This window comes from Sabethes cyaneus, chromosome 3 (genome assembly GCF_943734655.1).
Source record: "Sabethes cyaneus chromosome 3, idSabCyanKW18_F2, whole genome shotgun sequence".
In the NCBI taxonomy this organism is placed as follows: Eukaryota; Metazoa; Arthropoda; class Insecta; order Diptera; family Culicidae; genus Sabethes; species Sabethes cyaneus.
Window position 1 is genome coordinate 67,694,409 of NC_071355.1, and position 144,179 is coordinate 67,838,587.

At 39.3% G+C, this 144,179-nt stretch overlaps 1 protein-coding gene across 1 annotated transcript; it reads left to right on the forward strand.

The window, feature by feature from the left end:
• The first annotated feature begins 58,134 nt into the window (after positions 1-58,134).
• Positions 58,135-120,283, forward strand: LOC128742691 (integral membrane protein DGCR2/IDD-like). The gene is made up of 4 exons (XM_053839130.1): positions 58,135-58,653; positions 93,467-93,615; positions 118,003-118,083; positions 118,340-120,283. The coding sequence occupies exons 1-4, from the start codon at positions 58,596-58,598 to the stop codon at positions 118,487-118,489; spliced, it is 438 nt and encodes a 145-aa protein (XP_053695105.1). The 5' UTR covers positions 58,135-58,595; the 3' UTR covers positions 118,490-120,283.
• The last annotated feature ends 23,896 nt before the right edge of the window (positions 120,284-144,179 follow it).

The following is a 144,179-nucleotide window of genomic DNA, read 5'->3' on the forward strand; positions in this document are numbered from 1 at the left end:
GACGTGAAAATTATTTTGAATGTATGAGTAAATATTAATAAAGCATGCTTCATTTAGAATTGGAACAAACTTTTGCTCATATTGTGGTGCACTCGGTGGACGGATTTGGAAGTTTTTGGCGCCCATGTGTCGAAAATTTTGTTAGCTTCACCTATGTATTTTTGACATTCCGCAAAACGACTGTATTTTGTAAACAAACAACATGAGAGCCGAAAGAAAGGAAAAAAATGTGCACTGTTATTTGGGAAATCCATTGTGGTCTGCATCTAGGCTTGCTAAATAGCTGAAATTGCCCAGAAATACCGTATGGCGCGTTATCAAACGGTATAAGGAAACATTGCCGACGATTCGGAAGCCTCAAGCTAATCATCGGAGTGGAACTGTCGACCGGAAACTACGTGGTAAGATTATGAAGACCATCTGGAGCAATCCCAATCTGTCGGACCGTGATTTGACCAGAAAATTCGGTGTTGCCCATAGTGCCGTGAGGAGAATTCGACTCAGGGAAGGAATCAAGTCGTATCAAGCTAGCAAACAGCCAAATCAACCATTAAACAGAATAGTGTAGCCAAAATCCGTGCTCGAAAGCTATTCAACCGGGTGCTAACCAAGTTCGAGGGGTGTCTTCTGATGAACTATGAAACCTACGTCAAGGCTAACTGCGGGCAAATACCAGGTCAAAAATTTGGACTTGGCAACGACTCGAGGGGATGTTCCAAGTAAATTTAAATCCGCTTTTGCCGACAAATTTGCACGAAAATTTATGTTTTGTCAGGGCATTTGCAGCTGTGGCCGAAAAATGAAAGTTTTCGTTACAAATAAGACAATGACGTCGAAATTGTACCAAAAGGAGTATCTCCAAAAACGAATTTTACCGTTAATTCGATCCCACCACCGTCCCGTGATATTTTGGCCAGATTTGGCAAGTTGTCATTACAGCAAAGTCGTTCAAGAATGATATGCAGAGAAAGGGGTCCTGTTTGTTCCGAAAGACCTTAACACGCCCAATTACCCCCAGTTTCGCCCTATTGAGAAATATTGGGCAATCATGAAGAGGAGACTCCAGGCCAAGGGAAAAGTTTGTCAATGATATCAATCAGATGAAGACCTGGTGGAATAAGATAGCCAAAACGATGGACGAAGAAAGTGTGAGCCGCCTAATGAGCCATATTACAGGAAAAGTATTAGAACTCCTTCGAAATCGTGACGAATAATTTTATCCGTATTTTTTCTTAAAAGTATGAAGAAAATGCTACATTTCTGTAAGAAAAGATCTTGAATTCAATAATAAATAACTGAAATGCACGCAATTGTTTTTGTTCCAATCCTATCTGAAGCAAGCTTTATTACTCGGAACCGTTCTTGTTTCAACGTTCTTGTAAACGTTCTTGTTTGAAACCGCATTATTTATCTGTAGGTATACGAATGCATCAGCAAACAAGAACATCAAAAGCTACTAGACCCTTTGTCATGCATTGTGCTACAATCGTGAATACAGTGCCACACTATACGTGTATACGACAAGACAAGCTAGCGATGCTATCGTTATTCCTACGGGAAAACTACGGGGCTAGTGTAAAGATCCTATTGACTCAGTAGCGGCACCGTCTAGTCGAGATTCGAATCTACGATGACTGACTTGTTAGACCAGCATCGTACCCCGGAACTAACTGGATGGGCTCGGTGCATTTGAACTAGAAACCTGCCGCAAGACAGATCTTAAGAAGCACGCTTTTTTGTCGCCAAAATTTTTTTTGTTTCCAACAGGTACATTCAACGTTCCCATTCATGGAACACACTCAAATGTCTAACTACTTCTTGGAGAAATCGTTCAACAGCTATCGATATTCGATAAGCACATTTTTAACTACTCGTTAAATTGTCGGGCGTTCCACAAGGGAATAATTTGCGACCACTTTGATCGTCATTATTTTCAATAATGTTGCTCTATCGATTGGTTGTAGACGCTAACTTATTTACGCCGATGATTCAAAAATCTACGTAGTGGTGCGCTATATCGAAGACTGCCTCCATTTACAAATGTCACTAAACGTGTTCGTCAATTGGCATCAGATATCAGCAGGACAAACTCGTTATCAGTGTCGCAAAATTTAGCGTTGTGACCGTTCATCGTTTTACAGCTCCGATTACTATTCTCAACCGAATGAGTCATGTAAGGGGTCTTTTTCTTATGTGTGGACTAGAGTGTCCCAAAATAGCACTATGTCAGAAAACCCGGGGGCTCACCCCTCAAATGATAGCTTAGGGTGTCACAACAAAACTTTTATATGACGTCAACATTGGTTGCCGCGATTTAGGGGTCGCACATTTGAGTTTTATGAAAAAATGCCATTTTTCAGGAGTAAATTCAGAAAAATATTTTTAGAAACGTTAAAGTAGGTGAAAAAAGGTACTAAACTATTTTTTTCACGATCATTGGGACCTGATACATTCATAAAAAAGTTATGGTGGCATGTCTGGAGTCATATTTGGTTACAAAAATTGAATGAATTTGGCAAAAATTTAAAATTTTTGAGATTTCATTTAAATAAACGTCAAAACAGGGTATCTAACAGTATCTCAGAGTAACGTACCTATACTGTATAGATGGGAAATTTTATGACGAACAACTTTGCCGAAGGAAGTATGGACGTATCTTCAAATCTCGCTAAGGTATTCACGTTTTTTTGAAGGCAGGACCAAACATATTTTCGCAATTTTCAAATTTTAGTAGTTCAACGTGAAAAAGGTAAATGATAAAACTTGAAGTATGACTTCTAAACGTTACCTACGTGTTGGATAGGAAGAAATATGCACCTTCCACAGAATTTGGCACCATTTAGGTTCAAGAATCACTTTAAAAAAGGGCGTATTTATTTTAATAGGTACTATGTTTGAAAAATCGTATCTCCCGAAACTAGGGTTGCTCCAAAATGATGCCTAAGCGTGAGTTGTAGAAAATTGATTTTTCAACCTGAAAAAATAAACACTGAAATTTTTTTTGACCCTTTTTGTACTATCAGTAGATGGTAGAATCAGCCAGGTGTATTCAGACAAATATTAATTCTAGTAATATTTATTCTAGTTGCTAATATGGTAATATAACGCGGATAACATATGAAAACGGCACGTTTATAATAAAAATATAAAATATATTAAACTTTTTTTTTAAATATCTTAAATACGGCTGCATTTAGAGCTAATTATTATTTTGAACACGTATTGTCAAGCACATATGAAGTTGTTCTTCAAATTCAAATTACATATATGTATAACGAGAAATATAAGAATAATAATAAGAAATATAATAATAATCTTAGGTTACAAAATATTCATAAAAGTCGTTTTTCTACACAATCATTTGATAAATGTTGCACCATTTCAGAAAAAGTCTCAAAATGTATCAAATCACCACTATTTTTCAAAAAAAAAATCGAGGTTACCATTTCCTGTATATTTTAATTTTACATTTTTTCCTGACTTTGGAGCATAGTGAATTTTTTTTCAGTGTTTATTTTTTCATATTTAAAACTCAATTTTCAAAAACTCACGCTTAGGCTTCATTATGGAGCAAACCTAGTTTCAGGAGATACAATTTCTCAAACATAGTACCAATTAAAATAAATACGCCCTTTTTAGAAGTGATTCTTGAGCCTAAATGGTGCCAAATTTTTTGCATGTTTCCTCTTATCAAAAACGTAAGTGAAGTTTAGAGTAAACAGTTCAAGTTTTTTCATTTACCTTTTTCACCTGAAACTGCTAAAATTTGAAAATTACAGAAATATGTTTTGTTCCGCCTTCAGAAAACGGTGAATATCTCAGCGAGATTTAAAGATACGTTCATACTTTTTTCGGCAAAGTTGTTCGTCATAAAATTTCCCATCTATACAGTATAGCTACGTTGCTCTAAGATACTGTTAGATACCCTGTTTTGACGTTTATTTAAATGAAATTTCGAAAATTTTAAATTTTTCCCGAATTCATTAAATTTTTGTAACCAAATATGACTCCAGACATGCCACCATAACTTTTTTATGAATGTATCAGATCCCGATGATTGTGAAAAAAATAGTTAGGTACCTTGTTTCATCTATTATAACATTTCTAAAAATATTTTTCTGAATTTACTCCTGAAAAATGGCATTTTTTCATAAAACTCAAATGTGCGACCCCTAAATCGCTGCAACCAATGTTGACGTCATATAAAAGTTTTGTTGTGACACCCTAAGCTATCATTTGAGGGGTGAGCCCCCGGGTTTTCTGACATAGTGCTATTTTGGGACACTCTAGTGTGGACTCCTCACTGCGACCAGTATAGTTGGGCTATTGTGATATTGCCCAGGTATTTGCTGTATGACCTGAACTGCATTTCTTTTTGCTATAATCGCTATTGAGTGAGCGATATGCTTATATTAAATTTTATGCGTACTTGTGTGTATTGAGGTTTACCCTTTTTCTAAACTTGATCTACTTCACCTACTTATTCCACGCTGCCAGTACTATCCCATATTATAGCCGTCCCTGGCGAGGACTCATTCGTACCTGTGACCAGTAAACTCAACCATAGGAGGCACATTTACACTGTCAAGAGGCTTCAGAGGCTAAATATAGAATCCAGCATGAAGAAAGGGTAAATGAGGGGCCTGAGAATGAACCAATGCTAAAGTCACTTGACATCGAATGACTTGATTCTACTAAGATTCGAACCCACGCAACGGGTCTTGGTATTCTACTAGATTTAAAACGTTCCATGTACATAACACGTCGATTATTTCCGACGAGGCAAACCGACAACTTGGCTTCATCTCCAACATTGCCAAGGACTTTACGGATCCGTATTACATATTGAAGGCGTTCTATTATTTCCTCGTTAGATCCTTGATCCTTGCTAACACTTCTGTAACACTGAACACGTAACTTGAAACTTAAAGTTCGAGTGAACGAAAAAAAGCGTCATACGGTTCGTTCTCAAGAGTCTTCCAAGGCGCGATTCTTGGAATCTTCCAACGTATCTAGATTAGTGCCAACTACTTAGTCTCGCAACGTCCGCTCGGAGACCGAAGTTGCAGTAAATCACTGTCTCTATTGCACTGTTCGTTGACGATATCGATCGCTCCCATCTTTTATACCTGCTTGATTCCTGCGCTTTAGGAAGGATCTTCAAACAACGAAATACACGAAAGTACTTCCAATGTACAAGATACTTCGCTTATAAAGCTTCAATGTAAGACCTGGCTTGTTTACGCCTTTCCAGTTCTAAATTTTGCAACGAACGCGGCACTAAAGCAAACGATGCTGAACCGTCATACGAAACGATACTGGTCACGCTAGTAATAACGAAAACTAATGCAAAGCAAAGCGAGACAAAGCCTGGGGCATAACTGTCTTAAGACCTTACCCTTCTTTATCGACAGACTTCGCAGCCGCCTGTTAGAGTACAGGACACTTACGGGGCTAGCGCAACAATCCTACTGACTCTATCTATCAGCACCGCCTAACCGAGATTCGGACATACGACGACCGACTTCTTCGCCAGCATCGAAACTAACTGGGCGGAAACTAATGCACTTGTTTTTTTTTTATAATTTTACTTATAAAAAAATTATTTATGGTTTATAACACCATCCATCGCATCACAGACGCCTAGAAGTAGTTTCTGTGACTGATATATGATCAATACAAGTAATTAAGGTATTTCAGCTAAATGTGGAAGAGATGTGCTACTTAGAGAATGCACAATCATAGTCTGTTAACTAATATCAAAGAATACCGTTCCGCTTTTTTGGACAACAGAGATATGTGCGGCGTCTCGAAAACCGTGAGACAAACTCGAGTCGGTAATGTCTGATAAAATAAAAAACAGGATAAAAGAATCCAAGCTATATTTCATAGGGACTATATTCCATAAGTTTATGACCATTTCTTCTTACCAACGCTAATAGGCAGAAATAGTGCCCGACACGCTTGATAATAAAAAAAAATTATGATACCCAAAACAAACACGACATACCAAAATTTTTTAGCAAAAAAAATATTCGATTATGTGTGGTGAAACTAAAGGTGAACGTATTTCACTAATTTAAGTTATATCTTCCTTTTGAACCCAAAGCTTTTATAGTTCCCTAGAACTTTCTGTGAAATTTTAACATAAAGCGTAAAATGTCAACATATGTAAACTTGCAGTATGTTGTGCGTGAAAGCTTCCGGAAAAAAGGAAATGCGCATGCTCAATATAAATGGGTAACTTTCCGTTGTACTTTCAAAATTATTTAAAAGATGGCAGACAATTTATCCTTGAATAAAAGCCAACCCTGAGAAGCAAAAGCTACTATCTACATCCCTCTTGAACTTAATTTCATTACCTACAGCTTTATCCAATCGATAAAAGATTCATTGAAAAGCTTTACAGTATTAATAGATGGACAAAAATACGATCCAGGACTAATATGGTAAATGCGGTGTTAAGTCAGACCGGACCAAGTCGCAAAATTTAAAAAAATGATTAAATGCCAGCAAACGATCAAGAAATTGAAACCAAACATTTAACTTTAATTAGATTACATAAATTTGGCTAGCACCCAGAGATATGAGATAAATGAATGCGAACAATTAAAAGCTTAAAAATAAAAAATAAGAAAACTTATCCAATTTAATTCTACTATGTGTATTTTATTCACGACAGATACGGCGATAGGCGAAATACGTATCTGTCGTGAATAAAATACACATAGTAGAATTAAATTGGATAAGTTTTCTTATTTTTTATTTTTAGGTTTCGCATTCTACTAAGACGCTCCAAAAACTTCAGTCAATTAAAAGCTATCAAATAATACAGAGCAGTAAACTAGGGTAAGGAACGAGTTAAGCAGTGTTACCTATTTTAATCAGTTGAACATAAATGATCCGAAATTGCACTTTTTTATTCATATTTTCAAAATATTTTGATAGGATCATCTTCACTAATCACTTAACCATACATTTGATTCACACAAACACAATTTACTGGGTTTCCGACAAGAAATATGATGAATTAAAAATTGTTGTCCAAAAACGTACATTTTTCAGCTGCTCTTCAGCAATCGCCACCTCGCTACTAACGAATTCATCAAATTTTCAGCACTGATTACAACCACTCTGAAAGTCAAGCACTCAATTGTCACATACCATATTATTCACTCTCTTTTTTTCTATTATCTAAGGCTTTGTCATTAGCCAAAAGTTTTATTATTTTCTAACAAAACTGAAAACAAATTCTGAATTGACGGAACCTGTTCACCACTAGCAGCAGCTGCAGCACAACTGATGAACTATCCTGTTGCCAAGACACTGTTTCGGTTCTGGAAATAAGAATTTTAAGTTTGAAATTAACTGAAACCTCCTATGGTGAAAACGTGGTTCAATACTTTCAAGAGAAATGTATGTTCATATTTAATTTTTCTTTATTAAAAACAACACAAAAGACAGCTTTTTCAATAATTTTCGAAGATTTTCTCAGTGATTTAATAAAGCAACGATGTGTTTCAATGTTATTTGCTTTGACAACACTGTTTTAAGTCGGATCGTTTGTACTGCTATATGTTTACCTCTTTTGTTCTCCCTCCATCCTTATGAACAGCGAGTGAGACGCCAAACTCGCAGTTTCCCATAAGAACACCAGAGAATAAAAGAGACGACGAATACCGTTTGCCGAACGGTGCGGTGAGTGTATGCCCCGATAAACAATTTAGACAGATGGCATTTTACGCATCTATGCCGATACGCTATGCCGATTACGCATCAGATGCCGATTAGTAGGTCGCGGATAGGAACGCGAACTTACTGAATAGGGGGAAAAGTTCGAGGGATTTTTTAAGGGGAGGTAAAAAAATTCAGATTTCAGGATTGCTTAAAAAAGCACCTTGCGGGTGAAAATGGGTTCGGTCTGTTCAAAATTAGTTCCGCCGCTCCAACTTTTAAAGCGAAAAATCAAAAGTTTAGCTCAACAATAGTGTCTTCCAGTGGTAACAGCTTGAAGAACTAAAGATAGCAAGAAGATTGGTATGCTGATATCCCCTACTTAGTCAACCCATCGCTTGTAATAAGGTGAAACAATCAGTGACCCGCTTAGACTGCTTAAAACTAGTTCTTTACCCTACGTCGAATTCGTTTTTTTTTTTCGAAATCAGAATTTTGTCACTTTGTGCGGTCTGACTTAACACCATCCATTTGACGGATAATATAATTTACAATGTATGGTATTTACATTGATTTTTATTTTACAAAAATTAACATGTCGACATTCACTGCTTAGCAACTATCCAATTATTCTCTGTGAACTGTGTGCTGTAACTCTGTAAGCCATTAGTTATGTTATATTTTAAAAAAGAGAATGTGTAAAATTGAAAGTCGATAAATATTACAATTTCAAAAATTATTGTTTTCATAGTATAATACTTCAAATATTTTAAACCCGGAATTTTTATTATTTTTTATTTTTCAATATTTAAAACTCAAAAAACAAACTTAAATGCCTGTTCATCTTCATCTACAATTTACCGGTTATAGTCGGATACTAAAAAAAGAAAAGCCTTTGGCTTAAACGTTTTTCTTGGCCATTCTTTATCGACAGACGTCACAGCAGGCTATTAAAGTACAGGACGGTTACGGGACTAGTGCAACAATCCTACTGACTGACTGACTACTGATGGTCGGATACTACCTGCTTCGAAATAGCAAAATTCATGAAAAGATGATTGTAGAAATAATGTTTTGACATTACGTAGGGGGAAGTCAGCCAGCACCAGACAACTCCCAATACCGGATACTTCTGACTGTCATAGTTCAAATGGTGCACCGTAGCAGCTAATGTGGTAAAATCCACAAAAAAAAGACAAAAAATTAACATGTGTGATTTTATGTCAGAAACATTTATGAAAACAGTATAATCAACATATATAGAATGCCAGTGTCGCTGGTGTTTCATGGATATGTTGGTGGCAAACATGTTGCTGGTTCGTGTCTTGGATACGGGAACTACATTGTCAAATTGCCCAATAGAAAATTTTCCTGCCGACGAAATACCCCAAAACGACCAAATCGGGTGATTTATCCTATGTGATTTACGGAAAAGCAGAAGGATTTTTTATTGGGTTGCCTTTTTAGTTTGACAATCAGATTCCCGTTTCGAATCGATCACTCACACATAAGCGCATACAGTGTAAATACGTAATTTTCAAATGTGTGATGTTTACCACGAGCACTGCAGCGACACTGGCATTCTATATATATTGATTCTACTATGAAAACAGAGATTTGTTTGTTTTTATCTACCGCCGATCCACAGTAGTCCAAAAGGGCGAAAAGTGGAACTTTTTTCCTAGTGTCTCTTGTTTTCATTTAATCATTTATGATGTTCAGCTTTTATGTTCGTATGAATATCCCCCTTAATATAAAACTGTCAAAAGTATATTTCCTAACACAAAAGAGTTATTTGTTTATTCTCATTACAGTAAGCGATGACTACGCTTACTATAATGAAAACAAAAAAAAATTTTTGGGTTAGGAAATATAGGCATAGTTTCTTCAGCAAAGTTATAAATATCGTAAAAACAAGCAACTTTGCTGAAGAAATAAAATTTCTATCTTTATCAAGTGCTGAACTAAAGGGCATATTCTTTAAAACTTCTTTAAAAATTGGTTTTTCATACTTAGCTTTTGTTAGTTGCATTTTACAAGAATACAATGATCTAGGCAATTATCGAAGCTCTCAAAATACACGTTTTTGCAGAAGACATGGGGTAAAATGGGACAAGCGGATTTATGAAATCAACGCTTCATCTTAAAGCTTTAATCGAGTACTATAAACTTGCCCGGGTTCCGCTTGTCCCCAACCACCTAAATGAGAGTACGGCAAGCATATGTTTTATGCGTTTCGGCTAGGGTTGCCAAGTCTGAAAATTACATAAACCGGCCGGTCGGTCCTGCCTTCAAGTTTCCCTTGTAAATGGGATGATCAGTCAATTGTGGAGAAGCAAATGGTAGGACATCGCAGTCGAAACCACAACGAACATTGAATGGATTATTGAAGATAACTAATTTCAGTGACAACTACTTGCTTCTGGTGCTAGTGAACAATTTAATGTATATTACCGCCAGAAGCAAAGTATTGTCACTGCAAAACTGGCTATTTTCAATGATCCACTGCTCAGGATTGCTAATAAATTCATTATAAAATTTAACAAATCAGGCAAAAAGTACAAATCCGGCTTCATATGTCGGAAAACCGGCCTTTTTGCAGGATTGACCGGCCACCGGCTTTGCAAGTGAAAAACCGGTCGGGCCGGCCAAAAACCGGCCACTTGGCAACCCTACGTTTCGCGTTCGCGAAAGGCTCGATACACGTCCATTTTGTTTGTGTTAGTAGATAGACACATGGTTTCTTCGGCAAAGTTTTGGAAAATATAAAGATAAACAATTTAGCTAAAGAAATGACATTTCTATTCCTATCGAGTGTAGAACAGTAAAGCATTTTCTTTGGAAATTCTTTAAAAATAATTTAAAAAATTTTTACAAGAGTATGGTTCTAGGTGATTATTGAAAGACTCAAAACACATGTTTTTTGCGAAAGATTCCAAATCTCTAGGACCGTTTCAAGGACATGTTTCAAATATCTTTTGCATTAGCTAGAGTCTGATGATCAAAATTAGGCTAGTGATCAAAATTACATTCAGACGGAATAGATTAAAATGTTTAATAACTGTGAGAAAAGGTGAGTTGCTGAAAATTTGTATCCCCACAGGTTTTATAGTATTATTGTGACACTTCTATAAACATAGAACAAAGCGTACAGTAATTTAACAGGGCACTGTAATTCACGGAATGATTGTTATTTTTTCTAACTTTCTCTCGCAGAGGATTAAATCGTTGAATGAAATTCTAATTCAACTTGTATCACCAGGAAAAATTCAACGACAAATGTAGCTAGAAATTACAGGACAAGAGTCCTTTGAACAGCTCCAGTATATATTTACTCTATTCAATGACTACAACCACCGCCGTGAATAATCCGTCCCAGTGCACTGCATGCAAACAGTGCTCGGAGCTCTGAAATGAACAAATTCCTGAAAAGCGTGTCGACACTCGTATGTGTTTCCATTCAGCTCAGGCATGGCGGCATTTTGCATAATTTGTTCAGAGTAGGTACGATGCAAATAAAAAACACATCTGTCTTCACCAGAGTGTCATTATGATTGTAAACAACGAACTGGAGTGTGTTCCGGATTTCGTGATGGCTTCTGAGAGATAACGAGCAAACATGTGCAGCTTCAATGGGACCGGCAGTCATGTCAGACTGTAGCCCAGGCTTCTCAATTTCTTTCTTTCCATGTTATACCTACTTCACTTGCACGGTTGTCCATATTGAAGCTGTTCATTTATTGATTTCCATTGATGATGCTCCAAAACATAAATAAATCTTTGTCACATTGTCGTATAAATAATATACGACTGATCCAATTGGATGTGTAAAATGATTGTATCCCAACATTGTGAGGTACGCCTCACTCCATGTTTTAATATCTGTCTTAACTTGCCCTATGCATAAGCGAAATAGGGTGCTGGATGTCTTCGTCTACGTTCCCGTTGTAGAAACGAAAAACAGCATTAGATCCAACTTTTATGTGAATTGCATTCAAACTATTACTCAACATGTGTATGAAATGGGGAAGGCAAACGAGAAAGCGACCAATATAGCTTTTGCCAGCCCAAGCTCCTACCTAGCGCCTCCACGCGGCCATACCCGGTAATACTCTATTGAGTAGCTAAGCTAGGGGGTGCGATGCTGCGTGGTTCCCAGATCATTTTGCGCAGACGGCTGAGCCACCCGGCCTTGGTAGCAGGTAAGTCTAATATGTTATTTTAATTATTTGTTTCGTTTTAGCTCATCAAGCACCTCCTACTGTACGATTAAAACTTTGGCCGTAACAAGTTTAAATAATACACATGGATATCATGTATATGGAAAAAATTAAATTAATTATTGGATATTAGATGCACTGATGGAAAGTCAAATGACGCAATTGTATTTCACGCGACGGATTGCTGGTGAGATTGTCCTATTTTTGCATATATATACTCAATATATACTATATACAGTTTATTATTGAATAAATCTTCCTCATGATCCTTATTGTTTGCCTTGCCTTACTAACATGATATACTCTGTTTTCCTATAACATCTATGAAGGTAGTATGGGTTCCCTGCACTTTCAAAAGTAGATGCTACACTAACGTTCCTACCAGCATTTCGTAGCCAGGTATATAATGCGATTATATAGCCACCTACGATGTGTGCAGCCACATATGCTAATGCTAATGCTAATGCATTCAAACTATTACACAACATCAATTTCAATATGGATTTGTGAAAATGGTTGTTCTCTGTCCATGATTGACGAAAGAATATCTTGATATGACGAAGTAGCGCTAGAACATGAAAATTTGTTGCACTAAAATGTATACGTTCCAGATTATTTTAGCTATCTATATATGAGTACTTATATAGACAATAAATATAACTTCGAAACTCTAAAATTCGACAAAAAAATTAGATCTTTTTTTAGATATGGCAAGAAGGTCTAGTACCCTATATATAAAATGAATAAAACAGTTCAAAGCAAGTACCACCTAACTGTGTCGTCCTATGTTTTACATTCAAACTTGCTGTCGTTGTCTTCTCAAGAGCAGTCAAACTGAAAATAAATTCGCGAAAGAATTATTCGCCACAATACCAACTAGTATTTTATAAACTGAAGTAAGATTAGCAGCTCGAATAATTTCTTTTCCATGTCCGAATTAATAAAACATACCCATTATTACAATCACAATACAGCTATAACAACGCATTGGTAATTATTTATCAACAAGCAGAACCGTGTGACGCATGAAGTTTAATCCCAATCGACCTATGATTTTTTGCCATCAACCATATGTGGGTTAATGAATAATTTATACGTTCACCAGCCGGAAGCCGATAATGGCCTGGCAGCTTTATGGCGTGCTTCAAAATGTACTTTTGCGTACTTAACAGCAGAGGAACAATTGTATAAATTTCCTTAACATGGCAGCTCGAAAAGGAGGACTTTGAAGATTATGCTTCAAGTGCACTCAAACACTCTCATCGCCATGGTTCGCGTTAGGTGACTGCAAGAGTTTATCGTATCGATGTCAAACTGTTCTTTTCACTTCCCTCACTCACAAGTTTTACCATGGATTTTCCCTGAAATAACTTTACATTTTAAAGATGTGATTCAAAATATTTGTACAAATATTGCTACAGAAGTGTCGTCTTCTGCATCAATTTACATCTTTTTTGCGTAGTATTAGGAAAATATTTACAGAAAATATTATTGTCCATAGCTAATATCCTTGAGCATATCCTTATAGTGATTAAGTATCGAAATTTTGCGAACGTTAGATGACGAGGATTGACTGAAATGATTTATCCAAAAAGGATTATTCCTCTACCCATTGCTTCTCCATTTTACGACTTTATATCACAATTATTAGATTTTTCGATAAAAAATGACAACGATGATATTTTCAGTGGAGATTTCGACTTAATATGCTTTAGTTTTTGAGTACGTGGTAAACACCTATTGTTTCTGCGTCATTATCATGACATCACCTGCCTATCTAAGCTATTCTATTATAGTGAGAGGCGTTATTCTTTCTCGTATGGAATATTACATCGCTACCTCTCAATATGGATTCGTGCCAGGTCGCTTCATTTGTACCAACTTGCTGGAGTTTACTTCGTTTACTTATATATCTTGCAAATAGAACTAAAATCATTTGTGATTTGTCATTTATACTGTCTCAAAATCCGCGTTCGATTTTATCGATCACGGAATACTTTTGTGAAAAATTTGGCGACCTAGCGATCCACATCACATCTTAAGCCTGCGGTTACAGAGGACCCTTATGGTTAGACATGATTTTACACGTTAAGCTTGGCACTTGTATATCTTCGCAATTTGCTGATAATTCAAAAGTACCACAAAGAAGCAACATGACATCACTACTATTCATGCTGTTTTTGACGTCTGCGAAGGCGTGGCAATACAAAGAAGTACCAATCTTCTCCTCCATACACCGTTCTCACATACCCTGCCGAAGATGGTCCTTAGCATACGACGTGCAAAAATGGCCAGTGCTAGGCCATCAGTTAACGAAACAAATAAATAGGCTAAATTTATTGAATATCGTGCCACACATGTTAAAACCCATACGTTTCATAGCATGTTTCTCGTGTATAAAAGTGGCGATCGTCGTAACGTCAGGAATTACCATGGGATTACAACCTTTCCGCCGCTTCGAAACTGTTCAAGATCAGTCAGCGATCGATTGTTCAAGCCATGAAGTCTTTTATCTCCTCTGACCAACATGGTTTCATTCCCGGCCGATCCGTAACTACAAACTTGTTAGACTTCGTTACCACTTGTTCGACGGCTATGGTAGGCAGAGCGCAAGTAGATGTCATCTATACGGATCTGAAAGCAGCTTTCGAAAAAATTGACCACAAAGTGTTACTCCGTAAATAGCTGCGAATGGAAGCCTCGAGCAGATTGGTGTCGTGGCTTTCATCCTATCTGACTGAAAGAACGCTTCATGTCGAACACGGCCTATACATCTCTTCACCGTTTGTTAAAATATATGTCGTTCCGCAAGGGAGCAATTTAGGACCATTTAAGTTCGTCATTTTCTTCAATGATATTGCATTCTCGCTTGTTTATAGATGCAAACTTATTACACCGATAATTTGAAAATCTAAACGCTTGCTTGCCGCACATTGCTAAACGTGTTCGTCAATTGGTGTCAGCTGAACAAACTTGTTATCAGCATGCAATGCAAAATGCAACATCATGACCTATCATCGTTCTACAGAGCCGATTATGTTTGATTACCATATCTACGGTACTATTCTGAACCGAGTGGACCATGTAACAGACCTTGCTATTCTACTGAATCTTAAGCTTACCTTACTTACGCACCTTAGTCGATCATTTTCAAGGCAAGACTTGATCTCCAAAATTGCCAAGGACCTTACGGATCGGCATTGCTTACAGCATGGGCGTAGCGACGGGGGGGGTTTTGGGGGTTCAAACCCCCCCCCAGGAGAAAATTTGTTATACACTTTCAAGCTTGAAATTTCACAGCCAGCTGTTGTTTAAAGTATAGGAAAATGTACGGGGCTGATTGTACGTCCCCGTCGGCGTCGTGAACTTAGAGCCGGGGTGGTTTGTGCTGTTTTAAGCCCCATTTAATGCGATCTTGAGTTACTCGTCGTCCATTTCCCAGGTATCTCTGAAGTCGCAGTTTTTACTTAAAAAATAAAAAATGTCGCTTTAGACCTGGACGAGCCATCTCGCACGTTGAGTCGCTATGTGCCGGTGTCGGTGGGGTTGTTTTATAGAACCGTTTTCCTTACGACGTGACTAGTTCACTGTACTTTACTCCAAATGTACGTTGGTAATCTTCCCGAGCAGTGTATGTTGCCTTTGATTCATGCACCTCCGCTACTCTTCGCTTTCAGCTTGCACTTCGTCAAATGCCGTCCGCAAAGGCGCGTAAGTCCTCCGTGAGCATGGTCTATCGGTCTAATAGGGGGTTTGTACATTGTCAGGTTCCTAAGGTGGCTTATGCCTCTTAATCGCAGCGTTTGGCGAAGCTCAAAGTAGGCCCGTTGTCCTGCTTGAATATGCCGCTGGATCTCCTTATTTGTGTTGTTATCCGCGGCTACCAGCGATCTCACATACACGAGCTCATCTTCGACTTCTGGATCGTCGCCGTCAACGATTACCGTCCGCGAAAAAAGCACGTTCGTCTCATTTGATCCGCGTTAAATCAGACCAGACTAATTCGCAAAATTTAAAAGAATGAGTTAATGACAGCAAACGTTCAAGAATTTTCTAAGCTACATTTTACTCTAATAAGACTACATAAATGTTGCAAACAGTCAGTGTTATGAGATGATTTCGAACAATTGATAGTTACAAACCATACAGAGCAGCAAATTTTGAACGCGTTTTTCTCGAAATAAGATTTTTGTCACTTGGCTCGGTCTGACTTAACAGCGACCATTTGAGCTATTATCATTCATGTATTTGGTCTTCGACACGTTGATTTAAAGCCCAATCCTGCAAGGCTCCGCCTTCAGTCTAGCACAGATGGTCGGTGTTAAGTCAGACCGAACCAAGTGACAAAAATTTGATTTCGTGAAAAACGAAGTCAAAGTTTGCTGCTGCTGTGTAGTTGAAAGCTATCGATCGTTCGAAACCATTTCATATCTCTGGCTGTTTGCAACATTTGTTTGATCTTATTAGAGTAAAATGTAGCTTACGAAATTCTTAATCGTTTGCTGTCATTACCTTATTATTTTAAATTTTGCGACTTGGTCCGGTCTGATTTAACACCGACCAGATGGCCTTCGTCGTGGCAAAGTTTCTGTAACCTGCTTAGCCACCTGGCAAAGTCATCTGCTTAGCCAAGAAGTTTGCTACATTTACTAAGAATCAAACCTCTCTTTTCGAAATCTGATCGTCGGATCACCTTACGAGCGATGTCGAGAATCATACAGCATAAGTTGTTCTTCAGCACTCTCGCTGCGTCTTGAAGAGACTCAGTTCTATGGATTTTAACAGCCTCTTCCAGCCGAGATTCGAACATACAACGTACCTCAATGCCGGCTGGGAAGCCATAACTTTAACTCTGTTATTTCAATTTGATTTTTTGTCTGATGAGCAAAGCAAAGCCGTGGGATTAAACGTCCTTTCTAAGACTTGATCTCTCTTCATCGACAGACTTCGCAGTCGGCTACTACAGTACAGGACAGTTACCGGGCTAGTACAAAAATCCTACTGACTCTATCTAGCAGCACCGCCTAGCCGAGATTCGAACATGCGACGACTGATTTGTTGACCCAGCATCGTACCTCGAAACCAACTAGGCGGCATTTGTCTGATGCAGAACACTCAATTTCAACCAAAATAGTTTTTAACTGAAAATAATACTCCATTTCCTGAATAAGCTGCTTACGGTTAGGCTATGTCAGATTTGTTTTGGTAAAACCCCCCCCAAGGAACTTTTCTGGCTACGCCCATGGCTTACAGGCATTATACTGTTCTCTTGTTAGGCCGATCCTTGAAAACGCTTCCATTATATGGACACCAAACAACGTAACGTGGAACTTAAGGATCGAGCGAGTCCAAAAAAGATTCATACGACTCGCTCTCAGGAATCTTCCATGACGTTATCCCTGGAATCTTCCAGCATATCCAGATAGATGTCAACTGCTTAGTCCCGAAACGTTCGCTCGGAGATGAAACCCTCCCCCTTTCGGTCACCTCACCTTCATCCGACAAGATCCCTCCGTTTTTACCCCGGCATGTTTTGGCTCACAGCACAAAACCTTTGCGGGATATATTCAGTTTCTTGTAGGATTTACGCGTGTCCTGAACACGATACGAGCTGTTCCATGTTCTTGCACTCCATTTGTTCCAGGTGGCACTCTAGGAAAAACTGGGTATGCTGTCTTTGCTTCTGTCTATATCGTTCTACGTTTTGATGGGTTTCCTGCTACAGTATCGACGCCCACGCTGCATTCTTCTCGTCTAGCATGCTCGGGCATTCCTCGTCGAATTAGTCGTTCCGCTGCGCTGTCGATGGCTGCTTTAACGCTATCCCAGCAGTACTCGAGAGAGGCATAGTTTAGCCACAGAGAACAGACATCCAAGCGAAAGGTCCCTACTTGGATAAAACTTATGTCAAATTAGTTGGGAAACTATAGTGACGATGTCGCTGAAAGCGCATAAAATTCTACACTAAACTCACAACAGCTAGCTCCTGGCGCTAGCATAACGCCTATTGTCCATATATACTAGCGCCAGAGGAGCCAAAGGTTGTCAGTGTGCAAATCAAAAGAACCATTTAGTTGGGAAACTATAGTGGTGGTGACGCTAGCATATTAGCTGATTTTAATTTGAAATTTTATCCAAGAATTCCCGAAAAATTTGTTCCTGAATGGATGTCTGTTCTCTGTGGTTTAGCTTTCCCTTATCCGGTAGCGCAGCCTCAAGGCATTGAGCGTACTCAGTAGCGACAGGTATCTTGAGTCGTACCGAATGTTGGTCTTTGGCGGAACGGAAAGTGTTTGGCGCACTTTAATCGACCAACCTCGTGTTTTAAGTCTTGACCTTGAAATGCGGTCAGGCGTATATATTAATATTTTTTTGAAACGGTGGTTCTACAATTGATGAAGGGACGATAGGGGAAAGTAATAATTTTTTTTAAATGTAGAAGAAAGAGCGGAAAGCTGAGGGTGGGGGGGAATAGTCGGTAGCTACGCTTAAGAAGTAGTCACTTTAATCGTCAGACCGTAGTGATCAGAATCGATGTTTGCGCTACGATAGGTTCTAACGTCAATGATATTCGAGAAGGTCCTTCCATCAACAAACACGTAGTCGATTTTGCGAGTCCGTCTATTGTGTTGATCTCTAGGTGTGTCGGAAATAGGTATTTCCTATGGCCATATTTTTGGGAGCGGCGAAGTCAATGAGTCGATGCTGGATCACTACCGTTGTAAAAATTTTAATTAATACCTGATCGAATTACAAAGATCTGGACAAAAACATGAAGATGATCTATAAACACGCTGTTTCGGCGATTCCAGACAGACTGCAACTTGTTCCAATCGATCATCATCAGAGAGATGAAAAAAAACTTTGATACTATGAAGGGGCAAGAAAGAGATCGTTTATTTTCGTTCGCAACCCTCCAACGTTTTGATAGTAAATCGAAAGTTGTTTTAGTTGAGGCGCATTTGGAGAGACTTTTTGGCCTGTTTTTTGACAAAAAAATTGATACCCCGCGTTTGAACATTGCGACAGTCGGGTTATTCACAAAACAGGTTTACTAGTTCATCGGACGAGTTGCACTGGATATCACCAAATCAATTGACGCTGTAAGTTGCTGGTTTTCAAAAACCTATCCTATTTTTGAGCAATGCCAACTGGCCATGCGCTATGAGAACTCATAGCTTATTCTTTTTCTTTCTTTGTGCTGTTTTTGGATTATTTTTGTGCCATTTTTGTGTTACTTTCGAATTGTTTTTTATTTTTGCATAGCTTTTATGTCATTATGTTATCAATAAAAAGATTCCGAAATTCCTTTCGTGTTATTTTTGTACCATTTTTTGTTAATTTAATATCTTTTATTTATTCAGATATCCATTATGCTTTTTTATCGCTTTTGCATATTTATGTATTAATGCATTATGTATTGAGTAGTTTTATATCTAAAGGGTATCCCACAACAAATTTCATCACGGAAGAAACGCTGTAGTAAATTACCCATTGGGTATTTTTTCTTGAAAATTTGGGTAGAAGTAGTTTAGAGTATATTGTTTAAAATGGCGTCACCCGAAAAGGAACGTCGCGAATTGACTTTGCGCAAGCACCTGGTAAAACCTCAGCTCTCTTATCGGGACATCGAAAAAAAAACTCGGAATCGTGCACTCAACTGTGAGTCTGTGACTGTGCCCAGTAAACCATTTGGTTTGTAATCTCGATTGCAACTGAGGTATACGAAATCATATCTGAACGAAAAAGTTATATTTCACGCCATATAAGAGCATATATGTACCAAAGTGGAGGCGATATACGTGCGAAAATTTTGACAACTATTTGTAATTCTATTTTGCGCAGTTTTTATAACACGCAACTAAATACTACTAAATATATGATATAGATATAATCAAATATTGCAAATGTCTATCCTGCTTTATAATTCACAGTCCTGAATTGCATATGAAGACACGCACGACTGCAAAACAACTTATTGTTCACTTCGATTTGACATACTCCAATCATTATACAACTCCAATATGAAATTGGAGTTCAAATCTGACGAAGACATGAAGAAAAAGTGGTTTTCCATACAGAAGCAGCTGCAGCCAGATGTCGTACGGAACCTTATGAGCGGAGTTAAGCGTAAGGTGCGAGCATACGGTTATGGCACTGACGAACTGACATGATACATAGAAGAAAATCCTTTAAATACCATTCTTTTACACATTTTCCTTGCATACTAGCACCTTTTGTTATGCATATTGCGGAGTAACAAGTATTTGCTGGACTTTATAGCGCATGGTTTTTACAGTTGTAAAGTTTTATACTGAAAACTCGTAGCAACACTCGGGCGCCGCGGTGTGGCCATGTTGCGAAACATGCTTTTTAGAAAAATAAGTGGTTTTTGAATAGACGATGGAATTAACACGAGTATCTCGTCTATTTGTCTGTGGTTATGGTATTGAAGTTGAATGAAATAAATATGCCAAAAGCTTACTAATGGGTTTATATTTTATTGTCTGAAAGTTTGGAAAAGATCGGTCAATTAGGTTATTTTCTACAGCGTTTCTTCGCAATTTAATGTGGGGCACCCTTTATTTGTATCAACCAGTCCAGTTCAATCATTCTGAGATATTTATGTATCATCAAATTTTTGAAAACTTTTTTTGTTTTACTTAGAAATATTTGTTCCATTTGAATAAAAACATGGTTGTTCTACAATGATTAATACAAAACTTAATAATTTTTTGAACAAACGATGTCTGGAAAAATTTGAAAATTTTCGTTAAAGTTTTCTGTCCCATACAGGGCACGGCGGTGAAGATTTACAGATTTTTTAGCACACTCAACAAAGTTTGTTACCGTTTCAGCTTCCAAAAGAAAAGTGGAAACAATTTTTTCAATACTTATTTTATCTTTAGGGAAACTACTATGAACAAAACAATGGGTCATCCATGGGAAACCTATTTTTGACATTTGTAGACAAACTTTTCATAACAGACAAACAAAAGTAATTTTCCACATTGTTGTAGCTATCTTTTATATCAAAAGAACAACAACCACAGGATCATTTCAGATGCATAAAATTTTCGTCACGGGCTAAGGAAGTTAAAAAACGTTTTAGTATGTGATCGATTGAAATATGAAAACTAAACTATTTTATTTTGTACTCAATGTTGATAGCTTAGCAAGTGTATAATTTCTACAATAAAATTGTTAATTTATCCAACGATTTTGATTTTGATTTTGATGGTGAAGTTCCACTCAAATTCTTTTAACTTAGCTGGCTTATCCCTCTAACGGGCAACATTATGATAACTTTTGAACCGGCGGTCATGGTCATAGCCAAAAGTTTAACGACGCTGCTGTTCTCCTAAAATAATACAAATGGTGTATCATTCTGAGAAAAGTGAAAATGTTTGAACTACAAATTCATTACTTCAATCGTTCAACTTACTACTAACCAAGCACATTAAAGGATTTTCTCGCATTTGAAATTAATACCTCTCTTTGACTTAATTTAACTTCAACTTTAATACCTATTTCAATTCAAGTAGGGTAGAAATATTTTACTATGAAATTGTTTCCTACAAGTTATACGGAGCGTACGGAGCATACATGAACTTTTGTACAACTCGTCATTACTCACCGGTTGAATATTTGCAATATACAAAACGCAACCATAATTTAATAACAAAATAATTTACTTTCTACCAAGCAAGAACATACCTAACCGCTTTTTATTGTCCTGTTAAACTAACAGACAACATAAAGATAGAATGTGTGGGATTTGATCGTAATCGTCGCATTATCGCTTGCCGTTATCAAAAGCAAATGTGGCACACAGTAGGTAGAATGTTATGGTTTTGACATATTTAATCTCAAATCTTGGGTGAAGGAAAAACGAACTTTTTCCCTCCAGTGACATCCAGCCTCGTCGCAACAAAATGATGCCTTCAACAGTTTGCTTATCTTGCCGCACAGTTCTCGGCAAATATCAAACACTTCGCTTTGGACCGGTAAGTCGACCCTCAATGTTCAGCACCAGTGTCCGTGCCAACACACAGGAACCTGCTGATGCGAGTTCCTATATCTAGCCGTGTCTATTATTCCAACCGTCGGCCACGACATTCAGGATGCAATGTTGTTGTAGCTTCCGCATTAAAACCCATCCGTCTATGGCAGAACACACGTTCACCATCATAAATAAGAACACTTGCCAAAGAAGGAAATTGTATAACGAGACGAAAATGTAGGACACACGTATGCAGTACCTATAAGATTGAATCGGCCCGTCAAGTCGCGAAGAGGCCGGAAAGGGTATGCCGGAAAAAAGGCACTCAGCCCTCACCGACGACAGCTGCTGCTGGGAGCGTGAGTTCTTGGTCCGACAGTGCCAGAGAGCAGAAGAGGCAGTCTCGTGGCTACAGTTCCCGCAAAGCAGACAGCTGGGATCCTTCGGCCGGTTCTACGGCATTGTGACGTCAGCAGCGGCGTGACACATTTTCCGCTTGCTTTGCTACATTGTGGAGCGCGCAGGGAAAACTACGTGAAACCACGTGAAGGTGTATGTCAAGGGAACCCTACCATGCCATGGATGGAAGTCAATTTCCTCCTTTCCCATGGCTGTTGACTCTTCAGAACCGTTCGGTATGAATTTAACCCCTGAGCTTGTTATCCTGATGAGATGTGTACGAGGCGATGACCTATAGAAGTGCAAAGTTGCTTACTTGTAGCTACGTACAGATGAATGGAAGCATACTTGCAAAAATTGGATACACATAATCCGTGAGGTTAGGATTAAATGCAGGTCAACCAGCAGCGGCTAAAGGAGCAGGGTGACGCAATGAGAAAAGTGCACTTTTAGTTTTTGTCAGTTATCGTCCCACGTTAGAAGTAAATTTGTCTAATGTAGTGAAAATGTCAAATGTCGAGAATGTTTTCCAAAAGAAATGTTGTGCGAATGTATCTGTAAACAAGCCTGCAATTCTAACTTGTGAAATGCTAAAGTGAATGAAAAATTGAAATCATTATTGAGCAATTTATTTTAAAATTCCATCGATGCACTAATTCTATATTTAGTTGAAGCGACCAGTTAATGGTAAATCGATAACTTGCTAAAAATATTCACTCCTTCTTGATGAAGATGTTCAGCAAACATCCATCGTTGTACCACAACCGCGAAACGGAATAACAATAAGTCAGTAAACGATAAACGTTATTAGGCTTTTCCTTCATGATTGCAATCATCTACGCTCAATGCGGAACTTCAAATCGTTTTTATTACTCCCACATTACCAGGAATAATTTGTTTGCAATAAATGGATGCTTTAGACGAAAAACGTAAATGAATAGAATAATTCGACCCGAACCAGCTTTGAAATGCAAAAAATAAAAACAGCATAATAATAAAGGTAGGTACCGTTGAATGCAATCTGAAATAGGAAATAAAAGTTGGAATTCCACGAATAACAATCCAGACGTTGCCGGTGGTCACGAATTTCAGTGGAATTCTATAAGTCGATTCATATTTTTATTCTATTCATGCTCTATACTTTGGAAACCTAAAGTATGTTGAGCGAGTTGATAAAGCCCGGGAAGTTTAAATACTATCCGTAGTACTCCTTCATTGATGTTACACAGGCAGAATGAAACGAAATCAACGAAATTCGTAGATACTGAAAGGTAAGTGTAATATAGTGTTGACAACTAGATAAGAAAGTGTCGTTCACGATTATCTCGAGCACTTTAGAGCTAGAGTACAGAGGTGAAATCCCTCGATAGTTTTCATTGTTGCGTTTGTCACCCTCCTTGTGCACAGGGAACATAGCTGAATATCTTCACAGGGTAGCAAATTTACACTGCTGGATTAAAGCATTGAACAATGGTGAAAGAGGTCTATTGAGAACAGCAGAACACAATTTCAGAATGCAATATGGCATACCGTCGGCTCCGGCAGCTAACGAATATTCTAGTTTTCCGGTTTGTGTACGATATATTTTTCCAGCTGCGTCGATATATTCGCTGATGCTGCTGGCATTGTCTTTGCGGCTGGGGGGTAAATAGATTACACCGAAGCTCAAAGAACAATCCCCCCCAGAACTTTTACCCATTGCTACTCAAGTGTTTCGAGAGACACACCACCAAACCAATTATTATGAAATTTCGCAGATATATTCACAGTGTTAAAACCTTTCGATTGATTCTAATTATCTTGGTGAAACTCATTATAAATTATTATTAAATTTGATGTGTTGTACACGATTGCTCATAACTTTCAAATTAGACATCAAATCAAAAAACAATTCAATAGTGATCTATCCAGCTATATTATCTATCAAATGAAACTAACAGCACATAAATCGGTCTGGCCATCTCTGAGAAACAGGCGATAATTATTACCCAGTCAAAACAGGTTTTTGAAGCATAACTTTTAAACTACTTGTTTGTTTTCAATAAAAATTTTTGGATAAATTTACAATAAAAGAGCTTTCATTTGATACTAATATCGTTGGAATCAGTTGAGCGGTTCCAGAGAAACTCGTGTCACGTAGTTTTCACAAATGTGACTTAGCCTCGGATCAATTTTGTGTTTTTCGACCAATTTTTAAACCTTTGTTATAGTATAGTTGTGTATAGTAGTAGTATAGTATAGTTGTTATAATTATAGAGATTGGGAGCTGTGAGTTCGACTCTCACTTTCGCTAAGTCTATATTTTTGGCCTAATATCAAGAATTTTCAGTTTGCTTGAATCTATATTTCTCGCATTAAGCATTTATTCTTCCCCAACAGAAAAGGTAAAAAGGTAATAGGAAAAGACTAACTATACAAAAATGAAAATGTTGGAAAAAATAGACAACGAAAATGAAAATGAAAATAGATAAGCATAATGCAGCTAGAACATAAGAGATGAAAAATGTGATAAATAAGAAATAGTTTCCCATTTCTATTTCAGTAAATAAAGACAAAATATTTAAAAACAAAATCAAAAAGAAAATCAAGAAATGAATATGGAAATGACAAATAGGAAAAATGAAAATCAGATACTGAAAAAAGAAATGAACACACTAACACAAAAAAACAAAAGAAGAAACTTGAAAAGTCAAGAGGAACACGAGAATGGAATAATCAAATCAATGAAGAATCGAATATGACAGAGACTCAAAACCGGAAAGGAAATGGAAAAAAATAAATGAAAAAGTGAAACGAGGAAGTTGAAATAGTAAATGCAAATGAAAAAAAAACACAAAGGACAGGAAACGTTAAAAGTAAATGGAAGAGAAAAACGAAAGCATGGCAAATGAAAATGATATTGGCATGCGAGAAACAAAAATGGGAAATAAATATTTTAAGTATATAACATATAGCCAGGCATATATAAGGCATATAGTCTCGCTGAGCGGCCAACCCTTTCATGTCAATTCGCCACTCCGTAAGTCCTGTGGCTTTAGCACGTTTGCCTTAGTCGGCAAAATGCATCAGCGCATTTGTTTTGGAAACTGTTCGTTACCGCAGGTTAAGAATCATGCGCGCTCGTTCACCTAGAATGTGGTGCGAACGCGACATTTTAATGTAAGTACTTCGCCCTACCGGCGCCGTCGCTCGATCGAGTCACTGACCGGCGCGGGTGATCAAATTGAATGTTAAATTTATGTTCTGAGCTGACCAGGGCTGATTCATCCGGGTTTAGCCAGATAAAAATGCGTGCATGCAACGTTACAGGAAATGAGGGTCGCTTCACTCTATAAGAACAGAGGTTATAAGTTGCATAGATGCTTCTTGTGACAGGAAAACCGATTGATAATAACTTTCGTTCCGGAAAACACTTTAATTTGATGAATTTTTGTTTGCGAGCTAAAACAAAATACTAGAATATGACAATATGCCCTCGTATGCAAAATTATTTTGGTGTTGAACTTTAGTATTCTTCATAATAGCAGCAAAACAAAACGAATTGGCCGTTACAATAGCTCTATAAAATTATGGGATTCATTACTAGAGAAGCCACCGCGATAAGATCAATTATGAATGGTGTGCCATATTGTATTGCTACGCCACACTTATGGTAAGTTTATAAGAGACATAGTGCATCCAACAAATTTTAACGTGGTAACAAAAGCAACCACATAATAATTTGCTTTATTAACAGTTTTATCATGGGTTTCTATCTAGCTATAAGTGTGTTTGGACTCGTATCCTCTTGATATTGCGCAATACCACAATAAAACCAGAGGTAATGATGAATACCGCAATAAAACCTTTATAAAATTCAAGTAAAACCAAGTGGCTTTAGAATTGTTACTTGGAATGACAAAATGTAAACAAATTCTTGGTGAATTAAAATTGGAGAAATGAAAATAGAAAAAGAAAATTTAAAAAAACATGCGAGATAACTAAAAAAGAAAATGGGTGGAAGAGGAACGTAGAAACGAAATAAAACTAGTCGCAGAAAATGTTGACAAACTGGAACTGTTACCTCCCTCGCCCTTGAAATTGGCCTTAAAATTAAGAGAACAAAAAACATTGTAGGACATGAGTTAACTTTTTTTATATAAAACTAGCTGACCCGACAAACTTCGTATTGCCACAAATTAAACTGTGTTGTACGTAAATCGTGAGTCTCGGATGACCTTTGTCACAATCTCGAGTTTCGCAAATTTCTGGGGAGTTCATGGGTGTTTTAATATACAAATTTTCCTCACAGTAAAGTAGAAAACAACTCCCCACATTGCTTAGCTTGATAGAATAAAGCAGATAGCATTTAAATATTCGCCATCATTACAAACCATTTTGCCGAATACCATTTTGCGGAACACCAATTTTCGGTTGACCGAGGATGACCGCGGGATATAGAGTTTCGCAGAATACCATTTCGCGAAAAACGTTACGCGGGATGTACCATTTCACGGAAAATCTTCTCGTAGAAAGTACCATTTCGCAGGAGCGACTCTACTGAAGGAAAGTAATAGAGGTCAGTAGATCTAGAAAAATAAATAAACCTAGATATAGGTGATCTCTACGGGGGGCTGCCCCCCACAGTGGCCGGCGCTTCCGACGGCAGGTCGCCGGCAACACTCGCGGCCAGTGGCCGTCTCGCGCTGAATTATCTAATGATACTATTGATAGTTTTTGGTGGTCTTGTTATTGATTAATGTTTATGAAAGAGTCTAAAATTTCTCGAGTTCGCTTAGTTTTAGAGTTACACAAAAATTTCTGTTTTATTTGTATGATAGTCCCCCTACCACAGCGGTGAGGGGTCTCAAACCATCATTAAAAAAATTCCTGCCTCCAAAATCCCCCACATGCCAAATTTCGTTCCATTTGCTTGATTACTTTTCGACTTATAAGGAAACTTGTATTTCATTTGTATGGGAGCCCCCCTCCTAAAAAGGGAGAGGGGTCCTAATTCATCATAGAAAAAATTCATGCCGCTAAAACCTCCCACATGCCAAATATGGTTCCATTTGATTAATTAGTTCTCGAGTTATAAGGAAATTTGTATTTCATTTGTATAGGAGCCCCCCTCCTGAAGCGGGGAGAGGTTTCAATTCACCATAGAAAACATTCTTGTCTCCAAAAACACCCACTTGTCATATTTTGTTCCATTTGCTTGATTAGTTCTCGAGTTATGAGGAAATTTGTATTTCATGTGTATGCAAGCCCCCCCTCTTAAAAGGGAGAAGGGTAATTATTCCCCTCCTAAAGAGGGGAGGGGTCTCAATTCACCATAGAAAAAAATGCCTACAAAAACACCCACATGCTAAATTTGGTTCCATTTGCTTGATTAGTTCTCGAGTTATAAGAAAATTTGTATTTCATTTGTATGGGAGCCCCCCTCCCAAACAGGTAAGGAGTCTCAATTCACCATAGACAAAATTCTTGTCTCCAAAAACACCCACATGTCAAATTTTGTTCCATTTGCTTGATTAATTCTCGAGTTAAGCAGAAATTTGTGTTTCATTTGTATGGGAGCCCCCCTTTTAGTGGGAGGAGGGGTCTCTAACCATAATAAGAACCGTCTCTGGCCCCAAAAACCCCTATATGCAAATTTTCACGCCGATCGGTTCAGTAGTTTTCGATTCTATAAGGAACATTCGGGCATACAGACAGAAATCCATTTTTATAGGTATAGATTTATATGGGAGCCCCCCCCCTCAATGGAGGGAGGGATCTCTAACCATCATAAGAACCTTCCCTGGCACCAAAAACCCCTACATGCAAATTTTCACTCCGATCGGTTCAATAGTTTTCGATTCAATAAGGAACATAGAGCAGACAGAAATCCATTTATATAGGCATAGATTTGTATGGGAGCCCCCCTCTTAGTGGGGGGAGGGGTCTTTTGCCATCTAGAGAACCTTCCGTAGCCCCAAAAACCCCTACATGCAAATTTTCACGCCGATCGGTTCAATAGTTTTCGATTCTAAAAGGAACATAGGGACAGACAGACAGACAAAAATCCTTTTTTATAGGTATAGGTAACTAACTGACCCGACAAACTTCGTATTGCCAAAAATGAAATGAAATAAATTCATGGCTCTAAAATTCCCCACATGCCAAATTTGGTCCCATTTGCTTGATTAGTTCTAGACTTCTGGAGTTATGAGGAAATTTGTATTTCATTTGTATGGAAGCACCCCCGCCCCCCTCCTCCCCCCTAAAAAAGGGGTGGGGTTATAATTCCCTTCCTAAAGAGGATAGGGGTCTCAATTCACTTTAGAAAAAAATCCTGCCTCCAGAAACACCCACCTGCCAGATTTGATTTCATTTACTCGATTAGTTCTCTAGTTATGCAAAAATTTGTGTTTGGAAGGGGTCTCTAACCATCATAAGAACCTTCCCCGGCCCCAAAACCCCAACATGCAAATTTTCACACCGATCGGTTCAGTAATATTCGATTCTATAAGGAACATGCGTACAGACAGGCAGAAATTTGTGTTCCATTTTTATGGCAGCTCCCCCTCTTAGTGGGGGAGGGTATAAACTTTTCGTGGGCTAAAAAGCCTAAAGGGCTCGAAAGATGAGTATCAGCGGTTCTAGTACGAAATAAAAGTGAAATTTAGAAGAATGCCCTGGGGATATTTGTAATGGCCTAAATGAGAAAATGAAATGGGAAAATGTTACCAGAAAGGAATATGACAATGTGAAATAAAAAGAATATGGTGTGAGAGAAACTAAAAATTTAACTGGAATGGGAAACAGAAATCTGAATATTACACTAAAAATGTTAACCGTGTTAAGTTGTTCTTACGTTAAGCAAAGAAGTCAATTTAAAAGTTCAAAACCATAACCATAAAAGTGTATAATAGACAAGGAAAATAGAAATAAGAAACTCAAAAGAGAAAGGAAAAGAATTCGATAAATTAGAAAACAAGAATGGCAAAAGCTAATTAAAAAGTGATAAACGAACGCGGAAAAAAGGGGATTTGGAAAAATCAGAGGGGTTGTGTACAAGACACGACCGCATATATAGGTGACGCAGGATTACATAAGTCTCTGTGTAGTGATAGTAGCATGTATTCATGCTTGTAATCATTCGATTCTTCATGTATACATGCTATATGAAAAACATATATACATGCTACATGCGTTGTATGTAACATTTATCAAAGTAGTAACATTGCATACGTTCAATTCTCAAAAGATTGTGCATTTGAAAACAATTTAACAAAATCAAGAACACAAACTATTGCTTTCCTGCTACTTCACTGAAATTAAAAATTGTTTTTATTACCCATGGTTCCCCACGTTGAAGGGATTTTACCAATTCAATCCTATTTTATCAACAGCACATCTTTTCACTACACTTCTAATGCAACGGCAAGCATGCGTATTCATACAGAGTCGTATTATAACCGAACACTACAGCTGTAGCACATTTTTCCAACACAGATATCAAATTCGCAGAAGTTTAATCGTCTAGCAGTAAAGAATTTGCGATCTGTTGGGACAACGAACTTGTGCCATTTTTTCTGGCACACTTCCCTAACACAGACTTCGAATTGGACTAGGTTTAATCGCGTTCGTAAGCAATCTGTTGGCACGAGGGGGTTTTGTCACTCTTTCTGGCGTACTTCCCAAGCAAGGACGTCAAAATGGTCTAGGTTTAACCGCGGTGTTAAGAAATCTTGTTGAAATGAGGTAACTTGGTCGCTTGTTTTGGCTTACTTCCCAAGCACAGATATCAAATTGGTATAGGTTTAGATCATCGTAAAGAATCTTCCAACCAATCACGAAGCGAGAATTCTGGTAAAACATAGGTTCATTATTTTCAATTTTTCAATAGTTCAACATCAAGAATCCATACTTTTCTTCATTTGGGTCAATTTTTAGAAGATTTTCGATCGATTGGTGTAAGAATATTACCTAAAAATAAAAAATAAGAAAACTTATCAAATTTAATTCTACTATGTGTATTTTATTCAATGACAATTGGATAAGTTTTCTTATTTTTTATTTTTAGGTTTCGTATTCTACTAAGACGCTCCAAAAACTTCAGTAAGAATATTGAAAATCGATAGGAAAACCGCTGAGCTATTATCCTATCATTTTTCGTGATACTCGCATTTTTCGATTTTTTGGAATGACACCCTATCTCAAAACTTGCCGTAAGACATAGTCCTACGTCAAAAAATGACAAAATAAAATAGGGGAGAAAAAGCGTAGAAAGAAATGAATAGAAAAATTGGTAAAAATATTTAAATGAAAAAATAACTTTCCAAGTGATTAAGGAAAACGAAAAGATAAATAAAAACAAGAAAATAAAAATGTATAGCGAATTTATGAAACGCTATAGGCAAATGCCATTGGGTTCCGTAACCGCAAGGTTACCGAGTTTGCTTTGACAAGCGAGTAGTCTAGGGTTCGAATCTTAGTTGAATCAGGACACTAAATGATAAATACCCTTAGTATGTGGGTTGATTCTCAGTCCTCTCATTACCCTTTGTTGTTCTATGTTACTCCGAAAACACGTGCGTGACCGTTCAACAGTTATTGTTATAATGAAATGTACTAGTTGGCTGCGCATGATATGGCATAAGGAATGAAGGCATGAAGCATGCATTGAAGGCACGGAGAAATTTACGGTTACGTCACTAACGAGAATGACATTAGCTGGAGTCCGTTTGTGTAACAGTAAAAGGAGAGCAAAGACTGGAGGAGACGATTCGGGTGTTTGGAATTTGATATTGTTGATATTACAACTTTCAGTGTATCTAAGGCTGCCAATTGTTAAAATTAAAAAGTAACCCCATTAGTTTAAATGAGGAATCTTTTAAATTAGTGGGGGCCCACGGTAATATCCTTACCTCTGCATATTGCATCTCGTTGGAAGCCTTTTACTCAAATCGTAGTAAAAATTAATGACTGCGATTATGTGATGTAATGATTAAAATAGCTTGCATATTTCCATCCCGATTTTCCGGCATTCTGCTGAAAGAGAGAAAGAAAGAAAGCGATGTAGTTGCGAGTTACCTATCACAAAGAAAAACAAAATCGATTTTGGCTGATAGCCCATTGTTTCACTTGACCAGAGTATTCTACAATGTTTTCTAACAAGACTCAGTAAAAAATAAAAAAAATTGTTAATTACTAGAACCTCTAATGCCCATCATTGATTCACTAATGCATTTTTTATTCTTTTGTTTTATAATTTTAATTTTATGATAAGACCTATAGTAACCCATGTGGGGTTTTCTATTTTACTTAAATTTTAATATTAAAAATTGACCTCATCTCTTTTCCTGACTTATCAGTTTTATTGGCTATGATATGCCTTTGTCCCTATTACGAACCAGCAGCTTTGATACGTTGACCAAGAAAATCTTCTAACATACACATGCATTGTTTGTGCATGTTGAAAAATGCGGAAACATTTGAGCAAAAAATAACAATGGCTATGGTATGCAGCGCAAAGTACTAATATATGGAAGGACTGCTGCTGAAGTCGAATGACTTCAGGATACAAATGTACCATCTCTCTACCGTTAGCTCCTGCCACTTGGCACTGTCTCCACGGCTGGCAAGCAGAGGAAAGTCACCGGATTGTGCCGTCAGTATGTGTTAGTGCGCTTGCACGCTACCCGCTACTAGGCTAGACGTGCTGTCTAGCAACTTTTCCCTAGCATTCTACGGAAGAGCCTTCAGCCTTCACCAAGCGAGCAGCAAAAATCAGCTGCCATTTGTCCTGCGTTACAGTTTTTCCCCCAGGCGACACGGGTGCATGACTTTTGAATTCCTCGCTGCGGGGTTTACGTTCTTCACCACGGCTTTCCAGTCAAACTCTGATACCTACGCTAGCAACTGTTCGAGAGGTTGGAAAATAAGTTGCACTTCTGAATGGTGTAGAATCTGAACAGTCGGAAGGTGGAAATAAAATTCAAAGTATTTTATTTGTGAAGTTTTGATAACAAATGAAAATTAGCACTGTTGGCCTCCATCTACTACTACTAGTCAAACAAATTTAGTAAAAATTATTTATTTGTCTCTGTCTTTTGCTGTTCTTTTCATTAAAGATGGTTTCATTACTTCAGTAGAAAATTCAGCAATTCGTTTACTGTTTCCTTAATCTCATTAAATTCCTGTAGGTACCGCATAGCTTAATGCACAAAAATTTCGCTTTAATGAGCTGATATCCAAAAATGTAGGCATCTTCCTTCTTCACCAACATTTTTGCGCTCTTATGTCAGCCAGCAGATAGCAGTTCCACGGCTTGTTTACGTTTTAATTTTCCACTTCCACCGGCTGGCTTTAAAACATTTTAGCACCCGCTCGTGGAATTATTTTCCCCTAGCGATGGAATTTTGATAAGGGGAAACGCTTTCGGCTAAATTAATTTCCATCAGCAAGCTCTAATAGGCTAGCATCATGGTTGGGAATGTAGCTGATGGTGCATAGCGAGAGAAATGTGTTTGCCTATTATTCAACCATTTATGGTTTTAAAATCGACTGAAGATTATATCTTATTTATGAAAACAACCAAAATAATATTAAAACAACTGTCAAATGTAAAATACAGAAAAATATATGCGGAACTCTAGTGCTCCATGCTAGTCTCAATAATACGATTGGTTTACGTACGATATTCGATAAAGTCGTTTTCATCAATTAGCTGTTCATTCAGATTTACAAAACAGAGTGAAGACTAAATCAAGAAATCTCTAACGACAGTGCAATCCGTATAAAAGATATGACAAAAATAACGTAAACAATAATTTATAGAATCATGTGAATTGGTCAATTCTCATTTTTATAAAACATAAAAACTCCACTGAGTTGATGAAAAACAGCGAAGTATAAACGTCCTTAAGAACTTAATCAATAGAATTCAAAACCTGCATGATTGCTTTGAAACTGCGAAGTGTATGATATGTTTCACTAAATGGGCAAAATGTAAGCTCTAACCACACTGTTAGGGTGTATTACTCATTTGCACCTGCTACCGTCAAACTGAAAACGTATAAAGATACCATTGAAGTTCCTTTAATGCAAGGCCATAATTTATTTATATCTACGGAAATCAAACTCTTTCACCTCATCAGCCAACCTGCAGGTTAGAGGTACCTACATACTACCTCTATAAGGCCAATCTATCGTTTTTCCATCGAATATTCATTGCTCTACGTACGTACGTACGTCGGCTTCTGGCAGAGCTCCAAGTTTTCCTTGCTAGGTTTCGATGCCATAGTCAAAACCGGCTATGCGGTTACTCCGGTTGCTTTTAGTACTTTTTCTTTTGCTCATTTTGCTATATACCTAGTATGATTCGCATTATTTATGAGTAAAATCCAGAGAAGCGGCACTCATTTTCCGACCAGCGCTCCAAATTGAGTGCTCAGTCTAACCGTATTATTGGAAAGAGTGTAGTAAGGCAGCATAATGAAAACTCTGCGGTATTTTTTCTTTAATAACAATGTTGAAGAACCAACATGATCGGCGAATTTTCGAAAAGTAATAGTATAGCATGAATCAGCAACGCAGAATGATGTTTGCTGTTTGGCAGCTACCGGTTCAGGTTGTCATGAGATCTTATTAACCTTATTATCTTATCTTAACCTTCGCATAGGTTAGAAAATGTATGAATCAAATGAGTCAAAAACCGAGCAAACCCTTTCGCAACGTTTCAAGCCTCCGACAAGCGTACACTAAATACTTCGACATTGTCACACTCTGAAAAGAGGTCGCATGCCGCAACTGATGTAAATACAAATTGAAGCAGAACTGCATCAACTAAATGGTTTTCTCATTTTTTTTTTTTTGCTCAACCAGTCAGTTATGTTAATAGTTTCTTACGACAAATTATATCTACCTGATTTCTACGTTTACTGGTATAAATCTTCTCGATTGTACCTTTACACGTATTATGCCCATAAAACAAAAAGCTCAAGTTAATGAATAGACCATTGCATACAGTTAGGGAAACTCATTATTGTCAAACTACAAATAACAACGGTGTGCCTCAAGGCAGCAATATGAGATCCTCGAAATTAATTTATTTCTCAACAGACAGGTATCATCGGCTTTACTTCTACCCGCACTGGAAGGCGTCACTAGAAATTATTTGCATCAGAAAACGTAGTAAAAATTGTAAGAACACCACAGCACAGAGCAGACAGGACATGTATAAGATGCTAATAGGACACAGATAACGCAAAGGCCGGTATAGGGACAGATACAGAGATTAAAATGAGACAGGGACAGGGACAGGAACAGGAAGAAGGATAGGCAAAGGGACAGGGACAGGGACAGGGACAGGGACAGGGACAGGGACAAGGACAAGGACAGGGACAGGGACAGGGACAGGGACAGGGACAGGGACAGGGACAGGGACAGGGACAGGGACAGGGACAGGGACAGGGACAGGGACAGGGACAGGGACAGGGACAGGGACAGGGACAGGGACAGGGACAGGGACAGGGACAGTGACAGGGACAGGGACAGGGACAGGGACAGGGACAGGGACAGGGACAGGGACAGGGACAGGGACAGGGACAGGGACAGGGACAGGGACAGGGACAGGCACAGGGACAGGGACAGGGACAGGGACAGGGACAGGGACAGGGACAGGGACAGAGACAGGGACAGGGACAGGGACAGGGATACAGACAGGGGCAGGGATAGGGACTAGCTCAGCTTCAGCTCGCATTTATCATTACTTTACCATTTTTCCTTACCTTTTGAAAAAATATTTGAATTTGAATATTTGAAATATTTCGGTTTTTTTCAGTGTTTCTGAGTATTTCTTCAGTTTTCTCCAGCTTAATAGTAACCTTGACACTTTTATTATTAGCTCTATTGTAGTTTTACTAAGCTCTTACACTCTGTTGCGATAACTATATCAGAATCTGGTTCTGAGACTAAGACATTATAAACACGAATATGGATGCAAAAATAGCAGGAATTTTCACAATGAATCTGAAAATAGTAAAACCTAAATATGAGTCATTAGTAAAAATACTTAAATAAAACTAAGGTGTCACCCCAGTGTAGTGGTTAGCACTCACGCCGAGAACACGGGTTAAATTGCCCACCCCGTAGAAGTCATGAATGACCCAAGCCGTTGAAAAGACCCTAATCAAATAAAAAAAATAACAAGTTCGTGCTGACAAACATCAAGTTGTTCTTATGTTTATCCTACACTCCATTTTAACAATTACCGTCGTCAAAACCTCAGCATCTAGCCGCTGCCGCGCGCTGTTTTGCTACTAATGTATTTCCAGTTGTTATCTTCACCGAGTGAACTGTGTGCTCCCACGCACCGCCTCGATGGAATATTAATGAACAACGAGTTTTGACGTTGGTGAGCCAAATAGTCATTTTGGTCTTAAATTTAACGTTTTAGCTGATTGTTCGCCCGCGAAAATTCGTCCTGTTGTCACCGAATATTGCACAAAGCACAAACACAAAGCTGTGACACAAAGCTTCTTTCAACCATGACTGGAGCCGCTCATCAGACAACTTCCAGATACACAGTTCGAATAGTCAAGCACAAAGCTACCCATGTTTTATTAAGTTTTTGCAAAGCCTTGGGTATAAACATCTTTCAGACTTGACCCTTCTTTATTGACAGACTTCGCAGCCGGTTATTAGAGAACAAGTCAATTATGGGGCTAGTGCAACAATAAGGTAATGTAGTATAATGTGCCCCCCCCCCCTTAAGAACAAATGGATATATCTCAACCGAGCTTCCCAAGATTAACGTTAAAACTACGAATACATGTTAGTTTTAGAGCTGAAAATCAATTGTTTACTTCCTTTAATATTGTAGAATAACAATGCTAGGAATTATTTAAAAACGGCGTCTAAAATTTAGGTTTCTCGTTTATGCGGGCAATATGCCCCAGCTGCTAAAATACGCTCCACGTTGTGTTTCGACTATTTTTGCAATTGATATGCCTACTCTATTTTGTAGAATGTTAAGCTCTCTTAGATACTATCAAAATTGCGTTTTTTCATGCAAAATAAACCTAGTTTTGGTCTCCTGGCAATTTTCTACATGGGGCATATTATACTGCAGCTAATCACGAATGGCCGAAACACAAATAGCCGAAATAACGAATGGCATAATATATCAAATGGCCGAATCACGAATGGCCGAATCACAAAAGGCCGAATCACAAATGGCCGAAACACGAATGGCCGAGTGTCATATTCGACTGAAAATATTCATAGCCTTCAACCTTCGCAAACGTTGGGTACATGCTGTCCTTACTCGCTGCCGCTCGTTCGGACTTAACTAAGGGATAATCCCTAATAGACAGTAAACCTAGGAAAATGCACGCACCTAAATGGTAGTGGTTTCTGCGGTTCATGGCGGTAAAACGGCTGCAGGTTTGTTGATAAAGTTGTTGATAATTCTAGGCTTTGTCTTTTCTGCCGCAAAATCGGATACAGGAGACGTACGACGCGATGGAAGGAACGATGCCTGAAGAATTGGAGAATTTCCTTACATATTTTCGGAATACTTACATAAGTAGGAGGAACCGGAACAACAGGCCATTGTTTCACCCCACTCTGAGGTCAAATTTTAAGCCTGTCATTGACAAGCTACCGCGGACCACAAACAGCTTGGAAGCATGGTACCAACGATGGACAACCATTGTTGGTTCCCATCACCTGTCAATGACCAGGAGCAGCACAGAGCTGCGGGTGGAGCAAAAGGCGATAGAGGGGAACATCCTTAGAATTCTACAGGAAGATGTTCCGAATTCGCGCCGAGAAATAGACGAAAAAATCTACTCGAAATGTGTTAATGTTCACAAAATGAGCAGCAAAAATTTTGTTGACGCAGTTGCGCTTTTATTAAGCGCTAAACAAAGGCGTTCGTAAAGCCTGAAGAATTGGCCTAAGAATTGGGGTAGTAGTTTGTTTTTTGTTTGATTAAAGTTATTTGTTAACTACTTGCCAATTCATGGTTTTTTATTGAGTAGTTATTTGGGCATTCCGAAAAATTTCGGCCTTTCGTGATTCGGCCGTTCGTGATTCGGCCTTTCGTGATTCGGCCTTTCGTGATTCGGCCATTCGTGATTCGGCCTTCTCTGACTGTTATTGAAATTCGGCCATTCGTGATTCGGCCATTTGTGTTTCGGCCATTCGGTACCAGCCCCAACTAAGGCATATTGTCCCGCATAGTTTTGCATCCTTGAATTTAGACCTAATAGATAAATTATTCCCAGCACTTCAATTCTACAATGCTACCTGAGGCTAATAGTGGTAATAAACTGTTACTTATATCTATTTATCCGTATTTATACCCACATCTGCAATGGGACATATTGGACCATCGCGAGTGGGGCATATTACCCGCATTCGACATGTCGGGAAAATTATAAAATAATTAAGCAATTTAAGCGTTTCTCACCGGTTTTTAGCCTAAGATAATGTTTTAGAACTTCACTTCATCCAATCGACGTAAATGCAGGATATTTCCAGATTATACCCACAAAAAAGCTTTCTGAAACGACGCAAAAAATTACATCGGAAGCTGTTAGAAAACAAATTTATTTTTCTTTTGGCTTGACAGCTAGTGACAACTGTCAAACTCAGGGGCGGACTGGCCCACCGGGCAACCGGGCAAATGCCCGGTGGGCCCCAGTAAAAATTTCGTTGTTACACAAAATGAGATTTTCCAAAATTTCTATTTCAATACTTTTTCTATGACTCACGAATGTTCGATTGCTAGGGCCCCATGATTCATGAAATCAGCCGATTTGATTATTGAAAATTCAGCTTCAAATGGGACTGTTGGGGCCCCGAGCTTTAAACCAAAATATCTCTTTCGATTAAACTTTTTCTATGACTCACGAATGTTCGATTGGTGGAGCCCCATGATTTATAAAATCAACCGATTTGATGATTGAAAATTCAGCTTCAAATGGGACTGTTGGGGCCCCGAACTTTAAACCAAAATTTCTCTTTCAATTAAACTTTTTCTATGACTCACGAATGTTCGATTGCTGGGGCCCCATGATTTATAAAATCAACCGATTTAGTGATTGAAAATTCAGCTTCAAATGAGACTTTTGGGGCCCCGAACTTTAAACCAAAATTTCTCTTTCAATTAAACTTTTTCTATGACTCACGAATGTTCGATTGCTGGGGCCCCATGATTTATAAAATCAACCGATTTGATGATTGAAAATTCAGCTTCAAATGGGACTGTTGGGGCCCCGAACTTTAAACCAAAATTTCTCTTTCAATTAAACTTTTTCTATGACTCACGAATGTTCGATTGCAGGGGCCCCATGATTTATAAAATCAACCGATTTAGTGATTGAAAATTCAGCTTCAAATGAGACTGTTGGGGCCCCGAACTTTAAACCAAAATTTCTCTTTCAATTAAACTTTTTCTATGACTCACGAATGTTCGATTGCTGGGGCCCCATGATTTATAAAATCAACCGATTTGGTGATTGAAAATTCAGCTTCAAATGGGACTGTTGGGGCCCCGAACTTTAAACCAAAATTTCTCTTTCAATTAAACTTTTTCTATGACTCACGAATGTTCGATTGCTGGGGCCCCATGATTTATAAAATCAACCGATTTGGTGATTGAAAATTCAGCTTCAAATGGGACTGTTGGGGCCCCGAACTTTAAACCAAAATTTCTCTTTCAATTAAACTTTTTCTATGACTCACGAATGTTCGATTGCTGGGGCCCCATGATTTATAAAATCAACCGATTTGGTGATTGAAAATTCAGCTTCAAATGGGACTGTTGGGGCCCCGAACTTTAAACCAAAATTTCTCTTTCAATTAAACTTTTTCTATGACTCACGAATGTTCGATTGCTGGGGCCCCATGATTTATAAAATCAACCGATTTAGTGATTGAAAATTCAGCTTCAAATGAGACTTTTGGGGCCCCGAACTTTAAACCAAAATTTCTCTTTCAATTAAACTTTTTCTATGACTCACGAATGTTCGATTGCTGGGGCCCCATGATTTATAAAATCAACCGATTTGGTGATTGAAAATTCAGCTTCAAATGGGACTGTTGGGGCCCCGAACTTTAAACCAAAATTTCTCTTTCAATTAAACTTTTTCTATGACTCACGAATGTTCGATTGCTGGGGCCCCATGATTTATAAAATCAACCGATTTAGTGATTGAAAATTCAGCTTCAAATGAGACTTTTGGGGCCCCGAACTTTAAACCAAAATTTCTCTTTCAATTAAACTTTTTCTATGACTCACGAATGTTCGATTGCTGGGGCCCCATGATTTATAAAATCAACCGATTTGATGATTGAAAATTCAGCTTCAAATGGGACTGTTGGGGCCCCGAACTTTAAACCAAAATTTCTCTTTCAATTAAACTTTTTCTATGACTCACGAATGTTCGATTGCAGGGGCCCCATGATTTATAAAATCAACCGATTTAGTGATTGAAAATTCAGCTTCAAATGAGACTGTTGGGGCCCCGAACTTTAAACCAAAATTTCTCTTTCAATTAAACTTTTTCTATGACTCACGAATGTTCGATTGCTGGGGCCCCATGATTTATAAAATCAACCGATTTGGTGATTGAAAATTCAGCTTCAAATGGGACTGTTGGGGCCCCGAACTTTAAACCAAAATTTCTCTTTCAATTAAACTTTTTCTATGACTCACGAATGTTCGATTGCTGGGGCCCCATGATTTATAAAATCAACCGATTTGGTGATTGAAAATTCAGCTTCAAATGGGACTGTTGGGGCCCCGAACTTTAAACCAAAATTTCTCTTTCAATTAAACTTTTTCTATGACTCACGAATGTTCGATTGCTGGGGCCCCATGATTTATAAAATCAACTGATTTGATGATTGAAAATTCAGCTTCAAATGAGACTGTTGGGGCCCCGAACTTTAAACCAAAATTTCTCTTTCAATTAAACTTTTTCTATGAGTCACGAATGTTCGATTGCTGGGGCCCCATGATTTATAAAATCAACCGATTTGATGATTGAAAATTCAGCTTCAAATGGGACTGTTGGGGCCCTGAACTTTAAACCAAAATTTCTCTTTCAATTAAACTTTTTCTATGACTCACGAATGTTCGATTGCTGGAGCCCTATGATTTATAAAATCAACCGATTTGGTGATTGAAGATTCAGCTTCAAATGAGACTGTTGGGGTCCCGAACTTTAAACCAAAATTTCTCTTTCAATTAAACTTTTGCTACGACTCACGAATGTACAATTAATTGGGCCCCATGGTTCATGAAATCATTTAAGTTGAGCTGTTGGGGTCCAAGCTCCGAAAATATTACCAGCTTCAATTCTGAGTATTTAAAAGTAGAATTAGTATTTCATCCGCAGTTATTTGACTACTTATAAATATTGAACTGTCGGCTTAAGCTCCATACTCAGTTTACTTCAGTGGCGACGGTCCGTTATCGATCCTGCGCCGAATTAATTATGGTCCTCCAGTACTCAATCCTGGGCTACCTTTCTTCAAACCCCTCGAACACCAGCTGAACGTGCATCATCCTCGATAGCGCACATCTATCAGTGCGATGTCTACTCCGAAGTCTACGGCCTCTTCTTGATTCTATGCTTAAAATAATTTTGGTTACTCTTACGTCGGGCATTCTAGACACGTAACCAGCCCAGCGCAGACTGTCACACTGTACTATCTTCATTATAACAGCATATTTACATTCTTAATACAGCTGGTGGTTCATGCGTCTGCGCTACACGCCATTTTGGATTTTGCAATATTACGCTAAATCTCGAAGCATTCGTCGATCAGCTTCTTTTAGCGTCCATGATTCATGTCCGTAAAGGGCCACCGAAAGGATTAGTGTTCTCTAGAGCGTCAGTTTATGCGAGTTTGCAAGCTACGGGACTTCAGCTACAAAATGTAATGCCTGCGTAAAGGCCAATTTGCAGCTGCAATTAGTCGTTTTATTTTGCGACTTACATCGTTGTCACATGTCACGAGCATACCAAAATATATTCAGTTCCTCTTCGACACCAACACCATTTGGATTTCCTCGCCATGTACTTCGTTTTGGCGGTGTTAATGGTAAGTGCCAACTTCTCAATAAATGACCTAAAGGCTTCTTTCGCTGCTCTACTTTTGATTTCGGTGATATCGACGTCATCCGCAAAATCAAAAAGCACGTGAGGTCTCATCTGCCATTCTGACTCATAATTATCCAGCGTCATCCATTACTGATCCAGCGTCACACGAATCAACGTAACTAGTTCTGTGGGAAAACTATGTCCTAGCGTTAACTGTCACAGCTCATTTCGTTTGATTGAATCATATGCCGCCTTGAAATCCAAAAAATATGATGAGTCTGCAAGTTGTGTTCCCGGAACTCGTCAGTTACTAGACGCAGGGTAAATATCTGATCTATCGTGAAGCGACCTTCATGAAAACCAGCTTGATACTCGCTGACGAAGAACTCAGCTAACGGACTCAGTCTAAAACACAAGATAGGGAGAGCAACTTATAGGCAAAATTGAGCAACGTAATGCCTTGATAGTTTTTACTCTCAAGTCGATATCCGTTTCTAAAATTATGGGAAATGAGGCCAATCAACCACTCCTCCGATATTTATTTTTTTCCATATTCTGTTCTTGACAATGAGGCGGCGAATCGTTTCGTTCGCTCCCCGCGTTTAGAAGTTCAGCCAGGATACCATCGTTTACAGCAACCTTAGCGTTTTTCAGCTCACTGATTGCTCTTTTGACCTCCTCCTGTGTTGATGGCTCCACAGTTTGGCCGTCGCTCAAAATTCTTATCCTGTACCTGCTGCTCTTCGTGTTTACTTCTCTATTCAACAGCGTCTGGAAATACTCTTCCACCTGGCTGCTACCGTCGTTTTGTCAGTAAGCAGGTTGCCAGCACTATCAATGCACATCACAGGCATGGCAAAATTCTTGCACCTGACCTTTTTGTAGAAACTCCGTGTGTCGTTGCTGACGAACCTCTCATTTGGAGTGGCGAGCACGTGCTCTTCGTACTGGCGTTTTAGACGGTGAGTTCTTTTTTCCACAGCTCTACCAGGACGAACTAACAAGATTCGCGCAGAGTCTAGGGCATTCCTCACATTGGAATCGTGTGAAGAAATTCTACAGAGGATTCGCGCAGAATACCTTGCTTATAGAAGCAGGATTCTTATAGGAGAATTCAAGAGTTTAATCCCAGGGATAGCTATAACTCGGCACGGGAATCGTTTGCACTATGAACTGTTCTGTTCTGACGTGTAGACGCAGTAAGCTACTCATATATATTGAACTATTGACATCATATTATTTATCACGCAAATCAAATCAAATGTTCACGCTGCGGCAGATCCTCCAAAAAGTCCATGAATAGAGAATTCAACGGACAATTATTTCATAGATTTCAAAGTTGCGTATGATACCATCGGCCGTAAAATCATGGCCATTCTAACCTCGCAGGGAACTTTATCAACGTGGTGGTCCCTCATGTGGGCTGTTCAACATGCCGTTACAGGATATTATGAAGGGAGCTACACACAGGCACAATCTTCAGCAAATCTAGTTAGTTCGTCTGCTTTGCCAATGAAATGGATATTGTCGATAGAACAGCATCTGTGGTGGAGGCTGAACAAACTAAAACTCAAAGTAGCGAAGATTGGGCTGAAGAAAAATGCGTCCAAACTAAGGTACCGTGAACCTCTAATATGACGCACACGCTAAAAGCTGGTAACTCGGTCCTAATAACGACTGAGTTTGTTTTGTTCCGAGCATCGATCCGCTATGCTGCCCGTTCTCCCGATACTCGACACTTGACAGTGCCTGAGTCGAGTCGAGTTGCACGACATGACTTATAGAGCCCATATTCAATCGATCTACTGTCCTTGTAACGCTGATGTCTTTTGAGTAGATGTCGTTTTTTGTGTGTTAATTTACTATCATGAGAATATTGCAAACTGGGGCCCCTAAACTCAAAGGCCCGGTGGGCCCTTTGGCTCCCAGTCCGCCCCTGGTCAAACTTGCATAGTAAGCTGGTTTCATCGAATTTTAAGATTTCTAGTTAGTTTTGCATTTTAATTTGCGCTAATTTAGGAATAAACGGATTGGGGCGTATTGCCCACCTGGGGTGCATTATACACATTACCTCTACTACTAACTCTAGCAGCACCGCCCAGCCAAGATTCGAACATACGGTTACAGGCTTGTCAAACCTGCACCGTACCTCGAAGCTAAATGGGCGAACTACCTACTTTGAAAAGTAATAAAAATATTGTTTTGAAAGTTTTTCAAAAATGTCTCTACATCACAAAGCTGAAATTTGCGACCTCTAATCGTATCAGCCAATATTCTCGCCATAGAAATGTTTTATTGTCCTAAGCAATGGGATGAGCCCCAGATTTCATGACATAATAATATTTGGGACACGCATAGTGATATTTGGACCGCAAAATCATAGATTACTATGACTGACTGGAGATCTTCCAGCAAGTCGGGTCACGAGATATAACTCTTTCTCTGCCCGAAATATCCGTATCAACGCAAGTTAAAATAAAACATCATGCATCTCCATTGCGTTCTCGCAAATTTCTTCAAGAAATTGTTTGTATCTCAAAAGTTGAAATTATTTTTTTATAACGGTAGTTTTTACAATCGGCAAATAGGTAATGAAACAAAGCTGTCGATAGTGTGCAAACAGAATGAGACAAGGTGTGAAGGAGAAAGAGCGAAAAAACGTTAGCTAAGGAAGGATCATTGAAGCTACGCCTAAGAAGTTGTGTACCGTTCTTCTTTACCCAAGCTGGAGGATCCGCTAATCGAATCAAGCTATAGTCTTCGCCCGTTATGCGCTTGCGTTAGTGGATCCGTTGTGCCAGATATTCAACAAATCATTTAAGGACGGAAAATTTCCGACGATCTGGAAGCAGTCATTCATGTTCCCGGTGTTTAAAAGTGGCGACCGTCGCACATAGGAGTATTTGGCCCAAAAAGTTGGCCATAAGTCCGAAATATGAAATGCATGATTTTTATTTATATGTAGTATCTGTAATCTCAGCATAGTCTACTAGTCACGTTAGTATGATTTTGAACTGAATTTATGCTTTTCTTCGCTCAGCAAGCTGCCTATTTAGAACGCCATTCGGCAGTAAATTTTTTCGCTTTTAAAATGCGTTCTTCCGCTCGTTGGTGCAAAAACCTAAAAATCCGAGTGAAATAGTGTCTATTCACCATGGGTAAGTATTTATCAGCAAAGAAGGATGTTATTCAATAGTTTTCATGTATAATTGCATAAAATTAATGAATGTCTTCGATACGAATAGTGATTACGAAAATTACCCCAAAAATAGTGGTAAGATCTTAATACTTTAATCAATGTTTTGGTAACCTTCCGAGCATGTCCCGGCAAAATTTCAATCACCATCAGATAGGTCAAACATCACAGAATATAGTGGAATCGAAAAATCTTCCGCATGGTTCCGCTTTGTCGTTTTTTAGACATTTAATTATTTTAAGGTAGGAGTCGTGCGGGTAAGACCGGCACAGGGGATAAGACAAGAACGCATAGAGTTTTACTAGAATGCATTAATCAATTGTTTTATTAAAGACTCAACATATTTGTATTTATTATTTCAGATGTTTTACAACAGATCGAGCTTACTATAAATCGTAAAATATCAAAATAATAAACAAAATAAACGCGAGTGTCGCTGATGCGCAGCCCGTTGTAACTTTTCGCGGAAGAAATTTCAAACTAAATTTTAAGATTTTATATATTCTAGCTAGCATTGTTTTTCATAAGTGAGATTTAAGTAGAAATATGATTAATAAATGTATAAAAATCGTCTTCTTGAAAAACGTGCCTTGGGAGTAAGACCGGCACCTTTCGAACGGGGTAAGAAAGGCATGTTTGCAGGTCGCCGGCAACAGTCACAGTCTGCGTTTGTCTCGCCCTGAATCATTTCACACACTCGTTCAAAGTCATTTATAGAGAAAAAGATGTTATTCAATGTTACGGAGAACCCTCATTATGGTTACCGTACATGTACCGTATTAATGACTATCGTCCGATGGTCAGTAAACTGACCACTTTCGCGGAGGTTAACGGAAGTTATTCGGCTCTGGTCATTAAGGTATATGATTTGACTTCTATTGGGTTTGCCATCGACTTCTAGAGTGATTCGAAAAAGTACATGATGGGCTTAGTTAATTTTAAATTCCTTTTATTCTCATAGTATGTATGTTTAAATTATTCTTAATAAAAAACAATATACTGTACTAAATAAAACTTTGGTAGGAAATTTTCAAGAATACAATGCAACAGAGATGTTTTGAATAGACTTCTGCTTAATTCGGATCCATTGCTTAGTAGCTCAAGGCCGATACCAAGAAAAAAAGCAAACCTTTTTCGACCGAAACGTTGAAGATGTTGGAGGCAAATCAATATCAAACTGAAGAATATGAGAAATGCAGCGACTATGAAACAGAAGACTAGAATGTGATGCTTCTATACGTATACGTACACACCTACAAATTTACATACATACATACACTTTTACATCACACATACACCTGTACTAGCTCACATAAATACTGACACACATACATACACACATCCCAACACCTAATAAATGGTTATGTTCTTAATCGGTTTTTTATAAATATAAGAGAAAGATACGAATTGAACTTTACAGGGGATTAGTTGGCAATTTCTTTAACTTCATATGCAGAGTTGGGAAATATTTAATTTCTGATCATGTTTTATCAATATCGACTGGAAAGAAGCAATTTAGAATTTTGGCCAGCTTTTTGGGGCAAATACTCCTATGTGCGTCGGAACGTTCGAAACTATCGTGGTATCACTAGTCTTTCTGCTGCGTCCAAGCTATTTGAAATAGTAGTGAGCAATTTTCTTCTTCCTAGAACAAAATGCTATATCTCTACTGACCAACATGGATTTATGCCTGGTCGATCCGTAAGCACAAACCTATTGGAGTTCACATCTACTTGTATATCACATGTGGAACAAAAAGCACAAATTGATGTGATCTACACGGACCTGAAGGCTGCGTTCGATCGTATTGACCATAAAATACTGCTGCAGAAAATTTCACGACTTGGTGCATCTCAGAACTTTACGAAATGGCTCAGTTCCTACCTACGTGGTAGAGTCCTATGCGTGCAGCTCGACTCTTGCTTCTCTTCCCAGTTTACTAACTTGTCGGGTGTACCACAAGGTAGCAACATGGGACCGCTTCTGTTTTTGCTGTTTGTGAACGATATTGCTTCGCTGCTTGGAGTTGGATGCAAGCTAATGTATGCTGACGATTTGAAATTATATTCAGTAGTTCGTTCCATAGACGATTGTATCCGGCTTCAAAGGCTCTTGGATGTGTTTGTTGATTGGTGCAAGAAAAATTGGCTTGTTATCAGCATCACAAAATATCAAGTGATGACTTTCCACCGCATCGCCAGTCCGGTTGTTTTCAATTACGAAATAAATGAACATGTACTCAAAAGAGTCGATCAAGTCAATGACCTTGGGGTACTGCTTGACACCAAACTCACGTTCAACTTACATCGTACCACGGCAATATCGAAAGCCTCCCGACAGCTCGGTTTCATTGCTAAAATTGCACGTGACTTCAGTGATTCCCACTGCATGAAGGCGCTGTACTGTTCATTAGTTCGCCCGTTGATTGAAAATGCTTGCTTGGTATGGTGCCCCTATCAGTTGTCGTGGAATTTGCGTATCGAAAGAGTGCAAAAACGTTTCTTGAGGCTTGCGTTGAGAGACCTACCATGGCGCGACCCAATCAATCTACCACCGTACGCCGATCGTTGCCGTTTATTGGGTCCTCAGACACTTGAACAGCGTAGGAAGGTTCAGCAAGCAGTGTGTGTTGCAAAAATCTTAAATGGCGAAATCGAGTCATCGAGCATCCTGTCTCTCATCAACTTTCGTGCATCGCAACGTGCCCTGCGCTCAACCGAGCTATTGCAACCGAGATTCCATCGGACCACCTTTGGATCCTATGAGCCAATAACTGCCTGCATCCGGACTTTTTCTATTGTGGAAAGTTTATTTGAATTTAATGAACCATCACATAAGTTCGCTCAAAAATTGTATAATGTTAGCTTTTTATAAACCGACCAGAAATATTCAATAAGACAATCCATGTCAGTTGATTTTTACAAATAAACAAATAAACAAATAAACAAATAGTTGGAGCCAATTTTACCCGGCTTCGAACTCAACTTCGCATCCCAGGCCCTGTGGACTCTTCGGTGTGCTGAAATAGTTGATTAGAGTGTTAGATATGGAAAACGAAATTGCATTTTTCCTTACGTGGCGCTCCTTCAGGTATTTTTGCAAGAAAATAAAAACTTCAGCTTTTTTGAGTGTATTTTCATGAAAGAATAGTTATTCGCCTCTATTCTACATGCCGATCGGAACCGGATTCGAACGGAAATTTCGCTTCGATCAGAATACAACGTATGCTATAACCAGGGAAGGTTCGATCACTTTGACTGAATTTTGATTCATTTGATAGTAACGTGTTAGCCGAGCAAAATTTGACAAAGTTGTGTAAAGAACATTTATAGAACTATCTACAATTTTGCCGAATAAAGTTTAGCTATATCTTTTGTAGTTATGAGCTACTAGCATTATAGCACCGTAACTACAAAAGATATAGCGAAACTTTATTTGGCAAAATTGGAAATAATAACTAGTTCTACAAATGTTCTATACATAACTTTGTCAAATTGTGCCCGGCTAAGACGTTGAATCAAAATTCAGTCAAAATGATTGAACAATTTCTGGCTATAACACATATCGATAGGGATGTTTCTGATCGGAACGGGCCCGATCGGAATGTGGAATCGAGGCGATTAGCTTGATCGCACCGTTTCTACGATGTCGTCTCTTAGACGTTAAGACACATTTTATTTCAAAGTTGAATAAAAATTTTCTCCTCGAATCAGCTGAACTTAAATTATGTATCATATAAATTCTAATCTGTTATAGCAGATTTCAACTAAATACTTGCGATATTACCTTTAAATAGAATTCTTTTTAAATACTACACTTCAAGCTTGATATAATGAAGCATCGCTCTAGTTTTGGAATAAATAGAGTTGAAAACTTCAAGCAAAACCCATTTTTACTATTACATAAAACTCATAAAATGCAACAAAACGTAAAACAATGCAAAGCAACTTTCAGCTAACGATGTAACAACTCAACACCGTTCATAAATTCTCTCAATTATTGCGCATTGTCACTCGCTATCAAACAATCCAGCTCACGGTAGAACACGCAAAGAAAAACAACTAAGCATACAGTAGGTATACAGCTTTAAACAAACCGTGGGAAAACCCGCCGCTGCCTTTATCCCTTATCGGGCTTCCGTTTGTTGGCTAACTGTCGCGCCATCTACCCCTTTCCTCTACGCTACATTCTTTGTTCATACTTCAAAGTTTTTCTCGTGAGTTACCGGGGCCGCGTTCCTCCGATCAATGTGGTATTACGTACGTACACTCACCGCGCTCGGTGGGTGAGATCTCTCAGGAGAAACAGAGTTTGCTCAGCCTAGCCCGACCGAAGCTATTGAAAGACGCTGCAGTATTTTGAAAATTAGTTGCAGAATTTTCACCGAACCACTCGGATGGTTCCGCGAGCCGTTGCTTCGTTCGTCGAACCGGAAGCGAAGGTGGCAATTCCAAATGCAAATTTATCAATTATTGCGCCAATTATCTTCAATTGATAGCAAGTAAATTACATCACGTGCTAGGTTGGACGAGCCGGAAAATTTTAGTGCACTGTATAACAACTAGTAGTGGATTTGTCTCGACGTAATTCTACAGGAAAGTCCCAGAGTAAACCGCGAATGGCTATGTTTTAGTGTGAGTGTACGAGGGGGCAAGGCAACTGTTACAAGTCCGCATACCAGCTAAACAGAAAACACGCAAACGGTCCACTATCATCAACCGTCGGGAATTTGGCGAAGAGATGTAAAACGTGACGCTCTGCTGTAGTGGCCAACCTGAGTACGGATTACCGACGGTGATGAAAATTTAATCAAAAGTGCTATAAATAACGCGAACAGCGGGTTTGTGATTTAAGAAAAACGAGCTCTCACGACTGCCTGACTGCCCGACTGCTCGACTTGGTACAGTGATATTTTCTCTCGAGCTATACGCTGTGTTGTATCATTTCATATGTTTTGATTTATGTATTCGCACTGTCCGTCGGAACCAGACGCACTGCTTTGATTGTGTCCAACAGTTACGGAAAACAGCCGTATGCGGATTTCGTTGCCCGTCACGAGGAAATTTTCATGCGACAGAGTGTTAGGTATAGATTTTTTCGTGACGCCAACTTGTCCAAGAATGTTCATGGCCCCCCCCCAAAGTGTGCACAGTCGTCACATACTAATTTTTGGCAGCCAACCATACTAAAAGCCTAGATATTATACGCAGCAAACAAAAGTCGTTTGCTTTTGGCAGCAGGAGCCAGAAATCCGGTTGATGAGTCAGTGAATGCTTAACTGTGCAACTATCATACGAGACGCTGAGCAGGAAAATCCAGCAAGCTTCGAATTTTCCGTATCATACGACCAGGTTCAAACGTTTACAGAGAGTGCCTTGCCGGGAAAAATCAATACAGAGTAACAACAGGCGCTCACACGCAAGGATACTGCGGCGGATTGCTCTTCGGTGGAAAACTGCAGGCTACCGAGTTTTAGCATCGGATGTAGCGGTGTTTGTAACGAAAACACGCCATCGACCGACCGTCGGTTGGACAGAAGCAAACTTAAGTCAACTAAGGCAAGTATAGCGTGTGTACATAGTTTAATAGACTTTCGTTGTGCCGTGCAAGTTTCCAACTGGGCAGGGTGTTTCTTCAACCAATAATAACTAAGTATAATTAGGTTCGCTTATAAAAGTCAATATTAAATTATACCAAACGTTGACCGGTTGTTATTTCGGACGAGCTGACGCACTTGCAATTCAAGCTTGGCTTAGCTCCATTTACACTTCGTCTGCAAGCGAAAGCGGAATGAGCCTGTTAATGGTTCGTCAGCTATGTGATTAAGATTTATTTACAAAACAAACAAGCCAAAGTTTGCCCGGTTATGTCGCTGACCTTACTAATTAGGGTTGCTGCTATGGTTCTAAGATTAAACAATGTGTATGCTCCTTTTCAACTTTGACTAGTCCTGCACAAAGATTTCCTGTTAATTCATTCATTAAAAAAAATATATGATTATTTTCTCAAATTGCCTTTAAACTGAAACACGGATTTTAAAATCTCGGATTTCAGACCAAGTTATGACAATATGAAATAATTTCTTTTCGCTTGACACATTAGGCCGTATGAATAAAAGAGTTAGAGCAAATGCTTCCATACGATTCAAACGGGAAAAGCAAAGTAAACTGTTTTATTCATACGGTCTATTGTTAAAATCATGAGTATGCGAAAGGGGGCATTAAAACTATCTGAAATCATTAGTTGATCAAGACTGCAATATGTCCCCAGGCTCAACCACGCGAGTAAAGCAAAATCTTCTATTCATACGACCCATTACATTGTAGTATTAAAATATTAAATATTAAAAGGTCTATAAAGGACAAGAAAACTTTTCAAATGTTTCAAATGAGCCATAATTGAGTCAACGTTATCAATCCATCCCCGATTTAGAGCCATAATATTTATTATTTTTAGATTAATTTTAAAAATTTGGTCCTTCTCATTAAAATTGGTTTGAAAATAGGGTGGCACACAAAATCGTAGGGTACGCATAAAAAGTTTTTGTATAAAATTAATTGGTAGATTTTTGCATGGAAAATAATAACGTAGAAACGTTTAAAACGCTTAATTCTGTTTTTCGTTGTTTAAAAAAATCTCATTCCTTTTTTCACCAACTCTCTTCAGTTACCCAGCATCGTAAAGATAAATAGTTTATAAAATATTTTTAATGGCGTTACTAAAATTCTTGAATCAACGGAGAAAACGGATTGCTCTTGCTCTTGTTCTTGCTCTTGCTCTTGCTCTGGCTCTTGCTCTTGCTCTTGCTCTTGCTCTTGCTCTTGCTCTTGCTCTTGCTCTTGCTCTTGCTCTTGCTCTTGCTCTTGCTCTTGCTCTTGCTCTTGCTCTTGCTCTTGCTCTTGCTCTTGCTCTTGCTCTTGCTCTTGCTCTTGCTCTTGCTCTTGCTCTTGCTCTTGCTCTTGCTCTTGCTCTTGCTCTTGCTCTTGCTCTTGCTCTTGCTCTTGCTCTTGCTCTTGCTCTTGCTCTTGCTCTTGCTCTTGCTCTTGCTCTTGCTCTTGCTCTTGCTCTTGCTCTTGCTCTTGCTCTTGCTCTTGCTCTTGCTCTTGCTCTTGCTCTTGCTCTTGCTCTTGCCCCCATTCCTATTCCTATTCCTATTCCTATTCCTATTCCTATTCCTATTCCTATCCCTATTCCCATTCCCATTCCTATTCCTATTCCTATTCCTATTCCTATTCCTATTCCTATTCCTATTCCTATTCCTATTCCTATTCCTATTCCTATTCCTATTCCTATTCCTATTCCTATTCCTATTCCTATTCCTATTCCTATTCCTATTCCTATTCCTATTCCTATTCCTATTCCTATTCCTATTCCTATTCCTATTCCTATTCCTATTCCTATTCCTATTCCTATTCCTATTCCTATTCCTATTCCTATTCCTATTCCTATTCCTATTCCTATTCCTATTCCTATTCCTATTCCTATTCCTATTCCTATTCCTATTCCTATTCCTATTCCTATTCCTATTCCTATCCCTAATCCTATTCCTATTCCTATTCCTGTTCCTATTCCTATTCCTATTCCTATTCCTATTCCTATTCCTATTCCTATTCCTATTCCTATTCCTATTCCTATTCCTATTCCTATTCCTATTCCTATTCCTATTCCTATTCCTATTCCTATTCCTATTCCTATTCCTATTCCTATTCCTATTCCTATTCCTATTCCTATTCCTATTCCTATTCCTATTCCTATTCCTATTCCTATTCCTATTCCTATTCCTATTCCTATTCCTATTCCTATTCCTATTCCTATTCCTATTCCTATTCCTATTCCTATTCCTATTCCTATTCCTATTCCTATTCCTATTCCTATTCCTATTCCTATTCCTATTCCTATTCCTATTCCTATTCCTATTCCTATTCCTATTCCTATTCCTATTCCTATTCCTATTCCTATTCCTATTCCTATTCCTATTCCTATTCCTATTCCTATTCCTATTCCTATTCCTATTTCTATTCCTATTCCTATTCCTATTCCTATCCCTAATCCTATCCCTATTCCTATTCCTATTCCTATTCCTGTTCCTATTCCTATTCCTATTACTCTTCCTATTCCTATTATGAAAAAAAATAAAAATATGATTGCATGAGGTTGCGCCGAATGATGTAAACAAATGTTGTGGTATAAAATGCTCATTCTTTTGGCAGTGAGATACGAAACTTATTTTGTGATACATTCAACATACAAGTTTAGTATCTTCAGCAAAGTTGTGGTTAATGTCAATACAAAATACTTTGTTAAAAGCAACAGACCTGGAACTTGTCATGGACGCTTGGACATTAAAATGCTGTTTTGAGGTATTGAGCACCATACTGTTTACTTTCTCGAATTTTATTAATTTGGCTGCTATAAAACAATAATACAATGTTGATGTTGATACAGCAAATTCATTGTGGTTGCTTATATTACCACAATAACACTAGTTGGCTGCACCACGCCTCTTATAAACTTACCATACATGTGGTGTAGCAATACGATATGGTGTAGCAATACGATATGGTGCACCAATCATAATTGATCTTATTAGAGTTTCTTGTCATACTGCAATAAATCTGTTAGTTTTTAGAGCTATTGAAACGGTAATACCCTGAGCAAACAGATTTATTGCTGCTATTAAGAAGAATATTAGAGTTCACACCAAAACCATTTTTTATGCGAGGCCGTATTGCCATATTCTAGTAGTTTGTTTTAGCTCGCAAACCAAAATTCATTCAAGCAAAGTGCACGGTTTGCCTGTCCCAGCAAGCAACTAAAATGATTTTGCAAGAAATTGAGATTGACTAACTGAATATATTTATTTTGTTAAAATAACCAGTTTTCAATGGCGCGTTGATTTTATCCACTTGTCATATACACGATAAAATTTAATGCGCATACGCTGCAAACCAACGGAGATTGGTCAATTTTTTAAAAAATTCTATGGGAAAGTTATTATAGTCGTTATAATCCAAATCGATCAGGATGATCTGACAATAAAACTTATACTTTCCTGCTCACGGGTATATTTTCAAGTTAGCAAAGCTGGCGAACTGATTTAGCTTTTTACAGAATGAAAAGCTTTATTGGATTATGGTAGTGGCTGTCAAGCAGGTTAAAGTTCAAACGGTTTTGTTGCTGCTTTCAGCAGAGCGTGATATGACTACATGAGCTTATAACCTGATTCTTACGTAGGTTCTAAAAACCTTCTGAAGAGTGGGCCACTTGGTCGGAAGGCAGTTTAATAGCGGTCATCAGGAAGTTCTAGTGGAGCTCATAGTTTTGTTAGCGGTTTTATGGTATCGGTCATGAAAACCACTACAGGAACGTTATAAAACGTTAGAATTGTTACTTGGGAAAGCTAATTTTAAAAATAGCCTAGCCTTTTGGCGAACGAGAGGTCCATTGTCTAGAAATAATGAAAATCTAATTTTCTTATTTCAATCATTTCCAACCAAGTAAGCAAAAAATTTCAAAATTCAAGAGTCGTGTCAGTAGTTGACATATTGCAACGAGAATTACCGCGAATTCGGGTGAAATTGATCACATTTTCTAGCATTTTTTTAAATACCCTAAGATAGAATCATATTTCAGAGGATAAATCAATTTTAAAATAAGTACTGTAGTGCTGGTTACACGACAGTGTCATGCACATTTTTTATAAATTGTTTTATTTTTGGCACAACTAAATTTCATCTCCAAAAAGAAAACTTACACTTTAAGGTGAAATTGATCACCTTAAAGATTTGTCAAACCATGTTCTTTGACAAAGTTTCAAATCGGGCTTAATCATATCCTGCATATAGGCAACAATGTCGCGTATAAGCTAGTAGAAAAATGAGGTCCTGTCATTAGCATGGTTGATGCGTTTGCAGGATGAATATGAACGATTAAAAGGATACGAATGTTGGCAACGTAACCGTGTTTTTTTAACGCATAGTCGTATGAATTTGTACATATACGATTTACGTATAAAATTTTTTCTATAGTAAAACTGATAAATTAATTTCAGGGAGCTTGACTGTCTCTTTGGATGTGTAGTTGAATTTTGCTATGTAAGCACAAATCGTTCTCTTGCACTCTCATAGAACCGCTATATGGAATGTATGCGGACATTTGTGCAAAGTATTGTCTGTCTTTTGCACTCATTAACAATTCCCTATTCTGCTTTACAAATAGAACAAATTTTCACAAGTGGCAGCACCGTTTCGCGCACTTAGGGATTTTGAAATCCATGTTGTCTTAGTTGCTGTTTTGATGTTTTCGTCTGTTATACTTTTTAGAAAGTTTAAATAAACAAAATCTATCGTATTGTTTTCTTCGTAGAAAGCGTCAAAGCACAGCCAGATAGTTGAGAACCGAATTAGTCTTATTAAAACTTCTTTAAGCAACGAAACTTGTGTTAACGGAAAGGAGTTTTATCATGCATGTAGAAAAATGCGTTCTTCGTTCATTGGCCATAGGTGATCAATTTTATTCGAATCGACAGTACTTATTTTAACCTCTTTTAAAATTGAATTTAAAATTAAAGCAGTTGCTTTTCATGCTTTTAGTATCAAATGAAAGATATTTTAATAAGCTCTTTAGTACAAATATAGGATTAAAGTTTTAGCTTTTTATGATTGCAAAAACATCAAAACTCTTAATTTTTTCATAGTTTGTGGACCAAATACATTTGTTACATATTTTATAAATAGCTGTGATTTTTTATAGGATTCAGAATCCTCACAGAGCATCAGAGATATGCAATATTATGTTTATGAAATACAATTTTCACAGAAATGAGGTGGCTATAATTCAATGCAGACGCACATTCAACCTTTTGACATTGGTTCCTCGTTGTCGAAAGTATGTATTCGTTTCTTTGGCAGCTTAAGCAAAACACCATGCGTCTGCATTAAATTATCGCAGTTTTGTTTTTTTACTCCATCACAAAAACAAACAATTAGACATTTCTAAACCAAGCATTTTAAACTTGCAAGTCTAAAAATTTAAGAACAATTACTTTATTATAAAACAATCTTTGAAAACGTAGGAGCATTTTTAAATTTCGATAGTTGTAGCTATTTTACTAATCACCACATTCTGTACGCAAGATTCTAGAAGACACGATAGTCACGAGCACGAGATAGATGAAAGTATCTTTGTGGATACTGTTAAGCTCTTTTACTAAATAAATAAAAAGAATGGATCATCATACTTTAAAATAAAGATCAGGCGTAATAAAACTACCCAAACGCTTTTTAATAACAAAGTTTGTGAGTTAATAAGCATTTCCACTTACCAACGCATGTTAAGCGTGTAGGGCGCTATATCTCTGCATATTAGCGTTGGTAAGAGGAAATGCTTATCAACTTAGGGACTATATTGGCTCGTTTCATTATCCCTGATTTCCCTGATCGCGGATAAGTTCAAGTTGTTACGTGGTTTTTGAGCCGTAAATCTCGCATGTGCATAATATTTTTCGATATAAATTAAATTATGGTTGTATATAAGCACCATTGGTATTGTATTAAATTTGTTAAAAAGGTATTTTTTATATCTTAATTTTTGTAGTTACTGACTTTACAAGAAAATTTTCGAATATCCAGGTTAGTCTCATATGACTGATGCTTACATACTTACATTATCCATCTAGCTCCGCCCATCTACTAACAACAATTCCTTTCCCGAAATACTTGTGAAGATGCAGAGGATTCCCTGGTCTTTAGTAGCAACAAGTATTGGACTAACATTCCTTTCCATCCCACCAGGACCCGCATTCGGACGTGGCCGGCGTCGGTATTGATCAGCATGCAGGGACCTGATAAGGTTGCACAATGAAAAATAGCGTGCTGTCCCAAGTATGCTTTTTCCAGCCATAATTTTGCAATTTTCATCGGTCCTGGTCAATAACGGAGTGGCAGCACACGGGCGGTATCCTATGCTTATGCTTATGCTTATTTCCACTTACCAACGCATGTTATGAAACTGTACATGCATTGCATTTTGCATGCAAACACATGTTGGAAGTAAAATAAAAAGTGAAATCAGAAATAAATTTTGCGCACTTGGCTATTGAAACCCCCAACAAATACAAACATATTTACTGTTAATCTCTATACTGTATACAGCAGTATATTATCAAATCCAACTTTTTCGACGGATCTTAGGTGGATCGAATGGCTAAACACTGCTCCCTATCTGGAGCTTACACCCGTTTTCACTGGAAGCCGTAACCTAACTCAGAGAAATTTCTATCATAAATCTTCATCAGTCGACTACCGGCTCTAGTCAAGAAATTCATCATCAAAATGTTTCCAAATTGATACCCCCAAAGGCACTCGAGCATCTCAAATTCAATTGTGGCTTCGTTCTTCTTTCCCACACCCACAGCAGATCCAGTTACTCCAGTTCGATGCAGTACCAGTCAACGGTTTTTTTTCTCAAGCCGACATTTGGTAAAATGAAATGCAAATAAGAAATCGGACACTGGATTGCACAAATAAATTGAAATCCACCAAACAGTGATGATATACGAACCCTTTTAGCCCCCAGACTTTTACTAAGGTTACGAAATTAATTCGAATTGGATGTGACGGTACATTGTATCGAATAAAAATAAACGTATCACAATGTTTCGTGTCGCACCGGTAAGAACAGTAAAACTTCGCTCTATGTTTCATACAAGGCATCAAACTTCGTTTGATGTATGCTGTGCCGGCGGTGGTCCATGTTTCTCTTGCTGTCAGACGAAACAAAATCAATAATAAGCGGGGGAATGTGGATTTCCCGTGTCTTGCTAGGTTTTTTGCGGGAAAGCTGGTCGAGTCGACTTGAAGTAATAAATCAAAAGAATAACCTATACGTTATGAAGCAATGTGCTGCAAAGAGTGTGTTATAATACGTGTTATCGAAACAAAGTCTGGTTTTCATCGCTGCAACCGTGAAAAAGTACAGTTTTGATCTAGGGGGTAATTCAAAAACACCTTTGGCTATAGTATCTAGTGATAAACAAAGCACCTCCTTCGAATCGAAGAAGAAAGAAACACTTAGTTTAGATTTCATCATCGTAACCGCTGTAACGTCTTTTGAGCAGAATGGAAAAAGATAGTAGAGAATAATTGTTCCACTATTGAATTAATTGGAGAGACGCTAATTAAATTCCTCGACGGGGAATTAAATGCTCAATTATTTCTTGAGAAAAAAGGTGGAAATAATTCAATGCTTATCAGCGGATCATCAGATGCTGTTGAATAAAAATTTGTTTAAGAGCATTTAACTGATTTTTATCTATTGAAAAATGTTTGCTTCTCAAAATTTTTTATTATGGCGTTTCAACGTTTATTTTTTAACAAAAACATTTTGATTCTGACCAATAAGAACAATTAATTAGCATTTAAATATTTTCAAATTTCAACATCAGATATAATTTTTCGAATAAGCAGAAAACTTAATATTTATGTAATTTCTTTTTCTTTGCAGTGTGACGTTTCAGCAATAATTGCAACTACAAACGTCGTTATAAAGTGAACGTGCAAAGGCCACTCCGCAGGAAAAAAAAACTAAAATAACGAAATATGACAGTGTAATTAAAATTTCGATCAAGAAAACTACATTTCGCTGGTAAACTGTTCAAAATAGTATACGGCGTATAAATCATTTGCATCCCTGTGTAAATAGTTTTATGGCTATCAAGTGATCTACCGTTTCGCCACTCGTGTATATAGTCCAAGACAGAATTAGATATAGGTAGATAGGTTCTGTGGTATCTAATAGCGGTCGAAGAAGGTCAAAACAGGCGGCTGCTGATTGTGAAACCATCCATAATTGAAATCCTTACCCAGAGTGAAAGTGCGGGTGAAAAGGGCAACTGTAATATCATTACCAGCGTGCCACAGTTCACGAGCAACGAATTAACGCGTTTCCGTCAAACACCCCGCTGCTGCTACCCGCTGCACTGCATCAGCCAAACCAAGCTGCTTCAAACAGGAAACATGGTCAACAAATGCTACCTTGTAGTTCCCTTGCTCAGTCTGCTGGCCGGATTCGCAGGTGAGTAATTTCACAACCCACTTGCCAATGATGGCGCGGTATCGGTTCACTCGGTTCGGGGGTTTCCATTTATATTTTGCTGCGAAACGAAGTTCAGCACAACACTTTTCATGTTCAAATATTCAACACGAGTAGGTATTGTTTGCTGATGGGAATGACCGTTTCTATTTTTCGCTGTCTATCAATGAAAAAAATGCTGAGTCAAAACAAGAAGTGTGTCTTGTGTGAATGCTCTAGACGGTCTAAAAATATCTGGACAAATTTTGTGAATATATAATGGAAATGGCAAGAAGAATCCGAAGAGATACAACGAACATAGTGAGTTTCAAAGTATGAATAAAGAATAAGCACGACTTTTCTTTCACTGGGATGTAACAGGAAAAGAATATAAACAATTTCATATTCATTCATGAAAATATATCGGAAATATTCGCATAACTTGTGACTTCCATGCGAGTAAAACGTTATTGTTTTCCTAGTGAGACCAATGCATATTTGTGTCGCTCTACCTATTATAGTTTGAATATTGATAAGCGTAAAACGTGCTTAGAAGACCATATCTCGGGTGCTTTTTCAAAAGGATCTAAGTAACGTTGAGAGACTGTCCTTGGCATCCCACCTGATACTGATTATTATCTTGCCATGCGCATTTATCAAACTAGCAACGAACCATACGGTGCTCCGATATTCCAGTATTGACCACACATTATCAATATACGGTAGTTTATTCGGCAGGAAGCATCGAAATTACGACAGAATTGTTTGAAAAAAAATATTGAAATAAATCATTTTAAATAAGCATGATGTAACAGAAGTAACAGTATGAGTTTTAATGCACACTTTTCCCAATTTTCATCATCATGCTTATACAATTCAACGCAGGAATCTCAATTGAGGGATTACTGCGTTTGCCTGGCCAGAAGTTTCAGAAGCTTCGTTTACATGTGATTTCGAGGTGAGTTTTTTAGCGTATTTCAATAAATCGAATTTGAACACCAATCTTCATTTAGCAGGTTAGGGTCTTTAAATCTCTTCTTACTTACTTCTAGTGGCATTAAGCCTTGAACCTTTCTATTCTTGGTGACGGTGTGGTTCTTGAAAAGATTTAACTACACTGTCGTCCGGCATATGCCACGTGACCGGCCCACCGTAGCACCCCGACTGTCACCAGGTGCACGATGGAAATCTTTTCAAGTAGTGTCTGCAGTTCGTGGTTCTTAAGCCTACGCCATTCTCAACCTATACTCTGCCAAAAATAGTCCACAACACCGTTTGTTTAAATACGGAAAGTGCACATATGTATGTCTTGTTGAACTGAACAAAGTGGAAGTTTACACCAAGATAATTCGCATGATAATCAATATAGTTGGGATTTTCCAACTATGATTGATTACCATGAACCTTTTCATCAAAAATAAGAGACGCACTTGTGCTATTTACTTATTTTGGTGCGATGTCCTTTAGCATTTCACCTGCATAAAAATGTTCCGTCAATAAACTCGATCCTTGGATGTCCGTCTCCAATTTCTCGAATGTCGCACACTTTCCAAATCTTGCTCCACTTCGTCTAACCATCGGGCACGCTGCGCATCTCTTCATCTGGTAGGTACCAACCGGATCATTTATGATTTACTTGACCTGAATATATCATTTTGATAAATATTGTTGTCGGATAACAACTGGAAGACTGCTTCCATTACTGGGCTTCTCGTCCTCGTTCGCTGCGTTATTACATCGATATTTATGAATTCCGCTTGCTTTACTCTTTATATGGTCTGCAACTAAGATAATCCAACACCCAATAATCCGGCAACTCAATAACCCGGATATCGCTAATCCGGAAAATTCGGAATTAAAAGTATTGTACTTTTTCTTTACGAGTAAGGTGCCGAGCACCTTAGAAGATACGGAACTATCAGACACCTGAGAAGACAACTCAGGGAGTGGGGTTAGGTATCCCGACCCCCCTAGTGGGGCGTGAGGATCCAGACCCGCTAAAACCCTACTCGAGTCTCCAGTCTAAATCCCCCCTGGCACCACCTTATCGGTATTACTTCAGGGTGGGGTAGAATACATAGTAGAATTAAATTGGATAAGTTTTCTTATTTTTTATTTTTGGGGGCTCTTAGATAACTACTGGACTATGGTAGTTAGGCTGTTTATTCACCGTTGATCGGCTTTCCAGCGGTTTTGTAGCTCAAGTACAATCTATGTAGCAGCCGCATTGACCGCTCCCCAGTCGTCCGAGCTGGAACACATCCTTTGGAGTGTCCTGTCCGCTCATTGCCATAATGTTGCTTCTCGTGCCCGCGAAACGAGGGCATATGAAGAAAGCATGTTCGCATTCAGGACACGCGGGGGCTCCGCATGCTCAAACTTGTGCAGATACTGTCTAAAACAACCATGCCCTGACAGAATCTGTGTCAGGTGGAAATTGACTTCGCCGTGGCGCCTGTTGACCCACCCGGATACTTTCGGGATAATTCGATGTGTCCACCGGCCTTTTGTGGAATCAGACCATACCCGCTGCCATGTGGCCATCGAGGCCGATCTTGTGGTACTCCGTATGCCTCTAGTTCCACGTTGGTTGACGCAATCTACGTCCTCGCTAATGATGATGCCAATAGGCATCATACCCGCTAAGACCCAGATTGCGTCATGTGAAACTGTGCGATACGCACTCGCCACTCTCAAGCACATGAGACGATAGGTGCTTTCCAGCTTAGCTTGATAGCTTTTGGTACTTAACGTCGATGACCACACCGGCACGCCATACCTGAGTATGACGTTGGCTACTAGCCTTCGCTTGCTGTCATATACCGCAGAGCTATTAGACATCATACGAGACAATGCCGAAATAGCTGTGGAAGCCTTCTTGCAGGCATAGTCGACGTGGCTCCCGAACTTGAACTTGTCGCCAACCATGACTCCCAGGAGTTTTAAGGACCGCGTTGACGAAATAGTGCAGTCCCCGACGCTGATATTTGCTTGCTGCACTGACTTGCGGCTGTTCACCACGATAACCTCCGTTTTATGATGCGCTAGCTGCAGTTTCCTGAATCGCATCCAATCTTCAACAATGCTTATAGAGTGGGCAGCGTCAACTCAACCTCTCTGATAGATTCACCGTAGATTTCCTAGGTGATGTCGTCCGCAAAGCCGACAATCACCACCCCTACCGGGAACCTTAACTTCAACACCTCGTCGTATATGACGTTCCACAACACCGGGCCCAGTATGGAACCTTGCGGAACCCCTACGGTGATTGGAATGCACTTCTGACCCTCCTCCGAGTTGTAGCATAGCACACGATTCTGGAAATAATTTTCCAGAATCCTGTACAGCGACACCGGCATTTGAACATTCTGAAGCGAAATGGCTATGGAGTACCAACTAGCGCTATTGAACGCTGCCTTAGTGACAGACAAGATGGTATCCACCGTAGATTTGCCTTTTCGGAAGCCGAATTGGTTCCTTGACAGACCGTTTGTACCCTCAGTGTACTGTACGAGTCTGTTAAGGATAACCCTCTCCAGCACCTTGCCGGCAGTATCGAGCAGACAGATCGGCCTATATGACGAGGGGACACCCGGAGGTTTTCCCGGCTTCGGCAATAGGACCAGGTTCTTTCGCTTCCATCTGTCCGGGAAGTGGCCAGCTTTCAGGGATCTACTCATTACTGCGCCGAATAATACGGGAACCTCTAGAATAGTCGCTTTAATGGCCATATTCGGGATTCCGTCTGGCCCCGGTGTCTTGCTCACCTTTAGGGATTTAGCGATCTCAATGAGTTCCTCGTTCGTAACCGTCGCTTCCTCCCCGACCTCTAAACCGCCGTTGCCCACGTTACTTTGGATGTTCGACTGGGAGGCCGACCATCCTACGCTATGGTCTGAGATACTGGAACGTCGGCCGTGGGACGAGTCAGCAGTCTAAGGCCTGGGCCTTGGCTTGTGGCGCGGAAAGAGGTCCTCGATGATCCGCTCCAGCATCTCTGGCGATTGCTCTGCGGGCGCCATCACGCCCTTGGTCTTTGCCATTACGACCCTGTAGGCATTACCTCACAGGTTCGCATTGGCACTAGTACATAACCTTTCAAAGCAGGCTCTTTTACTAGATTTTATCCCACTCATAAGCGCTGCGCGTGCAGCAACAAGTGCTACTCGACATTCAACCCTGCCTTCGTCTGAACGAGCTCTTTGCATAATTCTCCTCGCACGAAAGCACGCTCCGCGGAGTTCCACAATTTCATTTGTCCATCAGTAAACTGGTGACCTCCCATACCTAGGTCGACCTTTCCTAGTCATGGTAGCGGCACACGCTCGCGACAGTACCTCAACCAAATGATCAGCGTTCGGATGGGACATACCGCGATCACCGCACTCTCTTCGGATCGCTTCCACAAATACTTCGTGATCGAAGTATGATGTCTTCCATCCACGGGTAGTTGGAGTGTCGGCTCTACTCGTTGCCTGCCGCCTCGTTATCTGACCGATACCACAGCGGACCGCCTGATGGTCACTGTGAGTGTAGCCTTTGTCTACCCTCCAGTCTCCTATCAGACCAGAACTGCCGAATATCACGTCGATGATAGAGTCCACACCGTTCCTACTGACAGTACTTGTGGTGCCGACGTTGGCCAGATCTACGTTGAGCTTTGCCAGAGTTTCAAGCAGAATTCGACCCCTATGGTTCGTGCGACGACTTCCCCACTCTATCGCCCAAGCGTTAAAGTCGCCCGCCACAACCAACGGCCTTAGCCCAGTCAGTAGTTTGGCTTCCGCAAAACCCTCGTCTGCAGTTGACACAACCTCTTGAACCGCGAACCTGCTTGTCGTCCATATAGCCGCCATCCCGAACCTATCCGAGACCCAGTTACCGTTTCCGGCAGGGATGCAATATGGGTCCGAGATGATGGCAATGTCTGTCTCAGTAACTGCTTGGTACAACAGCTGCTGGGCCGCGTAGCAGTGATTCGAATTTAATTGCGCTACCTGCACTACGCCCGTGTTTTAGTCGCCGGCGTGCCTGTCGGATACTTTTGGCCTCCTATTGCGTGCTTAGCGTCCCGTTGGCCGGTACTTATGAGGCACTTGGGCAGCGCAGTACAGTCCCTCGCTATATAGCACGTACCGCCACATCTCCTACACAGGTGACTTCGGTCTGGCACCTTACAGCTCCAGGACTTGTACCCTCTCTCAAAGCTCCGGAAGCAGGCTTCCGGATGCTTGAACACGCTCAGTTGGCATATGGACCATCCCACCTTCAGCTTAGCCACTTTCAGGGCTGCATTTCCATCTACCAGTGGAAGTCCTATAGTTGCTACCTGGGTTCCCACCGGTCCCTTACGCAGGCGAACTGCCTCGGTAGTCACCACCACGTTACATTGCTCCGTGAGAGCTCATGCTAGTTCGATCGCATCCGTGTTCTCGTCCAGGTTTTTAAGCTGCAGAGTCATCTCGGGCGTTAGTGCGCGGATCTGTACGCTATCGCCTTTTTTGCCAGAACTTTGTAGGCAGAGCCCTTCTCAGTGGCATTCTTTTTGAGCTCAAGGATCATGTCATCATGTAGAGAACTATCGGTCTGATTAACGTATTGAACCTCGTCAGCTTTGTGCGGCGGTGTGTGCTGGTTGATCGAAGCGTCTAATGGGCGAAAAAGTAGACCCGGCTTGCAGCTTGAATGCATCGTTGAATCACCTTACGCGTACTATTATCGGCGGTGACCAGAGATTCCAAATTTATGAACTTATCGACCATTTGCAGTGCATCGCCGTCAATGGTCACTGTCCGTGGGAGACGAACGTGGTTTTCTCTTCCTTTCATATATTTGGGTTTTGACGTATTGATTTGTACCTCAATCCTAGCCTCCGTGTTCATTTTGGTATAGATTACCTCCGCCGTTTCAAGGTTTCTAGTAATGATGTCAAGGTCATCTGGGAAGACTAGGAGTTCGCTATTTTTGCGAAAGATCGTTCCTCTCGTTTCGATGCCCGCTGGTTGGATTACATTTTCAATAGCGATGTTGAATAGCATACAGAACAATCCATCCTCTTACCGCAACGGTCTGCGCGATTTCAGAGTGCCCTCGTAGCACGCATGTAGCACATCACTAGCTCCAGAGTAGGTTTGATCTCCCGCGTCAGTTTGTCCGGTACCGTTTTCGTGCATTATTTGTGATATCTGTTTGCGCTCGACTGTATCGTATACTGCCCTGAAATCCACGAAAAAATGGCGTGGGCACGTTGCGCTCCCGACATTTCTGGAGCATTTATCGGAGAGTAAAAATTTGATCCAAAGCACGGGCCCTAATAAAACTCGTCAGATATTACCCTATTACCCCTATTATCCCTATTACCCCTATTACCCCTATTACCCCTATTACCCCTATTACATTTCTCATCGTATCTCTTCGAGAGCGGACACCGGCACGCTTTTATCATTTGTAAGCACTCGTAGGTTAACTTCGGTTCCATCTCCTTCCGTTATATAGCCCCTGAGATGCCCATCGAAGAACTGTTTCAAACTGTTGACCACCTCGCACTCTGACTTGATTTCCCTCCTCTTCCCTACACATATCAGGCTTCGGTGTGATTCCTTTACAAGATTTGTTCACCTCCTCATAGAACTTGCGCGTGTAATTATACCGGAATAGTTGTTCTAGCTCTTCACGATCTCTGTCCTCCTTCAGCGCTTCATTCTTCTATGGCACGCAGTCAACTAATTCCGCGCTCGTCGACGCTTAGCCAAATTCTCCCCCGCGGCAATTCTAGGATAGTTTTTCCAAGCTATTTCTCCTCTCCATTGCTTGCTGGCATTCTCCCCTCCCCTCCCCCATCTCCTTTTATTATTCAAATTATTCATTCAAAATTAAAAGGCAGTAGCTTAATATTAGAAAAACGACAAAGTTATCAGGATCCTTATTTTATCAGAGAATCTTGTAATTTACCTTTTCAAATTAAACTAATTATCTGTTTAATTTTTTCACTGTTCATCCAAGCTGCGAGGTCTCAATCCGATTAATGGGACATAAGAGGACATAAACGACTGAAAATCTTGAAAAAATCACTAATTTCTTATTTCAGATTTCGAGTTTACATAGTTTTCCGCTTATTTTGATACTAATTTTGTGTATTCCGAGCACGGGAAGTGAAAAAAATTGTCAACATTTTGAACCGTTCACATCCTCTTAATAAAAATCTTCAATAACTTTAAAAATTTTACTTCAATTTAATTTTAAAAAATCTGTTGAAACAGTGTCATATATTTGTTTCAATACTGAGCTGTTACAGTCTTCTCCAGGTGACGACAATCAATGGTGAATGGTGATCAATGGTGAAGTGGATATTAGTACACTTTGTGTCACCATACATGTATGAAAAACGCTTGAAAATCTTCTGTTTTCCAGCAAAACAACGCAATTAGGTATATATAGTTGTATATTATAACTTCGTCTCCTTGTGATATCCCCAGTTTCCGTTCATTGTGCACAATGCGATAATATTATTCCACTAGACTGTCAACAAGATAATAACTTATCGTTAGACAATCTTCACGAAGGAAAATGAATGCGGAAAGCGATGATATCGATAAATGCCTTCCGGTAACAATGTTTGCATAATTACTCGAAATTGCTTCTCTGCTGGGCAACACCGAGCAATCGAGAAAGTTCTCCAGCGTCAGTAAAAGTGCACCTAGGCACAGCCTAGCCAGCCTAACAACACTCGAGGCAATCGTCAACAATGTCTGTCACATGCAGCACTGGACGAAGCCTTCTGCAAGGGCATCAGCGCGAGGAAAAAAAAGCGGGCGGCTAGTGGAGTGTGATTCTGCAAACTATGTCGACGACTGTTTATTGTGGTGAAAACAAAAGTGGCCTAGGAAAGAGAGGAAGAGAGGAGGTCTTCTAGCTTCTATAAGGGTTCTTCGTTCTTGAGAACATAAACGGAAATTGTCGAGCACAAAGCGGCACAAAGTTCAAGTACGACCGTAGCGTAGCGGCGACGGCCGCAGTAAAATAGAAAGGAAAAGATCATCATCAAAGTTGGTGAAAAGAAAACCTTTCTCTCCTATCCCTAACGAGAAGGATTTGACGCACTGTGATGTGTTGTGGGCTGAACGGAGATTGTGCAATCATTCGGCAGAGTGTTAGGCGGTAATTAGATAATCCCGGTGATAGACGTAATTGGAAATGTTTCCTAGAATTCGTAACTGTTGGGAATATATCCGCTTGTAACACTAACCGTGATTCGCCCGAAGCTCTTCAGTAACGTGAATTGCTGTTTAATTTGTTTTACTTGTGGTTGGAAAACAAAATAAGAAACTATGATGAGAAAATTTTATCAAACAAATTGAATGAAAAACAGAAAAATAAAATGAATAAAACCACATTAAACTGAAAACTTAGTTCTGTATTCTAAGAATGTTTTCGAGGAATGTCACATTTAAATTTCATGCTAACGTGAATCGTATATTACATTTTTAGCACCAACTAAGTATTAAGTAATTGTATTTTTAGAACCCAGAATGTCTTTTCCGATTCTAGCTTTTCTACACTGTCGACCCAAGCCAGTGCGAACGAAAAGGACATTCACGATTGCTGTAATCATGTCAGCAATTTAGCTAATAATACCGGCTTATGTTGATTGCTCTGGTGTCAGTCAACCATGCTGTGGACACTTGCCGTTCTATGGCGTGATTTCTACGAAATACTTTTTGCATTTTCGCTGGAAGGAAGGAAATGTGGGCGTTGTGCCATGTTGTGCTTGATATGCTTAGCAAGACAGTTGAATTATTACGAGATTAAGCTTTAGACGTTCTGTACGTTTGTCTCGTTGGTGGGGCACTTATCAACTTTCGTTGACTGAAAATAAGGCCTTCCAACATGAATTTCATTCCATTCCAGGCAAACTACAGTAGGTATGGCATGCCCATGACTATGTACCCTTATGAGACTGTGTAAGTGTAACAATTTCAATTCTATTTTAATAAAATAATTTTTCATTTGAAGCCCTATCCTTTCATTTTACAAAACCGTGTCCTTTGTAATTGATTTCATGGCAAATTTTGGAAATATCACAATAGTTATATGAAAATTTTGAACCTTGTTACAGATAACTGGTTGTTTCATTTAGTTAATGCCAATGCACACCTAATTTTATGAATGTTCTAATATTCTAATTCAGCTTTCTAATGGTAGTCTTAAAATGAAAACCGGTTGGAGGGCTCATGGCGAAAACGGCGATGGCCGCCAAAAATTTTTTTTGTCCATTTGAAAACGCTACTCTTCTTTTTTACAACTCCGTGCCATTTGTTAGTTGTTTCATTGCAAATTTAAGAAATATCACATGATGTAGATCTCAAAGTTTGCTAAAAATTCAACTTTTTTTAAACTGTCGGGCCCCTTGGCGAACGAGGGGTCTACTGTTTCCAAGTATTAAAAGTGTAATTCTCATTTTTTAACCATTTTCAACCAATAAAGTACAAAAGTTCCAATATTTGAAGACCTCGTGTCAGTACCCAGATAACACAAGATCGTAATAAGTCCACATTAAGTCGTTACTTACTTACTTAGGTGGCTTACCGTCCTAAGATAAAGCCTGTTGAACAAAATTTCTCCATGTAACTCGGTTGAGGGCTACCGCTCTCCAATTCCTCGGACACCGAGTACTCTCCGCCAGATCTCGCTCCACCTGGTCTAACCATCTTGCTCGCTGCGCTCCTGGTCGTCTTGTTCCTACCGGATTTGAGGCGAACACCATCTTTGCAGGGTAGTTGTCCGGCATTCTTGCAAAATGCCCTGCCCATCGCATCCGTCCAGCTTTAGCTACCTTCTGGATACTGGGTTCGCCATAGAGATGTGCGAGTTCATGGTTCATCCTCCGCCTCCATACTCCGTTCTCCTGTACGCCGCCGAAGATCGTTCTTAGCACTCGTCGTTCGAAGACTCCGAGCACTCGCAGGTACTCCTCGAGCATTGTCCATGTTTCATAGAGAACATCCGGTCTAATAAGCGTCTTGTACAGGGTGCGGGGACTTAGTCTGCTCGACCGCAATTGCTTATGGAGCCCATAGTAAGCACGACTTCCGCTGATAATACGCCTCCGAATCTCACGGCTGGTATCATTGTCCGCCGTTACCAGTGAGCCAAGGTAGACAAATTCATCGACTACCTCAAACTCATCGCCGTCGATCAATATACTACTGCTCAAGCGGTGTCGTTCGGCCTCGGTTCCGCTGGCCAGCATGTACTTTGTTTTAGACGTATTTACCTTTAACCCAATCTTTTCTGCTTCGCGCTTTAGTCTGGTGTACTGTTCAGCCACCGCCACAGATATTCTGCCGATCATATCCATGTCATCGGCAAAGCAGACGAATTGACTAGATTTGTTGAATATCGTGCCCCACGTGTTGATATCCGCTCGGTTCATAACACCTTGTAGCGCTATGTTGAACAGCAGGCATGAAAGACCATCACTTTGACGAAGCCCTCTGTGTGATTCGAATGAACATGACAATCCTCCCGAAATCCGAACACAGCACTGCGTACCATCCATCGTAGATTTAATCAGTTTGATGAGCTTCCTGGGGAAGCTATTCTCGTCCATGATTTTCCATAGCTCTTTCCGGTCGATGGTATCATATGCGGCTTTGAAGTCAACGAATAAATGATGCGTGGGAACTCTGTATTCACGGCCCTTTTGGAGGATTTGCCGCAGTGTAAATATTTGATCCGTTGTAGACCGACCTTCGACGAAGCCGGCTTGATTAGTTCCCACAAATCTATTCGCAATTGGTGATAGACGGCGGAAAATGATTTGGGACAGCACTTTATAAGCGGCATTGAGAACGGTGATCGCTCAATAGTTCTCCCAGTCCAACTTGTCGCCCTTTTTGTAGATCGGGCAGATAACCCCATCTTTCCACTCCTCCGGTAGCTGTTCCGTACCCCAAATTCTAACAATTAGTCGGTGCAGACAAACGGCCAGCTTTTCTGGTCTCATTTTAATAAGCTCCGCTCCGATGCCATCTTTTCCAGCTGACTTGTTGTTCTATAGCTACATGATGGCCTCCTTAACTTTGCCTATCGTTGGGGCTGGCACCTCTTCCCCGTTTGCTGCACCGTCGAAATCGCTTTCCCCGCCGCCATGGTTTTCCGCCTGGGCGCCATTCAGGTGTTCGTCGAAGTGCTGCTTCCACCTATCGGTCCCCTCACGATCGTCCGTCAGAATACTGCCAGTCTTATTCCGACACATTTCGGCTCGCGGCACAAAGCCTTTGCGGGATCCGCTCAATTTCTGGTAGAACTTCCGCGTTTACTGAGAACGATGCAGCCGCTCCAACTCTGCATATTCCTGCTCTTCCAGGTTGCACTTTTTCTCCCGAAAGATTTGGTTTCGCTGCATCTTCTTCTGTTTATGTCTTTCCACGTTCTGACGTGCGGCACTGCGCATTTTGGCCGTCCGCGCAGCGTTCTCCTCATCCATCACCCTCCTACATTCATCGTCAAACCAATCGTTCCGCTGATTCCGGGCCACATGCCCGATGGAGCACTCCGCCACACTGCTGATGATTGTTTTGATAGTGTTCCAAAAGTCCTCGAGAGGGGCTTCCTCCAGCTCGTCCTCTTCCGGCAGCGCAGCTTCGAGTGAATGCGCGTAGTTTGCGGCGACGTCTGGCTGCTTCAGCCGCGCGAGATCTAACCGAGGCTGGCGTCGGTACCGAATGTTGTTCACAACGGAGAGTCTTGGGCGCATCTTAAACATCACTAGGTAGTGGTCCGAGTCAACGTTAGCGCTTCGATAGGATCTGACGTCGATAATGTCTGAGAAGTGCCGACTGTCGATCAAAACGTGGTCGATCTGTGATTCTGTCTGATTTGGTGACCTCCAGGTGTACTTATGGTGGATTCTGTGCTGGAAAAAGGTACTACGTACGGCCATATTCTTGGAGGCGGCAAAGTCGATAAGTCTTCGGCTCATTTCTTTGGTTCGCTGGTGTGCACTGAACCTTCCAATCACCGGTTTGTATTCCTCCTCCTGGCCGACCTGAGCATTGAAATCCCCGATGACGATCTTGATATCATGTTTTGGGCAGCGGTCGTATTCACTCTCCAACTGCGCGTAGAATTCATCCTTGTCGTCATCGGTACTTATGAGGTGAGGGCTGTGCACGTTGATGATGCTTATGTTGAAGAATCGGCCCTTGATTCTCAACCTGCACATTCGAGGATTGATTGGCCACCACCAATCACCCGTTTCCGCATCTCGCCCATCACTATGAAAGCTGTACCCAGCTCGTGTGTGTTGCCGCAGCTCTGGTAGATGGTATGTCCATCTCTGAACGTACGTACCGTTGAGCTCTTCCAGCACACCTCCTGCAGCGCTACGACGTCGAACTTGCGGCTCTTCAATACGTCGGAGAGCACTCGAGTGCTCCCTTGGAATTTGAGAGATCGGCAGTTTCATGTCCCGAGTTTCCAATCCATAGTCCTTTTTCGTCGCGTGGGTCTATTCCGATTGTTCCAGTAAGAATATATTTGTTCTTCGTTCTGTGCTTTAGCATTTTTCGTGGTGACGGCTTGCAAAGCCTGCTACACCAACCCCCTGTTTCGCCGGAGGGCCAACGAAGCTCGAAAGAGCCCTCCTTTCCTGTCAGCATACGACCCTGGCTTCCACCGGGGTTGGTTACCCGATCTCCACCAAAGTTGCTCGTATCCCGGCTGGTACCACGAGGCGGTAGGAATAGGAGTTGCTGAATAAGAGGCTATGAACCACTGTAGGGTCTATTTTATGCCTACACGTGCACAAGGCACCGACGGTACGCATTATTCAGCCGTTTACCAGCCACATTAAGTCGTATGCATGTCAATTTTACATTGGAATTGCAGAATGATTAGAGTATGTCAAAGCGAAATGTTCAATGAGTTGTTTTGCCGTCGTGCGTGTCGTCATATACAACTTGTGGTTGTGAATTATAATGCAGTATAGATGATTGTAATATTTAGTTATATCTTAATCGTATATTGAGGAGTATTAAGTTGCGTGTTCCAAAAACTGTTGTATAGAATGCAAGATAGAATTACAAATGATTGTCAACATTTTGGTACGTATATTGCCTCCACTTTGCTACTTATCCCAAGCAACAAATTAAATTTTATTGCACTCTTATGGTGGTCTTAAAGTCCAATTTTGGTCTCAAATTCCGTCATAGGAGTTGTTGCTTATGCAACGAAGGAAACAACTTTCCGTAACTTTGAATTCTCTATATTTGCGAAAATTAAAATTATCCTGCAACATCGATATGTTAATTAAGTTTTTAAGCTCAATAGATGCTTACATACGTTTGTAGGTTTCCTGGATTTTTCGTAGTATCGATTGAAACGGTAGTAAGAGTGATTCACGGGATCTTACTTAAGTTTTAGCCCGTAGATGTTTTTTATCACTAGCTTTAAGTAACTACTATTAGCTAACTCGATACCGTACTATTAGCTAAATATACGTACTGTAGGTATCTAAGTTTAGATTGTAAGTTTATAATAATTATTTCGCAGGAAAAGCCCGAAACACGTATCTTCTAAAGGTAACCTCTGCACTAATCTCGTGACTTGCTAAGTATACGTTCGATGACAGTTCTCCATCCATTACACGGTATGCTGTACACAAGGTGACAGCCGCTCAGTAACCAATGTGTTCATAGTAGGTGCGGCGTATACGCAACACTCCCCCCCAGTGATTGGACCCTGGTCCGACTCACTTTCATTTGCACCTACATCTATGACAGCTAGCTTCACCGCAGGTCTTTCGTAGATTCCATTGGCAGTCTGTATCACCGCTGACCGTACTTGTCCATCTGTAGAGGTTTTTACTGACAGTACTCGTCCTTTGGGCCAGCAGTTTCTCGGCATGTTAGGGTCCACTACGACGACAACTGCGCCCACGGCGATAGGCTTGGCTGGATAGAACCATTTGGTTCGTCGAGTTATTGTAGGCAGATATTCTGCAACCCAGCGTTTCCAGAAAAGGTTTGCAAGAGCGTCCGATGCACGCCATGACCGTTGAAGCATCAGTGGACAGTCAGTATATGGAACGAGCGGTTTCAACCCATTCGTTGAACCAACTAAAAAATGGTTAGGCGTAAGCGCCGGCGAGGAATGATTGTCTACGGGTACGTGTGTCAATGGGCGACTATTGATAATATTTTCCACCTGGATCAGATAGCTCCTCAACGCCTCCTCCGTTGGAACCCGTTGTGGTTTAACACGAGCCAAAATTTTCTTTACTGACTGGATAAGGCGCTCCCAGCAGCCACCCATATGCGGGGAAGCGGGAGGGTTGAAGCGCCATACAGTTGACGGTGTAGTGAATTCAGCTTGCAAATCGTTCATATTTAGAGTGGACATTGCCTGTTTCAGTTCTTTTTCCGCGCCTACAAAATTCGTTCCACGGTCACTAACAATTTCGATGGGAGTTCCCCGACGGGCGAAACAGTTCCGTAACGCTAAAATACAGGAACTTGTATTTAACGAAGCGGCCAATTCAAGGTGTACAGCTCTAGTTGTTAGGCATGTCACAATAACACCCCAACGTTTCTCGTGTCGACGACCTACTGCAATGGGAAATGGTCCGAAATAATCCACTCCAACGTAAGAAAACGGTCTAACATACGCAGCCAACCTTGCTTTGGGTAGAGGAGCCATCGCTGGAGGGATGGGTTTTGCCACAAGTACCTTACACGTTTGACAGCTTCGGCGCACCTGATCGCATACCATGCGTACACGCGGAATGTAGAATGATTTGCGTACTTCATTTACGTAAGTCTCACGGCACTGATGGTGATAGCGTAGATGAATGTCATGGACGATAAGTCGGGTCAAAGGATGACTTCGAGGTAAGACAATAGGAAACCTATCACTAGTGTCCACGAAATCGCACTCGGTTAATCGAGTATGAATGCGCATCACTCCATTTTCGTCGATGAACGGGCTGGTTTTATACAGATGATTTTTATTGTTGAGGCGATTTCCCTTCAGTAGAAGTGTCAATTCATCTCCGTACTCGTCCTGTTGAGCTCTCTTGTAATGGAAGACTTCCGCATTAAGAAGTTCCTTTTGCGTTAACGGTTCGAAGACTATACGCTGACCACTCAGTTTCTGCCTAATGTTGGTAACGTAGCGGAGCACATAAGCAGTAACGCGACGGAGTCGATTCCACGATGAGAAGTTTTGTGGTAATAAAATGGTACGGACCTTATCTGTCAGGAAATGTAGGGAGAGAAAACACGGCCGGATTTCTTCGTTGGTTTTTTCAACGTTTAAGGGTGACACCGGCCACACACTTTTCGGCTGCCACAGAAATGATGGACCCTTAAACCAACGGCTAGTGGATTTCAGGTCCGGTTTAGAATTCCACTTTGTGCCGTCGTCCGCCACATTGAACTTGGTCCCCAACCAGCACCACTCAGAGATGTTAGTTGTCTCCAAAATCTCACCCACACGAAAGGCTACGTATTGCGAATATCGTCGATGGTCTGACTGCAACCAGCACAGCACGTCCCGCGCATCTGTCCAAAAGTAACGTCTTGCAATTTGGATGGAGTGATTTTCCGCAACACTTCTGGCGAAACGCGAACCAACAACGGCGGCCTGGAGTTCTAGGCGAGGAATGGAAACAAACTTGATAGGCGCTACCCTCGTTTTACTTCCAATTAGCATACATTGTACGCGACCTTCATATTCGAAACGGAAATACGCCACCACAGCATAACCGTTTTCACTGGCGTCCACGAATGTATGAAGTTCTACTGCAGTCTCGGAGATGCTTACTTCTCCCTTAAAATAACAGCGCGGAATCTCCACCGACTCTAGTTCGGGCAATATGCGCAACCACGTAAGCCATTTCTGGAGTTCTTTCTCGGAAATCGGTTCATCCCAATTTGTTTTTGACCTCCAGATCTCTTGCAGTAACACCTTGAGGTACATCAGATAATGCGCGATGAGTCCCAAAGGGTCGTATATAGACATTAATGTACGCAACACGTCTCGTTTTGTAGGATGCTTCACCCCTGTTAACAGCTCTTTATTACGATCTGTGCAAAGCTTATAACGGAAGACATCTGACGCTGCACTCCACCACATGCCAAGTACCTTTTCCATGGCCAACTCCGCGTTCATATCCATTGACTTTTCTGTCTTTGGGACTTCCCCTAATGCCTCTAATACGGCCGGGGAATTCGACACCCAATTGCGCATTTGAAATCCTCCTTGCAGGTGGATGTAGTGTACTTCCTTAGCCAACTTAATCGCTTCCTCTTCCGTTTCGACACTGGTTAGCATATCGTCGACATAATGCCTATGACGGATGGCATCAACTGCCGCCGGATATATACTTTCAAACCGTGATGCGTTTTCGTTCAGAACGAATAGAGCTGTACTGGGGGAACATGTTGCCCCGAACGTTACTACCTGCATAACGTAATCACATGCTTCTCCTGATTCCTCGTTTGCACACCATAAGATTCGCTGGCTATCCTCGTCTGAAGGATTCATTCGCATCTGGTGAAACATTTCTGCAATATCACCGCCAAGGCCTACCAACCGCTCTCGGAATTTGTACAGAACCGCTGGCAGAGCGTTTAGTTGGTCAGGACCTTTCATCAGCACGGAGTTTAGCGAAACACCTTTAAATGAAGCGGCTGCGTCGAACACAATTCGGACCTTTCCCGGTTTGTTGGCATTGGAAACCGGAAATATCGGTAAGTACCACGTTCTACTACTGGTTTTTCGGCTTTCTTCGGGGGTAAGCTTACGTATATAGCCTTTGCGCTCATAATCTGTCATTTTGTCTCGTACAGTATTTGAGAGATGCGCATCACGTTCCATCCTTTTGATCAGGCAACGGTGACGTCTTAACGCCATAGAGCGATTATTAGGTAAATGGACGTCGTCATATTTCCAGAGCAAACTAACTTCGTAACGCCCATTCCGGAACATTGTAGATTCCTGCAGTTTTGTCAAAGCTCGTTTGTCTTCTTTCGAGAATAAATGATTTTGCTGCTCTTGAATGCCTAAGCTGTCTAGAGCGAAGTAGTTCTTGACGGCTTCGTGCAGAGATTCGTCCGCATTACGAGAGTGGAAACAGACATGAAAGCTGTGCGAAATTTTCTCCATCGTCGTACCTGCCGACGAGCAAACTCCATAAACCGACCAACCAAGGCGTGTCTTAATGGCCGCAGGTTCCTCTAACTTTCCCTCGCGGCCTTCTAGGGGGTGTAACATCCTGGCATTGCTCATGCCGATCAACAGTTTTGGTTGAACATTGCTGTAAGATTCAATGGGCAGCCCTTTAAGTTGAGCGTACTGTTCCGAAAACTTACGCGCAGGTAAAGATTGCGGTGGAAGTTTCAAATCCTTTACTGTATAGACTTCCGACAGACGGTGTTGGCCACTATGGTTGTGCGTTCCGGAAATTTTCACGGAAACCATCATTGCGTCTTTCTCATAGCGGCATGTATCTGCCGTCCAGCGTAAACAAAGAGGGTATTTCTCACCTCGCAAATTCAGTTCCTCCGCTAAACTTTCCTCCATTAATGTTAGGGATGACCCACTGTCCAGGAACGCGTATGTAGGCAGAGCAATTCCATTGTGGTGAAGAACAACTGGGATGTACTGGAACAGAACCGATTTGCGTCCTCCGCGATGCGTATTGCATGAATCAGCTTCGGGAGGATCACGGTTACTCAAGCTGGATGATGACACCTGCTGTTTGTCCTTAGAATCATTGTGCAGAAGCCGATGATGTTTGTATTGACAACCGTTCTTCCCGCACAGTTTTCCGGACTCACACGGTCCACGATGATTACCCAAGCAACTACGGCATAGCTTGTATTTCCGGAGTATATCCCAGCGAACTGAAAGACCGGACGAAAGAAATTTCTTGCACTTTTCCACTGCATCACAATCTCCATGGCAAACGAAACAACTATTGACGTCATATTGCTCAAATTGCTGTTCTGTTTCTATGTGCGCATTTAAGAAACCATCGTCTTTGCGCCCACGGCGAGACTTACTATCGGAGGAACTAGAGAAATCTGGCAGTGTAACGGCGCTTGCTGCTTCCGCCAGGTTGTACAACCAATCACTAAAGTCTAACACAGTCACGGAGGGAAGGGACTGTCGATGAGTCGCCCAATTCAGTCGGATCATTGGGGGAAGTCGCTTAGTCAAATTGTGCAGGAGGGTCGGGTTGCATAGATGCTGCTCCAATTCGCAGGCTTTAATAGTAGCTACCATGTTACGCACAGCCAAAGCAAAATCTACCAGAGATCCAAGGTGCTCCTCTTTTGGAGAAGGAAGAACATTTATTTTTTGTAGTAGCGAATGAACGATAATATCCGGGCGACCAAAAAGCATCTTAAGGGTGGAGAGAACTTGCCCTAGATTAGTAGGATGTAACAGCTGACATTTAACTGCATCCAAGGCTTTTCCTCGCAAACACTTCTGCAGTCGAGCTAGATTTTCTTCAGGTGAGTACCCACAGAGATTTGTAGAATTCTCATATGTAGCAAAAAACAGTGGCCACTCTTCCGGGTCACCACAGAAGATTGGCAACTCTTTGGCAATCGCCTGTCGTGCAGCGATTTGACTACTATTTAGCAACGTAGTCCCTCCAAAGGCGCCAGAAAAGCCGAGAGAGTCACAGGGGTACTGTTCTTGAGTCGCATAACGAGAAAGACCAGCGAGCGGTGCGAACGCGGAGGCATTTGGATGTTGGTGACGATTTGGAAATGATGATGACGGAATATACTCAAACTGCTCGGGGCGACGGGGAGCAAACGACGACGCATTAGGCCGCTGCTCAACTGGAGGCGGATATCGTACTGGTACTGGGATGTATGCCCGTTGATTTGGCGGAACTGGACCAAATGCTGACGAGTTCCCACGATTTGCGAGCGAATGTGGAACGTTAGCTGGAACACGAATTGGTTGTTCCTTCATACTTCGAACGAACACTGACTCATCTCTATTTTGGTGGCCAGCATGCGGAGGATGGTCATTAGAACGGTAATCATTCATTGGTGATGAATGGAAAATAGGAGGATCTCTAACATTATTAGTTGCTGGCATATTTGCACTACTATTGCCCTGACCTACATGATTTTTATTCACTGATGCCTCGAGTAAGAGTTGGTATTTGCGTCTTAAAAACTTACGTTCGATTGCTTCTTCTTCTTCCAACATCTTGATACGAAGTTCAACTGGAAGTTTGTTTACTAGATCAGGATCAACAACAACCTCTTCAGAAACGGTAGGCATATTTAGTTGCACGAGTGGTGGCCGGGTAGAGCGCGGTTGTGGTGGTGGAACCGGCGAGATGGGTGTTTGTGGTGTAGGTAGACGTTGGTTTGATCGAGGAAGCTGCGGTTGTGCTATCGGCTCATCTGCAGTAGTTTTCGGATGCGGCGATTGTTGCGCAGGAACTTTAGCAGCGACGCATTCCGGGCAGCTCCAATCATAGTTGGCCACATCGTCATTCACACCGACGCATTGAAAGTGATACCACCGTTCACAGTCGTCGCAGCAGACCATCTCGTCACAATCAGGAAGTTGACAGAGCGGGCATGATTGCTGCAGGGTGATGTCTGGAACAGCATCTCGTGTACGGGTCTTTCGTGGCATCTCCGAACGATAAAACGATAATTTTAAACTGTTGCTTATGCAACGAAGGAAACAACTTTCCGTAACTTTGAATTCTCTATATTTGCGAAAATTAAAATTATCCTGCAACATCGATATGTTAATTAAGTTTTTAAGCTCAATAGATGCTTACATACGTTTGTAGGTTTCCTGGATTTTTCGTAGTATCGATTGAAACGGTAGTAAGAGTGATTCACGGGATCTTACTTAAGTTTTAGCCCGTAGATGTTTTTTATCACTAGCTTTAAGTAACTACTATTAGCTAACTCGATACCGTACTATTAGCTAAATATACGTACTGTAGGTATCTAAGTTTAGATTGTAAGTTTATAATAATTATTTCGCAGGAAAAGCCCGAAACACGTATCTTCTAAAGGTAACCTCTGCACTAATCTCGTGACTTGCTAAGTATACGTTCGATGACAGTTCTCCATCCATTACACGGTATGCTGTACACAAGGTGACAGCCGCTCAGTAACCAATGTGTTCATAGTAGGTGCGGCGTATACGCAACAGGAGTATAATAAAACCCAGATTGCTACTTGGGATATGTTCTTATGTGGTGTGAAATATAACTTTTTCGTGCGGAAATGATTTCATATCTCTGAGTTATAACCGAGATAAACAAACTAAATTGTTTGCTGGCTAGTGGCCCCGTTTCAGAAAGAATTACTCTCTTATTCCATTCGAGAAGATTGTTCTCGTCAACTTAAAGTTGAAGTAATCTCCAACTTCGTTGAACACCCGCAAGCAAGAATCGAACGGGTTATAGTGGCCATAGCAAGGTTGATGATGAGGAATGACCAACATTGACATACCTCGGAGACGTCACTGGGGTGCGTTGTAAAAAATCTGCTCCATTAATGCAGAACAATCGGTGATTTCTTTAATTATGTCGAAGATAAACATTCTCTGATAACTGTACCTAACTAATAGAGGTTCCAACTTGTGATCAACTGGTCTCCGGTCTAAATAGTTGAGAAGATTATCTGAATCGTTCCACGGAAGATTGTGCAAAGCAAATCGCAAAAACTTTTTTTGCACTCGTTCTATTGAGAGAACATATGTTAGCTGATACGGGCTCCAGATTGGTATTGGCCAGAAGCATATTGAAGAATGCTTCGTACTAACGAGCAATTTGAGCGCGCATACGTCGGTAAAGTTGAAGGCGTGACGACGAATGAACCCAAGTGCACAAAACGCCTTCACGGTGATGGTTCCTATATGTACACTGAATCTCACTTTAGAGCCGATAGTAGCACCCAGATCGTAGATCGACTCCACCTTATCGAGGATGTCAGGTCCCAGCGAGTAGACGATATTGTTTTACTTTTTTTTGCTATTAACGCGCATTCCGTTGTTTACGCACCAGTTTAGCACAGCTTCCAAATCCATCTGCAGAACCTCGTAATCGATGTTGGATGATACGACGCGAAAGATCTTCAGATCGTCAGCGAAGAATAATTTAAAAGAGGAAATCAACAGATACAAATCATTGACAAGCAAATTGAAGATCAGCGGACCAAGCACACTGCCTTGCGGTACACCTGAAGAAATTTGGAAGGTATCTGTTTGTGTAAAATTCACCAACACATATGCTGAGCGATCCGTCAGGTAAGATGACAGCCATTCCACGAGCCACACCGGGAAGCCAATAACTTTGCTATGATTATATTGTGCGGAACAGTGTCAAATGCTTTCGCAAAGTTTAGGTACACTGAGTCGACCTGCATTCTTGCCTCAATTTCGCGAGTCAAAGTGGACCATAACACATTAAGTTGGTAGCAGTTGAACGCTATTTCATGAATACATGCTGGGTGTCAAATTGACGAGATGGCAGTACGGTATTAGGTTGATTAAAATAAAGAACAATACACTTCAAAAACTTCTTCTCAGAAGCACCACAGTGCACAGTGCACAGAAAACACTATTTTATCTTGACGGACGAAGGTAGTCGAATATCTATAAAATCGACGCTGAGATTGCGTAAACAATACTAAAACATCAAACTTAATATTAACCCAAAAACACACAACTATAACAGCGTTCCGGGATGCCAGATATTATGCACTCTAAAACTAGTTTACCTGTAAATAGGTCAGGTTTAGCTAAAACTTGGTTGAAACTACTCAAAATGCCCTTAAAGGGTACAAACACAGATTATGGATCAAAATTTGACAATATTTGGCTACTTGCTACCGCGATAATTGAATTATTCTCTGTGACAAATAACGCACTTTTAAGTTCCCACTACCAATTTTTTGGTTGAAAAATTACTCAAAATCTGAGTTTGTACTCTTTAAGGGCATTACAGGTTGTTTCGTCTTAACTAAGGCGTTCTTAATCTTTAAAGCCGAAATTACCACTTTCTCTTTTTCAAGTTTTTCAGAACTGACCTAGTGATTGCTATAAAAATTCCATAAAATTCCACTAGCAATCGATGTTTTTGCTTCCACGATTGCTATCTTTTTCGCCAATTTTCAAAAATTTTCATGACGTCAAAAACTGATCTGCACACCCGTGGGTGTCCCCAATAACCATCTGACATATTTTACGGTTTGATCTCGGTCTGTTGAACCTCGCCGTCAGAGGTCAAGCCAAACCATCGTCAATTGCATCGGGAGTTCGCAAATTGGCCCCTAGAGGCAATGGACAGTAAACTAGATTTCCATCGAAAAATCATCTCCTTGGGCGAGGCGCAATTCAGTGTGAACGGGGATACGAAACATGTTATTTTTCTGTTACGGGAATGACTCACGCCTTGCGGTTGTTTGTGAACCACCATTCCTACTTCCCGACAAGGTTACTCTGCTCGGTGAGCATTGTGGCACCCAGGCCTCAGTGGGATGTTTTTTTATATTTTTATTTTGAATTACTGTCATAGATATGGTTGCCGATATCCAGGGGGTAACATAAATAAAAATTAATCACATCGACACTACCATAGCGTTGGTTTCAATATTGGCAAAAACAGAATAATATGTGCACGTGCAATCATTAAAAGTAATCTGTTGACATATTTCCGTAAATATCAAGCCTATGCAGAATAGCAAAAAATAAATATTATTATTACTTTGTGTGGAATTTAGCATTGGAAAAAAAACTTTGAATTTTATTTTTCGTAAAAACAAAATAGTCAACCAAATGATAAAACGATGCATAATCTCGCCGCTGCTCTAAAACAATAAAAAATGTAAAAACTCATGAAAGAAAAAAAGCCCCGATGCAGGTTGCAACCGTAAAAAGTTGACGGTTTATTAAACTCGACCCCTGGGCTCGCATATTTCAACACATTACCCTTTCCCCGGTTTTCTGTTTTCCAAGAAGAGAATCTGTTATGTAAACCGAAAATTGCGGTCTACCACCAGGACAACAATGTGCTTGGTAGCTGGAATACCGTATTAATTTTATTGCCGAATAAAAGGTTGAAAGGTTCTTATGTTAGATAGGGTACGGGAGGGTATTTCCAGCCCATTAAGCGGTAGCCTGAACAATATTCAGCAATTACGTTGAAACTATATTTATTCTAGACAAGATTTTTATACCAGTTGATAGAATAATATTTACTGAAAATATCGGAGTGTATTTTGGTCTTAATAAAACGCTACTGAATTTGAGTTATAGTCGCGAGAAATGATGAAGTCGCTGCGGTTAAATTGGGCCGAAATAGTCTGCGCAGGGATTAGATGCTTTTCAAAAACGTATCAAAAGAGAGACCGACGGATAACGTGTCGGTATTGCCTAGATACCGGCTCATTGAAGATAACTAGTTTTGCAGTGACAACAGCATGCTGCTGGCGCTGGTGTATCATTGAATCGTACATATACACTAGCACCAGAAGCAAGTTGATGACACTCAAATACTAGCTATGTCAACACGATAGAAGAGTTTCAGGCGCAACTTCATCACATATTAGTAGTAGTGTTTATAGAGCACCATATTCTGAAATTAAAAACAAAATACTGCAGATTGCTAGTGAATGAAAATTGATTTATATTTTCATATCAGAAGGGAATTTTTGTGTTCTTCCGTGATAAAAAGATTAAAAATAAAATTGTTCTGTGACACCATATTCACAGCTGTTTAGTTGCTAGAATAAGTAAACGTGATCATAATTGTGTGTTTTCCAAACCATCATCAAGAGCAGATACGCGTAAGCGATTGCTGCTGTTTTTTCAGTCTGGTTACGTGCTAGTGGGAAAACAGTGCTTTTGATGTTTGTTGATTAAAATTTAGCAAATTACTTACATTTTTATGAAAATAGTTATAACATATTAAAGCTTATAAGTGCTACATTCGTTTCAGTATTGTTATATAGCAGCAAAGTTTTTATTTGAGAAAGCGAAGCAAAAAAAGATAATGTATGCCGAATTTAGTAGCGAGCTGGAAATACCTTCCCGTACCCTATCTATTTTCATGCCAAGCAAGGAATATGTTCAGTTGAAACAAGTATTCGTTTTGACCGCCAATTGAGCGTTGTAAAACACAGTAATTACAAGCAGTTAGCATTTTCAAATTCACCTTTGTCTCACATTCACTTGTACATCAGTTATTGTAACCGACATGCTTATAATGCAAAAATATAACGCTTGCTCCACAGACAAACTTGTTTGTAAACAATGTTTTTAGTTTCACCACCAGGAGCAAGTAAGCACAAATTATTGACCGAGCCCACTCTGCAACATGCCACATAAAGTTGACCATGGGAAAAACATGGTGTTCTCAGATCAACTCCACACTATTTGAATGATTGCCCCTGTGACTCAAATAGAGTCGGTCAGCAACACTTAGTACTAATGGTCGAACACTTTTTATACGGGTCACTTTGATTCAGCGCATAATTACACTTGACAAATCTACAGCTGCGAGCATTGCCGTTTAGTGTTTCGTATTTTGATTTTTTCTGTTGTACGGATAAATTGTTAAGGTGCGTTTAAACTGGGCAATTTTTCGGTAACATGTGGAATGCAACATTTGGTATGCGACATGCTGCTAGTTGTTACTCAATGCTGCTGATGTTGCCACCTGAACATTTGTTATACGTTGCTATGTTGCTTGGAAACATTTGGCAACAGTTTGGAAAAAGTTGCATGCCACAAGTTGCCAATCTAAACGCACCTTTACAGTCATGTGGGCGTTACTCCCCCTTCCTGCCAGCAACCTCCTGTCATCAGCTCCCTCTTTTGTCCCACCGTCACTTAAGGAAGAACCGTCCAAACATTTCAGAGTCTTCCCCCTGTTACTCTCCCCTCTTTTGTCAACCCCTTCAATTCTGATTCCCTTATATCAAGGAACATGTATGAAAGTTTGATAAAGAATGGTCAAGGCGTTTCGGAGTTATCGTCTCCCCCCTTATTAGTCCCACCCCCCTTTGTCAACCTCCGGTGCTGATTCCCTGTTGTCAAAGAACATGTGTGCCAAGTTTGATAAAGAACGGTCAAGGCGTTTCGGAGTTATGGCCTCCCCCCTATTAGGGACCCTCTTTTCTGTCAGGGAACCTCCCCCCTCGTTTTTGTTAACCTTCCAGTGCTGATTCCCTTATGTCATGGAACATGTGTGCCAAGTTTGATGAATAACTGTCCAGGCATTTCAGAGTAATGTCCTCCCCCCTGTTACAACCCCCCTCTTTTATTTCGAAGGTATGGTCCCCCCCCTATTAGTTCCTATCCTCCCTTTGTCAACGTGCGTGATAATTCCCTGACGTCAAGGAACATGTGTGCCAAGTTTGAAAAAGAACGGTCAAGGCGTTTCGGTATTATACCACCCCACCCCCCCTATTAACGACCCTCCCCCCTAACAGGGAACCTCCCTCCTTCGTTTGTGTTAACCTTCCAGTGCTGATTCTCTTAAGCCAAGGAACAATAATTGTGCCAAGTTTGATGAATAACCGTCCAGCCATTTCGGAGTTATGGCCTCCCCTCTGTTACGAACCTCCTCCCCTTTGTCAACCCCCCCAGTGCTGATTCTCTTATATCAAGGAACATGTGTGCCAAGTTTGGTGAAGATCGGTCAATGCGTTCTGGAGTTATGGTGGAACATACAAACATACAAACAAACATACTCACGCTCACTTTTATATATATAGATATATATGAATTTTTCCAAAAAAAGTCTTTTCAACAAAGAAAATGGTAGAAGAAATAGAAAGTTATAAAATTATAAATGTGAATAGTACATTTAGAACAAAACGAAGCGTGAAGGGAAATGACGAAAAAATAGATAATAGCAAGGAAGGATCACAGAAAGTTATTATCTAATTCTTCCGCTCCGTGTTATTCTGCACTATGAACCCGAGCAAAATTTTAGAGCAAATTGAAAACAAAATTTGATACCTTGATGTAACTGGTTTTGATTACTCGGTGTGATTTCATTTTGGTTGACTTAGTGGTTAAAATATCAAAATTGATTGCAAAAATTCCACGCTGTGAAATTAAATTGAATACTACTTTTGCGATCAAAAATATCAAACGGAATGCTAATCTTGCTGTTATACAATGTTAATGGTAAAGCTAAATTAGTTATCATATCATCATCACATAATCTAGACTGATAGAAAAAAAATAATGTGAAAATAGATTAATTTAAATATTGCAGGTTTATTAAATAGATTATGTCAATACATTTTCTTGCAATACAGATGAAAACAAAATGAAAGCAGTGTCATTTGGACTCGGTAACAGAACGTGATTTCTAGTTGATACCAACAGCAGAATATGTAATAATTTTGATATACTTTTGTTGTCAAACCTTGCTCAGGAATACTATTTACACCTATAATTTCATAATTTTGTACTACCATTTTCAAAAACTACTGGCAAAACTAGTGCTCATTTCTAGGGGGAGGATTACATCCCCAGTCATTTTTTAGACCATTTTATTTTGTCAGCATACCAGAATCAAACGCAAATTAATGCATGGAATCTGCATTCGAGTTTTTATAGCTATATAGTTAATCAATCATAGTTTTTTTATATTTTGAAAGTTGAGTCAATTTTTCTAGTGGGAAATTGGCGCCCCTCCCAATTCCGCCAATGATAGACACACAAGCCTTCTTCTTCCCAATTTTTTTGGTATGGAATAAACGCAACTGAAAAAGCTGCAGTCTTTGATACGGCACATAACCGTGTCTACCGCCTGCAATGATTTACTACTTGTACAAACACAACCTCCGTTCAGTATAAATGAAAAGAAATTACCAACGCTGCTCTGCAGAGCGAACTGGCTAGAAATGTTGGAACCATTGTGATAGAAAACTCTCCACGGAGTAGTGAATTCCAATTCTATAGCACGCGTTTTAAATGTTCCTTGAAGAAGAACAGCCTCGTTCTTGGCGAGGCTCGGTGTAGGAGGCGCCAGCCCGGCTTTACACGCCGGCATTATTTTCAAGGACAATTCCATGATTCATAATTAATGCCATACTAGACGGAGTCGCCAACTTCACTCGCTAGAATTAAGCTGTTCAAATTTGTCTTCTTGCTCGGTATAATTTGATGGTGTAATTGAAGAAATTTTCCGCAATGGTGAAGATGGCTTTATATCTTTCGTTAACGAATAACGATAAATCACTTCAAAGCGTACTGGAGAAGTCTATCTTCGAAATGATGTACTGATAAATAAGCACTCTGATCACAACATGATAGTCTAAAGCTTATGTCGTGCATTATTTTTTATTGGATGCATTCATAAAATTAAGAACAGTTATTAATAGTTCCAAAATTCCATAAAGTTAGGTAGTTAGCGCTTATTTAGTCTAAAGAAAAGTCTTAATGGGAGTTCTAGCGAGTGTTATTTTAATCAGGAATTTATTTTCTAAACATTCTACATTGTATAAATAAATTTTATAATCATGATTATTTTAAAATTCCCCACACGTATAACTGAATATAATTCACATCTCATCTCCGCACAATCTATTTTACGTAAGAAGAAGCCTACAGGCTACGAACTCAATTTCACTAAAGTACTCGTAGACAAAGCATTAACTACTTGAGCATGAGCTAGTATAATTTGAATTTTCCGAGAAACGTCTTCAAGAATTACGACAGTGCACAGTGCAGCCATATTTTGCCCTTGTTGGCGTCATATTGCACTCGTGCCTAACACAGACTTTTCGTGTTGGAGCAGCTACATAGGAGCAAGAAACTTGAATAGGCACCGAAGCCTGCGGCAGTAGACATACTGTAGTAGTCTGTTCCTTGGATTTGAACTTATATTCACTCGCAGCCGGTTCATTCAGAATGGATCTTCCGAAAGTAGCTGTGGTAATTCGACATACACTGCACAGCTGAAGTTGAACATGAGCCAGTTCATGGAAGTGCTTGAAATCGATTTTTTCCTGTCATTATAACTTGTTAATTGTCAGACTAAGGATAGGATATTCGAACTATAGCGTAAAAACTTTGAAACAAATTTAACTGAAAATTGTTATTACAAGTCAATAATATTAGTGTAATCTAATCTGATGGAATGCAATGGTCTTTTGAAAAATTCCACTTGATTAACGTTAACTCGCAACTTAAGTTCCTCTTCCGTTCCACTAGTTTCAGAGCTGTCGAAGGTGTGCAAAATCAACATAATAAAAAGCTACACTTCCAGAACGTTAGCTTCCGGGGAAAAGTCTGCGAAACAGCTGATTGCTACAGTGGAAAACAACCGCCACTTGAAGAGATGAAAGAAAACGCCCCACGCCGCCGGAGCAACACGAGCTTAATTGCAAGTCCATGATGGTGGTGTGCCTGCCTGTGCCCTGTGCTGTGTGCATTGTCAACCGAACCAACAACCGAAGCGGAAGCGTACCGTTCGGTTTAACCATCCATCCTTGCCGTTATGCGGCTGCAAAGACCTGCAGTAGTTTTTCGCACCGAGCCAGATCGTCGAGTATAAACAGCCCTGCAGCAGTTTCATCCGGCCAAAGCTTTTTCAACCCAACAAATAGCAGCCAATGCAAGTGCCATTGGTTCACATACAAAAAATAGGTTCAACGTAACGTGGCATAATATTATTGTCATGTGGACTGTGATTTTACGCAAGCTGGAAACAAACCCGAGCAAAAAAAACAAAATGTTGGCCTTATTCATTCTGTTGCCGGTTTTAAAACAAGGCACAACGATGTGACGGTGATTGTCGGTTGCAAAAAAAACCGGGCCCAGCTGACACTATTAGGCTTTTCCTGCGAATTATTGGAGAAAAATCTGATTGAGGAAAATGAATCATTGAATAAGCAAAGTGAATTATACGATTTATGAACAAGTAAAATTAACTTAATACTACTATTTATTTCATTTACGGTAAACCAACGAAAAATCAAAATTCTTGCTTGATTTCTATTTTGGACTATGCACTTATTGACTGTACATTTATCTAACCACGGACACCAGATAACTGCGTTACTGAGGAATAATTTACGATCCTGCAACAATCACGTGCGAATTTTAGTGCAAAGCACCATTATAGCATTAAATAGGATAGTTGGCTACCTATTTCCTCGCGAATCAACTCTACTGATTGTGAGAAGTGAGAACTATCACCATAAAACCAATACCTACGTGATGTTCTCTTATCGAGGAAGACAGTGATAGTAAAGTTTTACGTACAGAGTCGTTTACGAACCATACGATATCATACTAGGCAAACCCATACTGGATTTAGACTTCTTTCATCATGAATCCAATCTACCGATAACGATAGCTGTCACGTGTTGTTAATTTATCGTTATCCAGAAAAAAAATACCTCTGCGAGATAAAGACACAGTCACTGATTAACACAGATGCTCGGTAAAGTACCTTTCGTAGTACTGAAATGACCGGCACGACTTTTTTGTTGCACTGGTGACTCAATTTCTAATGACTCTGTGCAGCATTTCACCTCAAATGACCGTCATATTGGTACGATTGTTGTGTCTTGCATTGAAGTTAATTTATTAGTGTAACTAAGATAATCTAATGCAGTCAGATCGCCTAATCTTGGTGGATATTTAAATGGTACTATCCGAGAAATTATCGATACACCGTGTTTTGCAAACAATAAGTCCAATATAACGGCCGCAATGTGGCATGTTATGCCAACTTGTTGGAGGAAAAGATCATCGCCATCAATTTTATTAATGAAATATCGTACGACCTTATTCAATGTTAAAAAGTACGGGCCCATGATACCATCATAAAGTATGCATTAACTAATGGATTAATTTCGAATGGCGTTAGAAAAATAATTAATTGTACTAATTGTAAATACAAAATATAATTCAATGGAACAAATTTTTTTTAAGTCCTATGTTTATTAAACCTACTACAAAAGTGCTTCGACGCTTGTCGGATGGTTTTACGGCATTTGGCCGTAATCCTAATCATGGTTGATGAAATGATTGTAGTAGATCATCCGTTTGAGGTTCGCCAAAAAAGTACAGCCAAAAACGTAGGGCCGAGATCAAAAGACCACACCCTCCATTGCGTGATACCTCTTGAGGAACTTCCGACAGGCACTTCATACTGTTTATCTCCCCGTTCACCGCAAGCCCCCAAAAAAAATAGACAGCTGTTTAGACTTTCCTTGCTCACTGATCTTTAGTCACAGAAGAACCTTCTCCGGGAACTTGATATGAAAGATACATTTAAGGATGTTGTAAATACCAGATCGTCTAAAGCCGGCGAACAGTATGTCCAGCTTCTTCGCTCCGGGTTGATGCTGGCAGCACGAACAAAGTATCGAGCGTAGTTCTTTGACTGTTTTCGCCATGGCTGCTGCAAATCAACTGATAACTGCCCCAACTGCAATGCGGTAATTTGAGTATTTCTACCAGTGATCGACCAGTGATGTTCGTTCAGTGTTGCAGCCCGAGCTGCTGATACCGATTACTGGCGAGGGCTCACACTCCCGCACATGAGTAAAATCGAGGGCTAAAATGAGCAAGAAAAGAAAAAGCAATGCAGAATCCACGCCACTGACCCTCTTGGGCAGCTGGTCGCTGACGAGTCATTTGACTCGCGAGTGGGCTATGCAGAAAGACATGGATTTGACTCGCCATAATAACTCTCAGGGAATGATCCAACTTTGACTAGGACAGGGTTTTTCCCAAACACTGTTTTTCAAGCAGTAAAAGTAGGAATTGCGTGCCATTAGTCTGCAGTCTACGAAATCCGAATAAACAGTGATACTGAAAGTTTTATTATTTTCTTATATTCTAATTACCAACTGCGAACTCTGTCGATCAAGTCGATAAAGGTTCTAAAGGTCATAAAAGTCAAGTTTTAAAGACGGCTTTGCTTTGCTTTGCTTCTTTTGGGAACAACATTAACCTTCCTCAGGGATCTCTATGGGAGAAAATATTGTTCATAGAATTCCAAGCATCAACAAAAGAAAAAGGTCCTTCTGGTGGGTTGTCAGTTTATAGCTCGTGTCATTTGACAATGCCTCATAAAGTGTACATAAAGTTTTTTTAAGCGTCTCTGCAAAGGTGCGTTTGGAGTGCCCTTTCAAAGTCCACTTGCGTTTATCAACGCACAATTTATAAGCGAGGCATATAAATAGCACCCGCCCAGTTAGCTGAGGTGTGCGACGCTGGCCTAACAACCCAGTCGTCAGCTGTTCGAGTCTAGACTGGGCAGTTCTGCTTATAGTGTCTGTTTTTATCATAGAGGCACATTTCAGAACCCTTTTTGTATGATTCTCTCTACATTTTTCGCAGGTAGTCGACCTAAAACGGCCTCAAGGTAGACGATGTTTACCTTCACATACGTAGCTAGGCAGTGCAGATCTGACGAAAGTAATCCGAAATGAGTCTAATGGAATATAAACTTTGATACACTTGTCAACCGATGTTCTATGCAATTACTTGCAATTCGCTGGCATTGTCCGGCTGGACAATGGAATCCTTGATTGCGGCCAATCCCAAACTCCAGAAGGTCCTTAACGGTCAGACTAAAATCACTCACCACGCCGTCATTTTTCAGGAATAGCTCACAAGCAGGAAAATTTTACGTAAGGTTTTTGTACTACAAGTAAAATGCCAATTCGTTACTTTTACCAGAGATTTTCAAGAAGGTATGCTTGTTTTCTGGTTGAAAAAGTCAGAAGACGGTCGACGGTCTAGTTTTTCACTAAAATGACGTATAAGGGTGTGTTTTGCCATGTTTTACCCTACAACTTGTACTGAAATCTGAAAATGTATTGATAGAACAAGAGGCAACTGTAAAAGTGCTCAGATTTTGTTCTAATTTTGTTGTGTTTGTTCCTAGTCGAAAAATTTTAGACACATGTTTTTTATTGGACGCTTAGGGTGCTCCTCTCTGAATTAAAGTGGTCACAATAATCGCCATGCTTTCCGATTTTACTTCATTCAAAACTTCATAACTTTTGAACTGCTGAACCGATTTCAATGATTTTGGTTCCAAATAAAAGATATTTCAATCAACTTTTCAGAAAATATATTCGACTGTAGCTCAAAGCATTCCGGAATGCTTCTTCTTCTTCTTCAGCAGCATAGAGCCGGGGTGGCTCGTGCTGGTTCAAGCACTCGTCTCCATTCAACTCGGTCTTGGGCCACTCGTCGCCAATTCCCTAGTCATCTCAGAAGTCGCAAATTGCTTTCGACCTGGTCGAGCCATCGTGCACTTTGGGCCCCCCTGTTCCTGGTGCCGGTGGGGTTGTTGAAGAATACTATTTTCGTCGCACTGTCGTCCGGCATCCTTACGACGTGTCCGGCCCACTGTAGCCTGCTAACTTTCGCTAGATGTACGATGGGAGTCTCCCCAAGCAGTGCCTGTAGCTCGTGATACATACGCCTCCGCCACTCTCCGCTTTCAGTTTGTACTCCGCCAAATATCGTCTGCAGCACTTTCCGCTCAAACACGGCAAGGGCGCGTATGTCCTCCGTAAGCAGCGTCACGGCTTCAAGTCCATAAAGAACTATCGGTCTAATAAAGGTTTTGTACATTGTTAGCTTCGTGCGGCGTATGCTTCCTGATCGTAACGTTTTACGAAGGGCAAAGTAGATCCGATTTCCCGCTTGGATGCGCCGCTGGATCTCCTTAGTAGTGTTATTGTCCGCGGTCACCAGCGATCCCAAATACACGAACTCCTCTACCACTTGTAGTTCGTCGCCGTCAACGGTTACCGTCTGTGGGAGGCGCGCATTTGTTTCCTTTGAGCCTCTTCCTTTCATGTATTTGGTCTTCGACGCATTTATTTTTAGCCCAATTCTCCTAGACTCCGCTTTCAGTCTGGCGTAGATTGCCTCCGCCGTCGCAAAGTTCCTGGCAATGATAACGAAGTCATCTGCAAAACCTAGAAGTTGGCTACTCTTGGTAAAAATCGTGCTTCTCGTTTCGATGCCCGCTCGTCGGATCACCTCATCAAGAGCGATGTTGAACAGCATGCAGGATAGACCGTCACCTTGTCTCAACCCTCGTCGCGTCTCGAAGGGACTCGAGAGTGTCCCAGAGATGCGTACGAAACACATCACTCGATCCAATGTAGCTCTGATCAGTCGCGTCAGTTTGTCCGGAAAACCGTATTCGTGCATTGTCTGCCATAGCTTGTCTCGATCAACTGTATCGTATGCTGCTTTGAAATCAATAAAGATGTGATGCGTGGGCACGTTGTACTCCCGACATTTCTGCAAGATCTGTCGGATAGTAAAAATTTGGTCCGTAGATTCCGGAATGCAAAAATGTTGAAACTTTGGCGAAAGAAAGAATGGCAAACATGATTATTTTTGTAGCTGTCCTAACTTAGAAAAGGGGCACCCTAAGCGTCCAATAAAAAATATGGGTCTAAAATTTTTCGCCTAGAAATAAACACAACAAATTTAAACGAAATCGGAGCACTTAAACAGTGACTCGTTTTCCAATCAATATTTTCTCAGATTTCAGTACAAGTTGTAGGGTAAAACAAGGCAAAACATTTCGTTATACGACACTTTTTTGAAAAACTTTGATCGTCGTTCGATATTCTGACCATTTCAACCTACATAACAAGCGTGCCTTCTTGAAAATCTCTGGAAAAGCATCGGATTGGAATTTTGTCAGTAGTATAAAAGCCCTAAATAAAATGGGGCAAAACAGACGTCTTTTTCCTACTATTCTTCTTCTTTATTCACCATACAATCTCAAATTAGAGAGAGTTTGTACATGATTCTTTCAAAACTATTAGAAAATAGGGGTGAATGGGGCAAAATGGGCTACTTCTCGTTATTTCCGTGCGTTCAGACCATCACCAATCGATTTATCGTGGTTTTTTACATAGGAAAAGTCACAAACAGCGGCAACAATAAGTTCAGTTTTTCGATCCATTCTGCCCACTGTGCGCTGCTATAAAAACAAAGATTGTCTCGACCATTTTTTTGGAATTTCTTTAGAACCACCACAAAAATGAATAAAATTCCATTATCTTCTAACATATACTGCTGCAAGAAATATTCTTGCGGTGACAATAGAATCAAAACATTGTAATTAAGTTTAATCAACCAAAACCAAAATTAATCTCAACTTGCAACAAGCAGCTCAGCGTGTCTCGTGTCCTCAGCGTGAGAGGCGTGAATGCTAACCACTACGCCGGGATTGACCCCTTAACAGAGATGTTGATTTCAACAAGTTAATTAGACTAATGACATATTCGTTTCTATTCAGGTTCGCACGATTTTTGCATATTCTGCTATCAAACGGGAACGGATAAAACTACAAAGCGAAACCATTGCGAAATTTCGAACAACGCATAGGAATCAATCTAGGGAGCGTAACATGCATGTAAGACAATATTTAACTTCAATCCAATTTGTGCTATTGATGGAATAGTACTGAATAGATTGAATCGGTCTAACAAAGGTCTGCTATAACTCTATAATACACCGATTACGCCAAACAAGGGTTCGATGCGTAACGAAACGTAAAAAGAAACTAAAGATGAAAGGATTTCTTCCCAAGCTTTACACTTCAATTCATTCAGCATTCATTCTTTTGTACTACAGACACATAAAATCGTCGAATGAATTTACCATTGTCCCCGACTAGCGGAACCGAGCTGATACACAAGAAATCAAACCACCTTTTTTACGATAGCATGCTGTGCAGTACGAATAAAGCTAATATTTTTACGTTTTGGCTTTTTTTTTCTTGTTATTTCAGCTGGCATCGAGGAGGACTGTGTAGACTTTCAGGGAAACTCAGTAGCCCATGGGCTCCTGTACGTACCCGGACCGGGCGTGTGCAGTTTATGTGTATGCTACCATTCAGAGCCTCTCTGGTGTAAAGCAATCTACTGTGATCCACCTTACGTAAGTATGTCCTGACTAAACTGATTGCACAACAGTTAACGTTATTTAAGAGAGTTTAGTAGTGCGGAAGAAACCACATACAAAAGAGCATTACGTTTTGGCATGGCAAGCGCCAAGGATGCTCGAAAAATATGACCCGTCATTTTAAAATTGAACAGAAATTAATTATTCGTTCAGTGCTGTTTTAAAAATGTGCACAATCGGCTGCAGGCTTGTTTTGTTCCACGACGTATATATTTTATCTCTAGCGGTTAATATAATTGTCCAATCATTTTAGTTTATGCTCCATAAATTTAAAATGTGTTGCTATTTTTTGCGACCACTAATGGTGTTATGCAATACATAAGTGTTTCAATTTTAATTATCCCGCTACATGGGTATCTACTTTAATAGGGTAGATGCTCCAGTAATGGAGGGATTATGTCAGGGGATAGTATTTAAAGACAATTAGAATGCTCAATTTACCAGTTTCCAATTGAACTATATGATAATATGGTGCGCCATAACGTTGGCTTTATATACATACCAAAATTATACCATTCTGTTGGTTAATATGTTTAAAATATTGCTTTTACTGACATTAGTCTGTGCTCCTAAAGTAGTGGCAATGTTCCTATAATAGTGTAAAATTTGCCTATAATAGTGGAATTTTATTTACCGACCTTAGTAACGCTTGCAGTATGCATGGCAGCTGGTGGATAACAACGTAGGCTTGTTTAAATGCTATGGTTTGATATGAATTTCTTAAGTAATTGCACCGTTTTGGTCCACTCAAAAGGAATTTGTTATTTCTGCATCAACATCTAAAATTTTAACTATATACGTTAGATAAAACTGTTCACAAATATACATTTAACAATCGAAAATTGATATTCTATCGAAATCATACTAAAATCCGCCAAAATTAAGAAATGTTTCGAGTTTCCACTATTACTGGTACACCCACAACCACTGTTACATCTACCCTACTCTGTAAATATTATGCAGCCATCAATAAATCGCCTTCCACTGTTCAATTCAAATGCTACCAAATTGTAACTTGATGCAAATATAAAGGTAAGATGAAGCAATGCAGAGAAGAAAATAAATTATCTAAAATTAAAAATCAGGAGTTCGAAAACAGACACTGAGGAAGCCTGCAAGTCGTAGGCGAAATACGTATCTGTCGTGAATAAAATATACATAGTAGAATTAAATTGGATAAGTTTTCTTCTTTTTTAATTTTAGGTTTCGTATTCTACTAAGACGCTCCAAAAACTTCAGTAAATAAATTATACAAAGCTAGCTCATTCATCAATAGCACAGAATGCATTACATACATCCTTGTTAGCACAAGTGAACACGGTGTATGTTTAATTTCAATGTTATATAACCTTGACAAGCTTGTTACGCTCCGACAATTTCAATTCATTGCATCCACATAACGAAGGATGGCTGAAGGATCCGACGCCGGCAATTAGTTGCACGAAGATGAAATGTTCTTATCGCCCTATGCTGCTGCAATGCAAACTGCAGCAGTGTCATTAATCTTCGTTATCCGACCGTTGGTTGCGTTACGTTGTGTTGTAGGTAGGTGCCTTATACCCACCCAGAAGCTGCAGTGCGTCTCTGAAGGAGCAATTCAGCGTGCTAATTACACCAGCGTGTATCCTTACCCACGCATGCTAAAGAAAAACTTGATTTAACGCTGAATGGGTGCCGTTTTCAATTCTCTGTGCCTTCCGCTAGATACTGCGCTCAGGATGGATGGATGGATGAATGGAAGTTTTTCATTAGCATGCTCTGAATAATCAAGCTTAAAGTAGCCGGTACAGATGACAAAGCAAAATAATTAATGTGCATGGAATGATTCTTCGTTATACTCGGAATATGATTTCACTGTAAAACCAGCTCCTTATTTTAGCTGTCGTGCACGATCATAATTTGGCAACCCCAATATCTAATTGAAATTATTTCAAAGCCTCCAGTGGAGACATTGGTGGTAATGGATGATGGTGACTTGACGAAAAAAGAGTTCCGATTTCTTCATAAAGGATTTCCTTCATTTGTCACGCTCGGGTTCATTGGCACGTTTCCACGTATAACATAATCATATTCCAAGCACGTTACAACCTTAGAGTTGACGTGGTAATACAATACGGTCTTTTTGCGAAGCGACATATGCGCTCAGGACAGGCTCATCATTCTGCTGATTTGATTAACCGAACGTATTTCGATACAAAATTTTATACGATTACTAGCTGACCCGACAAACTTCCTATTGCCACAAATTAAACTATGTTGTACATAAATCGTGAATCTCGTATAGCCTTTGTCACAATCTCGAGTTTTGCAAATTTCTGAGGAGTTCATGGGTGTTTTAATATACAAATTTCCCTCACAGTAAAGTAGAAAACAAATCCCCCAATTGCTTAGCCTGATAAAATAAAGTGGATAGCATTTAAATATTTGCCATCATTACACCGAATACCATTTTGCGGAGCACCAATTCTCGGTTGACCATAACGAGGAATATAGAGTTTCGCAGAATACCATTTCGCGAAAAACCTTACGCGGGATGTACCATTGCACGGAAAATCTTTTCGTAGAAAGTACTATTTCGTAGGGTTGACCTAACTAAAGGTCAGTAGATCTAGGAAAATGAATAAACCTAGATAGAGGCTATCTCTTCGCACCCCCCCCCCCCACTCCCCCGCAGTGGCCGGCGCTTCCGACGGCAGGTCGCCGGCAGCACTCACGGCCTATGGCCGTCTCGCGCTGAATCATCTATTGATAGTTTATGTTATGATAGTTATGAAAGAGTCTAAAATTTCTTGAGTTCGATTAATTTTTGAGTTACGCAAAAATTTCTGTTTTATTTGTATGAGAGTTCTTATCCCCCTACCATGAGGATGGGATGAGAGGTCCCAATTCATCATAGAAAAAATTCTTGTCTCCAAAAACAGCCACATGTCAAATTTGGTTCCAGTTGCTTGAATAGTTCTCGAGTTATGAGGATATTTGTATTTCATTTGTATAGAAGCCCCCCCTCTCTTTAGAGGGAGGGGGTCAGAATTCCTCTCCTAAAGAGAGGAGGGGTCTCAATTCAACATAAAAAAATTTGCCTCCAAAAACACCCACATGCTAAATTTGGTTCCATTTGCTTGATTAGTTCTGGAGTTATGAGAAAATTTGTATTTCATTTGTATAGGAGCCCCCCCCCCTCCTAAAAAGGTAACGGGTCCTAATTCATCATAGAAAAAATTCATGCCTCCAAAAACACCCACATGCCAAGTTCCATTTGATTAATTAGTTCTCGAGTAATGAGGAAATTTGTATTTCATTTGTATAGGAGCCCCCCCTCCTAAAGTGGGGAGGGGTCTCAATTCATCATAGAAAAAATTCTTGTCTCCAAAATCACCCACATGTCAAATTTTGTTTCATTTGCTTGATTAATTCTCGAGTTATGCAGAAATTTGTGTTTCATTTGTATAGGAGCCCCCTCTCTTAGTGGGGAGAGGGGTTTCTAATTGTCATAATAACCTTCCCTGTCCCCAAAAACCCCTATACGCAAATTTTCACGCCGATCGGTTCAGTAGTTTTCGATTCTATAAGGAACATACGGACAGACAGACAGACAGAAATCCATTTTTATAGGTAGAGATGTTCAATAGTAGATCAAAATTAAAAATTCCAATTGATACCTAGAACAAAGCAAACAAAGGTGAGAACTATGGTTCCACATTATCTGAAATATAAAATTAAACCCCATTATTGATGATTTGTGGTTAAGTTTAACAAAATAAAACCTGTTGTAGGGCATTCAGTGCTACACAGATATTAGCGTCTGTGGCTCGAGGAGCACAATTCCTCACAATTATGCACAAAACTAGCAAGAAAACTGAATATAAATGATACCCAATTCAAAATTTTATGACCCAATTGACAAACAAATGGCATTAAAATAAAAAATCATGGAAACTTCAGGTGAAATTCTGACATAGAAATCTTATAACCAATCAAGATTAACTTCAGTTAAAATTGAATTTAGTGGCTGTAGTAACTCACATAAAGTCGAGAAAATAAAATGGAGATAAAGATATACAGTAATACCTCGATATACTTCGATATAGCGCAACTCGATTTAACATAACTTTTACCACAATATAACGTAATTTCTTAAAATGAATAAAATCAACTGAATTAACCTTCATTGTGGTGTAACCTCGCATTGTTGTTGTGCGAAAATTATTTCTATTTTTTAAATTTTGTATATAATGATATAAGGTACCCCGGGGCAAGTGGGAATACGGGGTAAGTGGGAACGGAGCTCATAACTCTCCTCAACCTTATTTTCTCCGACCGAACCTTTCTAGAAATGAAAGATACAACTCAAACGCATGTAAGTTAATTATAGATTATTTATAACAGGCATTCCAAACATCAAAATTGGACTTTCAATTTGAGCGTTATTTTCAATTTGCGTTGTAAGTTTGACGCACCTTTTTATAAATGATATTTTGGCCACAGGCTTTACAGAAAAGTACATGTTTTTCTGACAGTAGGTAAACATAATGAGTGTATTAACAAATTACACCCGAAAACTAGTTGTTTAATTTGACAAACGGTATTAAAAAAATGGATCAAAATAAGGTCGGCATTTCAAAGCACCCGGGGCAAGTGGGACCTATTAAAAATAAAATGTTTCAGCACAAAACTTCCTGTCTTAATACATTTTTTAGATGAACTATCGAACATTTTCAGTTCAATTACATAATATTTATACCAGTAAAGCTTTAAAATAAAACCGAAAAAGACTAAACCAAGGGCCCCCAAAAAAGAAGCCCACATGCACAGCTTGTGAGGGAACAAACAGTTTGGTCACATTTTGGTTACACCTAACCGATGTTAATTGAATTTGGAAAGTCAAATTGATATAATTAAGCAAATCTGCAACTGGAATTGAAACAATAAAGTGCTGTGGTCATTAAAACGTAACTATCTCTTATGAGTAGCTCTACCAGGCTTGGCATACACTTTTCGCTTCGATTTTGCTTTTTTGATTACTGCATCTCAGCCAAGCAAAATTTGAAAAAGTGATGTATGGGGCGTTTGTAGAATTTGTTAATATCTACAATATTTCTGAAGTAAGCGTTACTGTGCATTTTGTATTTATGGCGCTATAAGGCTGCTACCCTCTTGGTAGCAAAAAGAGCGCTCTTTTTGCTACCAACGGCATTGCTGCCCTACAGCGCCGTAAATACTAAAGATAAAACTTCACTTTCTTCAGCAATATTATAGTTAATTACTAGCTCTACAAATGCCCCATACACCACTTTTTCAAATTCTGCTTGGCTGAGGAGCAGTAATCAAAAGAGCAAAATCAAACCGAAAAGTGTATGTCAAGCCTGAGCTCTACCGAATTGAGCATGGTAGAACAAACAGATCATAATCGTATTTTCGAGCTATTAAACAATGATTAATCCTAAATTACGTCTCGCAAGAATTGGATACAACGACATATTCAACTACATTTCATTACAATAATGCTTTTCAGCGTAATTACTCACGATCTGTGTTTTATATAAATTATAAAGTCGCCCGTTGTGATCTGATTTTTTACGCTATTTTTGAATGAACCCTTCGTACAAATATTGTTTTTGATTGATTCTTGCAATGCTTTAACATTGCTGTATATTAACTTACACAATTTACTATTATTTTATGCTTTTTAATCAAATTTGAATATAGGACCCACTTGCCCCATTTACCGGGGCCATAATCGCCTATCGCCTATCGCCATAATTTTAGAAATTCTCCTCCAGATTCATTTCATGTAAATTGATAGGCCTTTTTCGTAATTAATCCTTCGAAGTGATACCACAGAAGAGTATCTGTGCTAAAAGAATTTTGAAATAATCATAGGTATAGAAAACACAGTGGAATAAACCCAAACTATGCATTTTTTAGGTCCCACTTGCCCTGGTGTACCTTAATTCCATTGATTAGACATTTAAATTTCAATTAAAAAAATCTTTACACACTTTTCGATTCTTCGCATTCCTTAATGTATTTTTCAAACACCAGGCCACTCATCTTAAAATTTGAATGTTACCAGTTTGAAAAGTTCCCCTTTTATTTGCAATCAATTTCGTTTGAATAGGAATAAATTTCGCTTTTGCTTCTATATATTGTAACTTCGATATAACGAAACGAAAATAAAAATAAAGTTGCTTTATATCGAAATATTACTGTAAATGTCAAAGTCAAATCAAATCTATGATCAATATAATTAGCTGAACGAATCTACTGTACTGCGTATTGTTAAAATTTGGTGCCTCACCTGTTTTCAACGCCTGGACACCCTAGTGAATATAGGCTGACAATGAGTTTGATTTTCAAATTCAAGCATATGTTGGTTCCAATGTCAAGAAGCTTTATCGTAACATGTTTGAACGCGAATCGGTACTCAGGGACAAGGTTGAAAGGTGTAACCATGATATTGAAACTACTGACGTGAGAAAAGCAAATGAAAAAATAAGCTGATTTGGGAATGTGCAATCCGTATTTTCTGATGCATTCTTTGTTCTTCTATAGTTGACCTAAAGCGATGGATGATTGGATGACTTCAATAGTATTGAGGCTTATTTCAAAATATTACAAGAACATTTGGAAAAAATTTCGGTATTTTTTGTGTTTTTATTCTGTGTGAATGCCCACCAAAATACACGAGTATACTTATTGATGGCGCCTTAGGTGATAATTTCAATCATCCCGTCGAGCTTCCAGAGCCAAATAAAATCAGCAGCAAAATGATGTCAGCAAAAGCTTACATGCTGTGCATGATTTGCGGACTGCCATCCAAAGAATTACAGTCAACAAACTGACATGCAAAATATAAATAATTGGTTTACATTTTGTGCCTTTTCTGTTTATACTTCACGGAATCGCTTCCAGTGGAAAACGTATCACTACAACCCGGCTGGGGTGCCGGCGGAGCCCACATCCAGCCATTCAAACTAATGCCGTAGTTAGATATGCACTCGGAATGGTTTTGGTATGAAACCAAGCAAACAGTATGCGCATCCTGCCGTTTATACAGACAGACAGACAGACTATTTGATGTGATTATGCATATTTGCATGAGAGTACGAATGTACTAATTATGAATGTGCCCCATAAGTGACAAAACAGCACGGCAACATACTTTTGACATTTACATGATTCTAAAAAAACAGGATTTTGGGTGCGTACCCTAAGGGTGCATGCTTTATGTGGCCGATAGAAGTGACCGAGATTGAAAAAGTCAGTAATGACATTACAATTAACATTTTAACATGCTGGAACATTTCGAAACATTTAAATGACCCAATTGGCAAAGTATGTAACCTAAAAATGCGCTTCATACGCATTCAGAGATAATTCCAAACAACCAAACAAATTTAGTTTTGAAATGATGTCAGTATGCTAGTCTACCTAAGTAATAGACTATTATTCAACAATTTTCAGTCAACAAGCTGACATATGAAGTAAAAATAATTGGTTCACATTTAACCTTTGCTGTTCATATTCTCGAAACCCTTTCAGAGGAACACAAAATGTATGGATCATTGCACCATCGCATCGCTCCCCTATCTAGACAGACGTTTATACCGATTCCGCATAAACATGCATTCGAAATGCTATTGGAATGAATCCAAGCAAATAGCTTTCGTATCCTGGCATTCATTTACCGAAAGAGCACTTGACATGATCATGCATAAGCATAGGCTTAAGAAAAAGACAAATTCACATAATACAATAATTATGAATGGATTCGGTAAATGGCAAAACAGCACGAAATTTAAATGCAGACATAAATTTTTGACATTAATGATTCTAGAATAGGAGGATGATATTTTATTGCAATAGCAAATACCTGGCAGCTGGCAATTGTAAATCCCTTCATTTAAATTGGCATCATTTTAAAATTGATATTGTATAAATGAGATGCTAACTAAGAAGCTTTAAAATAACGCTTTTGATTAAAAAAAAAGTTTTTGTTGTTAAATCTTTTGATTATTTCTTCACAAGTTAAACTTTGTTGTTTATAAACTGAAGCAGCAAAACATCAAACATTTTTAAATTTTATAATAAAGAATGTGATATATGATTCATATCTTCAACTCATTATTTATATTAATTCTCAATAGATAACCATGCAACTCCATCTGCTATCACGTGTAACGGAGACACATGGTATTTTGACTTATTTGGGCTATGAGAAATGAGCAAAAAATTTCAAATTTGATTTTAGGGATAAATCTCGGTCTAGTGATTAAAATTTAACCCTCTTACGCCGACGAGTCGGCTTCAGGTTCCAAAACATTCAAACAAAAATACTGCATTTACTGAAACATTGCTCATAATGATAAGCAGCAACAGGTTCTGAAACTTATTCTCTACTATTTTCGTGGTCACGAACCATGTCGTGGTGTGCGTAAATTTAACTGATAAAAAGAAACGTATATTACATGCAGATAAAACATTTCATTCCAATACAGACAATATGGTGCCAACTGAAAAGGGCGCAACAGACTGACATCTATTAGACACATAAAATTCTCGGCGGCATCGCAAAACACCGATTTTCATCGCACTGCGGCATTTCAACTGCATGCTTTATTTTTCACCGTCAGCTATCAGCTTCGTACCGATCTAGACCTGGACCGCCACGCCAAACAGTTGCCTTCGTCACAAGGTTACCCTCGTGCTGTCTTTGCTCGCGTGATTCAAAAATATGCACACGAAAATTTCCATATAGGTACTTACAACTCTTTAGCAGTCCATCGCCATTTATCCTTTGTTACATCGAGTCCCCGCAGAGTTCTAGCTCAACGGTTGCTGTCTATTGCTGAGTTGATTGACCGTTTTTGTACAGTAATGTCAACGTAGAAACTAAAAGGCGTTGAGAAGTCGAAACTTGTTAAATATCGTAGCACTGCTTCGTAAACACTGCTTCGTAAACAGTCAATTTTGTTCCTAGATGTTTCGATTACACTATTATAACATTTTATTTTTTCTTGTGTACACTAGTGTCGTTTATTACTTCTCTCTATGTAACATGAAAATAATTGCATATCGATTGCATAATTTTTCGACAGCATGATTATACCAACTTTAATCCACATGCTGCAGCAAATGGAAAAGATTTTACGCTGAAACGTAAACTTAACATTTTGGTTCACCCCAAAAGTTTACTCAAACGAGGGTTTCTAATCATGCAAATTCAATGATATAACGAGGCCCATTTCTCGGTCGGCAGCCGATAAAGGTTGATCAAAAGGCATTGGTGAAAATTAACTTTGAAGTGGTGGCGTCGCTTTTTCTTGTTCGATTCACAAACCACAACTTTGCTACGTGCTACCGTATCCCAGTAGCTGCTAGATGGCGCCGGCTGTAGTTATAGGGAAGACAAATGTAAATATTGAAATAACATTTTCCATTGCAGTTCACATTTATCGCGCTGGCAAGGTGACTCAAGGATAGAAATCGATAAGCGTTGCTACACATTAGTTATATACATCGTTCGTCGTCAGTTCTATTTAGTGAGTTTAGTATAAAATAGTTTAATATCACTTTTCAGGACATGGCGCATTTATTTCACCAGAAGCCTTGTAAACTAATAATGCTATCTTTTTATGTTCAAACTTTGGATGACATTAAGACTGTCGCAATGGTTTGTTGAACCCTATGCCCTTTTGGCATACAAAAAAAAGTTCAAACTTGCGTGGCTAACTTCGGTTTTTTTCCTAGTTGGAAATATAATGCTGGTCTAACACTTGTTGGTAAAAGTGCTCAACAAATTATTTTGTCTAACATTCCTTCAATAACCGTTTTAATAATATCCGCAGATTGAGGAAGATTTTTTTTATTAGAGTTTATTAGATTATTAATTTATTAGTTTTTATTTGATTTAACCCAGAGTGTCATTCACCAGTTGACTGAGGAAGATGATACTTTTCCCTTCAAATCCACTATTTAAAAAAAGTCAAACAAAGCCTAGGTCCCTAATTCCGTTATCGAAACTTGACCTTCTGTTTTTTATACGACAGACATAGAGTACAGGACAATTGCAGCACCAGTTGCTACGATCCTATTGACACTGACAGCCTCTTTCAGCCGAGATTCGAACATACGACGGCTGGTTTATTAGGCCAGAAGCATACCTCGAGGCCAACTGGGAGGCATCCACTATTAATTTGTTTATTATTTTGCCAATACGTATTTCGTCTCGGTGCAGGGAGACCAAGTTCGAGACCGATGCTGCTCTTAAATTTGAATAATTTTTTCTGAATTCTAATAAAATCCTACTGGAAAATTATTTTATTTTTATTTTTTTGGATTGCTGAGAAATAATTTTTGCATTTCCAGAACCCAATGGTGTTCAACAATAATCAATTCCATAGTTTTAAATTTTGGAAATAAATGAAGTCTAAGAAAAGTACTGAAACTGTGACTGAGAAAAGATTGAGAGTACTCTGGAGAAATTGGTAGTCTAGAATTTGTTAAATGTTGTTTCCTCAAAAAAACTCTGATTTTTTACACCCAAATTGATCCGATAATTTTGAAAAACAGTGACCAGTTTTTAATGTCAGCCAGTTAAAGCAGCTAAAGAATCCTGCTAGTTCATCCTAGAAAGCGACTCCACCCTAATGACATTCCGCTATTATACCGGTGATCTATCATTAAACATCATCAAAAGCCACAGGAATTAATTCCTCGTCCGCTAGCTATGCCGTCAGTGGAACGTAAAACATTCATAGCTTCATGTCTGCCTTCATCCATCGTCATTAGATTACATTCATTTGAAAATTCTCTGCGGCCATAAAATGGAGCTTGCATGTATAGCAGCTCTAAATAGTTTTAATATCCTCTTTACATGAAATTCATCGTCTCGTATTGCGCTTGATTTTGCGAAAAAGCCATTTGAAAACGTTCCTTCACCGGCTATCCTCTTATAGATGCAATAGGAGGAAATAATTCAATTGTGATTAGTAATTGATGATATCCGCCTGGTTAACCTTTTCGGTCTATGCTCTTTCATCCTACCTGGAGGCACTCGCAAGCAAACGGGGCTGAAAAGTTGACCAGAACAGGTGCCTACATATACCATGGCAAGTCTGCTACTAATACATCAAACCTACGCGGCAGGAAATGACGCTTTGCCGTCAGACCCCACGTTGGTTGTATCGGAATATGTAGAACGTTGGGTCGAGGTTGGATGCAAGAGAGTGCCACTTGAAACACAGTCGAGCGGGTACGAGTTTCAACCGTATAAACTGAATTGTAGTTCGTTTCATAGCTCTCCTATGTTTTTTCAACGGATGGGCTTATAGGTTTTTCCACAGTTAAGTGTATTTTTTCGCATGCATTGAGTCCGATGAAAAGTAGCAAAGCCATTTACAAATTCGAAGCTAAACCTTACAAATTCATACACTAGTCTACTATATATATCTTGACCATATTAACGTAGAACATTGTACATGCAGATGAGTTTATGAACCGTTTATTTTCTTTTATTTGTAATACCCTTACATAAATATAAATAAATCAAATGCACGTATTTCAAATTCAGTTACCACCAGCTTTCATCTGCAAATTAGCATACAAATAGCAAGTCGATCAGAACATAACGGAAATTTTCAATTTGTTCACTTATTTTTTAATTCAACCGCCTGATGAACACCGGCTTCTACGTTCGTTATGCAATCAAATGAAATAACATTTCCGGCAGAAGGTACATTTTTTCTGGTTTTACCTACCTTTTTCGCTCAGATTTCGCAAATACTGTATTCCGGTGAGTTATCGAATTTCCTTCCACCACCGTCAGTATGACTGAAACACAATCGACGCTCGATTGTGTGTTAAGAACCCGCTTTCAGTAGCACTGCTTACCAACCCAGTTACGAATTCAATCAAAAAATTAAACGAAATTCAATTCAAACGATTCCAAGCTGATTTGAATAAATGACATTCATCGTAAACTCTAGCCAGAATCGTGGCTATTGTGTAAAGCCGCTCCGGACGGCACTCAGCTTAATGCGAATCCTGTTCCGTAGAAACTAATCTCGTTTTTCAAGTCGACGAAAATGGATGCTCAAAAGCTAAGCTTCGTCCAGTCCAGTAGTGGCTGAATGTCCTCTTTACATAACCTTATGCCATGTGAAACATTAGTTGCTTTTTGAAACAATAGTTGAATGGTGGGATAAAAAAAAAGCAAAGCTTTGAGCTTAAACGTATTTCTAAGACTTGACACTTTTTTGTCTACATATTTCGCAACCGGCTATTAAAGTACAGAACATCTACAGGGCTAGTGCAACGATCCTACTGATTCTATCTAGCAGCGCACCGCCCAGCCAAGATTCAAACATGCGACGGCAGGCTTTTTAAGATCAGTCCCTGAAAACTATCTATCGATATCAAAAAATGAAAATAAGGAGAGATAACGAAAAAGTGTTGAAAATAGGATGAAAATACAATGTAAAGTTGACGAATCTCGACAAAAATACAACGGATGTAAAATGAAAATACGACGTAAAGACTCCAAAACAGTGCTACAAATCGAGAGAAAGACGAATAAAAAACCAAGAAAAGTTAGTATGAAGACAACATACGATGATGAAAAAGTGGCAAAAAAGTGACAAAAAAACGGCGAAACGAAGAAAAACGACGATGAAAAAATAACAAAAAACGAAGAATAGACAACAACATACCAAAACAGTTACATATATGCTAAAAGTAGACGTCTTAAAAGCCGACAGAGATATAACGAAAAGACGATGAATATGAAGAAAAATAAGTCTAGAAATGACTTTAAGACGGTGACAAGACCTCGAAAAGTCAATAATAACATAACAAAACTGCAGCGAATAGAGAAAAACGACGAAGACGCAGCGAAAAGACAGTGAAAAGACGGTGGATAGATAACAAAAAAGCGATGACAAATAGGCGGAAAAACGAAGGACGTAAAAAAGCAATGAAAACGTAGAAAAATGGAAAAGGAGCGACAAAAAATGCCAGAAAGATAATGAAAAACGACGAACAGACTATGAATTGATGTAGAAAAGGCAATGAAGAGATAATAAAAAGACGGAAAAAAGACAACAACAAATGACAAAAAAACTGACATGACGACAAAAAGATACCATCAAGTGCAACCAAAAAGAACACAAAAACCTAGAAATAATGAAAACAAAACGTTGAAAAGAAACAAAAATACAATGTCCAGATGCCAGAAAACCAGATGTTAGAAAAAGGGAAAGACGACAAGAAACTGACAGCAAAAGGTGACAGAGTACATTTAACTAAAAGACGAAAAATTATGGATAAAAGAGGACAAACTCTACCAATACAAAACAATAAAAGAGGAAAAAGCCAAATGACGGAAACTAAAAATTGAAAAACGGAAAAAGAAATACGAAAGGTACGAATAATTAACTAACGATCAATAATGAAGGTCGAGAGTTACCATCCTTGCAAGATTCATGAACAAATTAGATTCAGTCAGACTCAGTAAATCACGTCTAGATGAAATTGAGAGATTTTGCAACATGGCCCCACCGCTGTCCCGCGCTCAAGTGTTATTTCGTGTGTCTGTTAGCATCAGAGCCCGGCATCGTCGAAACAAACCGAAGCTACATTGTTTTATTGTTGAGTGACGATATGCAATTGAAGGTGACGTTGTCGGGCCCTGATCAGCATATTTTCCAGAACTTCTTAGGATAGCAGGCTGTTGCTTATTACGGTTTCACTTAACTGTGCAGATAACACGCTCCCACGTTCCGCCCATATGCGGAGAGGCGGCGGTGGATTTAAACTCCGGTATGTGTAATGGATATAGTGAAATGGGTCCTCAGACGTTCCTGATCCCAACCCCCAAGGACAGCCTTCAGCTCCTTGCCCACCGCACTATGATGCAGAAATCGGTAGCGTTGGTGTATGCAATTTGCTAATATATGGCATGGATGGTGGCCCCGGCTATCAGCATCCAGCGTTTCTCTATTCTAAGATTTACAAACGCCATATTTGGGCCCAACTCCCATATGCGTAAACGGATCGTATTGTATACGAACTTGAGGCAAGGAATTCTGTATCGCCAGCCAGGCGTGGTTCAACTATTTAATTTTGATCTATTTGACAGTACCGTCTCAGCCGAGCAAAATATGACAAAGTTATTTATGGGACATTTGTACAACTAGTTTTTATGTATAATTTTGCTAAAAAATGTTTTGCTGTATCTTTCGTATTTACCGTGCTACAGTGCTGGTAGCTCATTTGTAGCTCAGTGAACGTTCAAAGTGATCGAAACCTGGTCACTTGTTAAATATAATTTTAACCAAACAAATTGTACAAAAATCAAATTAACCTAATACAAAATGAAAAAATACCATAGTAAAAGATGATTTTTTCTCATTAATTCTACCAGATACCAGATTCTACCAGCTCAGCTGTCAGATACGTATTTCACCTTCGACATGCAGACTTCATCAATGTCTATTTCAAACTTTCACCTTTTTCTACCTGCAAATTCTACTAAAACGCTCTTCGAATAATGAATTTAGTCTGAAACATTTTGCTGCTGCCATTTTTCCCAGTATTTTCGATGTACCTTCAGATCCAATACGAGTAGGTCTATCGATTGTCTTTGATGGTTAATTTTATCAGAAACAGATGATTAATCCATTTGGGTACAAAGTCATATTGCGCCTCTATTATGCCGCCAGCGGGGGTAAAAAAGATGAATGCAAGCAATTCAAAAACCTGAGAAATGAAACACGAAGGTACGATTTAACTGTAATTACTGCAGTTGGCAGATCGAGAAACACGGCGCAGATTGACGAAAAAGATATCCAAGCTAGGACGGTGAATTAAAAACGCCATCAAGATGGGTGGGCAAGCATGTTTTATTATAATTAAAAGATTTTTTTTTTGTGAGTTGTCATAAAATGAAATGAAAGCGTTGAACGGGTGGAGAATTTTTTAATATGGAGTCGTTCTCCACCATCATTTCTATTAAATTTACCTGTGTAATACTTTTGATGGTTTCAGTAGAAATGCATGCCAACTAATTATGAAATGCAAAAATATTATTGCAATCCATTAAGGAAGCCCTCATGAAATACTACTTATCAGCAGCCTTCCAATTTTATAGAGAACATAAGTGGTTAGATCGTCGGAATTAATCGGTACTTCATCATAGAACGTAGGGTATTGTCGTTATCGTCGGGCCACTGTTATGGTCGGGCCATCACGATTTTACAGTTTTAGTAACTCATAATATCTATGATACAACCATTGTAAAACTTGTTACTGTGATAGCTAACTTTTCGCAATATTGTGCGTTTCAATCGTATACTCAAAACACCCGTACTGAATTCAGTGACTAAATCTTACAAAAAAAGTTTTCCAGGCGCAATGAACTATTCTTCAAGAAATGATTCATGAAATGCAATTTTCGAGATAAATGTTGAAAATGTATTAAGTGTGTTGTGCTTCTCACGAAGACTATAGAAAAATCCCCTCCAGTAAGGTGTTTGGGAAGGCTAAGGTGAAATACTAGAAAAGCGCTATGTGTAAAGGTCGGGCCACTGGAGTAGTCATGGTTGGGCCACCCCAATTTTAAGCGCAGAAGCGCAATAATCGCTAGAGAATGTCAGTCACGTAAAATGTGTTGAAATAAAGCAAAATTAATACGATAAAAACCTAGATTTTTGTTGATTTTTTCATTTTAGTTGTACTCTTCGGAAAAGACGATTTTAGCAATATTGATTTTACAAGATAGCCAAAATTACGCAAAAATGCAATTAAAAATTAGTATTTGGGCCTATATGAGCCGTTGTTCACGGAATTCATTCTTTTTATGTCTCTATATAGAATTTCAATACGTATGTCTTAGATTTTCAGCGGTGGCCCAACCTGTACAACATGGCCCGACTATGACAATATTTTGTGTCTTCACGTAAACGCCTACAACTTTTTTATTTTTCAAACAATCAGTTCAAAATTTTTCGTAAATATACCTTATTCTGAGACCTTTGCAATGATGTATTTAGATTTCCAAAATTCCTTTTCAAACGAAAGTTATGGACGAATTCCAAAACGTGGCCCAACCACGACGACACTCCCCTACATTTACTCTATTATATAGAACTATTCACTCGACGACCATGGAGGGTTTTCTTATCGCCTTTGTCACCGATCGAAGTCATATTTGACGAACAGGAAGCTACAGGTTCAAATCGGATCATCGTTGTCTAATATTTTCGTGAAAGAGACTGGAAATCTCCAAGGTAGCATCCTTGGTTCGTTACTATTTTCATTATTTTCAATGATAATTGAAGCATATAAGAAAAATAGTTTTGTACTGATTCTATTCTTTCTTTCAGCGTGATTGGAAAAGGTAATCATATAGTACTGCAGTATTCCAATGCTGCACGGAAAGAAATTTGATTCCGATGCCATGAATGAAATCATAAAATCATGAAATGTGAGTTCATGTCAAATCATGACTGAACTGTCATATCAGACAGCACAAAATCATAAATAATAGTTCATGATTTTGCGTTGTGTTGTACTGCAAGAAGGTCATGATATCATGATTTTTATTCATGGTGTATTTTCATAAATCATAAGCTAGAAACCGGGAATCATGAGTCATTTTGCTCGTTTTGGAGATCAAATTTCTACCCGTGTGATCTCACATTGGTAATAACTATATAGAGCACGGGAGGGTATTTTCAGCCTATTAAGCGATGGCATCTATTTTTTCGGCCTATGGCCTAGTTCTAGTGGAAGCACAGGTGGTTTTGACGTTCTTTGAATAAAAAATAGTAAATTACTTACAGTCTTGAGAAAACAGTTATAACATATTAAAATTGTATGTCGGAAAAGTATTTTTATTGGCGAAAGAAAAGGCAAATAGGCTGAATTTAGAAACCTGCTGAAAATACCCTCCCGTACCATACGTAGTGTTTTGATGGTATATGGATAGTAAATTATTTGCCTTGTGTATTATTGTGTGTATTGTGTATTAATGGTCGATGAAAGTTTGTTGGTGTCTAAGATAATTCCTAAGTTCAGAACCTTTCCACATTTTTCTACTGGTTGATTTCCTAATTTGTTAGAGATTTTTGATATTAGGTTGCATTTCTTACCATATGTAACCACCACCACCACCACCACCAGGCCTCCCAGATGACCTTGAGGTATGCAAAGCAAAGCCTTGGCCTTAAACGCCTTTTCTAAGACTTGACCCTTCTTTATCGACGGACTTCACAGCCGGCTATTAGAGTACAGGACAGTTACGGGGCTAGTGCAACAATCCTACCTTACTAGCATGGTTGTTACAAAGTTGTTGTGGTAACCGAAATATGACTAATTTCAGTCGTAATCCGGTTGCTTCAATCAAATGGACCTAAAGTGTGCTACTTGGGTACTGACTCTATCTAGCAGCACCGCCTAGCCGAGATCCGAGATCGTGCTTCGAAACCAACTACGCGGTCGGTCTTGGGGTATGGTGCTGGTCTAATAAGCCAGTCGTTGTATATTAGATTCTCGGGTGGGAGAGGCTGTTTAAGTCAATAGGATCGTAACAGCTGGCTGCGAAGTCTGTCGTATAAAAACCAGAATAATATCATTCTGGAATGCATTAAAGTCTTCTTCGATTGTTATTTCCAAAAAGAGCCTCGGCATATATTATAGTTTTAAACTAATTGAGAATGAATGAAAATGTCGTGTACATAAAATAAAAAGGAGACGTCGCAAATAAGAGCCTTGAGGGACCCCAGAAGTGACTTGAATTGGATTTGAGTTCTTTTCGTTAAATTTAATTATTTGTCGGCGATTAGTTAAATACGTTTCAGGAGTCAGACCCGGTGTAGTGGTTAGCATTCACGCCTCTCACGCCGAGGATCCGAGTTCAAATCCCAACCCCGCAGAAGTCACGAATGACCCAAGGTGTTAAAGATGTTAAATCTAACAAGAAATACGATTCAAGCCATTTCAGTAGCCCTGGCTCAATTCTGATTGTATTTGTTTCATCTATATACGACAGTATCCGATAAAGCGCAACTCGCTCCATACTGTTATACAATTCTGTGCTGAAAATCGTATGTGTGTCAGTTATTATCATTATATACGACTGAAAATCAACTTGGGAATCGGTTACGATTCCGAATTTGTTTACGATAATTTTCGCACATTGATTCACGATTTAATGCTAGTTAGGAAGTGCCTCTACATGGTTTCCATTATCCATTGCATTCATAAAACAGAGTCTATAAATTCCAATAAATTTGTCATAGTCGAGCGTCCTTTGAAGACTCCATGTTGCATTTCTATACTTCTGTTTTTAATTTGAAGGATGAATTATTCATTGATAATTGCTTCGAAAAGTTTTGGATTGCAATACTTCCCTCCTGTAAGAACTATACTTCTCTTAACCAGGATGGTATCATACCAGGAAGCTACACAAATCTTACAAATTTGCTGGTGTTCACTACATCATTAACATCGACTTGGACAACCAACAGTTCCACAGATTTTAAGTCATTAAGATCTTAAGTTAAGATTAAGTTAAGATTTTCCCATCGCCTTTGTCATTGGTTGGAGTCATACTTGAAAGAACAGAAAGCTACAGATTAAAATCGGATCATCGCTGTCTAATATTTTCGTGAATGAGACTGAAGTTCCCCAAGGTAGTGACCTTGGTCCGTAGTTATTTTTGCTATTTTTAATTATGTGACAGTTCTACTTAATGATAAATGTTAACTGGTATACGCCGACGACCTAAAAATATACGCTATTGTGGAAAGCTTGACCGACTGCTGTGTTCTTCAGTCTATGCTGGAAAATTCTTCGAACTGGTGTCGAGAAAATAGAATGACGCTCAGTATTGATAAATGGGGCTGGTACCGAATGGCGGAAATTCAAACGGCCGAATTTCAATAACAGTCACAGAAGGCCAAAATCCCATTAGGCCGAATCATGAAAGTAGCAAATGTTTGCCAGATAATTCAGGGCAAGACGGCCACGCAGGCCACGAGTGTGCCGGTGACCCGCCGTCGAAAGCATCGGTCATTGCGGGGAGGCAGCCCGCCGCACGTAGGAGTATATCAGCCAAAAACCTGGCCAAAATTCAAAAATCAAAATGTGAATGAACCACGCGCTATTTATCATTGTTGTATTGTTAGATATTTATAGCATCATATGTCGGCCATTTTGATAACATCTCGATTGTTTGTAAGACTTTACAGCTGTCAAAACCTTGCTATAAATCGCAGCGTGATTTTTTTGCAAGTGGTCCGATCAGCAAGGTTGAGTTCCTGCTGTGTTTTTGATATTTTTTAGAAACTGCCACGTAAAAATTCAATATGGATAATCAAGACAAAGGTATGTAGAGTAAATTTGAGCACAAGTTTATTTATACACATTTAGGTGAAGCCCATAAACCAGGCTTGGAAGTAGCAACTTTTTGCTTTCTTTTTTTAAGGCATTTTTTTACAAAAAAGCAATTTTGTTTAAGTTCTAAGCATCTCTAAGCAAAAATTTTACCATCATAAGAAAGGTATGGAGTTCCAGAATAATGTTGCGAAAGAAAATCTCACGCATCCTCACGCTCTCAATTTATTTTTGAATTTGAAGTTGTGACTATTTTTCACGCATTTTACAACTTTATCAATTAATTGTGTTACATTAGTTGTGTCATGCATTAGTTAAGAAATTTCGATGTATTCTTTCAAATTCTGAGAGAATTGACCGGAAATTTTCTAGAAACCAGCTTTTTCAGTTTATACGCCAATGTCCTGATCGCTCAATCGACAAAACGGTTTTGTTTACAGAAAAAAACTTAAAGAAACTCTTAAATGCCCTCCGAATCACTATCATGTACTGAAATATCAATTGAGTGGTTTTAAAACACAGTTCAGACGCACATTGACGGCTTCTTATAACCATAAGGTTCGGTTTAAAGAGGCAAACAAAACTTGGATGAGCTCTACAATCAAGTCATCTACTTGGTCTGAGATATCAAATGCATGTCGTCCAAGTAAGAAGTTTGTAGACTCTACTAAGAGAAACAAGCGAAGCCTGGAACTGTGTCCCAGTTGAGATCTTAAGTTATGCAACACAAATAAGTCAAAAATCTGTGGGAAATACGACGGTTTCCAGCATCATTAAAGATATCACCTAAAATCCCTCAAAAGCTTCAGAATTGAAAAACACGCTGACAGCTGTACAGTTAAATGCTGTTCAAAAGCATTCGCCACCACACGCTTTAACTATATTCGTCGTTTCGAAAAAGCAGTATAAAATTATATATTCTTCAAACAAAAACATTTATCCTTATTATGCGCTTTTGAAGAACGCTAAACGAAACTGCTATTCACCAGAAGTCGAATTTTCAGTAACAGATACCCATGCTGAGGTAAAGTTGCAGTCCTAGTAGCAGCTTCACGCTTATGTAAATATCTCGATGACGTTTTTTGTCCTTGCCTGATGATGGAAATCTAAATTATGATTTGATTCGGAGCTGATCAGCAAGTGGGGATGCGATGGTTCTCAACAAAATTCAATATAATCAAAAATTTGAGTACCCGTTAGACAGCGACTCCAACATTTTTATAAGCTCCGTCGTTCCTCTTGGGATGATAAGCAACATTACCAGGCAGAAAAAAATTGTATGACATAATCCTTAATCGCTGAAGTTTTGCCATCCAGTCAAAGTCAAATTCGCCCGTGAAATTAATAATATAAGAAAGAAATACTATTGCTGATTAATTCTCGCGCAAAGCCAATAAAAACTACCCAGTCTTTAACAGCCGAAGCACTTAAACTACTCGTTCCAGGTCAGCCAAACCTGTAACTTGAAGGATGCAACGATGTATCAAACGCGAGTTCAGATGAAAGTGAGAGTGATTCAAATTCGTAGCGGTTTCTAAATCGTAAAATTAGGACTTACGATCTACATTTTTTATTGTGCTGCAGAAAAAAATACAACAATGATATAATTTTGTTTTTAAGTCATGTTTCTCTTGACTCCAATATTTGCTTAACGATAAATGGGAATACTACACTGAAAATGTATGTCAGAAAGGACATATGTCACTGCTAGCTGAAAACAAGCTGTTATTTACTAGATTTATCATCTAAAAATAATAAATAATAATTTTTTTGAGCTATTTGATGCATCAACAGACTTAAATATCATTGAAATAATTTTGGCCACGTTTTTGTTCTACATACTCCTATGTGCGCCGGCAGAAACCACTTCTATTTAGGTGCATGCTTTTTCCTAAGTTTACTGACTAGTAGGAATTATCCCTTACTTAAGTCCGAACGAGCGGCAGCGAGTAAGGACAGTATGTATCCTACGTTTGTGCGTTTGTTATTTCGGCCATGCGTAGGTAATCCTGATAAATAAATCGTGATTTCATTCCATCGCAAACACAGTGAAGTGAAGTTTTTGAAATTGATTATCGCTTTAATGATTTGCTGCTTGAGCATGTGGAGGGCATCAAAGATCTGAGAGTTTTGATCGACACAAAGTTAACTCAGGGTTAAGGTCGGAACCATGTATCGGATATCAGCGACAAAGCAAATCAGGCAGCTGAGATTCATGAATTGTCAAAGAGTTCGTCTACCCACACTGCCTTCGCTCATTGTACTGTGCACAAGTCCGGTCTCATATGGAAAATTATTCAGTTGTTTGGTTAGTGTATCGTAGAAACTGGGCCAATGGTATTGAGGTAATCTAACTCAAGTTTGTTTGGCATGCGCTTAGGTATTTACGGTGGAATCTTCCACAATATATCCCGCCATCTGAAGCGCGATGTCAGTTGCTGGCATTGACAACCCTCGAAAAAAGAAGAAAAGTGTCCAAGGCTTGTATGGCAGCTAAACATCTTACGTTAGAAGTGGACAATTATGGGCTAGAGATCTCCGCCAACGTAGTAGATTTCTGCACATGGTCTACAATCGTTTTGATTTCACGGAGAATTCTCCTCTTGAATCATTCCATGAATTAGTCCGCCTGTTGAATTCAACGAGTCGTCGTCCATGTTAAATAAAAGCTGCTTAGATTACATAACTCATGTGTTAATTAGTGATATATTCAGCTTTACTTATTGCCCATTTGCTATCATGGTTTTTGTACATTTGTCTTTGCGATGTTTTATGCTTTATTATTGTTGACTATTATTGTAAGTTTATATTATTAAACGTTAGTTATTTGATAATGACTTCATAATTGTCCATTGCTGGGCAACTCGAACAGGTTTTCCCATTAATTTTTTATTCATTTAAACCTGTGATGGTCAAACTGCGGCCCGCGGGCCGCATGTGGCCCTTCGAGATGATCCATGCGGCCCGCGGACTGATCTGAAAGATGGTGGACTTATGAAAAAAATTTTTTGATGACATAGGAGCAGGGCTTGAAAAGGGATCGCAAGTTGAATATGCCTGCAGTGAATGCGAACTTTCCGCATTCAAACTCCGCTTTTTGAACGATCGTTTGACTGTTTTTTAAATCCAGTCAATCTGCCGCTTGCGCTGCTGCCGTCTAACAATTTATGCGGCATCTCAGCAAAAGCATACAGTCAATCTCCCGTTTTGCTTTGCGCTTTGAAAATATAAACTGCAAACTGACTGGAAGCATACGATGACGTATTTTTTCGTTCCTCTTTTTGTCTCCAAATCGGTTACTCATAGTAATAGTTTGTCACCCGGACGTCGGTCCGACGCAAACAAAATATTCGTTTGTATTGGACGGAGTCCGACCGATTTCTTCCATGCACATGTAGTGGTTGTTTTTTTTTGTAGTATTGAATCATACGATTGTGCGGTTGCTTTTCGTTAGCGTTATGATTGCCAGTCATTTGACTGTTTTGCAGTCATTCGCTGCTCCAAACGGTAAAGGTAAAGGCAACTTGATCGAAACGAAAATGTTAAAAAGCTTTAGAACGCGTTCGTTCTACTGCGTGCAATCGGCGTTTGACTGAGCAAACTGCCAGCTGTTTTATGCATAGCGTTCGTATTCCACCACTAAACGGACGGTGTGAACTTGAATGCGCGTTGGTGTGACTGCGGTAGAAAAAAAGGATCGGTCGAAGCCCTGCATAGTCCCTGAATTTAGTCGTAATGCCTCGTGCATGTTGTGAATCTGAATGCTTCCTGGTTTAAATCTTGTGCCGATTCCTAGTAAATGTTTTTTGCTATCGCATATTTTACATTTTGTTATGCACAAGAATGGTCAGAGATTATTGCGGCCCGCGGCATTCATGGGCGATCTGATTTGGCCTGCACTATGCCTATGCCTGGGCACCACTGATTTAAACTATTAGTTGGATGAATTATATTACAGTAAATAAATAAATATGTAAATGCTACCAATACACCAATTACCGCTGTAAACATGTGAATAATGGTTATGCGTTTGACGCTACCAACTGATGAAAGGTTTAAATCCAGCTACGCATGAAAATTATCAAATAATACAAATAAATCGCAAATATATTATCATTAAACATAATTTAACGTCATTGAAAACTACCGATTATAGAACAGTTTGCATCATATAAATATTCCTACATTTCTCGAATATCCATAACAAAGGGAACAATATCAGTGCCACAGTCAATTTCATGGTAAATTGAAAACTTATGGCAATCGATCGAAAAATTTACAGCCATTAAATGCACAGCAGTGACAGGAAAGTATATGAACCTCCCGATAGCAACATAACATATTGCGCAAAAAAGCAGGCAATCGAGTAAATAACGCCAACTGTTTGCTCTTCCCTACAAATAAGCCTTTGCACTAGGAAGCTGTAATCGATTACAACCGACATATAGAATACATTTTAAATCAGTTTACGCCTTTTTTGTACCAAACAAGTTCGTAAAAACGAAAAAAATATCAACCCATCCCGAACAGCGACGAAAGCCAAAATAATATCAAACTGTGTTATGAAAGTCGATTAACTTCACAGCAAAATTTCGTGTCGTTTCGGCTGACATAGACATAGACATAGTCAAAGTAACAAAAAATAACATCACAATTTTGCTCCTTTAAGAACTAAAACCAAACCAAAAGAGTAACTAGTTATGTTATTTGAATAACAAAGCTGTAACCTGGCTGCATTCAGAGCTTGGAATTAACAATTTTGGAATTTTATTAAGGTATTGAATAGCAAATGTAGTAGCATGTGCGATGTGAGAAAATCATTTTATAAAGGATATTGAATGTCATTTTAAAGCCATAATAAGAAATGATAATACAATCAGTTATCAAACTCATTTTACTACCAATATTCTAAATATCTACTCAACAATGTCAGTAAAAATCCAATCCCATTTTTCCTTTTTCTTCCAGTTTTGTAAAAAGTTTCGCGTGGGAGAACGATGCTGTGAATTTGAATGCTTAGACCCGCCCGGAGAGGATGAGATGTATCAGGTAAGTAGGCAATAGTATTCGCCATTTGTATTTTTGAAGCAGTAAACGCTTTGAATGTGTTTTTCATGCAATTTTGAACGTTTAGAGACAGTTTTAGTATCACACTACTTACTATATAGCCTATATAGCTCAGTAATTAAATTCCAGTCCTCCGTTTCATGGAAGTAAAACTTGAAGGCTGCCGACTTTCACAACAGAACATCTATACATCCATAAAGCGCGCGCATAAAACAGTTTATTTCTGATATCTTTACAGGCTCGCCTCCGCAAGCGCGCGGAAATCCTTGCTGGCAACAGTGCCAACCATCCGCTAAAAACGTCCAGTGCAGTGCATCGCCTGCTAGGAGCGGCAGCCCTACTGGTGACGCTGTCGACTAGTATAAGAAACCGACTGTTCCTTTCTTAGCTTTACCGCAATCCGTAAGCTTACGTGCACAGATTTTTTAAAAAACACGCAATTGTCAAAAACTGATCTTTTCTGAAAAACTAGCAATTAGTGAAAGGAAAATAATTCAAGAAAAGGTAAATGACATCAAGAGCAAACCAACTTTTAATGATAATAATTAAAATTAGGATTTATACACCTTGAAACGAGATTACCAAAGAAGAGAGAAGGCTGTACAGCCCCAACAGTAAAAATTGATAGGTCGTGAATTTTTTAAACTAAAAACTATGGCGAAACCCAGTTTGATGGAAACACAGCCTACTCAATACCCTGTTCAAACCGATCTTGTTATTAGTCTTTCTAATTAAAAAGAAAACTCTATCGTTATCAATACAACAAACCCAAACCACAACGGATTGTTCTTCTTGAAATAAGATACGATTAGTTATTTTTCTTAAAACCGCAACCGATGCTTTCGAAAAATTCGACAATTTTGTATGCAGGGTTCTCTATAGATAAAGATTAAATTGCAATTGAAAAGACAGCTGCAGCTTAGTGCATTCGCCGGCTACAAATTGCGGATGCTTTGCCTATTGACAACTTTATCAGAATATCGTTCGAAGATGACCGACAAGACCAAATACACATGCAGTAAGTTTCAACTAACGATAGCAGCAGTTAGTCAGTTGGAACGGCTCTATTGGTACTAGCGATAACGAAAAGCAGGATAAATAGTACTTGATAAAGTGATACTAGTTGAAGTAAGTTTTGACCAAGTTTATTGATTTATTTACTTATTTCATTCGGTACGATTCAGTGCTCGCTTTATTGCTCGAATGATGAACGTTCAAACTGTGGAACAGCTGGTGGTTGTTCACCGTGAAATTGGAGCGTTTGGGAGGTAAAAGAAATAATAAAAAATCGCACTTTTTTATCTTTTTTCGTACACTCTATTAAACCTCTATTGTTGCGGGATAAATTGTGCAAGCAGCAACTTTTTTTATGACCGGTTAACGTAGAAAATTAAGCTTAATTACCACGCCATGAAATCTCTTTATTTAATAATAACATTTATTCATTCAACAACCCGCTCAAGTCTTTACGCTGACGGCTGCCGGCAGGAAGGCTACATGGTTTCATACAAACCGACAAGCTTTTTGTGAGCTTCTCTCCTCTACTGGTACAGCTGCAGTACGAAACGTTTCAGGCTACCGACCGGGGTGAATACCAATTTACATCAATGCCAAAAGGCTGTGGTTATTTTTTCCAATTTTCTGTCCGTGTGTACACCTCTATCAGAGCGGCAAGGATCGTCATAGGGGATTATCGCCCCATGGACGATTAATGGAGTTTATATTTGATTAATCTTCATCCACTTGCGATGCCACTGATTGGCGTGCAATAAGTGTAACGGGGAGCGATGTTGGTTTGGTGGCAGTGCGGTAACCCACACAGGTACGGTAGGAAACGAATCAAAACGGACAGTTCTCGCCTTTTTGCAATAAGCCATCCCAAAGATTACACAGGGCATCGAAAGCCAATAAATTATGTTGAACTTGGTTTTATTATCGACAAATTATCAGGCGACTCCATTGGTTCCAAATCGATGGAGGCGCTTTGCGTTCAGTTCGATTGAACCGTCATTTCGGTCTCCGTTTCGGACAAGTATCCTTTACCTACTGTCTGATGGTGTTTATACCATGACTTTTGTTTGTTTGTTTTTACCATTGATAAGCAATTACACACTCTATTCGAAATAATGGACGTTCAAAGCGGGAATATACGAAGACTAGCTTGTTAGGCCAGCATCGTATCCCGGAACCAACTGGGCGGGCTGCACATCGCCCTATGAGGTGCGTTTTAGCCATAACCTGTACGGTGGAAGGCAAGGCGCAAAAATTACGTGATTTAGATTTCTGGAAGGCCATTCAAATGTTTGGAGCGTATATTTCTCCAGTGATTAGCTTTCACACGAAAATTACTTGAAAAATATTTCGCCTCTTTGTCAGTACGTCGATTCCCAGTACCTAGTTGACATCGGTCAGAGATGGTAAATGATTGCGGTTTTGCCAAAGAACTAAGAGCGGACCGCAGGAACCTGGCTTGTACTGCTTCAATCCGGTTACTCCAAATTTCGGTATAGCGGTTCCATATTATGGCCGACGTCTCCAGAATGGAGCGGACAAGTGAGGACTAGCCTCATAACAAGTCCAAAGTTTCCATTAGCACGTGGTTTGATGTGAGAATAGTAATGTTTAAGTAATGTTGTGAGTATAGTAATACACCTAGGTCATTATTTACTGTGACATTTTCGAAAATTTCTCCAGATACTGTATAGTTAGAGAATAGGGGAAATGTGTATAATGTGCCCCCCATAAGAATAAATGGTTATATCTCCGTTATACTTCCCCAAATTAACGTTACAACTACGTGTATATTTTGGTGTTTAAGCTGACAACCAATTGCAATTGTTTATTTCATTTAGTATTGTGGAATAAACATGCTAGGAATTATTTAATAAAAGCACCTAAATGTTGTGTTTCTCATCTGCGCGGGGTAAAATGCCCCACCTGCGGTATAATATGCCCAATGCGGTAATTTGAGTATTTCTACCAGTGACAGACCAACTCTCTTTTGTAGAAAGTAAAACTATTTCCTTTGTTTTGCAAAATATCGTTATTTTATGTAAAATAAACCTAGTTTCGGCCTTCTGGTGCACTTTTTCTTTTCTGCATGGGGCACATTATACTGCAGCTGTGGCGTTTTGTACCGGGTAGTTGAATTACCTAGAATTTGGACGTTGGTAACAAATTATTCCCACCACGGTTGCTCTAAAATACTAATTGAATTAAATAATGGCAATTGGCTTCAACTTAGATCTGTTTACCTATGTTTATAGCCACATTTGCATGGGGGGCAAATTGCACCACCGCAAGTGGGGCATTTTGGCCTGCTTTTACTTATTTGAAAAAATATTAAATGCTAAAGCAAATCAAGCGTTTCATACCGTTATTTTTGGCAGGGATGTCTTTTTGAAGTTCACTTTACGCAATCGAATCACAACAACCGGTTATTTACAGATTTTGACAAGAAAATAGCTTATGGAAATGACGCCAAAAGTTACATCGGAAGCTGCTCAAAAACAAATTTATTTTTGTTTTGTTTTTACAGCATGTGACAACTGTCATACTTGCATAGTAGGCTAGTTCCATCAAATACTATGGTTTCTGGGTGGTTTTGCATTTTGATTTCGTTTGTTTAGCGAAAAACGAAGGGGGGGCACATTGGCCAGGGGGGGCACGTTATACACAATTCCCCTATTGGGCTTTTCTTATTTTTGCGTGTCTTCTTTACCCATAATTTCGACACACTAATAGGCAATAACTTTTGCAAGCAGTAGTTAGAGAAAAAAGCAAGAATAGTTACAGTTCAATGCAGTCCGTCATAGTTCGAATGTCAAGACGTAATTTCAGATCATCAGCCTAGAGGAGTTTACAGCAGGACAGGAAAATACAACACACGCCATTGCAGAGAATTGAAGAAAATAGTAGCGGTCCCAGGTTGCTCTCCTGCAGAACACCAGCCAAGATAACGAAACTATTGGACTCAATGGGGGCCCTATCTAACAGAGAGCGAGTGGTCTATGAGATAAGATTTCAGCCACTCAGTAAAGTGCATTGAGACTTTAAAATGTTCAATTTTTGGTTAATAAGATTGATCACCCTCGACACGATCGAACGCAGCTTTCAAATCAGTGTAAATATTGTCAGTTAACTGCAGTGAATTTGTCGTCGTTGATCTATCAAGGTAAACGCCATACTGATCGATGATCCAGTTTGCTGAACTGTTGAATCCCAATACCGCGGTGTGTGATGTCCTGAAAAGACTTGGACAAAATCTGGTCATCAACTGAAAATTAGGAAACGGCAAAGAAGTAAAGGCCCACACGGAAGTGGTGACTTCAAATTCAACCCTGAGCTGTTATCAAAACGAGGCGAAAATGACAAAAGTTTCGCAATCCTAAGTTTCAAAGCACAAGCTATAGGAGACCGTAACGCCAAACCAAACCTGGAAGCAAAGAAACGTTCAGGAAGTTCTTCGAGAATTTGCTGCTGAAAGTCGATTGCGCCCATATGATTGATGAAATTGCAAAGCCTTTTTCGAACAAATTTCTGGACAAGAATGTTTTATTTCCTTCGATTACCGATTCGATTCGAGAATTACCCAGAAGACTGCAAAGCATAAAAGAGCTCGAAGCTCCGGAATAACTTGCTCGTTTAGCAAGTAAGCGGCATCTGCGGATCGAAAAGGAGTACCAGCGGATATTTGCCTCCTTAAGCCCACCTAGGCTGGCAATTGGTAATTAAATTCAAATTCGACCAAATAGAGTACACAGTGGTCCAATAGGGTGAAAAGTGGAACATTTTTACTACCATCTTTTACTTTTATTTTAGCATTTCGGGTCTTCAACACTTCTGTTCATATAAATAACCCCCATAATCTTAATGTGTCAAAAGTTAGTCATGGCTTATAATAAAAAGAAAAACTACAAGGTATACAGCCCTAAGGGTTGTACGAAAAGGTGACGTAGGATTATATCAGATCATTAGATCGAAGACTAATGTAAACTGCATTTCTGGCATATGCATGTTTATAAGAATCTGTGAGTGTCATTGTTTAAGTGAATGTTTAAAAGAGAAGAGCAAAATATTCAGTTTCAATTCTTCATTGAATGCAATGGTGGCTTTAAAAATACGTGGATGGGGGTTCATAAGTACAACGCCTGCAACCATTGAGGCATAGAGATTTATTTTAAAAATCACTTGTGTGCATCATAAAGGTTGAAATAGTAATGAATGACCAGCCCATAGATTATTGTATTAAATATGATTATGCGTAGCTTGACATGTTTCGATAATCTTACTTTAACTCGCTTGTGGCCTTTAAAAGGGCCATTGATTACAAATAACATTAAAGCTAAAGCACGTTCATCGCAAATATGAAGTGCCATTCGAATGTCCTTCTCTTTGGCATGAATGGCAGTAGACACTTAAGTTAGCGGCGTCGATTGACTGTCTTTTGCTTCGAGAAGGATTTACTTTCACAGCTTACCGCTTGTTACATAGCAGAAAATATGGCACATACGCAAACATTTCTGTTTTATTTGTATGAGAGTGGAGAGTCCTTATCCTCTTACCACAGGGGTTGATGGGTCTCAAACCATCACAAAATAAATTCATGCCTCCAAAAACCCCCGCATATCAAATTTGGTTCCATTTGCTTGATTAGTTCTAGAGTTTTGACGAAATTTGTTTTTCATTTGTATGGGAGCCCCCCCCCCCCTCTTAGAAGGGGAAGTGGTCTCAGTACACCATAGAAAAAAATCCTGTCTTCTGAAACCCCCACATGCCAAATTTGGTTCCATTTGCTTGATTAGTTCTCGAGTTTTGAGAAAATTTGTGTCTCATTTGTATTGGAGCCCCCCCCCCTCTTACACCGTCCTTAAAATGGCTCTCTTATCCACCCCTCCCCAAAAAATTGCTGGTCAGTTTATCTATCCGACGACACATAAATTGTTCAGTTTCGTTCAGTAGTTTAGTAGTTATTAGCATTTGAAATCTTTCATTCAAACGTTACACTCCTATTTTCGTTTTCACAAAGTGCTACCCAGTCCCAGTATAGTAAACAAAGACGTAGTCCTACGTCAAAAAATAACTTTTTTGTATTAGTATTAGGTTTCTTCAGCATAGTTGTAGATAATGTAAAAACAAGCAAATTTGCCGAAGAAATAAAATTTGCAATACTATAGAGCATTTTCCTAGAAAATTCTTTAAAATTAGTTTTTCATACTTAACTTTTGTTAATTGCATTTTACAAGAACATATTGTTCTAGGCAATTATCGAAGCACTCAAAACACACGTTTTTGTAGAAGACTGTAAATCTCTAGGGTATTTACTTGCTAAACAGTCGCATGTTTTATTTTTGCAAGCTTTATTTTTGCTAAGTTCACAAGCCTTCTGCATAAAATGGGACAAGTGGATATATCCAAATTAGTGCTTCACCTTGCAGCATAGGTCAAGTATTGCAAGCTTATACAGGTGTCGCTTGCCCAGGTAACAATACGGGTTTTATTATGCTCTTATTAGGCCATTGCAAAGCATATTTAAAGTTTTTGTCAACCCCCCCCCCCCCCCCTTGGAAATTGGCCTGAAAAATGCAAAAATATAATTTGTAGGATATGAGTCAATGTTCTGTGGGCTCTACAATCTGAAAAACTCGAAAAATGAGTCTCCGAGTTGAATTAACGCTTTTAGCACGAAACAGAAATGGAAATTCGAACAATGGAATTTCCGAAAATCGTCCAAAAAATTTCTTTCGTTTTTGTCTTTTTTCGTATATTTTTGCATAGAAAATAATAACGTATATATTATAAGCAAGAATAGATTCGGTTTTCACGTTTAAACCTTAAATAAAAATTCTTAAAATCCATGTTTTTTTGCTCGATTAAAAAATTTACTTTGTTTTTTTTCGCCCCCCCCTTTAGTGGCCGAACACCGGAAGGACAAAAACTTTATAAAATATTTGTAATGGCCTTATAGCATTTATGACCAAAATTAGTCATGAAAACCGCAATAAGAGTGCAATAAAACTGATATTGTTACTCGGGTTGTCTCGAACCACCCATATGAGAGAATGGCAAGTATATGTTTTATATATCCATTTGCTCCATTTTATCCAATAGATTCGTGAAGTTACGTAAAAATAAAGCTTAAATAAGCGATAACTTTGTAAGAAAAGGTCATAGAGATTTGTGACATTCGGCAAAAACGTGGTTTTGAGTGTTTCAATAATTTCCTAGAACAATATGTTCTTGTAAAATGCAACCAACAAAAGCTATGCACGAAAAACTAATTTTTAAAAAACTTCCGAAGAAAATGCGCTGTATCTTTACACCCGACTGAGATAGAATTATCATTTCTTCAGCGAATTTGTTTGCCTTTATATTTTCTACAACTTTACCGAAGAAACTATGTCTGTGTTTTTCAACACAAAACAGGTATTTCTTTATTTTTCTCATAGTAAGCCATGAGTAATTTTGACTGTTTCATATTAAGGGTATTCATACGATCAAAAGTTCCAAAGTTACTATATTGCGCTAAAATGAAAGTAAAAGACGGTAGAAAAAAAGTTATACTTTTCACTCTTTTGAACTACTGTGGAGTGGTACAATGACAATGACGTCACTGTTGTACTGAGGAAGTGGCAAAAATACCGGAGCTACGGCCGATTCAGAAATACTGGTCGTTAGTGAAACATTAAATCGAAGAACCAGTCTTGGGCTGTAAGAAACATGAAGTTTTTTACTTTTATTGTAGGCACCAACTGAAATGGTATTCGCAACAATGAGCTATTCCACCATGCCCTGGAACGTACGATCAAATCGTTCCTAAAATAGCAGAACAATTGATTCTATACTGCAACATAACGACACCAATGAGAGCTTTTACGACATTCCTTCGCACCTGAACTGTCTCCAAACGGATCAATCGGTATCGACTCTCGTAACTCGGCAATCGGAACGGATTTCGCTATGGTGCATGACAAAGACCAAAACGTAATTTGTGGCATTGAATCTGCTCACTCCTTGCCGACTCGTTTTGACAATCTGGATGCCAGACTATGGAACCGTATTCAAGCGTCGAACGGATGGGTCAGCAGTTTAATGCCTTAAGGGGGGATCCTACTCTGGAAAGTCGGAAAATCGAATTTTATTCTTTTGCATTTTCGAGAGGTTTATACCTTCAGAAATGTCACGCCAAATGGATTTTTTGATATCTGATCTCGTTAGAAAGTTATGGCAAAAACTGTGGGGTCACCTCAAGGGAAGTGCATCGCTGGACGAAACTTTAAGGGGGCATAGTACTTTTTACACCATATTTTTTGCCTTATTTCAAATATTTTTTTCTCGATAACGCGAAAAGCGAATCGATTCGAGTTTTTTGCATTCTAAACATTACATTTTATACTAATATTTACAATATTGTTTGCATATGTGAACGTCTTTCCCTCTCCCCTACGGCTCCTTGAACATGATCATTCGAAAAAAACATGATTTGCGGTACCATGGATTGGCGCTGGGGGTCTTATCCGAATTGAAAAATTCCAAAACGACATGAAAGTATATTAAATTATCTGGTGTTTGGCCCATCCTTTTTTTTTAAATTCGAACGCACAACAAAATGGCGGACATTCAAACATAAAAGTAAGGTTTTTAGTAGAAAAAATCGACTTTGAACATTTCTAAGAAATGCAAAAATTAAAATATCGAAAAAAGGATGGGTCAAACACTAGATAATTTTGTTGGCTTTGAAACAAAAAAAGAATCATGAGAATTGCTTGAGCCGTTCTTGAGATATTTATGGTACCGACTTTCAAAATCTAGTTTCGAGAAAAACGACGTTGAAGTTTTTATTCGCTGTGTAATCGCTCCAGACATGCGCGGTACAAATAGCTGTAACTTTGTCAATTTTTGGAATTCATCGAAATGACTTGAAACACATACGGTCAAAATGTCAATCTTTCGAAATAATCAATAAAAAAATTTCGATTTTTTTAAGTTAAAAAAGTACTATGCCCCCTTAAACGCGTTTTTCTCGAAACCATACTTTTTCAACTGGCGGTACGTGTATTTCAGAATCTAGTGGTCCGATTTGGCAGAAATTTTTTTTTCAGCATGTAAAAATGAATTATCTAAATTGTTACGTAGCCATTTTTTGATATCTCAATTTTTCAATTTTTTATGAGCTCGCAATTGGCGATTTTTGATGAAAAAACACTTTTCTTTTGGAAAAATTGCCGCCATTTTGGTAATTTTTCGAATTTTCAAAAACCGCTACGTAACAATTTAGGTATTGATATAAAACTTCAAAATCATCCTTGAAATCCGTTTTCCGATACTCCGTTGGTTCCCGGTACGTACCGCCAGTAAGGAACTATTTTCTAGAGAGCATCCACGCGCCCAGCTGCACCAGCATAATATTCAGTATTTTGGCATTCAAAAAACAGAATAGCTTAACCTATAACCAAAATACCCCAACATTTAACTATAATTCCAACATGCGAGAAAAATTCACGAAAGTCCATTATTTTTCGACCTTCCAGAGTAGGGTCCCCCATAAAATAAAGGCGACGAAGAAGACGAATCCCAAAGGCCTGGATGCTTTGTTCACAAGCAATGTAGGAACTGTGACGTCTAAACGATAACTGATTGTCCAAAACAATACCGAGATCCTTTATCTGGTCGACACATTGTATTTTAGTACCATAGAGCTTAAACATCGTAGCTCGACGAATACGCAATGAAATAGTGGCAAAAAATCAGAATTAACGAGCATGCAGTTTAAGTTGCACCGATCGATAAAGGTGTCAAGCTCTCATTGAAGACCAATTGCATCAACCTTGAAGCGAATCCTGAAATAAATCTTCCGATTTTTGACGTAGGATGAACGAGACCCTTTAAAACGTGGTTAATATCATTGGAGTACAGCTGGAAGATTAACGGTCCTAAATAACTCCCTTGTGGGATTCCAGATGAGGTCGGTAACTCATTTAGTTGAAAACCTGCAACTATCACAATCACTATCACAATCAGGTTTACGACCTACAAGGTAGGAATTAAACCAACGCAACACACTGCCGTTAATACCGAATCTATCCGATTTAGCAATTGCAATAGCCTGATTAACTTTGTCGAAAACCGCAGACAAAACGTCCGTTCGAACACAATCCACTAAGCTATCCGCAGTATATGATGTGAGAATTTACCAGCAATAAGGCTTGTTCGCGACAAAATCTGAACATTTCAATTTTGCAATAAAACAAATTTGCTAGAAATTTAATCCATGAAACAATTTTATATCATTTATGTGTGTATCGTTAATAATTATCAAACAAATTAACTTTACTTATTTGGTCTGCATGAAAAATTGGCGAACTTTGGAGTTTACCCTTGCCATGAGGGTCAGTGCAGACTTGTTGGCACCCAATTTAGTTGCGTTTGTACAAGATTTTCGAAATTTATCGATAGTTGTTGCTTGTTGTTTGTGCTGAGACAGCTCTCTCTCTCTCTCTCTTCACCAAAGCCCAATACCGCTCGATGAGGCGATACTCTGGACAGTTAGGTGGATTCACCTCCTTCGGTACAATATGGATTCCATTAGCATCATACCATTCCAAAACATCTTTGGCGTAGTGACAGGATGCCAAATCAGGCCAAACAGCGAGGGTACATCATGGCTGTGTAGGAACGGTAACAATCGTTTCTGCAGGCATTCTTCACGGTATATTTCCTTGTTAACCGTTCCCGTAGTGATGTAACTTTTGCTTGCTCGACCACAGCTGCATATGGCCTGCTATACTAAATATTTTTTGGTGAACTTGGCTTTCTTCTTTGTCCTAAAATGCTCTGCAACGCCATTCCGTTTCATGACAGTGTAAAAAGACATACCAGGAAGCTGTTTAAAGTCTTCTAGGACATACGTTTCATCGTCCATTATAACGCATGAAAACTTCGTTAAATATTCGCGATAAAGCTTACGAGCGCGTGTTTTGGCCGTCGTATTTTGCTTATCATTACGGTTTGGCATAGTCCTCACCTTGAAAGACTTCTTGCCTTGTCGTTGCTTAGAAGTGTGCACGAATGTTGGCGACATTTTTATTCTACGAGCAATGGTACGTACAGAAAGGCAAGTACAGAAATCTGGTCTCCGCCGTAATATTTATTTTACCTTCGCATCCTTGTGGTGGTTCCTCAGATCCGTTTTTGTGACACTTCCCTTCTTCCTAGCTGTTGTCAAGCGAGTATGGAACGATTTTAAAACACTGTGAACAGTGCTTGGAGAAAATCCAAGCTTTTTGGCAAGTTTTCTTAACGAGAGATCCGGATTTTCATTGCGAGCGCACACAATTGCTTTTCGCACCTGCTCTTCTTTTGCCGCCATTTTACACTGAGCGCTTGTAATATAAACAAGTGTTATATTTTCAGAAAGAACAGACATACGTCTACCACTCAGCAAAATATTTCACTCATTGTCAATGTATTTCCGAAGCTGTGTGTGTTTGAGGGTGTCCAAATTTTGTCGCGAACAAGCCTTAATTAGCAGACGTACTGAGAATCCGAAGCAACACTGAGGGTCGTGGTTGGACGCCAAATTCCTTGCGAATCACTACAATACTTCCAGAAAGTTTTCGGTTTCACCTTTAGATTACGCTGGATTCTCACTTACCATGGCTCGTAACTACTGCAAAGTAATGAAAATGACCACATACGCTGACTTGTTTGTAAAAAAGCATGTTTCAAACAAATTTCAAAAAATTGCCTAAAAGGGACCGCGACGGTCTCCCAAGGGACACCGGAATAACTCCGGAACCATACGACATATAGCCACGACCCGTTCGGGAATATTCCCAAATTTGGTAAAAACATGTTGAAAGATGAAAAGGTTACGGCTATTTTAGTAAACTTTGCGGTGCTAAAAATTATGTAGACCTTGCAGGGGTTAACCGAGAATTTAAGTTGTTTCACATTATGTGTCCAACCATGGCATATCCTATCTATCAATCATCAATTGAATAGCCGATACAAAAATACGTACCTACTATTCGTATTGAGCTTTATTTAGTAGCTGGTGCTTTTTATACACATACAGAGTGTGTAAATTTACAAAAAAGAACAGAATCCGGCTTTGATTCTGTTTGCTTTGCTCTTCGGGTGGCATTCAATCTTCTCGAGCGGCTTCCATCGGCAGACCCAAGTCCATTTAATGTGTCAAGTCGCCCATATCGAGGCAAGAAAAATAAACAACAGCCAGTTGGATGTGTCGGTATAGAAAAGACAACTGCCTGTCCCTGCTCACAGGTAGCACAATGACATAAAGAAAATGCGAGGGCGTCTGTAATAATACCCTCTATCTACTGCTTCCGGCTTATAATTTTGATCTCCTACTTCAGCATCATTTCTGTGACATCCGCTGTGCCTGAGAAATGTCATCTGGTATTGGTAGTGGGATATGGAAAGAGGATGGAATTTTAATTTTAAACTATTTTATATATTTAGACAACGAGCGATAACTAAGAGTTGCAGTTACCTTATATTTTAATTATGACAATACTGCGTGCTCTAGACAATATGTACTGGCAGTGGCAATTGAATTAGTATTTATTAAATGCATGCAAAAGTAAATGCATTGAATTGACAATGTTTATTAAAATGATTCCCTTTTGAAGCATAACTACAAGTATACAAATATTTTGCAGAAATAATGGAAATAATAGACAGACTTTTTCTGTGCATTGCCAAATATAGTTGGCAGCATAACAAAAGTTTCTTTTTCTATTAAGATTTTAGTTCCTTTCTCCATTTAGAATTTTTATTATTGGGCAATAAAAATAAACGGAACCCCTCGTTCTCACGCGCTACCAGACATCTTTTTTACCACATTAGTTTAGAGATCTGTTTTTGAAAGGTGAGCGTATCAAATCAATGTATTCTAACAACTTTTTAAATATCCTGTGCTTTTCCGCATCATGTTATCACGAGTTATGGTTTGCCAAAAAACTAGCAATAACGGTTCGGCTGTCAACTTTCCGAAAACCATTCATAAACATGCAAGAAATAGAAAATATAACTACCAACTGCACACGTTTCGGTTTCACATCGCTTCACATCTTTTCCAGGAAACTCGACTTACGGTGCCGGATTTTTCGGTGTTCTTTTATATTTCATCCATTTTTTGGTACGAGTTCACCTGCAATAATAAAAACCTCACTCTACTGCAGTAGTGGGGGTGCGGTGGTTGTAGGGGAGGAGGAGGGCATTTCCCCATTTTGTGCTGATTTTCTTTGATGCTACTGTACCGGTCAAAGTATATTCCGGGAACTACCACCGCACCGCCGACCGGCAGCAAATCGCTTGTAGAATGTTGGTCCACACCGAAAGAGAAGTGATACTTTTATGGCTTCAAGTTCACGTTGCCATTATAGCCGGTCATACATAACCCTATAAATGATGGATCTTTTTTTTTTGGGAGAAAGGTTGGGCTAAAAAGTAGAAGTTTATTGCAATACGGTTGTGAGACCATTCGGATTTTTTTTGCAGTACAGGATCTGTGTATATATTTCGAATAAAAGTAATACACGTTGCATATTCTTGAGTTTATTTTCATATGCTTTGATTATTTGTTATACTACATAGTACAACGCAAAAAGTTACACAATTAGTCCCGGTAGTGGTTAGCATTCACACCTCTCACACCGTGGACCCGAGTTCATATACCAACCCAGCAGAACTCACGAATGTCCCAAGCTGATAAAGAGCAATTCCAGCTCAACTAGCAAAACGGTTTGACACGACTATTTTTGATTGGAATTCAAGTTTTTTCTTTCAGTGTAAATTTTTCATGAATATACACTTAATTTCTTACAACTCTTCCTTTGACATCATTTTGATCAAATAAGTAGGTTTCAAAATATGGGGCTCTATTCTCACAGTCACCTCACCAAAATTTTTAAGGTGAGAGCACAATTTGCGATTCTCAGAATCTCCTAGGTGACTCCGCTACCAGGGCCTGGTCACCGATGCATCATGATGAGACTGCCAACGTAGCTTTAGTGCCGAAACACCACATCTCTTAATTCTAGCATCAAATCGTACATCAATATATGAAAATTATCGTAAATATCTCTTAAAAAGTTGGAAATCGTAACTACCCAAGTAACAATTTGGGGTTTATTACACTCTTATGATGGCATTTGACGGATGGCAGAGAAACGCTAGCAAAGGCTTTACACTGCGTTATTTCGAGGATTTGGGAGAAGGAAAAGCTACCGGAGGAATGGATGGAAGTAGTGGTTTGTCCCATCTACAAAAAGGGTGATCGGCTAGACTGCTGCAACTATCGTGGTATTACGCTGGTAAACGCCGCCTACAAGGTACTCTCCCAGATCCTGTTACGCCGGCTGTCACCGATAGCACAAGGTTTCGTAGGGAAATATCAGGCGGGTTTCATGAGGGCTCGCGCAACTACGGACCAAATTTTTACTATCCGACAGATCTTGCAGAAATGTCGGGAGTACAACGTGCCCACGCATCACATCTTTATTGATTTCAAAGCAGCATACGATACAGTCGATCGAAACAAGCTATGGCAGATAATGCACGAATACGATTTTCCGGACAAACTGACGCGACTGATCAGAGCTACATTGGATCGAGTGATGTGTTTCGTACGCATCTCTGGGACACTGTCGAGTCCCTTCGAGACGCAACGAGGGTTGAGACAAGGTGACGGTCTATCCTGCATGCTGTTCAACATCGCTCTTGAGGGGGTGATCCGACGAGCGGGCATCGAAACGAGAGGCACGATTTTTACCAAGAGTAGCCAACTTCTAGGCTTTGCAGATGACTTCGATATCATTGCCAGGAACTTTGCGACGGCGGAGGCAATCTACGCCAGATTGAAAGCGGAGTCTAGGAGAATTGGGCTAAAAATAAATGCGTCGAAGACCAAATACATGAAAGGAAGTGGCTCAAAGGAAACAAATGCGCGCCTCCCATGGACGGTAACCGTTGACGGCGACGAACTAGAATTGGTAGAGGAGTTCGGGTATTTGGGATCGCTGGTGACCGCGGACAACAACACTAGTAAGAAGATCCAGCTGCTTACGGAGGACATACGAGCCCTTGCCGTGTTTGAACGGAAAGTGCTGCGGACGATATTTGGCGGAGTACAAACTGAAAGCGGAGAGTGGCGGAGGCGTATGAATCACGAGCTACAGGCACTGCTTGGGGAGACTCCCATCGTACATCTAGCAAAAGTTATCAGGCTACGGTGGGCCGGACACGTCGTAAGTATGCCGGACGACAGTGCGACGAAAATAGTCCTCTTCAACAACCCCACCGGCACCAGGAACAGGGGGGCCCAACGTGCACGATGGCTCGTCCAGGTCGAAAGCGATTTGCGACTTCTGAGACGACTAGGAAATTGGCGACGAGTGGCCCAAAACCGAGTTGAATGGAGACGAGTGCTTGAAACAGCACGAGCCACCCCGGCTCTATGCTGCTGAAGAAGAAGATGATGGCATTTAAGACCAAAATTGGTCATGAAAACCGCCATAAGAGTACAATAAAACTCATATTGTTACTTGGGTAATGCTTAATAAAGTGCTCTCAAGTTGATTTTCAGTCGTATATAACGATAAAAACTGACACACATACGATTTTCAGCACAGAATTGTATTGGAGTATGGAGCGTATCGTATATACATACTTATATAGATGAAATACGTATGAAGATTCCTCATTACGTATATCGCCTCCCAAATAATACGGATATGCCAATTTTGCGCATCAAATACAATTTATTCGCATGCATATCTGTACGTAATGCTGATTTTCCACTTTTATATACGGATAAAATTGCTAGCAGGGCCATCTGCTCCGTATCAGATACTGTTTGTAAGCCCCTCCTCTGGAGTACAAACGCTCACTTGGCTGAAGAATCGTCAAGCCATGAAGAGCCGCCCCTGACATGGTAACAGACGCTCAAGGCTGACAAGGCTTTTCCTCATTGCTCGTTTCACTCAGCGCTCGTATGAGTGCGTCCTTCCCTGTCGGTGTATGACCTTAATTTTCACAGATGCTGGTTACCCGATCTCCGCTAAGATTGCCTGTATTTCGGCTAGTACCTATCGTAGTATCATGAAGAAGCAGGGATAAGAGTTGCTGGATTAGAGGTTAAGAACCACTGTGGGTCTGTTTTATACCTGCAAGTACGGAAGGCACCGATGTTACACATTATTTAGTCATTTACCAGCTGCCGTTCATCAAGCCGTACATCTCTGAGTTCTGTTTCTGGTTTGAGAGAATATTTCATTGCTAAATTTCATTAATAAATATAACAAAATTTAAAAAAAAATCTCAAAGTACGTTACGTGACAGACAATTCCTTAACCGGCACCTATACAAGTTTGTAGAACTTGACCTAAGCTTTAAGGTGAATTGCTGGTTTCACATCTGCACTTGCTCCATTCTATCCTGTCGGTTCGCAAGAGAAAAAATAAAGCATAAATATGCGATAAATTTGCAAGGAAAGCTTCTAGAGACTTGCAATCTTCTTCAAAAATGCGTGTTTTGAGCGCATTTGTTTTTATTTAGCACAAAGCATTCTTGTAAAATATATCTAACAAAAGTTAAGTATAGAAAACTAATTTTTAAGAAACTTCCGCAGAAAATTCTCAATAACTTTGCTGTCGATGAATATAGAAATTTGAATTCTTCGCCGAAGTCCTTTTTTTCTACATTTTCTACAATTTTGCCAAAGCAACAAAGCATCTACTTCAACAAAAAAGTTAGTTTTTTGATTATTATCATAGAAAGTCATTATTATACATGAAATGTTTTAGCGCCTAAAAAGTACCAATTTGAGAAAATAATCGAAGAAAAATCACATACCAACCAACAAATGTCTTCATTCCCTGCACTAACAATGTTTTAAACGATATGTCCTACGTGCTTCACCGGCGTGGGCCAATTTCTCCTTCATTGTTACGCCCGTAACGATTCAACTAGTAGTATACGAAAATTACTTCGTTTGATGCTTGTCGGTGCGGATCCGAAGATAAACGAGCAAATCGAAATCAACCCAGTATCGGTTACTGTGCAATCACAGCAGCATGATAAATGGTTCCTTTTTTTTTTTTTGTTTTCCTCTGCCTGTGTACAATGGAGATTTCCACAGACAGACGAGTGCGAGGAAACGTAAACATAATTGGCATCCCGGACAGATTTATCAACAATTCCAGCATCACATGACTCCGAGTTTTTTTTTATTTTCCTTTGGTCGATTTGATAAAATTTATTTTATTGACTCAATTTAACGATTTTTGCCGATACATGAGAACATAAAGTTTCATCTGACAGTTCATCAAAAAATAACAATTACTTTGCTTTCGCACTTTCTTTATATCCAACTCAGTGGGTTATTCCGGGCCCAATTTATCGCACGTGCTTTTCTCATGGTCTGTTACACATATATTTCAGATAAAGCAATAAAGGCTGGATTTCGATCCGAATAGCAAACCATCTTTATTACATATACGAAAAACATTTTCTGTCGTGTCAAAAAAATGTTTGTTGATTTTTATTCGCAACTCTGGCTTCGATTTTCCATATCCCCGCTGAAGCAAATAATAGCAATCAGCAAGGGTTCGCCCATGCGAATCCGAACGTGTTGAACAATTGAAAACAATCTATATTTATTGTTAATTGAAGTGTCTGTCATTGAGGATAATGAACTATAATACATCTCAGCAGATTGCGATTTTTCACAGTATTAATCTGAAAACTGTTTTTGAAACACGAAAAAAACATTTGTGTAGTCGGTTGTAAAGTTCACTCTTAAGTTTAAAGTTTCAACTCAAAGATAAGATCACTACAAAATGGATTTTATTTTGTATGAATCGGCACCACCAGCTAGACCAGCAGTATTTATCGTAGAGCTTGAGCGTTCCGTTATTTTCTGAATCTCTTCGTAAATTATACTAACCGCAATAATAATTAAAATATCACCAACATTTAATAAAATATTTTGCCTAAATGTTTTTTTCCGTTTTTTTTTGTATAAAACATACCTTTTTACAGTATTCAGTGATTTATGCGTCATAGGATAGAAAGTTTGAGACCCGAAAGGTTATTTATAATAGTTAGTTCTTCTATGGTATTTTTTTCTTAAATCATTCATAGGTTTTTCAACTTCTTAATACATTATACACAGCTGTTATCGAATTGTAAATTCGGTACATCTGTAGAACGCGCTATTTATATTAGTTGTCGATGCCTAACGTGGAACCAGCAAATGTCGATTTACATTAGTAATCGACAACCGTTTACGGAGCGAAATGTGAACGATTGTTCTTCGCAAGTTTAATGCATGCATTCATTCGAATACGTTGATATTCCACAAAGTAACATGAACTAATCGTGTTAATGCATGCATTTAGAATGCCTACAATACTTTGTTACTTGACGTTCCGGTAACGTTCTGGCGACGTTTAATTCTAGGACAAAAAGTGACAGAAATAATCAGCATGGCGGCCAGAAGAATGTTGCGAAGCTAGGAATCTGGTTTTGTCTTAGGATTAAGTTTCAGTATACCAAGCAAAAGGCGATCAAGTTCTGATAGTAAGGAAATCAAAAAGTCATATTAAGTTTTCAAGATTTTAACCAGTTTAAAACTGCTAATGATAATAACAACGTTACTGTATCATGCAATACTTTAATAATAGAGAGCTATCTTTTTATAACAAATCGAAAATTATTCTAAAACAAACATTTTCTACATTTTTCCTAGAAATCTTAAATAAGAACCCAAAGACGCAATGATATAAGCCGAAATACGCAACTATCTTAAAATTGATACTCGAACTCAGTACTAAGACAGTATGAAAAGATAAAAATACCTTTCTCACTCGAAATAAAATATTTCAGCCTCCCTCTTACCATCAGCATTGAATAAAATTAATGAACCAACCAACCTTGCCATGTTACTTTTACATTACTATGCCACTTGTACGTACACCTGGACCGAGGCAGACGTCCAGTTCCGATACGCCAGTAGGGCGGAAAAGATAACATAATTTTAAATTGGAGAAGCTCTTTCATCAAGTACAGAATGAAGTAACAAGCTGTTCATCAAGCCACAAAACAACTGACAGTTATCGACAGGGGCTACAGCATCGAAATGTAGAAACCAATGACAAAACGATTAGTTATACATTAACAATAATTTATTTTAATTTAAAAATGGCCTTTTAAAAGCACTAGAAGAATTTTTAGATTATTCCAAAACCATTCAAGTGAAAAACAAAAAGGCATTAACGAAAAAACATTCGAAACAAATAGTTTAGAGACATTTCAATTAAAAATCCCCATTGTCGATGCGACGCAATAAGATACTAAAAGGCCCCCTCAAGTTGCAATCTAAAACCGAATACAAAGCTTGTGGCTATACGTAGAATTCTTAAGAAAAAGGAACGAAGCGGCTGGTTGTTACCGTATGTACTGATAGCAAAGGATAAAACAACAAAAAGCTTTATTTTTTGTATCGAATTAAAACAATCGAGAAAAGAAAACCATAATAAAAAAAAATGTTTGATATCAATAATAATGGGGCTGAATGGGTTGTCTAAATTTGTAAATGTCCGAAAGACTGCGAAATAGTGAATCATTTTATTTTTGATTTTTATTACATTTATCCACAGAGATTCGAACTCGAGTTCAAAAACAGACACTGAGGAATCCTGCAAGTCGTAGGCGAAATACGTATCTGTCAAGAATAAAATATACATAGTAGATTGAAATTGGATAAGTTTTCTTTTTATTTAATTTCCAGGTTTCTTATTCTACTAAGACGCTCCAAAAACTTCAGTTGAATATGATTTCCAACTCCGATTTGAAGTTCAATATCAACACTAATTTGAAGTGCAATTGCAGACCCCATTTTAGATACAATTTGAAGTTCAATGGTGGTCAAATTTTAAGAAAATTTGAAATCTAATCTTAAGTCGAATTTAATTCCAATTTCAGCTCCGGTTTAACACGAAACATACCGTGAAGCGGTCATTTGACCCCTTGCTTTTTTGGCTCATTTTCACAGCGTTATAACATTATTCCGCTTAACTATTTTTGTTAAAAAATATATTTGAAGCATAGTGCAAAGTTTGCTGCTCTACCATTTTTTCTTTCGATCGAGAAAAATATTACCGATAATCTATTGATCATCGCGGCATTTCCGGTCTGTTAGCGAAAAATATTCGTAGAGTGCAGTCGGCATGTTTAGTGTTAAAGTCTGATTTCAAATCTGCTTTCAAATCCAATTTCAAGACCAATTTGAGTTCAACACCTGGTCTAATATAAATACGATTTGTGTTCGACTCAATGTCCAATTGTCCTTCTCAAGTTTGAAGTCCAATTTCCAGTTCAATTTTGATCCAATTTTCAACAAACCGACAAGTTCGAACCAGCCGACAGCCGAGAGTGGGTGGCTCTTGCCGTATCAAAAATTCCTCTCCATTGTACTCGGTCCTGAGCTACTCACTCATCGCCAATTCGGTGCGCGTCTAGACACACGCAAGCCGGCTTCGACCTGGTCGAGCCATCTAGCACATTCCGCCCCCTATTCCTGGTGCTGGTGGGGTTCTTGAAGAGAACGGATTTTATTGCACAGCCGTCCGGCATCCTTGCGATGTGGCCGGCCCACCGTAGTCTCTCAACTTTCGCCAAGTGTACCATAGGAATCCAAATAGCTTGTAGCTCGTGATTCATACGCCTCCGCTATTCTCCGTTTTCTGTTTGTACTCCGCCAAAAATAGTCCGCAACACCTTTCGTTCAAATACGGTAAGTACACGTATGTCTTCCGTAAGCAAAGCAACTGTCTCAAGTCCGTGGAGGACTAAAGCTTGCTTCAGATAGTATTGGAACAAAAACAATTGCGTGTATTTTAGTTAGTTATTATTGAATTCATGATCTTTTCTTACACAAATATAGCATTTTCTTCATACTTTTAGGACAAAAATACGGATAAAATTATTTGTCACGTTTTCGAAGGAATTCTCGAACTTTTCCTGTAATATGGCTCATTAGGCGCGCACACTTTCTTCGTCCATCGTTTTGGCTATCTTATTCCACCAGGTTTTCATCTGATTGATGTCTTTGACAACTTTCCCATTTGCCTTGAGTCTCCTCTTCATGATTGCCAAGTATTTCTCAATAGAGCGGAACTGGGGGCAATTGGGTGGGTTAAGGTCTTTCGGAACAAACTGGACCCCTTTCTCTGCATGCCATTCTTGAACGACTTTGTTGTAATGACAGCTGGCCAAAACATCTTGGGATGGTAGTGGGATCGAATGAACAGCAAAATTCGTTTTTGAAGACACTCCTTATGGTACAGTTTCGACATCATTGTCTTATTTGTAACGAAAACTTTTGGTTTTGCTGCCACAGCTGCAAATGCCTTGCCAAAGGGGCCCTGCTCGAAGGGGCCTATAGGCAAAGCAGCTGGCCAAGAACCAGTTCAGCATTTTCGGTTTCGTACCACATCTGAGTCTTAAATAAACCATAAATTTTCGTGCAAATTTGTCGGCAAAAACAAATTTAAAATTGCTTGAAACATCCCCCGAGCCGTTGCCAAGTAAAATTTTTGACCTGGCATTTGCCCGAAGTCAGCCTTGACATTCCTTCACGGAGTCCAATTCTCCTCACGGTACTATTGGCAGCACCGAATTTTCTGGCCATATCACGGTCTCACAGATTCGGATTCCTCTTGATGGTCTTCAAAATCTTATCACGCAGTTTCCGGTCGACAGCTCCACTCCGATGATTAGCTTGAGGCTTCCGAAACGTCGTCAATGTTTCCTTATACCGTTTAATAATACGTGATACGGGTTTTCTGGGCAATTTAGCTAGCCTAGATACTGACCACAATGGATTTTCCAAATAACTGTGCACAATTTTTTCTCTTCTTTCGGCTTTGATGTTATTTGTTTACAAAATACAGTCGTTTTTGTTTTGCGGAATGTCAAAAATTCATAGGTAAAGCCAGGGCCTTTAATTATCACCGAATTTCAAACAAAACAGAAAATCTTTTTTCTTAGCATACATTGTTTTTTATGCCTCTGAGTTTCGTATGTACAACTGCACAGTGATTTTCATCGTAGTATACAAGTTCAATATATCGTGAAAATAGAACAGGAGAAAGTGATTTTCAAATCCACAAGGTGATATTCACTTCAGGAAAAAAACAATTTTAAATGCAGTAAATGAAAAGAAAAATCTTATGTCCAACAGCTGAACGCAATAGATGCTAAATAACAGCATACATTTTTTTTATTGATTTTCACTGCTCAAACGTGAATATCAGTTTGTTACAGTATCACAGGGCGCTGATATTGTATATTCTCGTGCATGAAGTTCATGCTTGCTGCATTTAGTTATCATGTACGTTTGATCAAAGCAAGCAGATTTTCAATGCAAGGTAGACTGATAATCCAGAAGTTTGAACGCTATGCTGATGAATATTAACAGCACTGGGTAAAGCTAACAAACACGACACGTGGGCGCCACTAACTTCCAGATCCGTCCACCAAGAGCGCCACAATATGAGCAAAAGTTTGTTCCAATTCTAAATGAAGCAAGATTTACTGGTCTCATTAGCGTTTTGTGCATCGTCAGCTTTGTGCGGCGGCGTATGCGCCTTGACCGAAGCGTCTTGCGGAGGGAGAAGTAGGCTCGATTTCTAGCTTAAATTGCGTATTACACTCAAGTCTTTTTTTACACGGTTTGTTTTTTTCGATTACTCAAAAACGGTGCAGCTAAGTAACTATTTACAATCTACGTGAGGAATGTCGAGCTACTCCCAAATATATTGAGAAATAAATGAATGATGTCTGAGTTACCCCGTTCTTAATACTCGAAAAACTAAACCGTGTAAAAAAAGTACTTGAGTGTATTGCCAGCGTTGACCAGGGATCCCAAATATACTCATCAATCATTTCCAGTTCATCGACTTCAGTAGTCACTATCCGTGTGAGACGAACGTTGCTTTCTCTGGAGCCTCTTCCTACCATATATTTGATTTTCGACGCTTTGATTTGTAACCTTATCCTCCTAGTATCCGTTTTTAGTCTGATGTAGATTGCCTCCGCCGTCCCAAGGTTTCTAGTAATGATGTCGAGGTCTTGCAGACTAGGAGTTGGCTACTCTTGCTGAAGATCGTTCCTCTCCTTTCGATGCCCGCTCGCCGGATTACACCCTCAATAGCGATATTGAATAACATACAGGACAGTCCATCCCCTTGCCGCAACCCTCTGCGTGATTCGGAAGGACTCGAGAGTGTCCCCGAAACGCGCACGTTTCGCTCCCGAGTAGCTTTGATCAGCCGCGTCAGTTTCTCCGGAGAACCGTACTCGTGCATTAGCTGCCATAACTGTTCGCGGTCAACTCGACGGGTAAGACATTTCATAATATTATCATATATTAATATATTAGGCCCTATTAAAACCCTATAAATGTATACCTTTATAGGGCTTTAGGTTATATGTATGGGTGGGAACGGTAAATATATTAAGGGAAAAGTAATATATTTTCGACAGTGTCCTGCCCCTCGGGCCAACTGCATCGCATGCTGCTCTGAAATCCATGAAAATATGATGCGTGGTACGTTGTTCTCTCGACATTCCTGCAAGATTTATTGGAGAGTAAAAATTTGGTTTGTAGTAGCATGGGCCCCCATGAAGCCCGCCTGATACTGCCCTACGAATTCCCTTGCTATTGGGGATAGACGACGTAACAAAATCCGAGAGAACACCTTGTAGGCGGCGTAATGTGCGGTAGTTACAGCAATCTAACCGGTCCCCTTTGCCCTAGTTGGGCAGACTACACCTTCCATCCACTCCTAAGGTAGTTTCTTCCTCCCCTCCTTGAAATTATTCATTAAAGTACCGTTGCTAGCGGTTCTTGGTCATTTTTGTAGAGTTCTGCCGGGAGTCGGTCCTTTCCGGCGGCTCTATTATTCTTCAGCAGACCGATTTCTCGCCGAATCTACGAACCTCGTCGGAACGTACCAAATGTGCGCAAATTCTCATCCTCCAGATTGTAGAAGATAGGAAATTTGCTCGGCAATTCCGATTAAAACGGTCTATTTTGGGTTTCTGGAGACAGGTAAGTTGCTATGAACCTAGATATGAATTCTATTGCCAAAAATGCTCGGCAATCCACCTTTTCGCGCGTTTAATGGCGGCTAGTGGGTACACTTTTTGACAATGTTTATTTGCTTTTGGGAACTTACGCTTGAAAGTTCTACACTTGGTTCTACATCAACAATCAAACGGGATCTCAACTTGACGTGAATAAAGTTGCCAAAAGCATGCTAACGTTTTACGAAAGTTGTACGTGATTGTACCCAGTAGCCACCATTATGCACGTGAAAAGATGGATAGGAAACGTGCTACGCTTTTTTCCTTTTTTTTTCAATTTGTCCGGTCATAATTGTGTATGAGCTTGATCATTTATTAATGCACACGCACTCATATTAACGGCGTTCAGATTGAAAATGTCCAAATGAAGGTCATACTGGCGGGTCATCCAGAGGCCTGGCTGTTTCTAAGCCAGCATATCCATCACAACATAACATAGGGTAACGACCCCAGAATTCGCCACTTTTATCAGGTTTTTATGCTGTAAAATGAATAAATCGCCATATTATTATAAAATCAGCCCTGAACTCAGACAAGTAGGACTATATATTAATATTCTATCTATTTTGGCTATTAGGAATCGCGAAAATTGAAATTTGATAGCAAAAAAGCCAATTTTGTGCAGGAACCTCTAGTACCACATTTCGCCCATAGCGATCCAAAATTCGTCCCCCATGTGACCCAGATTTCGCCCACTTGTTATTTGTTGCAAATTTCCCAAATAACCTCAATTATTTTGTTAGAATTGTTGTTACTATTATTTAACTTTAAGATTATGTCTATCCAGTCCTTAATATGGCAATCAATTTGTATCAGGAATTCGTTAAATGTTAATCTAAATTGAAATAAACTGATCATCATCACCTCCTGATACCTGATTCAGTAAAACTAAAAAACACAGAGAAGGTGGGTTTTTACTAAATGTTTATTTTCATTGCAGTAAAATAAGGCTTTTGACACTCGTCAAAGATATTTAAAATGAATAGTGCTTTTTCTGGTCGTTTGTTGAATTCATTTTCACTATTGATATGTGGGCGAATAAATACAATTCAGTGCCTACAGAATGGTACAATGTTTATTTTAATAGTTTAAATAAACTTAATGATTACTTATATCATTGTTTAGTAATTTTTTGGGAAAGAGTAAATGTTTACTGTGAACAATAAAAAATTAGTTGAACTGGAAAATCTTGATATTCGGCTATATATATTGACTAATCGAAGGTGAGACTCGAGTCCACAACCTAACCTCTTCCCCAAGAAATAACTAAGCTTAACTGCTTAATATAGTCAATAAAAAGATGAAGAAAAAAAATTGTTTAGTAAATCACTGTCTGTAAATGGGTATGTCGGTTTACAGTATTAAATATTCCTGGTAACTGGTAAGCATACCCATCTTACCTACTCAACTAGGATATTTTTTGACATAACTTGGAATTCTTAACTAGCATTTTTGGTTAGACCGGGTTTGTAATGCTAAGCTATTAGAATTTTCATGATATTATCGAAATATTCTATTTTATCAACACGATTATTTCTTTGTTGTCTGCATTGCACATTAAATACTTTTCAAAGTTTTATTCATGACAACAATTTTATTGCGCTTAGATGCTTTAAAATAGTAGACGGATTTTTCGTGTGATTTTCCAATAGTCAGATTTATTCTCATGACAAGAAAAATTGTGATTTTTGAGAATATTATGCGCGTCTTTTTAATTCGTGCGGTTTTAATCTTATTATCAATTTCGATGTCGATTATTGCTAATTCAACAGTTCGTTTGGTAGAAACCCCATTAGCCCATGTTTAGCAGGTAATTCTTTTGTTAGATGAATTCAAATGAAGATATGATGTGCTTTCTGCATCAAAATATTATTTATTCTATACTTTTACTCACCATTTTG

Excerpts from the sequence above, each read along its gene's own strand:
- LOC128742691 (XM_053839130.1), top strand. The coding sequence starts at position 58,596 with ATGGTCAACAAATGCTACCTTGTAGTTCCCTTGCTCAGTCTGCTGGCC. Across the intron at positions 93,616-118,002 it reads TCTACTGTGATCCACCTTAC|TTTTGTAAAAAGTTTCGCGT; the intron begins GTAAGTATGTCC and ends TTTTTCTTCCAG. Across the intron at positions 118,084-118,339 it reads GAGAGGATGAGATGTATCAG|GCTCGCCTCCGCAAGCGCGC; the intron begins GTAAGTAGGCAA and ends ATATCTTTACAG.